The 144,179-nt window shown below is 38.7% G+C and overlaps 14 protein-coding genes and 2 long non-coding RNA genes across 25 annotated transcripts in view; 11 read left to right on the forward strand and 5 right to left on the reverse strand.

Moving 5' to 3' along the window:
- Positions 1-13,198: 13,198 nt before the first annotated feature.
- LOC136255315 (uncharacterized) lies at positions 13,199-46,350 on the forward strand. Its single transcript, XM_066048050.1, has 11 exons — positions 13,199-13,365; positions 13,422-14,248; positions 14,299-14,352; positions 14,405-14,563; positions 14,622-14,690; positions 14,738-15,043; positions 21,148-21,276; positions 26,932-27,087; positions 27,166-27,333; positions 27,395-28,222; positions 45,259-46,350. Exons 1-11 carry the CDS (start codon positions 13,224-13,226, stop codon positions 46,228-46,230), a joined length of 3,810 nt encoding a protein of 1,269 aa, XP_065904122.1. The 5' UTR covers positions 13,199-13,223; the 3' UTR covers positions 46,231-46,350.
- A 1,383-nt stretch (positions 46,351-47,733) lies between these two features.
- On the reverse strand, positions 47,734-65,370 carry LOC136254938 (uncharacterized). Its single transcript, XM_066047655.1, has 13 exons — positions 64,983-65,370; positions 64,883-64,927; positions 64,788-64,831; positions 63,106-63,145; positions 62,616-62,712; positions 61,280-61,330; positions 58,673-58,836; positions 53,586-53,623; positions 53,074-53,408; positions 51,289-52,227; positions 51,089-51,163; positions 50,976-51,036; positions 47,734-48,125 (listed from the first exon to the last, which is right to left on the reverse strand). The coding sequence occupies exons 1-13, from the start codon at positions 65,076-65,078 to the stop codon at positions 47,840-47,842; spliced, it is 2,271 nt and encodes a 756-aa protein (XP_065903727.1). The 5' UTR covers positions 65,079-65,370; the 3' UTR covers positions 47,734-47,839.
- Positions 65,371-65,388: 18 nt separating this feature from the next.
- LOC136254939 (integrin beta-2-like) lies at positions 65,389-84,287 on the forward strand. Its single transcript, XM_066047656.1, has 26 exons — positions 65,389-65,524; positions 66,178-66,250; positions 66,917-66,987; positions 67,809-67,937; positions 68,679-68,739; positions 68,980-69,111; positions 69,764-69,860; positions 70,160-70,265; positions 70,829-70,915; positions 71,125-71,292; positions 71,545-71,640; positions 73,240-73,329; positions 73,382-73,458; positions 74,632-74,698; positions 75,605-75,754; positions 76,049-76,119; positions 76,182-76,250; positions 76,470-76,539; positions 76,679-76,772; positions 80,773-80,888; positions 81,311-81,400; positions 81,787-81,916; positions 82,760-82,903; positions 83,233-83,345; positions 83,796-83,855; positions 84,043-84,287. The coding sequence occupies exons 2-26, from the start codon at positions 66,184-66,186 to the stop codon at positions 84,118-84,120; spliced, it is 2,433 nt and encodes an 810-aa protein (XP_065903728.1). The 5' UTR covers positions 65,389-65,524; positions 66,178-66,183; the 3' UTR covers positions 84,121-84,287.
- LOC136254940 (heat shock protein 70 B2-like) lies at positions 77,073-79,157 on the reverse strand. Its single transcript, XM_066047657.1, has one exon. It carries the CDS (start codon positions 79,066-79,068, stop codon positions 77,143-77,145), a length of 1,926 nt encoding a protein of 641 aa, XP_065903729.1. The 5' UTR covers positions 79,069-79,157; the 3' UTR covers positions 77,073-77,142.
- A 2,600-nt stretch (positions 84,288-86,887) lies between the features above and the next one.
- LOC136255243 (E3 ubiquitin-protein ligase TRIM71-like) lies at positions 86,888-89,131 on the forward strand. Its single transcript, XM_066047969.1, has one exon. The coding sequence runs from the start codon at positions 86,888-86,890 to the stop codon at positions 89,129-89,131; it is 2,244 nt and encodes a 747-aa protein (XP_065904041.1).
- A 1,338-nt stretch (positions 89,132-90,469) lies between these two features.
- LOC136255481 (uncharacterized) lies at positions 90,470-93,788 on the forward strand. Of its 5 annotated transcripts, none has more exons than XM_066048263.1 (10): positions 90,475-91,061; positions 91,525-91,671; positions 91,900-92,172; positions 92,227-92,283; positions 92,335-92,391; positions 93,025-93,087; positions 93,144-93,246; positions 93,430-93,508; positions 93,562-93,668; positions 93,736-93,788. In XM_066048263.1, the coding sequence occupies exons 6-10, from the start codon at positions 93,075-93,077 to the stop codon at positions 93,749-93,751; spliced, it is 318 nt and encodes a 105-aa protein (XP_065904335.1). In that variant the 5' UTR covers positions 90,475-91,061; positions 91,525-91,671; positions 91,900-92,172; positions 92,227-92,283; positions 92,335-92,391; positions 93,025-93,074; the 3' UTR covers positions 93,752-93,788. The 5 variants fall into 5 exon arrangements, 4 of the variants coding, with proteins under 4 accessions (XP_065904335.1, XP_065904336.1, XP_065904337.1 ...); XM_066048264.1 differs by having other exon boundaries at positions 90,475-90,935; positions 90,990-91,061; positions 91,525-92,172; XR_010700911.1 differs by having other exon boundaries at positions 90,470-91,061; positions 91,525-92,172; positions 93,144-93,366.
- Positions 93,785-94,529, forward strand: LOC136255482 (uncharacterized protein C05D11.13-like). 2 transcript variants are annotated; one of them, XM_066048269.1, is made up of 4 exons: positions 93,785-93,990; positions 94,059-94,178; positions 94,233-94,382; positions 94,450-94,529. In XM_066048269.1, exons 2-4 carry the CDS (start codon positions 94,069-94,071, stop codon positions 94,478-94,480), a joined length of 291 nt encoding a protein of 96 aa, XP_065904341.1. In that variant the 5' UTR covers positions 93,785-93,990; positions 94,059-94,068; the 3' UTR covers positions 94,481-94,529. The 2 variants fall into 2 exon arrangements, with proteins under 2 accessions (XP_065904341.1, XP_065904340.1); XM_066048268.1 differs by having other exon boundaries at positions 93,785-94,178.
- LOC136255483 (uncharacterized) lies at positions 94,525-97,153 on the reverse strand. 3 transcript variants are annotated; one of them, XR_010700914.1, is made up of 6 exons: positions 96,613-97,153; positions 95,720-96,148; positions 95,564-95,666; positions 95,401-95,505; positions 95,270-95,356; positions 94,525-94,765 (listed from the first exon to the last, which is right to left on the reverse strand). It is a non-coding gene; the product is annotated as an uncharacterized lncRNA (long non-coding RNA). The 3 variants fall into 3 exon arrangements; XR_010700913.1 differs by having other exon boundaries at positions 94,526-94,765; positions 95,270-95,505; positions 95,720-95,812; positions 95,876-96,148; XR_010700912.1 differs by having other exon boundaries at positions 94,526-94,765; positions 95,270-95,505.
- Positions 97,154-100,177: 3,024 nt separating this feature from the next.
- On the forward strand, positions 100,178-102,439 carry LOC136255244 (E3 ubiquitin-protein ligase TRIM71-like). The gene has a single exon (XM_066047970.1). It carries the CDS (start codon positions 100,178-100,180, stop codon positions 102,437-102,439), a length of 2,262 nt encoding a protein of 753 aa, XP_065904042.1.
- Positions 102,440-103,554: 1,115 nt separating this feature from the next.
- Positions 103,555-111,354, forward strand: LOC136255319 (GDP-fucose protein O-fucosyltransferase 1-like). 3 transcript variants are annotated; one of them, XM_066048055.1, is made up of 6 exons: positions 103,555-103,691; positions 103,747-103,847; positions 109,831-110,120; positions 110,377-110,572; positions 110,622-110,852; positions 111,109-111,354. In XM_066048055.1, exons 1-6 carry the CDS (start codon positions 103,673-103,675, stop codon positions 111,301-111,303), a joined length of 1,032 nt encoding a protein of 343 aa, XP_065904127.1. In that variant the 5' UTR covers positions 103,555-103,672; the 3' UTR covers positions 111,304-111,354. The 3 variants fall into 3 exon arrangements, with proteins under 3 accessions (XP_065904127.1, XP_065904125.1, XP_065904128.1); XM_066048053.1 differs by lacking the exon at positions 103,555-103,691 and having other exon boundaries at positions 103,711-103,847; XM_066048056.1 differs by lacking the exons at positions 103,555-103,691; positions 103,747-103,847 and adding an exon at positions 107,159-109,787 and having other exon boundaries at positions 109,850-110,120.
- A 5,117-nt stretch (positions 111,355-116,471) lies between these two features.
- On the forward strand, positions 116,472-118,952 carry LOC136256213 (E3 ubiquitin-protein ligase TRIM71-like). Its single transcript, XM_066049150.1, has one exon. It carries the CDS (start codon positions 116,580-116,582, stop codon positions 118,839-118,841), a length of 2,262 nt encoding a protein of 753 aa, XP_065905222.1. The 5' UTR covers positions 116,472-116,579; the 3' UTR covers positions 118,842-118,952.
- Positions 118,953-122,122: 3,170 nt separating this feature from the next.
- Positions 122,123-122,490, reverse strand: LOC136255662 (uncharacterized). Its single transcript, XR_010701030.1, has 2 exons — positions 122,272-122,490; positions 122,123-122,220 (listed from the first exon to the last, which is right to left on the reverse strand). It is a non-coding gene; the product is annotated as an uncharacterized lncRNA (long non-coding RNA).
- Positions 122,491-125,199: 2,709 nt separating this feature from the next.
- Positions 125,200-130,076, forward strand: LOC136255318 (GDP-fucose protein O-fucosyltransferase 1-like). Its single transcript, XM_066048052.1, has 6 exons — positions 125,200-125,419; positions 125,480-125,580; positions 128,537-128,826; positions 129,083-129,278; positions 129,332-129,562; positions 129,831-130,076. Exons 1-6 carry the CDS (start codon positions 125,257-125,259, stop codon positions 130,023-130,025), a joined length of 1,176 nt encoding a protein of 391 aa, XP_065904124.1. The 5' UTR covers positions 125,200-125,256; the 3' UTR covers positions 130,026-130,076.
- A 406-nt stretch (positions 130,077-130,482) lies between these two features.
- LOC136255317 (tripartite motif-containing protein 2-like) lies at positions 130,483-132,976 on the forward strand. The gene has a single exon (XM_066048051.1). It carries the CDS (start codon positions 130,662-130,664, stop codon positions 132,921-132,923), a length of 2,262 nt encoding a protein of 753 aa, XP_065904123.1. The 5' UTR covers positions 130,483-130,661; the 3' UTR covers positions 132,924-132,976.
- Positions 132,977-134,564: 1,588 nt separating this feature from the next.
- LOC136255245 (tripartite motif-containing protein 2-like) lies at positions 134,565-136,808 on the reverse strand. Its single transcript, XM_066047971.1, has one exon. The coding sequence runs from the start codon at positions 136,806-136,808 to the stop codon at positions 134,565-134,567; it is 2,244 nt and encodes a 747-aa protein (XP_065904043.1).
- A 4,645-nt stretch (positions 136,809-141,453) lies between these two features.
- The window catches only part of LOC136255246 (uncharacterized), a 5,198-nt gene continuing 2,472 nt past the window's right edge, over positions 141,454-144,179 (forward strand). The window contains exons 1-3 of the mRNA XM_066047973.1: positions 141,454-141,480; positions 141,589-142,402; positions 142,828-142,890. Coding sequence (XP_065904045.1) covers positions 141,454-141,480; positions 141,589-142,402; positions 142,828-142,890 — 904 coding nt within the window. The remainder of the gene's footprint in view (positions 141,481-141,588; positions 142,403-142,827; positions 142,891-144,179) is intronic.

Here is a 144,179-nt window from a genome sequence, read left to right on the forward strand (position 1 = left end):
GCCGCTAATTTAAAGATTTCTAGAAAATTACCCCTATTTAGTGAATTCACAGACTCTCTGTGACTTTGTAATGTAATTTTCTGTTGGCTGCATACCAAAGAACTTCAAGTATTGTTTTCAGACAGTGGCAATTGTTGGAAATCGTCTTAGCTCTAGATGCATCCATCCTCTTATCAACAGTAGTACCACTTTCTGTATTTTTCACATACTCATGCCAGGAAACGATGACTTCTTTGTGGATCTTGCAATTGTCATGGCATGAAACAATGCCATCCTTACCCATAGCATGTTTCCAGTCCCTGAATCCACTTTTTGTGAATGTTTCCAAGTACTTTCCAGGTTCTGTGTTAAAATTACGACATGCATAACAGTATGCAGCATCTTTCTCCCTTGAATACTCAAGCCAATGGTATGATTTGTATAGGTAATCACACACATTTGAGTGCAATTAGGGAATAATTGTACGAGTAACAGTCAAAATTGCACGAGGAGAAGCCGAGTGCAATTTTGGCTGTTACGAGTACAATTATTCCATAATTGCACGAAAATGCGTGTGATTGCCTACTAATCACATAGTGACCACCCTTCGTGGTTTGTAGTACACATCTATCCAGTTCTATGTGGCCATTAACTTCTACCAGGTGATTGCATCATCCTTCTTTGTATTACATCATTTGTTGTTGCACTTAAAAGGCTTCACGTGTCAGCAATTCTGATTGGCTACTCAAAATGTCTACATATGTTGCACTTAAAAGGCTTCTATTGTCAGCTTATTTGATTGGCTATTCATTATATCACTTTCTTGTTGCACTTAAAAGGCTTCTGTTATTCTGCTATTTTATTGGCTACTTTACAGTGCAATTACAGAAACAAGGCCGTGCGATTTGGGATTAATTGCACTCCTACTATTGGGACTAATGTATGGCAAATTAAACCACTATGTGATTAGTAACTCCAAACAAAAATTGCAGTGTTTATTGCCTTTCAGTGTAGTAGGAAACTTCAATATTGGTTGCACTGGAACTTGTTCAGGTCCAGTAGCAATGTCTGTTGCAATGTCACTTGCTCTACTGGTACTAGGGGTCATGGCAGTTATATCACAAAATGAATTCAGGTGCTGCTGACAGACGGCGTTACTGTCTTGTGACTTTTGTTCACTTACTTCACTATGATTTCGTTGGGCACAGCCGGTTTCATTCACACTTTTCTGGCATTCCTGTTGCCCACTCGTGATTTCCCTTGTTCTTGTGGTAGCGAATGAAAACTTAAACAAAATCAGTTGCTTTGCCATGTATTGACACGTGTCCTAACATGTGACAGTCGGTTAGCAAATTTATTACAACACACAAGACTCGAGGGCCATAAAGAAGACGATGTGAAAGCTAGACACTAATAAAAGTAAGTACAGTTGCATGGTTGTATATAGTTAGCTATAATAGTTGACTGCTATATAAAATGTTGGTCACAGTATATTCCAACATATAGAATTTTACCTGGGCACAAGCCAAATTAACTAGGGCACAGGCTCTGGTAGGCCCGGGTGTAGATACACCACTGGGATTGAAGCATTAAAGATCATGTCCTGAAGTAGCATGCATGGTGATATTATGAACGTTATTCCACCATCATGCAAGCCTAATAGTTAAAGTGATGTGAACATGGAGTTAACTAAACAGCAGGCGTGCATGCAATAATTACCAAAACATGCGCAAATTATGTGGTGCTATCCTATCATGCAGGCACTGTAATAACATGGTCAACGGTATTTATAGCACAGGTACACACTTCATCATATCACAAAGAATTGTGAAGAGAAGGCACTTGAACATGCACCCAATTGGCCTACCCATGCCTGCCCTATGCCTATCAAATGTGCTACTGTATACTTTTCCAACAGTCCATATGTAGTGTAGCAATATATACCAGGATGCTATGAACTTATATGAGAAAAAAAGCGAGTTAGAAAAAGTATGTACCAAAAAAGTATATAAAACGAAAAATAAAGTTTTGTCATTGGCGGGATTCGAACCCACACCCTACACAACAGTAACAGCAACAACTTCAGGCTGAGTTGTTTATCGTATGGAATGCAGCTGAAGTTTTCTCTACATCATGGCCTTCAACATACTGTAGTGGACGAAGGAATGCACATAGAAACTTGTAATAAACTTTGCGATGTAGCCAGATGGTGAGCGTTTCATTTCACATGTGAATCATCTTGATACGTATGATATGTGCACAGATTGCTGAGTAATTGTTGTCAATAACTGACATATGAAAAAGTGTGTCACGAAAAGGTGGCACTGAGAAGAAAAAAGTTGTTATGGGCTGCAATCAAACCCTGGACCTTCGGGTTAACAGTTCTATGTGTTAATGCTTTGGCTGTTTGTTCGTGGTTTTGACAGGAATGTAGCTCAAGTTTTCTCCTACACTAACGGCTACAATGCTTTATAGAGAATGAGCGGAAGCAGGTAGTGATTTGTAACAACAAACTTGGAGTTTCCAGATGATTATCACTTAATTTCATTTAAGTCCTGTGTCAATACGTGCTTTGGTTGTTGAGTAAGCGGCACTGCAGACGGAAAGATAGACAGACAGACCAGCGTTGAAACCGGGTCGGGTCATCCGGGTCACATTTTATCCGGATCATCCGGGTCTGACCCGGTTTACAATTTATCCGAGTCTGACCCGGTTTACAATTTATCCGGGTCTGACCCGGATTGGATCACGTGAGAAATGAAATTGTTCGTTTGACGACATGGAACTTATAAACGCTATCGTGTAGCTCTTTCATGAGCCACGCCCACTTATCACATTACCAACATATGCTCAGCCACGCCTATTTGTTAGTAAGTGCAGTATGTAGCACAAAACTGAGGGTATCTATGGTGAGGGGGGTAGCTATTGTCAGTAGGTGAAGACCTTTTTTTTTTTTTTTGGTCTTCAACCTACAGCCTAGGCTGAAGTTGCAATATTTACTCAACACGAATCGAACGCTCAAAATGTAGACTCGTTCGCTTGCCCGAAACACGTCTCGGCTTTAATTAATCCGGGTCACATCCGGGTCAAATCCGGGTCTGACCCGGATTGCTATCCGGGTCAGTGGGTCATCTGGGTCAGCAGTAGTGACCTGGTTTCAACGTTGAGACAGACGGTTTTTCAGCTTTATCAAACAGTACAGTCGTACCGTTTAAGTAGAAATCCATGTGAAATTTTCGCGCGCCGCCCAAAATCGCGCCTTTAAAAATCATCCTAGAGATATCTTACGAGATGAAAATCACCTTTACGGAATAGTACTAGTCCATATAATACATAAAACAGCATTAAATACAACAAAACTCTTACAGGTGGCCGGATACAGAATTTTAAAAATCGCCAAAACTTTGAATTTTAGACTGACTGCCTGACTGCCTGATCACAGTCGCAAGCCTAGAGGCCAAACGAAGCAGTGCACGGCCACCATTTTATGCAACAATAGCAAACTCACTAGTGGGATGTGCCTTTTCTTTTATCTTCAATCAGGCTGCTTGTCTTCTTCTTCATCCAACGAAACCATATCGAGGCGTAAATTTTCCGTATCAACACTTTCTTTAAGCAGCATAATAGACGCCACAAGATTATTTAAGGCGCATAGACTACGCTACTGTACAGAGGAATAGATTATATTCCTTACTGATATAATCTATGATGGAGGATACTGTACAGAGGTACTGTTACTAGCTAGATAGCTTCACGATAGGTCACAAGATCATGCCCATTCTTCATTGTACGCATTATCAATCTATCGATTGAAACCACGATGACACACCCCTTTTGCACTAGCTGTATTTCAGTAACCACATACCTCAATTTGAAAGGTTGATTCGACATACTCTATAATTGATCAAAACCACACCCCTTTTTGGGCAAGCGCACATCTTGCAGGCTGCCTCGAGATACTATAACACAGTAGTTACCCTAATAGAACAGTCACATATTTATAGCTAGCTGTATGCCTTAACAAAAAAACTAAACAAACTAGTATATCAAAAATTATAAATTTAAAAATAAAGTAGGAATCCAAGCGATAAAAAGTAGTGAAACAAGAGAAGAACGATGGTAGCTATTACAGCATGGCTTGGTGGGAAATTCCTACTTTGGCATTGAACACAAAAATAATGGCTATACCATGTCAAAGTAGGGATTTCCCACCGAGCTGTGCTGTAATAGCTACCATCGTTCTTCTCCTGTTTCACTACTTTTTATCGCTTGGATTCCTACTTTATTTTTAAATTTATAATTTTTAATATACTAGTATATATAGATATGCCTCACCTTCACCTTTATAAATGATGTCATAGGGAAACACTATGCCAATACATACTTGTACAAAGTTCCCTCACTACACATCCATTTTGTTCTGTGACATCAGAAAATGTCATTGCGGATATCATCCATTAATACTTTTGTCTGAACGCACACCAATTACTGGAAAATGGAGAGCGCTTCATTTTCAGCTATGTTTAACCCATTACACACTGTTACAAATGAATGAGAAGCAGAGAGCAGACCACTTAGAACCTGGGGTCAGACAGCAACTTGTGTTGCAGCTTATTACTGCTACATTTATGTACTTGCTAAGGAGGCAATTTGGGTACACATTTGTGGCAAATTTTGTAGTAAAGTATGCAAAATAATTTTATGTACATCATACAGTACAATAGTACTGTATAGTAGGGACATCAAAGGTGTGGGGACGATCCGTGATATAATATAACCCAAAAACCTGCTGCTATTTTTCCTCACAATGACATGACAGTATTGGTTGGGTAAAACCAAGCCCAAAGTGTCTTCAGATCAACCTGAAACGTTTCCGTCAAGTTGCTACAGAATTTAAAAAAAATTTAGTCAATGGAATTTTCTACTGCCTGCCTGCCTGCCTGCCTGCCTGCCTGCCTGCCTGCCTGCCTGCCTGCCTGCCTGCCTGCCTGCCTGCCTGCCTGCCTGCCTGCCTGCCTGCCTGCCTGCCTGCCTGCCTGCCTGCCTGCCTGCCTGCCTGCCTGCCTGCCTGCCTGCCTGCCTGCCTGCCTGTGTGGTTAGTCTGTGCAGAATGGTAGTTTCATGATGGGGTCATGTCCGTCTTCAAAAATGTGCAGGAACAATCGGTAAATAAGCTATAGCACTAGTTCTCACTTTCGCCCAACGTTTTTCAACTTGTAGGATGACGAGGATCACAAAACTCTCTCAGTCTGAGTGATTTTCATGGCAGTCGTGCATCCAAATTACATGAGTATTAATCAATTCCCATAATTGATTTCAGCCTCAATATCTATATAATCACTGCCCAGTTGTAGCTTGAGGGGCTCCTTTGATCTCAGGTATGATAGTGCTGCATGTAATAGTTGTAACACAGGCATGAGGACTTTGCCTGATATGTATGCCCAACTGCCAAGGTCCGCAGGCCTGAGGGTAGAGGGAATATATATCAGGCAAAGCCCGAATCCTCTGCGTTACAGCTAATATGTAACCCTTATCAGGCTGATAGCCTGTACAGGGCAATCAATCACCCAAGCCAATATGAGTGCAACCACTGGATGTATTATATATGCTTACCTAAAATTTTTGGTTATGGGTCAGCAGCTAGTATGTTCTGGTTATGTCCAGCTATGATGAACGGACATATCCTAGAGATATCATGGAAAAGTTTGGTTATGTGAGTTTAATCTTTTAATCAGTTCTATTGAATCACTTATGGAAAAAGTATGAGTTCACTAAAGGCCAAGATAGGTAAGTTTGCTTGTAGAGTGGTTGCTCCATGCAGGGTGGTAGCTTCATGATGGGGGCATGTCCATATTCAAAAAACATGCTGAAATGATCGGTGAATAAGCTTAGCACTCGTACTTACCTTAGCCTAATGCTTTTCAACTCGTGGGATGGCGAAGATAACAAAACACTCTTCGTCTGATGTTTTTCATAGCAAAATTCAAGTTGTGCATCCTAATCATGTGAGTATTAATCAATCCCCACAATCGATTTTGGCATCAAACCATCAACATCTATACAATTACTGCCCAGTTGTAACCTGGCTACATTTCGTATGTAGCCAGGCTAGCTGGGCTACATACGAAATGTAGCCCGGCGGCTCCTTTGATCTGAGGTGTGAAAGTGTTACATGATAATAATACAACATCTATACACATGTTACCTATAATCAAGGAAAATTTCTACTGCGTATAATACAGTTTACAATTATTACATGCCAGTGTCATGTAGGTTGTATCATTTAACCATCAGAGGTAGCACACAGTGGAAAAACATTGACATTATTGTTTTACCTGCAATAGTGCATGAAAAGTCTTCCTGCTTTACTCCCATATTTGTAGAGATGTAGATAGGTGCAATGGTTAGTATAATGCATGAACAAAATATCTTTATTGATGTTGGGTTTATTGCAGGAGGAGGCTATATATGGCCTTCTTAATGGTTAAGTGGGAATAATTGATTAACTTTCTTCTCACAATATCATTGTACACAATGTATTTCCCATTTAGTCACAGCTCCAAAATTTACAACACTGCCGTCACCACAAAGTGTAGACCTCACACAAACTGCCACATTCACATGTTCTGCTACTGGTGATGATGTGAAGTACCAATGGACAATTGGATCAGGATCATTTCCTAGTAAAGTGACTGGTATAAACACCAATACTCTGGTGATCCCAGATGCGAGGTCATCTGATAATAACACCTACTCTTGTACAATTAGCAATGATGGAGGTAGCGTTACATCAGATCCTGTTCAACTAACAGTTACTGGTATGTAAGTTAACAGATCACATTATAATTTTGTTACATTGGCATGTAGGCTTAGTAATTTTTTGTGAATTATTAAAGCATCTTAATCAAGGTAGTTATAAAATCATGACCACTAGTACCTACATATCACTATTATTCTAGTTTTAATGATAACTGAATTAGAGATTAAATGTTCACTAAAATAAACTTCAGGTGTCCCCTGTTTCACTAATTTTTATTTCTATGATCCCTAATGAACTTAAGATTCTTATATTTGTTCTTTTATACTGTAAGTTATGGTAAGGAAGGATAAAAGTAAGGCAATATTGTATGTGCTGTGTGGCTATCAATATGCCAACAGTTTCTTCTTAAGTAAATTCAAAATCTTTCTGTGAAAGAAGTAGACTTGCCTGCCACTTACTTGTACATGCAACGATACAGCATCTTAGTTGACGTCTACTTTGTTCGAACATAATGTTTTGCATATACTATTCTACAAGCAATCGTTTTCTTGCATGATGACAGACAGCATCTCGTCTACAATGGAGAACAGTTCACCCGGTGAGCACATTGTGTTGGTGCAATAGCAACAGGTATAGCTGGAAATGGAAGCCATGCTGTGCTTAACTGATGGTCAGTTCAAGTTGTCCATTTAATGCATGGAGTTGGGCCATGTTAGTGGACTAGCAATAGTTAACTATACTCAACAAGAGTCTTCACAATTGTTGTAGAACCATCCTCTTTTACTTCTACTAACAACTTGTAGTGGTTGGTCTAATGACTCAGATGGCTCTAATAAAACTGTACCTTTGAGTTAAGTAGCCTGTGCTGGCACTGTTGCTGAATAATTGGCAAGTAAACATACAGCTTTAGTAAGATTTACACTTGCTGTAACATTTCCATTGTTTTCAGGGACTTTCACTTCCTCAGCAACTTTCCTAGGTAGATGTTTTTTATTGAATTCTTGTCACTGGTCTCTGTTGTTACAACTGGCTATACCACTCTCTCCACAGTTTCTGTCAGGAAAATTGCATCTATTGCTGCATAATACTGATGGTCATGTTTTGGTAATATACCACACCAGGAGCAAGGCAGTGTGTGACTCTTGTAGTGTTTGTCATCGACAGTGCATGAACCTGTGTAGGCCTTTGAGGCAGAGGAAATTTTTTGCTTACAAATAACAAGGGTTGTTGTTGCTGTTGTTTAACTGCCACGGCTTGACGGACTTGTATTATGGCCTTTCCAAAGTTCTAAAAATTTTGCATCTTTTGTTCCAACCATAAGCCTGTCTCTGATCATCTCATTATGTAAAGCTCCATAGTAGCATGCTGTGCTCTGCTAATTCATACAGTGTGGTGATAAATGGGTCCACCAGTTAACTGCTTCCGTTGATTAAATCTGGCATGTTCAAATATTATGTCACAATTCTTAGCAAAGTTTCAAATTTTTCTTTAACACCCTTGTACTTCTTTACATCCTCATTTGTTAAGTAGCAGCGCTATAGTATCTTAGAGAATAGTTTAATGGAGGAACAAGAAATATAAGGAGGAAGAAAGTCTTGACTTTTTCCTTTAACTCAAGGAGACTCCTGCTAAGCCATAATAGCTTATTGTGAAGAATTAAACCCCCATGCAGTGATTTATCCATGATGAGTTGTGGAAGACTCAGGAAAGAGAAGCAAGATCCTTTCAACATTCAGGTTATAGTAAACTCAGTCAGAGGAAGATGAGGAATTGTGCTTATAATTTCTCAAGGTCACAGCAAGAAATTGTAGTGACATGTTTTATGTAAGTAGGTTATAGTTAATAATTGTGATCATGTGATGTATTATCATGATGTAATGGCAAGTGATGAACTCAAGTATGCTGATTACACTTTAGATAACACTGAGGTAATTCATATAAATTTGAAGATGCAAACTATCTGGGGTTTTGCTGAGTCAGTCATATACAGATGAGACTATATATATATTTGCAATATCAACAATGACTTATTTGCAATATCAACAATGACTTTGGTAAATCATTACAAAATCTGTAACTACATTGTAAGTGGTTGCATTCAGATTGCATGGTTCATTAAGTGTGCAAATAATTTTTGCTTGTAACTGCAGTCTTGAAGCTATCCACTTCCACATAAAACGAAAAAAAATGAAATAGCATGGGCTAATTATTGCACAACATGCACTCCTTGTCAGTTTCATCTATATAAGATAATTTTATGCCCCTTCTAAACTCTTATAATATAAATAATCTTTCATGATATTCACTGCATGTAACACTATTATTTCCTTTCACTACATGCTATTACAAGAAGCCAGTACTTATAGATGTACTATCAGAACACATGATAGTGCATCATGTAGCCAAGTACAGCTAGTGTGGATGCATGACAGACAAGTGTGTATTTTACAGGAACCAAGGAAATGCCCTACTCACACATCCATAGCTAGATAGTGCCAGAATGGAAATTAATCAGTTTTACTGTGGAAACTCCCTCGGGTTAGGTAGGACACTTCCTATCCCAATTTAGAGTTGAGTCCACTCAGCCATCACTGATTTAAGTTTTATTTTTTCTTCTTCGTATTTTTTTCTTCCTTTCTGCTTCTTTTTCATCTTTTTGCTCCACTCACTATAACTCACGCATGCTTTAGTCAACTAACTTCAAATTTGGAGGGTAGTATGAGTGTAATGCAGCACATGTACAACCCAAGTTTTGTACAGATCAAAGTAAGAACAAGAAAAGTATGGGTGATTCGAAAATTTCAAAAGTAATTTGTTATCATTCCTACAGGGTAATCCGCTTAACAGAATAACTTGACAATCAGTCTGTGCATGAAGTAATTATCATAAAGCTTTTGTAGTTGGAAAGTACTGGGAGTATTAGTTAAGGAGTTGATGTGAAAAAGCATAATCGAGAGAGCAGTCACCAAGAAGTAAAAACAAATGTAGCTTAGTTCTCAAATGGTGATATGTCTCATCGCCTGGATGTTTAAGTGTGTGAGGCAGCATAGGCAAGCGGTCAGGACATCTCAATTTGATTTGATTAATTTGATTTATTGTTTTAACTCTACACAATTGGCTAGAGCCATTCTTCCTTGTAGGAGTGACAACATACAAAACACTAAAAATACAAAGTACAATAATTAGCTAAACACATAATCAAAAGGTCCCAGGTTTGATACCAGTTATGCCACTTTGATGTTGTTGTTTCCTTGAACAAGAAATTTTACTCACATTGCTCCAATTAACCCAGCTGTTAAATGGGGACCTGGTGACCTGGTATCAACTATAGGGAAGTAGCCCACCCAGCTGTAACATCATGCAATGAGTACCTGGTGTAAACTAGGGAAGCAAATGCCAAACTGTCCTTGTCTTGCTTAGCAGCATTGAGGTCATTGTGGAATTTTTATGTTCTGTGACCTCTCTCCATGGGACTTGGATGGTCCTCCTGCGGGTTACTAGTCCTGCCCCAGGGGAAGTTGCCTGCACTAGACTTGAGTGCCTGAGCGGAGCACAGGCATCCCAGTGCTGGTTCACTAGTGGCAATAGCTGTGTTTCTCACGGCTGCCAGATGCTTTGCTTACTTTGGGTGTACAGAGTGTACACAACAGTTTGAAATCGTCAGATCCATGGAATTATTGTGCAAAATACAGCTTTCTTCTTATCCATTATATTGTGACCTGTAGCATCTGATCAACAACCATTGATCAAAACTATGGTTCCAAGAGTCCTTTTCATTTTTTGGAATCAAACTTTTCCTTCTGACCTGACTCCACCATCCTCATCACCAATATGGCAGGGTTCAATCAAAAAAATTCCCAATAAACTTGGCATTCTGCTGGACTATATACAACCTAAATAAACTTGTCTATTTTCACTAGGGGAATGTCTATTATGCCAGAATTTAATTTTAGGAATGAAAGGTAGTGGTGAGAATTGGACGAGTTCTAGGAAATGTAATGAAAAATGTTCTAGATAAAGCATGGAGTGTACAGTGAAAGCATGAATAACAGCAGTAGAGAAATAAGATACTCTAATAGAGCAGTCACTTACACTAACAAATCAATCAACTTAAAGGGACAATGCGCTGTTTACATGCTGTATTATGTTTTGATGTATGGAAGCCACTCAACGCTTGTCCAAGACCAGCTGGTGCATTGTGTAACTTGCCAAGTTCATGTTGTAGGTAGTAAAGTACAAGCATCACATGATTTTGTTGGGCCCCAAAATAGTCAGATGTTGTAAACAGCACATTGTCCCTTTAAATCCATAATTCTAATACAGCAGTCACTTATATAAAACCCTCAGTATAATGCTTCCTTTTAGCATAAACTTCAGTAATTATTTTGAAAATAATGCGTGAGTAAAAAAGGATTGTCAGAAAGAATAAATGGACATTTAAAAGGATAATAGAGCTCTCCCTATATACCACATGTTATTTCGCTGAATGTTTATCAATGTGTATTATTTAAAAGGTGCCAACAAGGTTTCACTACAGGTTTAGTAACCATAGACATCAAAGGAAATAATGGCTGGGTCTGTGAAAAGTGTCTGTATTATAGCCTTTCCAAAATTCCATGGTTGACTTATCATTACTCATGTTTTTACCCTATCACCTTAAAATTACACCAAGTAATAGTGGATGTTAAGAGCAAAATGCAAGCCAGTACTTTATTCACAAGTGACAAGTCAAATTGTTGGCTGCCACGTACATGCTATTGGAAAAGCTGTATGACACTTTGCAGATCTGTTTTACATATTTCCTAAGTTTTGTTAGAAAAGTACATTAGTGTAAGCTTTGTACTGTAGGTTTTTGCTAAAATGGGGTCATACATATAATGCGTATTTGTACCATTATCAAGAGTTATATGTATTATGAACTCTTGCTATTATGTATAACACAAATTATTGCTACATTATGAATATGATATTATTGTGCAGCAATGCAGACTAATGGATCTACCAGTAGTGGGACTACAAGGTCAACTGTGACATTTCCACACTTCACCACTGTCAGTGAAGCCTTTGCTTATCTTACATCAAAGATGAGATCACACTTGGCTAAAGCAGAATTTAGTGACTTACGAAGAGTGTGTATTGAGCAAATGAAAACCCCTAGTGGTGCACAACTGTCACCAGATCTCCTTAAAAAAGTGAGGTCAAGTGAAAACATCACTGCTCTGTTTGATGCTTTGGCAGAATCTCCTTGCTGGAGTTGGATTGACGTAAGACTCCTCAGTGTCATGGCTGCTGCCTCTGGGCTTGTGGAAAGTATAGAAGTTGTTGAAAAGTACAGGCAATCAGTATTTTCTAGAAAATTGATTGATGTAATTCCAAGTGCTCCTAGCAGAAAAGTCAAAGACGAGTATTACAGTAAACTTGTCATCAAGTTAGGCAAAAAAGCTAATGAACTAACTGTTTCAGATTTGCTAGAGTTTCAAAATGAGTTGGAGGAAGTGATCTTGGATATCAATAATGGAGTGTGTGTACTAGACCATGTACAGGGAGGCTGCATAGAGATCCACTGGTTTATTCCTACTCATTGTGTGGGCGATGCATACAAGTCTGCTAGACAGAGATGTGACAAGTTTGAAGAAGTTAGTTTGCTCTGCCTTCAGATAGGAGACTACCCGGTAATTCATGCTCCACAAAACAAGGAAGGTTTCATGGCTCCTGCTCCATCTTCTTCAGTTACGACAGGTAAGAGGTTAATATTACATGTGCATGCACAGGCAGATCTAAAGAAGGACAAAAAGGGGGCTTTGCGCCGTATCCTTTACTTACTCTCCTTCAGATTTTTAGGATGCCATTGACACTAAAAGCAGACCGAGACCTCACACTGCATTATGTAAAGTACAGAAAACTAGTGAATATATAAAAGACATTTTGTGTAAGGTTAAGATAGCTATTCTAACAAAACAGTCACACACTGTTTATCCATTTATTTAATCATATAGCATTTTTATATTTCATAATTTTAGAAGCATGGTTGTTAGCTGTTATATTGTAAAAACTTAATTATACTCTGGCTAACTGCTTTGTCCATCAAGAAACACTGCCAATTTGATGTATTTCCAAACTTGTACGTGACAACTGCATTACACTACATAATGTATTTGAGACAATTAGTCATTTACTACCTCCTCTTAGGATGGTATACTTTTACTAAGAACAGTTAAAATACATTAAAAATTTAGTCAGAAGGCTTAATTTGCTTTCAGAACCACACATTCAACCCCTTGAGATTATTTTTCTGTAAGCACTGATGTTAAAGCTTAGCACATTCAATAACTTCTATTATTTGCACATATCTTAATATTATATTCTCCCCCAAACAGTTAAAGATTTCATCGACCACTACCATGGTTACTTGTCAATCAACATGGATGCTGAGGTGGTTGTACAGTTGATGATATCTCAGCAGCTACTCAGTGAAGACATCGTTATGACAGCTCCAAGTATTTACAACAAGAACCGTCTCATCCTGGAACAAGTTCGACTGATGAACACCCAGACCATGATGTCATTCTGTGAATTGTTGAAAGGTGACCAGAGTCAGAGGGAGATTGGGGAAGCATTGTTTAGTGGTAAGTATGCAAACATTTTCATACCCTCTCTGTTACAGATGTTGTGCATATTTTAGCACTTGAGACCTCTGGTCTAATAAGCTCTACCTATACCACTGATGTAGGTGAACAGGATCAACAGAATGACTTGGTTACTGCTAGGAGAATGAAAACAGAAGGTGGAAATTCAGTCACTGAGATTCTAGAACCATCTTCAGTTGTTATAAAGTTTCTAGATATAAAAGTCCAGTTGACAAACCTGCTCCAGGAATTTGATCCCATGGTAATTGCTGGTCATTGCAAATCATTGAAGACTAGTGTAGAAGGTGATATTCCACTGTTGGCTTCTGATTTTGTGGATACCCTTAACAGAAGCAAGACCACACCAAGGCTAATACACAAACTAGCTCCATATATGAATTGGTGTGATCACTCTATTCTCTACACCATAGTTGAAATTTGCAATGTTCCTGAAGCAACAACACTCCTCACCCGATTTGATGATAGCATTGATCCATCCCAGCCACTCATGAAGTACCCCATACCAGCACCATCTCATCACATGGTACCATATGATACTAGTACACACACTGTACTGGCTGTTCAGCTTAACTTGCAACTACACCACTCAACCCTGCAGAGTGTAATTGATACACGATCACTGATACAAGAGAAATGTGAGGTTACTCCTCACTGTTTTCAACTACTGGCAGTAGCAAAGACTAGCCACACAATCATCTACTGGACTATTCCTAAACATGTGGCTTCTCTCATAACTTCAATAGTTCAACAATGCCAGAGTGACTTTCACCAGAATGGTATACAACAAATATCAATCTACCCTGGAGCAGCATTTGTTATTGGCAGTGCTCTGACTGTGGGACTATTTTCATTCTTTACTGAAGTGAGTTTCAATATTAACATTATCATAATACTGATCATCATTCATTACAGGTAGTACCTCCTAACACAAGTGACAGTCTTAATGTACGACTCTACCAATTGGAGGTGATGATATACAGTCATGTCCTATGAAGTAGTTAACATGTCTTGTGTACAGGAGATTCCTAACATTATGAACAAGCTACAAGTGGAACTACTGGAAACCAGAAGAGAACAAGTGTCACAAATCAAACAAATAGTTGAGCAGATAACTCAACAAATGAGAAGTATTCAGGAAGAGTCAACAACAGGACAATCACCGGATCAAACTGATAAAGTATGTTACATTAACTACACTATATAGTACTTTATACATGCATGTACACTACTTGTAGGAAACACCTGATACTTCAAACGTTTCTATAAAACGTTCAATTTCTGGAACATCTGCCATTTTTAAAACTGTAAGTTGTAATAACATATTGTATATCATGTAATCACAATTACTCAGATTCAGTCAAAACTGGATCAATTGTTAAGACACAGTAAAGCATCAGAGATGAGTAAGATATGTAAAGAGAGACAGAAATACTTCAACTTGTGGAGTCAGTACAGAGAACTACAATCTACAGGTGTACCATCCCAAGTTGTGGTGGACACATCACAAGAGGAACATGACAAATTGGAAGGACTACAAACCTCACAACTTCTTGATGCAGACACGATGACTGAACTGACAAAGCTGCAGTTGATCATGGAAGATGTGAGTACCAGTCTTGCGAAGGTTGAAGTGATTAAGAAGTATTGGAGTGGAAAGGTCAGTGACTGCATCCACATGACATATATTCTGTAGTATCTGAGTTGACTGCTAGGTCAGCATGTGTTATAAAGTGCAACGAATTATTGTAACTAAGCTGCAATACAGTTTTAAGGGTTAAGTTCCTTAGTTGGTTAACAATTAGTATGCTAGGCTCTTTCATCACAGTGTTGCCTGGTAACTTACAAATTATTGTGATGATGTCATCTTTCCTGCATTGTGCACAAGGTGCGTTATCTCCATTCACATAAGGGTGTAACAATTACAGGATAAGCACAATATTCAACAGAAACTACAGAGCATTTAGAAAGTGATGCCACAAGAGTTTATAATGGCTGTGGGGGTAAATGGGCTAAACATGCTGATATCACAAGTTGGTGACATTAACATCATTCCTGTGATATAACTGGGCACTTAATAACTATACTGAAATTGGACACTAATAAAGTAGGGATCAATAAAATGTAGAGATGGATGATGGTATTACAACCATAGGCAACAGAAAGGGGGGAGGGGGTTAGGAGGCTGAAGCCTCCTCGGTCTGCTGAGGGAAGCTAAGCTTTTCCTCAGAATGATATCTCATATCTCACCAAAATTATCCTTCTTGGAGTGGTGCTAAAAACCATGAAAAAGATCGATATACTCTAATAGAATGCTCAAATGCATTTGTTCCTAAAACTAGTCTAAAAATAAAACAAAAAATAGCCTACTATGGGAATCGAACCACTGACCTCTTACTTGATATTTGTTGTCTTTCCACTGTACCTTCCAAGTGCTGTTTGTACTGCTTATATATGCTGTATGTTTATTAACCCTGTAGTCAACATTGACAAAAGAAAGAGTTTCTGCAAATAGCCTGTTTTAAAAACTTATGATTAATAAACTTTGTGTTTTAGTTGAAAACCTTCGAATTGTACTTATAAATTAATTCTAGTGAACTTTGATACATTGTGAAAGCTAAAATGGCTACAGCTTTTGGGGGGCTGTACCCTCTAGATCCCCTGCTGCCAGAAATTCTATACTCAGCCCCCCCTCACATCAACTACTTCCTCCATTATTGATTACAACATAGTGATGTTATAGCGTATAGTTACAATGCTGTAAATCAGGAAAATCTCAACATTTGAAAATATTTGTCGTTAAAATTCCGATGCAACATATTTTTGTTGTTGAACCAAAATTCATTAAAATTCAGTAGTAGCAATATCTAGCAAAATATGAGATAGCAGTTCTGCTGGGTCCAATCAGTTGGCATAAAGTGATTGTGCCTACAGCACCAGCAAGGTAGCCCAGCAAGCCTGGCCCACTGCCAAGCTTTCAACAAGGTTTTCAATACAAAGCTTCTCATGACTAGCTAGTGCTGAAGTGTAATAGAATCAACTTCCCAAATTAAGTGAGTTATGTAAGTATAGTGGTGCAAAATGGTGGTGGTATCAAGACACACGGTAGTGTGTCGTGCGGCCCAAGAAGCCTGTGTGCAACACCTGTGAGTATATTGACGGGAAGAAAGGAAACACAATTTTGCACCTCCGTAGCTCTGTGCTGCCTTGATGAAACAAGACGATTTTTGCTGTGGACACTCCCTCCAACTTCAGCACTCCACATTCCAAATTTTAGCGAAATCGCTTCCAGCATTCCTGAGATATGTGACTTCAAAAAGTGGCTTAGTTTCTTCATTTTTTTCTTCTTATTTTTCTTCCTCTTTTCGCACACTTACAAAAACTGCTATAAAACGCAAACGCCATATCCGATTGCCTTAAAATTTGGCACACAGAAGACAGAAGGGGGGTATAAAGGTGCATCTCGGTACCAACTGTGGCAGGAATACGATAAACAGGCAAAGAGGTATGAGCGACTATTCACGAAAAATAACACCAATATGTTGTCACGCCTACAGGGTAAACCGCATATGGGAAGAAGCTGAAAATGGGTGGGTGAAGAGGTTAACTATTGAACCTCAAACCTTTTGTGGTTTGAAAGAAATCGAGCTAAAAACCAGGAAGGTACAACGAAAAGACCAACAGTGTGTAACAATTATGCAATCGAGATTAGCTAATAAAAAACGACTGCTTGCCACGCCTACCAGAAAAACCGCTTGGGGTAATGCTTTGAAAATCGCTGTATAGATGGAGTAATCATCTTAGAAAGGCTCTTCAATGGTGTAGAAGAATCAGACATAAAGCCACGGAGTTATAACACGAAATCCAGCTGTTGAACTGTGCCAAGCCTTGGCCTCTGTTGCCCACTGCTTATCCGTAACTACAGTTGAACCTGCAATTTTGATGCCTTTTGTTGCTTGCAGGCTGATACCTCTCGACAAATGCCCAGGTGTGAGACCAATAGGTATTGGTGACGTGCCCCGTAGAATTGTTGCTAAGGCGATCCTTTATATTATAGGTGATGATAATGCACTGGCTGCTGGCCCATTACAGACCTGCGCGGGACAATCAGCTGGCTCTGAGGCTGCTGTACATGCTATGAAGAATATGTTTGATGACAGTGATTGTGAAGCTGCACTCTTAGTGGATGCTACTAATGCATTCAATTGTGTGAATCGCCAAGCTGCCCTACATAATATATCCATCCTTTGTCCTGCATTTTCTACTATCCTGAACAACACTTATGCTCAGCCAGTCCGATTGTTTGTAGTTGGAGAGGGTGAAATCCCATCTTGTTAAGGAACAACTCAAGGAGATCCTCTCGCAATGGCAATGTATGCCCTGGCTGTGGTTCCCTTAATTAAAAGACTCCGTGTGGCAGTCCCCAGTGTTGGGCAGGTATGGTTTGCAGATGATGCCACTGCGGTGGGGAAACTGAAACTTTTGCATAAATGGTGGCAGATACTATCCTCTTTGGGACCTAATTTCGGGTATTTTTCTAATGCATCTAAGACAGTGTTGATTGTAAAGCCTCATTTGTTAACTATTGCAAAATCTATCTTTGCTGACACTGGTATGCAGATTACTGATCAGGGCCAGCGCCATCTTGGGGCTGCATTGGGCTCTCTAGAATTTGCAGAGGGGGTTGTGGCCAAGAAGGTTTGTTCTTGGTCCAGTGAAGTTCTTGCTTTGGCTGAGATTGCTACAAATCGTCCTCATGCGGCTTTTTGTGCTTTCACTCATGGGATGATAGGCCGGTGGGTATACATCATGAGGACCATCCCCAATGTCGGGCCCCTGTTTCAGCCTCTAGAGGATGCCATCCGTTTGAAGCTGATCCCTGCCCTCACTGGCCATGGTGCTTGTTCTGCCTTAGAGCGTGATGTGCTCTCTCTACCCTGCCGCCTAGGTGGCTTGGGTATTGTCAATCCTGTAGACATTGCTGATTCTCAGTTTACTGCATCTATCAAAATCACACACTCTCTGAGATCTTTGATTGTTGCTCAGAATCTACTAGCCCCTCTACCCAACGTTAGTTCTATCAAGGCTCAGATTCATCAGGATCGTCGCTCTACTTTGAGGGGGAGGGCTTCTACGATCAAATCTAATATTTTGTCACAATCCCAAAGAGTTTTAGACCTGAACAGTGAACCGGGTGCTTCTGCCTGGCTGACAGCATTGCCTTTAGCAGAGCAGGGATTCCATCTGATGAAGCAAGAATTTTGGGATGCCTTGCATCTTAGATATGGCTGGAAGCTCCTGAACATACCCAGTCACTGTGTTTGTGGGGTCCCATTTTCTGCGGATCATGCTATGATTTGCAGACATGGAGGCCTCACATTTGTTCGCCACAATGCTTTGCGAAACATCACTGCAGAGTGGCTTTCCAAGACATGTCATGGTGTGGTCCTTGAGCCACCTTTACAGCCACTTACTGGGGAGATCATTGCACCTAAGACTGCCAACCGTCAGGATGAGGCTAGGGCAGACATACATGCTAGGGGATTCTGGGGGCAGCGGCAAAGTGCCTTTTTTGACATAAGGGTGTTTCATCCTAATGCACCGAGCTACTGCAACACCAGTGTCCCCTCTTTGTATTGACGTCACGAGGCACAGAAGAAACGTGAGTATGGTGACCGTGTCAGAGAGGTTGAGCAGGCCTCCTTCACTCCCCTTGTGTTTGCGACCACTGGAGGTATGGGAAGGGAGGCAATAGTTTTCTACCGTCGTTTGGCTGACCATCTATCTCGCCGCGGCTCTATTAGTTACAGTCAGACTCTGGCTTTTATCCGATGCACATTGTCTTTTCTCTACTTCGGTCAGCTACAATGTGCATATGTGGAAGTAGGTCCATCTCGCATCGTTCCTCTGATGCCTCTCCTGAGATGGGCCGCATTGATGAGCACAGGGACTTTTAAACTTTCAGCAATCTGGTCCTTTTTATTCAGTTGTCCAGCACGTGCTTTCTTTGTGCTGGGGGTGGTAGGCAAGGGCAGTCCATCCAGCCCGGGAAAAAAAAAAAAAAACAAAAAAAAAAAAAATCCACCTTGGTGTAGCAAGTGCGAGATCAAGATACTCTAATAGAGCAGTCATCCTAATAGAGCAATGTCCCTGAAGAGAATTCAAGAGATCAGCTAGAAACAAGTAACCTGTATAGAGATCAGTTACAAACAAGTCACCCTGTAGAGAGTTCAGCTACAAACAAATTGCCCTGTAGAGAGATCAGCTAGAAGAAGTTACCTTGCAGAGAGTTCTGCTACAAAGAAACCATCATGTAGAGAGTTCAGCTACAAACAAATCGCCCTGTAGAGAGATCAACTAGAAGAAGTTACCTTGTAGAGAGTTCAGTTACAAAGAAACCATCATGTAGAGAGTTCAGCTGCAAACAAACCACATGTAGAGAGTTCAGCTATAAACAAATCTCCCTGTAGAAAGATCAGCTAGAAGAAGTCACCTTGTACAGAGTTCAGCTACAAACAAACCACCATGTAGAGAGATCAGCTAGAAGAAATTACCTTGTAGAGAATTCAGCTACAAAGAAGCCACCATGTAGAGAGTTCAACTGCAAAGAAATCACTCTGTAGAAAATTCAGCCACCAACAAATTGCCCTGTAGAAAGATCAGTTAGAAGAAGTTACCTTGTAGATAGTTCAGCTACAAAAAAAAACCATTCTGTAAAGAGCTCAGCTGCAAACAATCACCTGTACAGAATTCAGCTACAAACAAATTACCCTGTAGAGAGATCAGCTAGAAGAAGTTACCTTGTAGATAGTTCAGCTACAAACAAATCACCATGTAGAGAGATCAGCTAGAAGAAGTTACATCGTTCAGCTACAAACAATTCACCCTGTAGAGAGAGAAGCTAGAAGAAGTCACCTTGTAGAGTGTTCAGTTACAGAGAAACCACCATGGAGAGTTCTGTAATAAATATATGTATTATATATATATATATATATAATTTGTACATTTACTGATAAAATCAGAAACATTTAAAGTACATCTGCTTCATCTTTTCGTCTTCTTGTGGTAAAGAAAAAAATATGTTTAAAAAGTCCCAAAGCAGGCCATAGGCCGGCTTTGGGGTATAAAAATACAAAAAGAAGTGAAATCTAATCCAAAACAGCCAAGCTGTAAAAAAAGTGTGCGGCCCTCAGAAAGGCTATGGTGAAAAAAGATCTGAAATCCAAGGTGGCGGCCAAGAAATGGCTGTGATAGTAGGTTAATTGTAAAAATTTTAATAACAACAATTCAGGTGAATTTTGTGCCAATTGACCAAGCGGAACCAAAATTCACCTGAATTGTCATTATTAAAATTTTTACCATTAACCTACCATCACAGCCATTTCTTGGCCGCCACCTTGGATTTCACATCTTTTTTCACCATAGCCTTTTTGAGGGCCGCACACTTTTTTTACAGCTTGGCTGTTTTGGATTAGATATATGTACGTATATGTTGTGTCATTTAGCCTCTAACCTTATGACTGTGGTCAGGTGAGCAGACCAAAACACAATAAGGTTTTGAACTTTTAAAAATTTTATAATCAGTCTTGTGTTAGGGTTTTCATGTTGTAAGAGCAGATTTGACATTAAAAATGCTGAAACTCTTTCAATTTACCTGTTTTAACAATACCTCAGACACACAACAGGAAGCAATACATAAATGCATAAATATGACACTTATTACATACCAATGTATAACATAATTATATTATTGTATCTTCACAGTTCCCGATCAAGGAACACACTGAAGTGAAGGATTCTGGTGAACCACTACTGTTACTGCAGTCAGGAGAGGGAGAAAATCCTTTGTTAATGCAACTGAAAACCCTGAATTCAAATCTGAAAGATGTAGAGGTAATTGTTACCTGTACTGAACTACTGAAGACTATTTGTGACAATCACTATTCCTCATATCTAGTATGATCAGTTTATCATCTGATATTTAGATGAATTCTCATTTATAGAAGTATTTTTAAAGATTGTTAATTTAAAAATGAAGTAGGATCTATGCATTATAAAGTAGAAAAACAAGAGATGAATGATGGTATTACAGCATAGCTTGGTGGGAAAGTCTCTACTTTGGCACAATACTTTGGAATTGAACAAAATAATTGATATAGCTAATGTGCCAAAGTAGAGACTTTCCCACTAAGCTATGATGCAGTGGCAGATGTAGACGGTTTCTGGGGGTTCGATAGAAACCTCCTTTAAATTTAGGCCACTCCAAATAAATTCTCTGTTTCCCGTCCACTGCCCGCATCTAGTTACTGTCAGTTCTAAATATTCCATTATTCAGTATTCTTACATTATTTTCTGGTTATTGTTATATATTTATATATATATACTGACAGGCTCACTTGACAGCTCAGTGAGCTCACATGTCAGCAGTGCTATCAAGTCTGTACTATATAACTTCATGTATGTGCTATTTTTGCAACTTAAAAAAGAAGGAACAAGCTTAAGCATGCTTTTATGCAGTGTTTAATGGTTGTGCCAGGCAAATAATGGCTTGAAAAGCTGCCAATCTTATAATGAAATGAGTTAAATGGACCGCCCACCTGCATGCAAGTGTGCTTGAGTACAGGACGGGTAACAGAGAATTTATTTGGAGTGGCCTTAGCTCAGTTGCAGTCTAAATACATAAACATTGTTATACCGACAATTTGTCATATCAAAAACTGTATTTCAGTAGCATGCATGGAGTTGCACTTAACTGACACCATTTATAGATACTGAACACTCAGCAACACTTCACTTTTCATCTCCCACTGCATTAAAAACGATCGAGATACTCTAATAGAGCAATCAAGTAACTACTCTAATAGAACAATCAAAGCTACAGCTTATAGTCACATCTTTGCGCTATAGTATGTACAGTTTAAAGCATTGGATTTATTGTAATTGCTAACTAATAGTAGCCTAAAATCCAATCTCAGAGCTTCTAAATTCTCAAAATTTTCTGGAGAGAAATGTCATCATCAGATGCCTTATTCAGCTATACAAACTTTCAGAAACCCCTTTTTAAAAATCCTAGATCTGCCACTGTGATGTAATACCATCATTCATCTCTTGTTTTACTACTTTTTATTGCATAGATCCCTAATTCATTTTAAATTAACAATTTAAAAAAATACTAGTTTGTTTAGTTTTTTGTTGTAGCACAGCTAGCTACAATGTAACTTGTGACTGTTTTATTAAAATATCACACATGACTGTTGTATTAGAGTGACTGTTGTATTAGAGTATCTTGAGTCAGCCAAACTGTGTGCAGCTAGCTAGACCAATAAGGGGTGAGGTCATCTTGAGTATAAATAGCTAAGATTGTTAAGATGTGTGGTATCCATACTCTATTGCTATTAGTCCACTTGATACAAAAATGTACACCTCATTATGGTTTCGTTGGATGAAAGAAGACAAGCAGCCTAATAATTAAAGATAAAAGAAAAGCCAAGGCACAGAGGGCCTACACTTGTCAGAACCCCAAAAGGTACATCCCACTGGTGAGTGTGTTAATGTGGCATAAAATGATGACTGTACACTGCTTTGCTTGGTCTCTAGCCTTGCGATTGTGGTCAGTGAGGCAGTGAGACTAAAATTTTGAGTTTTGGCACTTTTTAAAAATTCTATATCTGGCCAATTGGAAGTATTTTGTTATATTTAATGCTGTATTACATATGGACTAGTACTATTCCATAAAGGTGATTTTTGTCGTGTAAGATGTCTCTAGGATGATTTTCAAAGGTGGAATTTTGGGCAGTGTGCAAAAATTTTGGGAAATGGTACTACTGTACCATTTGATACATATACAGTACACCTCCACAAATACTTACTGTGCATGTTTACATTATACTCCAATCTTAACACAATATAATAAACAAAACAAACATACTTCTACAATACAGAGCGTGCAACAATATACTTGTTGCAGTGAAGACAGTGTATTTACACTGCCACACCTAAATGGCATGATGATCTGTCAATCTATATGAGTAAAGCTGCAAAGCTCTCTATCTATCCGTCTGTCTCCCTGCATTGACACTGCTAACCCATCAACTAAAGTATGTGCATCTTGATATGAAGCTTATGTGTTCATGTGACTACTGGTTTATTATTAAAAACTATTACATGCTTTATTTCATTATCTAGAGCATTGAAAGCATTGGTGTAAAATACTTCATCTACATTTCCTGTCAAAACCACAGACAAACAGCCATAGCATAAGCACATTGCCCTGTTCAACTCAACGGTTTAGAATCTGATTCCTGACCAAGGCATCTTTTTTCTTCTATCCACTTTTTGTGAACTTTTTATGTACTAGATATGCTCACCAATATTATTATGATTAAAGTACTTGGTGAAGGCAGAGCCTGTATACCAGAAGACCTTATAAAGGCCTAAGATGTTTATATTAACTTCACTAAGTATGTTTGAAAAGTAGAAGAAAAAAATCCATAACTGGACCTGGGCAGCCTTGAACCTGCAACCATTCGATCATTCGATTAATGCTTGAACGCTTACAGGAGTCTGCCAGGCAGTCAGGATATTTTCTTCTTATTATTTTCATGTATTTGTATCCATAGGAACCCTAGACAGTGACTTATTATCTGCAAGTACCACCAAATGGACATTGCTTAATGATGATTAAAGTAATATTATGTGCATGTACGTATATGTATCAACATGATTCATGCATGTATTGACACAATTCATGGTCAATAATATAAAAGATTCATCATCTGGCTACCTCACAAAGTTTATCGCAAATTTTTACATATTTTCTTTTGACTGCTACAGCACATTAAAAGCCATGATGTAGAAAACACTTCAGCTGCATTACATAACAAACTTACAAACCACAGCAGGCCTGTAGCCGGGGGGCCACAATTTCAGTAAAACGGTCCACAATTTTAGTATACAAGTCCAAATTTTCAGTAGCAAAAGTCCATTAGGTACAGTTTACTAAACACCACTAATAAGAAGCTAAATTAAGTGCTCCGAGTAGCTCATTCAGTGCTTGTAATGCAATGCAAGATTGAAATACTCTAATAGAGCAGTCAACCACTCTTATAGAACAATCACTCTCATAGAAGCTGTATGTAACTACTTAATTTATTTACAAAAACATAATATTATTGTGATTTTCTAAACTAGAGCTTTCATTAAAATATGAAAATTTGGTGGGAAAGCCCCTCCCATGCAGAGCCCATGAATAGCATTCTTGTTTCAATTCCATGCAATGTGTAAATTTCATTGTTTAAGACACTCTTTGTTCTGCTCCACTGCCCCTGTTGGTCATGACAGAGTGCTCAATTTTTCCCATTCTTATTCACTCATATATTACATAATATTTAGACATGTACAGATGGTATAATTTTAGTAGCATTAGAGACATTTCCCAGATGTCATCCATATAGCTGGTCTTGAGCTAAAAAAAATTTATTGACTGAAATGACACTAAATTCAACATTATAGTATCTATTTGCAAAAAAATTCCTGCATGCCCCAGACCCCTCTAGTTTCAGCATGTACACCATAATGTAAACTGAATCATATCATATAAAAGGTCCACTTTTTTCTAAAATAACGTACCCAGATGAAAGTCTGCTGCGACCCTACACAGAGTAAACTGTTGAGCTGGTAGAAGGCCAGCCTTACATGCAGTTGGTGCAGTTAGTTCATAGGTCCAAATTCTGCATAGTTTCTCTTTGTTCTAGCATACCATTTTGGTGAATACTTAAATTTATAGTAACCAGTCATTACTTTAATATTAGTTAGACACTTGCAATAAGTGTCTTCAAGGATTTGAAAACCTGAGATGATGTCAATAATTATCAAGACGCAACAGAGGTAATTATTGATGTCACCGATGGTTTTTAAATCCTCGAAGATGCCAATTGTAAGTGTCTAACACTGTTTGAAGAAGGCTATTTTACCATGTTTTACTCCAAGTGAAACACTACAGAAATCAAGCAGTAAACTAACAGATGAGAACAAATTGTTTACTTTAAGCTACCTTAAGTAAACAGTTTGTTCCCATCTGTTAGTTTACTGCTTGATGTTTACAGCATTTTGCTTGCATTAAACATAGTAAAACAGCTTTCTTCAAGCAGTGTAAGTATTTTAGACAATGGCGTAGAAGCAGTGAGTTAGTATAGAGAGTTCCTATTGTAAACACCGAGGGTATTTCAGTGAGCAAAAGATGTGAGGTCACGCAAGCCATGGAGCATGAATAAAAGTTTGTAAAGTCGATAAAAAGTATATTTGAGGCATTGTATATTCACGTGTGAATGGCAGTGAATGGGAATAGCCAGTGCCAGCATGGCTGGTCTGATCACCACTGAGCTAATAGCATACATGAGTGTAATTTCTTTTATACAATGTGCTCGCAATCGTTAGTGTTTACTGATGTGCAAAATACTAATTGTCCACAAAAGGCTAATTGCATTACTGTGGGCCACATTGTGGTTGTAAACAACTGTCCTATTGAGTCGGGTGTCTTCCTAAATAAGAAGCCTCCACACATCAAAGGAAATGCTGCATGCTATTGTCTAACAGCATATAGGCCCTACATATAGTATATACAACTATAGAACAGTGTATATGGCTGGTTCATATATAGGATGCATGCTGGTTTTTCTGTGTGTTTGTTTCATATGTTCTATTAGAACTAGCAATTTTCTCTTCATAACTTTAATTCCTTTTGATGTCAGCGTACACTACATTACCAAACAATATTAGTCTGGGTACCAGGAAAGTGTTAATCTGTTATAAATTTGCTCAAACCTTAGCTTGTTAAACAGTGACTTTTGTATGTAGAAACTGAAACCTTGTTACATGTGATAAGACATGTACATATAGAATTGCTGTTTTATAAACCACATTCACATCATTTCAATAACATATATATGGCATTAAAGCGACATCACCATGTATGCTATATACATTACTAGGGATATTAATGATCCTGATGTTTAAAGCATTACTGTACAGTAGACCACAGCAAGATAAAATACTCAAATTTCATTGGCTACTTACAGGCTTCTAAATCTGTAGATCCCTTGTTTATGTCTCAATAGATTCCTATCTCTGGGGTGATACAAAACACGAAAATTATGCACCTGTCACAACACATGGTTGTTTAACTGGATAGCAAGTGCTGTTACAAGTTCCAGGGAGGTATATTGGGCTTATTTCTGCAGTGAACGCTACATTTCTCATGTCACAAGCAACTGTGAAGGTGTAACAAGCAGCAGTGAGGCACAACAATGAGCTGTGCATTAGTTAGACATTGAAACACAAGGTTCCGCAGAATTTAGAAACCCTCATGCAGGCCCTGTAGTAGCGCCCTCGCTTCACTCATGCATCACAACACAGGGCCTTTCAGGTTAGTAAATTCTACAAAACCATGTGTTTCGATGCCTAACTATTATGTAGGAGTTTGGAATGTGAAATGTGAGTCCTGTATGCAGGGAAGATACTATCGCTAGTAATGTATATCTTTCACAACAGGAATGGCCAGGATTGTTCAACTTACTACAAACTGAGCTGTCAGATACTAAAGAAACTATTACACATTTGAAGAAAGGTCTCCTTGACACTGAAGCTAAGCTTACTGTATCATACACTCAAACTAAACAAATTAAAGATGAAATAAAACTACAACAGGTAAAGCACTTACCTATTTATTTCATTGTATATGACAATCATAAATGTCTTAACACTGTTATTGTATGTACCCAACAGGAAGAAAACAAAGTTGTAATTGCTCAACTCAATAGTGAGTTATCTGAGACAACTTCACAATTGATGATGAAGGAAAATGAACTAACAAAAGTCAAGGAGGACAACAAGTTGTTGGTGAAGCAGTTCAGAGAGAGGAAAGACAAGAAAAGGAGGGAGACAATACCTCAGGTATGTCTCTACTGAAATGGCGATAGCTATTAATTTTAATGTATTAAAATATAAACTACAGGACCAGCTGGTCCAGCAGGAGTTACTAGGAAGTGGTAGATATGGGGAGGTGTGGAGGATGAGTTATGGTGACAAGACATATGCTGGTAAAATCATCCACAAAACCCTCCTACCAGGATATCCTGATATGAGTGTAGACCAGATCAACCAGTTTGTAGCTGACATTGAGAGTGTCTCTGCCACATTTAGTTCTCATGAACATCCCCACGTAGAGAAATTCTTCACAATAGCTCAACCAGCTACTGATGGTCCTCCCATATTATTAACTGAACTACTACCTGATAATCTCAACAGTTTTACTGCAAAGACGAAAGGAAAGTTACCCATTCATGTACAACTTGATCTCTGTTATGGCATGACTAGAGGTGTACAGTTCTTACATGATAATGGAGTGATACACAATAACCTCCATGGTGGAAATGTGCTGATCACAACAGATGGGCAGGTGAAGATAGCAGATTATGTCTGTCTACAAATTACTGAACTGAATGAAAAAACAACTCCACAATATACAGCTTACATGTCACCTGAAGCAAAAAAGAACACCACACTATGTTCTAGGCCTTCTGATGTGTACTCATTGGGGACTCTCTTCCTACAAGTAGCTACTCAAACTCCTACTGCTCCAATAGAGGATGATAAACTAACTGAAGTGCAGCGATACAAACCACAACTAGATAACATTACTGGCAATCCTCTACTACCAGTGATAATACAATGTCTTAACATCCTACTAGCAAGACCCTCTATTGGTCAATTGTGTAGTCGTATCAACAATGCTAAACATAGTCCCCAGAATGTGATGTCTGGTGCTTTACATCATGTTAAGGTGAGACAATGCTACTCTATAATTATAGCAATGATTTGTTATATGCCACATCCATACACCATGACATGTAGCAATGATATAATTTATCATGGATTCATCTGTAACAACAAAGTTGCAATAAACACCAAATCTTGCAGGACATAAGAGTATTGTCAAGTTGATTTGGCAGTGTAGCCCCAAATTAGCTAAATTATACACTTTTTCATATAAACATGAAACTTTCCACATAAATAGTATTCCTCATGACATGTATTTTTGATGGCAGATCTAACCTTTGGTGACCTTTATGGCAATTTTTTGTCTTTATCTCTTATTTGATGTGTTAAAACATGCATGGAGTGAAACAACTTGGCTTTTATTTGAAGTTGATAAGTAATTCCATTTTGAAGTTACAGTCACAAAATTCTCTGAGTTTACCTGCCCTTGGGATGTAAATTACCCATAGGAGGGTAAATTATCTCAAAATTCATGGGTAATATAAATGATCATAACTTCGGAATGAAATCGCCTATTAACTTCAATTAACAAAGTTGTTTCATTCACCAAGATCTTTATTTTGGTATCATGTTTTAACAAGTTAATTATTGCCTCAGGGAGTTATAAAGACAGACATTATCAAACTTCTGGGCAAAAATGGCTATAAAGATCACCAAAGGTCAAGTCTGCGATGGCATTATATCAAAAAACTATGTCAAGAGTAGTACTACTTATGTAGAAAGTTTCATGGTTTTATGAGAAGGTACATGATTATTGTTTTGTGCCGCAATACTATTTAATACAAAAAGTACACAAAATAATTTGAAACTTGAGTAGGGACCATAACACATCGATAAAAAGTACTGAAACAAGCTGGAGTAGTGCATAATATAAATATTGTGCACTACTCCAGCTTGTTTCAGTACTTTTTATCAGTGTGCTATGGTCCCTACCCTAGTTGAAAATTCCATTTTTTTTGCGTACTTGCTTAATAACTTTTTTGTAAATAATTATTATGACTGGTGAACCAATGCATACCGCATCTGAAATGGCATGCGATGCATGCTCAAGCTATATCAATTATTGTCTGAAAAGTGAAGTATCTATTATGCTTCATTGTCAGCTATATTTTTACACAGCATTTCAAATCAAAAACTGATCAAAAAGCACCTCTGCAATCCAAGCATACCAAAAGAAATGGCGCCATGCGCACCGGTTATATCAATTATCATCTGAAAAGTGAAGTATCCATTACGTTTCGTTGTTGGCTATGTTCAACCCATTACACAGCAGTACGAATCAAGAACTGCTCAAAAAGCACCTCTGCAATCCAAGCATACCAAAAGAAATGGCGCCATGCGCACCGGTTATATCAATTATCGTATGAAAAGTTAAGTATCCATTATGCTTTGTTGTCAGCTATGTTCAACCTGTTACACAGCAGTACAAATCAAGAACTACTCAAAAGGCACCTCTGCAATCAAAATAGCCACTGTGCAAAATAAGAACAACTTCTGTTACAAAGGGAAGCCATCATGTGCTACCGCCAAATCGACATTTTTTGCTGTCAGCAAAGATGAATGGGACACAAAGTAGGACACTGGTAAGTTCATGAAGAATGCATTGTACACACTTTGGTATAATGCCAAAAGGCACCTCTCTGGCCAAAGCAACATCAAACAGTAAATAAATCAAGCCCGTAGCCTTAGCTATTATCGAGTTACGATTGTCTGAAGGAATCAGTCAGTCAGTCAGTCATTCAGTCAGTTAGTTACTTAGTCAGTAGAAAATTCTGTCAACTAATTTTTTTAAATTCCATAGCAACTTCTTGTTGAAAGCATTTTGGGTCAATCTGAAAGCTTGTTTGGGCTTAGTTTTACCTGACCACTGTCGTCAGGGAAAATTGAGGCTGGTTTGTGGGTGATGTTATTTTGTGGGCCACGCCTACTCCTTTTTGGCCTTTTACTATACAGTACTATCATACTGTATGATAACAACTTAGGAATCTTAAATTCAAGTAAGGATTATAGAAATAAAACAGAGTGTTCTGTAATTATAGCAATATTCTATAGTTACACATGCACAGCCTCATGCACATATGAAGAACAGTTCGAAAAATGTGACAACAATCAACATTTATATTATTTTAATCACAACCAGATCTGTGAAACCTATCACATTTTACAAATTCTGTTATGTAGCCAGGGAAACCTGGTGAAGTTTCAGCTGAGAACTTTTATAGACTTACATCACTATAAAGTACTAACCAACAGAAACATCAATTCTCACTGGGAATATAGATAAATAAATAAATTAATTACAATTTATAAATCAATGATATAAAGAATGGATACTTGCATTTGACATGAACAGATGAATCCATTGGTTTCCCGTTTCTTCTCAGACAAAGTTGATATGAGTGAATAACATCAATATTATTCCAATGTGATATACCATACCTGTGGTTGAGATCAAAAGCGCCGCGGTGTGGTATATAACTGATATACTACGCTTTGTGGCTACGCTTACCATATATGGTGTAACTTCACACATTCCACAAAATCCTTGTCTAAACGGTAAACAAGTCTCTTATAACAAGCGCCTAAATCAACCAACAATTATTCACCTCAAGAATTGGAACAAGTTTCGATGAACCCTTGTCTCCTTCGTGGATAACTCACTAATCGTGACTATGTGGGCATGGCACCATTAAAAGTGTAAAACATCTGATCCATCAAGAATTTCTATTGATTTCCATCTCAGGAGGTGCTGTTTCACTATAACTTACTATCTATAATCATTTTCATCTACTGGGGTGTAGAATATAACAGTTATAACACGATTACTCAGGATATGACTAAATATACGCACTCTCACTCAAGCACTGCGTGCTCTCGTGAATCGTGCGTATATTTTAGTCATATCCCTTGTAAACATGTTATAACTATAAAATATATATGAATACTTAATTTTATCTCACATGTTGCCTTTAGTGTACTGATAAGGAACAAAGCTTTTATAACTTTGCTTGGGTAGAAAAATAGTATAGTATGACATTTTTATGGTTAGAACCAAGAATGTTTTGAAATTTACAGAACTTTTGTAATAATATACATACATTGCACGTACACACTTTAATGGATGCTTTGTACTCTAAAATTTAAGTCTGCACTACAGTATTGTGTCAGGGTTTTGTACGTCTGGTCCACATCTGCAGCATGTGTGTTTCATAAATATAGTAAACTGCACTAAAAGCCATAAGCTTACTATCCATGATTTGCCACCTTTGCACTAGAACTATAAAGGAATGGGACACAAAGAAGGGCAAAGGTAAGTCTTTGACATGGATGACATTTCTTGAGATAAGCCAAGTGTTGGAACCAAGCAAAATCTATGTAAAAAGATAAAGGTCATGGCATTAGCCATTGTTAACTTACACTTCTGGATTTAAAATGACAAGTAGAAATTGGTCATTTTCTGTAAAAGCATTAGTAGCCATTCCAGAATAAAAACATCTGATAATAGGTGTTGTAGATTTATATGATGAAAAGCAGCATGAAATAATGAATGGTGGCCAGAGAAGACACTACAAAATGCTGTTAATATGAAACATTGAATACAAGGAAATTCTACCTCAAAGAATGCATGACAGTCATGAGTGACACGGTGATGAACCATAGGAAAATGGTGAGAGCACTGAAGTACAATGTTTGCAGCAAATGCTTAGTGATAAATGGATTCTACAGGTTGTATTGCTTCACACAAGCAACATTCAAGACTATGGAAAAACCAGCAAGTGCTAGCCATGTCACTGCTAGCAAAAGAACAGGGAACATCTATAGTGGGAAACATACTATTTTTCTGACATGGTGTAAAGAAATGCATATTTATTTTATCTCATGTTGCCTTTATAATGAGATTTTTAACTGCTATTAAGTAGGCAAATAATATGACATGGTTACCAGTTTTTTTGGTTGTTAAAGCCAAAAATGTATCAAACTTTGACCCTGAACCTAAATCTTTTCCAATATGTTGTAGGAAATTTATTAATCATTGGAGATTTATGCTGACTGACTGAGTAATAGTGAGGGTTCAGGCTTGATCTTTTTGTACTGTTGAATGCTGATTCAGTTCAACATGTGCCTTTTGGCATACTGCGGTATAACTTACATTTGTCCTTTTTGTACAATTCCTTTTGCTGAAAGTGTGAGGTGTCAATAATATGGTAGCTTTTAATGGCTTCTCTGTGCTAACTATCACATTATCATCCATATTTTCTACAATGATTGCAAAGATTGTTCTTCAATTTTAGTGCTGTGTAATGTACTGAACATAGCTAAAAATGAGCCATATAGGAGAAGTCTAAACAAATCCTTTGTTTCGTTTCTTTTATTTATCTATGATCCCTAATTGAACTGATTTTTTCTTTGTACTTGTGGAACATATACGAACTAATAAAACATACATTTCCTCTAATTGAACAGTCACCATTGATAAAATTAATGAGGGTATGGATAAATGACAGTCAGACATCTGCGAGTATAATTATAATAATACTGTTGCAATCAGAGTTGGGGAAGTTACTTCATGAAAGTAATATATTACATATTACATATTACTTTTATATCAGTATAATATATTACAGTTACATATTACCTTTACTCTTGATATTACTTAGAATAAAAAGTAACTTAATAATATTACATATTAAGTTACTAACTTAATAATATTAGCTACAAATATTAAGTTACTAATGCTAAGTTACTTTTTTTATTATGACAGCTAAGTTAAAGTTAACATATAAACCACGTGCAGTCACGTGATGCACATCAGTCACGCGTACATGCAACACCTGAGCACCATTATAGAAGAAAGGTTAATGGATTAAGGTGATTAATTAATAGTGGAATGGATAATTGGCAGTAAAATCCATTTATAATGCGTTGCTTGTTCATCTTTACTCGTAGTATCACTCGTTACATCGCGGTAAAGTTACTCGTTACTTTTCGCTTCCAGCTACTCGTTACGTATTAATATTACTTCTTTCATTACTAGTAACGAATTATAGTTTCCATAAGTTATATTACTGCAGTTCCAAAAGTAACGCCTTATATTACTCAGAATCGTGAATTGTAATATATATTACATAACGCGTTATATTACGTAACGCGTTACCCCATCTCTGGTTGCAATAATATTATGTAGGTATACTAGGTATTATGTATGTAATCTCAGGATTGTAGCATGTAGTACAACAACCAATACTGCACTACCAAATAGCAGACTTGTACATGGAATGCACAAGTAGCTAGACCCTGCTGCCATCTTTCAATGTACATGAATTTATTTATTCACTAGTACAAAAAAAGTGATTGTGAGTTTACATTTTGTGCAAGATACAATGACACGATGATGTTACTACTCAACCCACAATGAATTTATTTTTCCACTAGTATAGATACACCCCAACAATTTAAACCATGCCATCGGTTCTTCATAATTATTTTAGAAACCTTACTGTGCTTTGTTTTTAAGACCATGTAAAGCCTTGGTCTAGTAGAAAATGGTACACATAAAATCTTTGATTTTTGGGAGGTAATGGAGTTGTATTCTCCTGGGTATCATTTTACTCACTTATGTAAAGCAAAATGGCACTAATTGAATAGCCATAACACTAACTAGACAGAAACAGACATGCATGCTCCTAACAGCAGGTCTCCAGGTGATCCGTACACCTACCACAGGAAAAATTCTGAAAGTGACAATTCAGGTAATCAAGACACATGTTAGTGTGTTGTGTGGTAAAAGAAGTTAGTGCGCCATGCCATGAGTATATTGACAGGAAGAAGAAAACAGCATTTTCACATGTATATAGCTCCATGGCTCCTTCTCCAAGGCAACTACTATAGCTGTCTGCCAGGTAGGATAGATCACACGGTAAATTGATTCACCAGAGATATGGGTGTTCAAAGTTTAATTTCTTTGATTTTTCTTCTTAGGGGCTATTTGGGCTTCGATTTATTTTGCACACTTAGCAGAAAAGCACACTTATCGGAAAATTTCCGTAATACACAAATGTGTAACTTGATTGTGTCAATCTTTAGCATGAATGAAGAGTGTATAAAAGTGAATTTGCATACCAAGTTTGCTGTGAATATCCAAGGAGTTGTGAGTATTTATTCACATAAAAAGATCAAATTTCTGTCACAGCTACAGGGTAAAATGAGTATGGGAATAATTTGAAAATCACTGTGTGTATAGGTTTATCATCACAGCAGCACCTTTTGATAGTTATAAAAGAAATAGAGTTACAATTACAAAGTTATATAAGGCAAAAACCAAACAAGTGTAAAATCGCAGGATTGAGGTACTCTAATAGAGCGATCACCATGTAGTAAAAAAAGTGCACAAATCGACACTTTTCACTGTCAGCCAAGATGAATGGGACACAAAGGAAGACACTGCAAGTCCATGAAGAATGCGTTGTACTGTGGTATGTCAAAAGGCACATGTCCGGCAGAAGCAATGTCACAGTGAAAAATTTTCTTTAGTCGTTATCAAGTTACGCTTGTCTGAAGGCATCAGTTAGTCAGTTACTCAGTCACTCAGTAGAAAATTCTATGTTTTAAAAATTCCATAGCAACTTGTTGAAAGTATTTTGGGTTGATCTGAAGGCTTGTTTGGGCTTAGTTTTACCCAACCAATACTGCCTCATCGTTGTCAGGGAAAGGTGAGGCTGGTGTTTGGGTGTTGTTTTCATAGGCCACACCCAAAACCTTTGTGGTCCCTACTATATCCTTAACCACTGAACCACTGCTTTATAGATGCTACTTCCTTAAACCAACAGCCGTTTTAAGAATGCAAGCACTGATAACACATAATCAAATAAACTGGATTATATACGTATGCATTTTAAATAATGCAGACGTGAAAGGAAACAAAATGATTCAATGCTTCATTGGCCCTGGGCTAAGTACAGGCAGTGCAGGCATGCAACAGACAAATGCATATTTTACAGGAACCAAAAAAAATGCCGTTTCCATGCATCCATAGCTTGATAGTGCCTGACCTGAAATTAACCATTTTTGCTGTGTAAACTCCCTTGGGGTGGGCACCTCCCATTTCAATGAATCTGCTAAGCCATCACTGAGATATGTGCCTTCAAAATTCTTCTTAGTTTCTTGTATTTTTCTTCTTATTCTTCTTTTTGCAACACTTACAATAATATGCATGCTTTAGTCGGTTTTCTTCAAATTTGGAGGGCAGTAAGAATGTAATGCAGCATGTTTACAGTCCAAATTTTGCACACATCAGAAAAACAACGATGGAGTTATGTGCAATTTTCAGAAAAATGTGATTGCGGATAGTTTTTTACGGCCACAAGGTAAGAATGAGTTGAAAATTGGTCTGTATATGGAGTAACCATTGTAGTGTGAACGTTTGTGGTTTGAAAAGCAATAAGGTTATGGCTATACAAAGTTATAAAGTAAAACCAAACAAGCATTAAATTTTGAGATCAAGATACTCTATAGACCTAAAAAATTGATGTCAAAAAACTTACAATGCAGAGATTGAACCAGGACCTCCATACCTAACACCTGCATCCTTAACCACTGAACCCCTGTTATCTTGGCTGATCACCTCAATTAATTTCTGCTTTATAAATAAAATTTCTACTACTCTAGACATTTATAATTTCATAGATCTACCAAAAGAAGTACTATGTTGTTCTAGAGCATTCTATGTGTGTTCTATTAGAAATGTGCACTCTATTAGAGTAGTAGAATAAAATAATGTTGAAGCAAACCAAGCAGTAGATCTTCCAATGGAAGTTCCAGATTGCTATGTATTTTCTCTTAAAAGTCCTCAAAAATTGTGCGCTCTATTAGAATATTACAATAATATTACCAAAAAAGTTAATAGCATGCAATGCAATACATTTTTATAAGTCTGTCTTCATGATCATTATTGTGTCTGTAAGGATAAGAAGAAATGTAAGTGAAATCATAGACTGGTTTTGGAGCCAAAGTACAATAAGAAGTGAAATCTACACTACAAGCTGTGAAAAATGGCACGGTCTTATAAACCTTGGTAAAAAAGTTGTAAAATCAAGGTGGTGGTGCTGCAATGACATTAATATAAATTTTACAAGTACACAAAAATATCTGGAACTTTCAACTAGAGTATAGCACATTGATAAAAAGTACTGAAACAAGCTAAAGCAGTGCATGATATTAAATCACAGTAAAACAATAAGAAGTGTTACATCCCTACTGTGTTCAAGATACCATATTGGAAATGCACAGTAGGGATATAGCACTTTTTACTGTTTTATTGTGATTTAATATCATGCACTACTCCAGCTTGTTTCAGTACTTTTATTGATGTGTCCCTACTCTAGTTGAAAATTCCAGATTTTTTTGTGTACTTGTTTGTTAACTTTTTTTGTAAAATAGAATTATTGTGACTGGTGGACCCACGGATACTGCATCAAAAAAAGAAATGGCGCTGCGTGACCCAGCTATCAATTATTGTCTGAAAAGCAAAGTATCCATTACGCTTCGTTGTCAGCTATGTTCATCACAGCATTATGAATCAAGAACTGTTCGAAAAGCACCTCTGTAATCAAAGTAGCCACTATGAAAAGTAGGGATGATTTCCATTACAAAGGGAAGCCATCACGTGCTACTGCCAAATCGACACTTTTCACTGTCAGCAAAGATGAATGGGACACAAAGGAGGACACTGGTAAGTCCATGAAGAAAGCATTGTATGTACTGTGGTATGCCAAAAGGCACCTCTTGGGCCAAAGCAATGTCAAACAGTGAAAAATTCAATCCCATAGCCTTAGCGGTTATCAAGTTACTCTTGTCTGAAGGCATCAGATGGTATGCATTATGTGTCTGTTTTGACAATTGTTTAAATAATAGTTATACGGGCACAATGTGGAGTCTATGAAATTTATAAACCCTCAGGCCCTTAGTAGCACCCTCGCTTCGCTCGTGCGCTACAGCCCGGGCCTTCGGGTTTATAAATTTCATAGACTCCACATTGTGCCCGTATAACTGCTTTAGACTCTATTTCACGTTACACTCAGATTACTTAGACTCTATTTAGGCTGTTTTGGGTGGGTAATAAATCTCATATACTCCACCTTGTTTTCTAATATACTCCACGCCTTTAAGCACAATATGACATATGCTCAAAATCGGATTTGTCCAATCGCTATGCGTTGTTCACGTGCAGTGATTTAACGAGCGCGATTATTTAGTCATGTGAGGACGCATATTTGCTATGGCGCTAGTATTATCGTAAGAAAACCAGCCGCTTTTGCCGAGCCTACAGCAGAAACAGCCATGGATGAGGTAAGTGATCTGAGTGTAATGTGAAATAGAGTCTAAAGCAGTTATACGGGCACAATGTGGAGTCTATGAAATTTATAAACCCTCAGACCCTTAGTAGCGCCCTCGCTTCGCTCGTGCACTACAGCTAGAGATGCGGCGATTATGCCGGCATAATTTCAGGCATAATAGGTATGTGTGAGAATCAGGAATTATGCTAGCATTTTGAGGTGATTATAAAGCTTTAACAGTAGGAAATTCTGCAGATTGCACAATTCTGTTAAAAAAGATTGAGATACTCTAATAGAGCAGTCAGAAACTCTAATAGAACAGTCACTGAAGATTATTTACTCTAATAAAGCAGTCACATTGAAATGAAATACTCTAATACAGCAACCAGCTAAAGAATTAAAGACTATTTGAAGCTTAAACATCAATGAAAATGGCCTGATACAGCAATGAACTGGCATTATTAGCCAATTATGGTGGCATAATTTTGGGAATAATGGGCAATTCTCAAAAGCATAATAGGTGATTTTTTGAGCACTGCTCAAAAGCATAATGCTCAATTTTTGGAGCATAATAGCCTCATGCCTAGCTACAGCCCGGACCTTCGGGTTTATAAATTTCATAGACTCCACATTGTGCCCGTATAACTATTATTTACCTCATCCATGGCTGTTTCTGCTGTAGGCTCGGTGAAAGCAGCTGGTTTTCTTGAGATAATACTAGCGCCATGGCAACTATGCATCCTCAGATGACAAAATAATAGCACTCGTTAAATCACTGCACGTGAACAATGCATAGCGATTGGATAAACCTAGATTTTGAGCATATGCTATATTGTGCCTGAAGGTGAGGAGTATATTAGAAAACAAGTTGGAGTATATGAGATTTATTACCCATCCAAAACAGCCTAAATAGTGTCTAAAAATTTCATAGCTACTTTTTGAAAGCATTTTGGGTCGATCTGAAGGCTTGTTTAGGCTTAGTTTACCTAACCAATACTGCTTCATTGTCTTGAGGGAAAAATGACGCTGGTTTTTGGGTGATGTTTTTTAATGGGCCCCACCTACACTATTGTGGTCCCTACTATACAGTACTATTGCACTGTATGATAGCTGTGCGTTCTTAAAATTTATTAGTAATTATCAATGTAGCCATATCTTTGGCTCCCACATTTGATTTCACATTTTTTAACCCAGGCTTTTTAAGCCACACCATTTTTCACAGATTGGCTGTTTTTGTGTGGATACACTTGCATCCATTCAGTTTAGGGAGTCACCACACAGCACGATCACTGATGTGATGAGTAGCATTGCAGATCTCACTAGTGATCACTGATCTGCAATGTCTTCCTAAATGAGGCAGTTTCTTTTGCAGCATTTTCTTTTATAGATAACAATATGGATAGTGATTGTGGGTTTACATTTTGTGCATGATATAGTTTTGATTATGGTGTTAAATAAACATTTGAATGGCTTATAAACAGTGTAAATCATAATAAGTGCTTCAAGCACACAAACAAATTAAATGCATAAAGGTTAACAAATAGATCCACTAAAAGACATGTCTCAAACAGCATACTTCATTTTGCAACTTTTCAAACATACTTAATAAACAGGCTGTAGGACTACATGGTTCTGACTCCCTGCATTACAGGCTTTAAGCCTTCTCACAGGTCCCTAGTGGGATTGCATTCACGGATAAAATGTGAAGTACGCAGAAAAAATCCCAGACCCAGTGGTGGCGTGATCCCCTGCAACATGTGTGGTCTAGGCATGCACCGAGGGAGCCACAACAACTGGGATCTGAGATCTTCTCTGCTTTCAACCTGCACTTAAACATCAACTTCTCGTCAGCAAATGGTATCTTACAGATTTTCAGCATTTGTGGTGTAAAGCTTTAAAAATATAAAAAAATCAGTACATGTTTCTAAAACCTTCTAAACAGTGTAAGTTAAGCAGAATTTAATACATACAAATATTCCTGTCATATAATCAACACTGATAGTAAATGTTACTAGTACAGTCGGTTACACCAACAAGGTTTACACCTGAAATGATGTTATCTTGGTTGTCATTGTTGTCACGTTATTGTAGCATCTCAACTTGTGGCACCTTTACATCTTGGTGATGACAGTACCATATAGCACATCAGATGTCACAGCTTACAATGTTTCACCTATAAGCCATCACAGCAGTAGATGTGTGTCCCATCCATCTACTTTTGCCTGAAATAGTATAGTTGCATTTGTGGCTTGGAGAGAGTGATGTCTGACCATTAGAATCTTAACCTTCTGTGCTCCAGACAAACTTCATAGTGCAAAAAGGAACTAATATCAAAGTGTCAAGTATAACAGCGGTTGTGGGTTCCTATCCCAAAGTGACCCCTTCTCCCACATAATAATCACTTCAATTATAACTTTAGCCTTTTTCAATTCAGTAGACCTTAATTCCTTTATTTGAGCACTCAACATTATCAGCTAGTCAGTTCTGTCTACTTCTCCTAACAAACAAAATAGAACACATCATATAAATAGTATCAGGTGAGTATGACTTTTGATCTTTCCACTTTCATTGTCAACCAGAAATAATTGTAGAGATTTTACAAATAGCTTGTGCTCTTTCTCCTCAAGTCTTAAGTGCAAATATATATTATATTCCCAGTCCACTTGTTTTAATCTTGTGTATTTAGCATATTTCCTACGTTGCATCATCAACATCCTTTGTAGCCATATTACTTAGTAGCTTCTTCATACTGTTGTGATGCCTGCAGGAGAATCTCATCTGTTAAATCTTTGTAATATTCTCCTGTGTTTTTCAAATGTCATCACCTATATTATCAAGGGAACTCTATTTGTGACTGATATCAACATCTCATAATCTGTAGTACCTAAATGATTAATCTTTTCACAACATATTTACCAACAAGAATAGCTCACCAAGTGAAACAAGTTTATCCTCCTCTTTATCAGTTCCCAAATCTTTGTTTTCATCTTCATCACTTTGCACATCTTCTTCAGTTTTACTTCCACCACTAACTTCACTTTCCCAAGGTTCTCCTATAATCCAAGTTTAAATCATTTCAGCTTGGTGGAGGCTTCAAACCTTTGAACTATAGCTGAAACGGATAGCAATTTTTACTATTCGGATATCCTAAACTAAATCTTTCTGGATATACTACGGATAGTGACATCATCACTTACTATAAAAACATGACATATTTTGCCATGAAATCACTTGCTATACTCATAATTTAGATCAGTAGCAATCATAGTATTCATACAACATTTGGGATTGTGGTATAATAATTAGTGTAAAGGCTTTGTATCAAAGAAATCATCATGAAATTACTTTAAATTATTAGCAACTATCCTGATGGCTTCAAATTACTGTCCAGATATTGAAATGCTATCCAGATATCTGGATAATATGGATATCTGTTTCAGCCCTACTTTGAACAGCTTATCCACTAATTTCATTTAAAACACATTTTAAATACCCACCACCATATGTTGCCAAAATACATTTCACAACATTATGTCATGGTTCCCACACCTTTGGTTCTTTGTTGTTTAGCTAAGGGTAAATGCCTCACTAATTATGGCCATGCATAATAGACACTACAGTGGTCTATGTTAACAGATGTTAAACTTTGTAATACCTTCGTCTGTAAGTAGCACAGCATGTCTTAAGGTGGAGAATGAGGTTTTGTGTCTGTGATTGCTCACTCTTGCTTACACAGTGACACTTTTGTGATACCCAGTTAATGGTACAATAAAACAAGTATTATTATTATTATACATACTGTGATAATAGAATAGAACATGTGATGACAATGACACAATAAGATGTGTTGTGATAATGACACAATAGGACATACCATTACCATGACAATAACAGAGTAAGACATACCATGACAATGACACATAAAAACCTTTGATCTTTTGAGGTTTCTAATAAACCTGCTACTATACAGCAGGTTATTGTTGAAAGGTCCAACTTTTTTGCGAAGCTGTTCAAATAGCCTCCAGCATAAACTTCTGTGATTGTGTAGTCTGCAAAACACCACTGATTTCTCTGTAATCCTTTGCATCTCATTTTTGGATACTATGGAAAAGTTATGAAAACTTAAGAATACAGAAGGTTGAGGCAAAACTCTGTTTACATGATAATATAGTCAGCCAACAGAAATTTTTAGCTTTGATTCACAAAAATTTGGAACACACACATAACCTGCTGTATGCTAGCTTCTAGTATTTCTGAAACCTGCATGCTACAGATAGGGATATCGCCATTTGAGGTAGTCACCACACACACAGCACACCTCACTAATGATCACTGATGTACTGAGTAGTATTGCAGATCTCAGTGATCACTGATCTACAATGCCTCCCTAAAGTAAGGAGTGCTAACAATTGTGCAGTTGCTTTATTTTATAGATAACAATATGGAAAATAATTGTGGGTTTACATTTTGTGCCTGGTTAGTAGTAGGATATGGATACTGTGACAGGCCTCGGGCCTAATGTGTATACGTTGTTTTATCCATTAATAAATAATTTTAGAAATTTTGCTTATTTTCTAAAACCATGAAGAAACTTTGTCTAGGTTCTCAATCTATATAAGCATTTGTATTATCTGATCTTTCATACACATTGCAACAGTGTGTGTGTGTGTGTGTCTGTGTGTGTGTGTGTCTGTGTGTGTGTGTGTGTGTGTGTGTGTGTGTGTCTGTGTGTGTCTGTGTGTGTCTGTGTCTGTGTCTGTGTCTGTGTGTGTGTGCGTGCGTGCGTGCGTGCGTGCGTGCGTGCGTGCGTGCGTGCGTGCGTGCGTGTGTGTGTGCAAAGCAAGTGAGGCAAGGTTTCTAAAATTGTAAAGAACTATTCTATAACTGGTGCGTGTATTTATACTAGAGCATTGAGAATTGATTGTGGGTTCAGTATAACATCATGATGTCATCATATCTTAAGTGTATCAAATCCTATGGACAAGGATTCAATGAGCTCCTGTACTGACCAATAATTGTCTAATCTAGATCTATAAAACAAAGCAAGTTACATTGAGATCTACAATGATGATTATTAGTGAGCCTGTGTCAAATATGCCAGCATGATAAGGATATGCTATACCAGCATATAAGGTGGATATTTCAAATTATTGAGCTTATTTCGATGAAAATAGATCAATTCTCCCTAGTAGAGCAGTCAGTGGGAACTGCAAATTGCAATAGAACACTCAAATGCATTGTGGCTCCTTAGATTGATACTCTCTAATTGAAATACTCTAATAGAGCAGTCACTGATTTAAATAATCCAAGATTAGCTTTAAAATTTTTGATAACCTAGGAGCATAATGGGAACATGAAGAGCATAATGGGTGAAAATTTTGGGAAATTCCTGAAAGCATTTTGGGAAAAAATTTGAGCATATTTGATTGAGGCCTAGAGGTATGCTTTGTATATGATAAGATAACACTTGTCTTCACATGTTTATAGAATCTTAGCGGTAATACAAACCTCATTAAATTTGATAGATCGGCTTATATACATACCATTAAGGTGGCAATAAAGTAGTGACATGTACAAGAAGCCATAAAAAATACACATGATATATCCTACCATATATATCATAAATCAGGTTATTTTCGTGTATGAAAATATTCACGAGTTAAATTTTCATGGGTGCCTGGACCCACGAAAATATTTTTACATGAAAGTTTTGTCACGCTGAAATTATAACAATTGTGTATTGTTGATTGATAGACTGTTCGCTATTTTACCGTTCTTTATTTACAAGCACAGCAAGGAACAACACCTACAGCAGTGAGCAAGCCCATGCACGCAATGCTAACAAGTTGATCACGTGATCGGTCACCTATGCTTGAGATCAACTGTTGTGTACGTGGATATCATCGACTATGTACTGCTACAGTTGTTGAAAATCTTACCTTCACACGAGAACCTACAAATGAGAGTGATAAATACGCAGTAGCTAGCCATTGTAAAAGACGGAAATATTGGACACGTTCGGCCTTGAAAATGTCTCATGTTTGTTCGCTGTTTCTTCAAAGAGGAAGTAATATTACTTGTTTAATAACTGGAGCACGAGTGGACTTGGATGGTTACTAACACACCGGTTAAAAATAAAACACGTACGAAAAAAATCGATGTTTGTTTATGTTTGCGTGTTAAATTTTCGTGGATGTGGCTAACCTTAAAAATTTATTACCGTTGAAAATAACCCAATTTACGGTACTACGCAATTTGTGGTAAATCAGGTGGAGGCTAATTAGGAGCTACACCATAATAGACTTACCAAACATAAAAGCTGTCACTAGTAGCAGGTGAGTTGTTAGCAAAAACAACAAGCAGCTGCTGTTACACAGGTCAGGTGGAATGTATCTCCTTAAAACCTTGACAATGTGAAAACAAGTGCCACTAAATATTATTATTATTTGTTTGTGACTCACCTTACAGCCTGTTATTTTTCTTTGTAAACATGGGTTGAACAGCCACGAAACTTCGTAGGAATGGTAAGCAATAGTGTCTGAATAATTCTACATATCAGTATATCAGATATCCATTATATGGCTTCTTTGCTTGGTGCAAACAGTGAAACAAGGCTTTCATCTGCTTGTAAACATTATATTATGGCTCGTAAATTGCTTCTACTTATTGATACGTAGAATGATCAATGATGGTATGCTTTTCATCTTGTGAAGTATTGGAGCTAAAACTTGAGGTTATTGAGGGATAATTTGTCTTCTGTAGTCCACAAAGTACAGCCAATTTCTTGCTTTGAGAGCAGTTCTACACTTTTCCCCTCTACAAATGATAGATTTCTATATGTGCAGTTTATTTGCATGCAAAATTAATTACTAGTTTTCACTATGTAGATTGGAGTCAGGAATGCACCTTACTACTTTAGCACCAAGTGATGTCATAACAATTGCTGTTGTAATGATTCATCATTAACCAAGTATCCCAACTACTGTTGATACCATATAGCCAGAAAGTTTGGGGGGAGGAAAGTTTGGTGAATTTGGCAAGTGAACGATGTTTTGCCAAACTAAAATCCGCCAAATCATTTCTCCAATACAAATCTGTAGCAATTCAACAAATTCGCCAAACTTTGCTCTTGCCAAAATCCTATTGTGGCAAATTTGCCAAAGTTTCCAGCTATACGGTATATGGTTTGGTTAATAACATAAGACAAGCTTTTCTTAGCTGGTAGTTTAGAAGTGATCCTTTAAACAAACGTTACTATGTGGCTACTGACTTGGTTGACATTGAACACATTCACTATATAATGATATTCAAATTGTACTTGAAACCTAGTCATGGTGGACTAGATGTAATTGTGGGTTTCACTTATATGACATTTTACACAAGTCATGTTTCAAATTGGTTAGTTACTTAAAATGGCCAGAGTTATGACATGTCAAATTAAATGTCTATACTGCTATTGTAAACACTCTCAACACATTACGTACCATTTAATATTGTTTAATAAAATTTGTGTACCCTTCAAAGGTACACTGTCCCAGTACTATATATACAGTATACACAGAGTAGTGGTAAATGTTAGTTGTAATGGATACAATAAATTTCTGACATGTACCACAATTGTTAATTATGTGAATTTATGTAATGTTACCATAACAACTGGAGGTACAGTAACTTACATCATTGTACACTGTATAATTCATTTCTACAGGATTCTCCAGAGTTGGGACTTTCCCTAGCAAGTGGCAAATACAAGATCAAGTGGACCAAATGTCATGATCTACCAGTTAGAATGTTTTCAGCATATGCCACATTAATTGATGATGTCATCTATATTGGTGGAGGGGATTGTCCAGATCATAATGACATGTGGTACATCTTCATGTATCATCTGAAAGAGAACAAATGGACTAGACTACCAACTCGTCTACCACAGTTTGGTGGTGTTGTAGTTAACATTAACAACAACTTGACAATAATAGGTGGACAGGACTCTACTACTAACAGGATAACTAATAAAGTACTGACACTACAAGATCATCACTGGACCTCACTATACAGTGACATGAACAGTGCTAGGTGTAGACCAGCAGTATCATCACACCAGCACTACACTATTGTAGCTGGTGGTATGGATCATGATAGGGTAGTGTTAGACACTATTGAAATATTTGATATTAGTACTAACCAATGGACAATCAGTAAAACATGTCTACCCCAACCAATGTGGCTCATTAATGCTACAAACTGCAATAACTCTCTTGTCATCACAGGATATAATAACAAAGATAATAAACATACCAATGGAGTATACATTACTACAATGGACAATATAATAGACCACTCCACCACCAGTAGCTCTGATGATGATAACAAGTGGACAATACTAGCTGATATACCATATTGGAGGACTACCATTGTCCCCCACACCACACCTCCTGTTATTGTAGGGGGACATGATCAACAACGTAATACCACTGATGACATCATGGCTTATGATGACAGTACTAACAGTTGGAGGACAGTATCATCTTCACCAATCAAATGCTGCTGGTCAACTATTATTACATTACCCCAATCCATCATCATGGCTGGTGGGGTTAGTGATTTTAGGACTGAAGAGACTCGTAATACTACCATCCTCACCAGTGTGATGATTGGAGAATTAGTAGAGTGTAATTGAATATTTTATTGTGTTGTGTTAATTATCTGTATGTGTGTATTACACTTTTTGATATATTATTATTATAGTTCTACAATATTACCATTCAGTATACTTTGTTGTCACTTATAATGTGTTTACATGTACATTGTGTATTTTATATTAATTAAAATATTTACTATTTTGATTATACAACTACATTAAACATCAAGATTGTAGCTATAGTACTAGTACATGGAAAGGAGTATGATATCAACTTTGATATTACACTATATACAATGGTGACATTACAGCTCAGAACTGGTCAATTTTATTTAACCTTACACACTGGTATTGTAATTCCTTGAGGTCTAGTAAGTTTAGTGAATTAGTTGATGTTCCATGTGTTATCAGATTTTAACAGTTTAATTGAAACCATTTAAGTTGCCCTACCATAAGGATCTTGGTGACTATTTGAAGCTACAAAGATCTGAGTGGGTGGTCTCTGACTGACTTAGAAAATAGTGAGAGTGTATTCATACTGGTAGATACATTGTGAGTTGAGTATTACTGTAATTTGGTGATAAAAATTTTCATGTAACTTGAAGTATTTTCTTATGATGTACGTGAATGACTACTCCATTAGAGTAGTTCGACCTTATATAAAAATATTAGTTCAAACAATTTTTGTACAAGTTTTGCATATCTATGTCATCATCTCTTGTACACAATGTAAACCCACTATCACTTTCCATGTTGTTATCTATTAAAGAAAGCTCACTGATTTGTCATGTATATCAGTAGTGAGATCTGTGATGCTACTCAGATCACCAGTTGTAATTTAACTCTAATGTAGTGGAAAATCTCATATCAAAGTTGTGGTACACTGTGATTGGCAACAACCTGCCATGACATAACCAGCTGATAACATTACTTTGACATATTTTCACTACTCTACTTACTAGAATGATGGGTCAATAGCAAGGAAATTTCATTACAACACCTGACAGCCTGGTAGACTCCTGTAAGCGTTTGAGTGTTAATCGGATGACTGCAGGTTCAATGCTGACAAAGTCCAGTCATAAGGTTTTTTTTTCTTTTCAAACATACTTTATATAAAGGCTATAGGACCAGTTGACCTACAGACTATGCTGTAAAGACCATATTATAGAGGGAAGCTTTGGTGAGAGAAAATTTTGGCTAATTTACCAGTTATAGCTGCTAATTACTTGTAGCACCTGAGATTAGCTATAGATTGAGCTTGAATTCACCAAAGTATATTTTGCCAAATGTGATTTAGCTTGCTATTCACCAAAGTTTCTCTCTATACGATAAACAAATAAAACCTCATTGCATGTTATTAGTTACAATGTAGTTACTGTACACACATCACAGTACCGTACACATGAACATGGTACATATTGGCTTACCATAATTCTGTTCAACATCTGAATTCTTCCAGTCTGGTATGATCTCCCTGAACCATTGGTCACCTGGATAACTGTTCTGTTTATCTATAACTCTTCACTACCTAGTTTAACTACACAACTCATAAATTTTTAATTTCCTGAGTAGTTAGTCAAATGTACACACATTATAAATTGTATTACAAATTCCTACATGTGAATTATGTCATAGTATTCTAACAGTATCAAGTGTCTATAGTAGAGTATTGTGATCTGATCACACTCTCCCATTGGTCCATACTTCTCTTCCACTCATTGTATCTCTCACTATACATGTTCTCATTGCTCCATAGTCTGGAGGTGTGGCTACCTGTTCCAGGGAAGTGGGTGGGGCTCAAAGGGGCACTGTTATTATCCAGGGTTAACTTGTTAAACCTGCTGTTGTTGCTATTGCTACGAAAGCTACTGCCCAAGTGAAGCCGTGTTAACTTGCTGTGATTTCTGTTGAATACTTTATCAGATAATGGACTCCTAATAAGGAATAATAAATATCTTATAATGCAAATAACACTTGTATAGCACATAACATAACAATAACTGGTACCATGTAGTAAAATTAGAGATCACTGATAGTAGTAAAACAAGGGAGGTCATCTATGCCTGTAGATATATTAGTAGACATTGAATCCCTGCTTCACTCTATAGCCATGACTAATATCTGCAAGTTTAGGTGACCTCTCTTGCTTCACTGTAAATTTCTAATATTTTTTGCACTTGTTTGTTCAGTTGCAATTGTAACAAAATTATGATTGGTGAACCCACTTATACCACAGCAAAAGAAAGAATAGCACCACGCATAACCATAAAATATATTTTGCATCTGAATGCATGCCCAAACCGTCACGTGAAGTAGTCATTATGTTTCATTTTCAGCTATGTTCAGTCCATTACACAGGGTTACAAATGAAGAACAACACAAGAAAGGTCCCTGTAATCAATCGACTTACTACAGGACAATTTATTGGTATAAAAGTGAAAGTCAACACGTATGCGAAAGCCATAATGCTTTACCGCAAATCACCACCTTGCACTGTCAGCGAAAAGCATTGGGGCACTAGGAGGAAAATGTAAGCCCATTATGCTTGTACACATTGTGACATGCCAAAAGACACCTGCTAGGTTGAAGCAACATTTGACATCAAAAAATCAAGCCCAGTCTTTACTGCTACAGTAGAATATCCATTATCCAAACACCTGTGTGCCAGTTCAATCATAGAATTGTTCAGATAAGTGAACTAGTTCGGATGAATAAAGCCCATTTGTTTATATACAGAGTTCTGTTCAACTACCCTAATAGAACATACACTAACTCTAGAACATTTACCCAATGACGAAATATTCTAATAGAGCAATCACTTATATTGTTCGGATAATTGAGGTCCTATTGTATTGAGTTAAGTTTTTCTGAAGGCATTAGTAAGTTAGTCACTCAGTCATTAGAAAATCCCACTAAATAAAAAAATGTAGCAACATATATTTCAGAAGACTTATAGGCTCAATTATTCCAATACTACCAAAGTGTCAAGATGGTTTTGTGAGGCTGGCTTCAGGCCAATATTTTTATTGAGAATCTCCATGATCCAGTACTATTGCACTGTATGATACTTTAGACTACAGCAAGTTTGATACTGAAATTCCATTGGCTGAAAACGTGGTCTCTAAATCTCATAGAGCCACGCTCGTGTCAAATAGAGACCACGCTCTGAGGCTATACAAAACACGATAACCACGTGCCTGTAACAATGGCAACACACAGGCATTTAAATGGCTAGTAACAGCCATACTGAATTAGAGGGAGGTGTAATGGGCTTGTTTGTACTAATCAACACTACATTACTTGTTTACAAGCAGCTGTCGAGGCACAACAACACCAACAATGAGTTGTAGTGCAGTCGCTGAGCAACATAGAACGTCTGTAACATTGGCAACACATGGGCATTTAAAGCAGTAGTAACAGCCAGCTGAGGTCCCACCATGTAGAGGGCTTGTTTCCAGTAATTAGCTATACAATTCTACAAGCAGCTGACAACTCAAAGTACAATAATGAGTAGTAGCCTAAATAAGTTAGACGTCAAGAACCACTGGGTTCTATGGTTAGTAGCGCCCGAGTGCAGCAAGGGCGCTACTAAGGGCCTGAGGGTTTTCTAAATCCCGTAGAACCCTGGTTCTTGACATCTAACTATTATTTAATAATACCATCCAAGTTCAAAGGGAAAAACTGTGCTTTATATTCCATACTGTGCTTTATATTCCATACTGTGCTAAAGTGTGCTATATTAATGTTTCCATCAAAGTCTGCTTTATTTTCCTTTGTATGGTAATAATCAAATTTTGTGTGAATGTGACACAACCATAAACACAACCCACAGTGACACTGGAATGACCACAATTACCCCACTAACAAAGCTGTCAACAATCTTACTAACAACACATTAATAATGCAAATGTTTGTAATTCCACTGCAATAATCACACTAAAATTATTGTCCATCGTTGTAACTCCTCAGTTGCCGCTTCATATTGACGTCTTCAACTTTGTTGCTTGATGGCTATACTCCCAACCAATGATTAGATACAGTAGCTGTGGCTACAACTGTCCTTTACTCACGTACGACTTAGCTAGCCTTTCTCAGTTGTTGTCCTCATCCTCTTGTCCCACTACTAAGTGAATTGTGGATTTGATGGATCACAAATCGTTTGATAACTCTCCATTAATGGCTACAAATCAATCTTCTGCTAATCAAAAGTAGGCACTAGTTTTTTCACTGCCATTGTGGTATTCCCGGTCATGATAAACTGTATTAATGGATAATTGGTTGCAACTCTGGATTTGTACGCTAAAGCACTGCTTATGTCCATGCACTATGGAAAACACAGCATTTGGGTGTGGTCTCAAGCCAAATATAGCACTTGGCTTTGCCTCATGCTATATTCATCTCTCAACCACACCTTTGTGCTATTTTTTCCATATTGCACTCGCCGCGGTGGAATATATACATTATCAAGGACAGATCTAGGATTCAGCAAGGGTAAGGGCCTATTGGGGTACATTCTATGCATATCAAGATACAAACAGTATGTTCTATCATGCAATTCTCTCTAACTGTGACTGCATTGTTAGAATATCTGACTGCTCTATTAGAGTATTTTGTTCATTCAACCATGACAGTATTGTTATCAAGAGTTAATGATACCATAACTTGTGTTTTTAATGTGACAGCTGCCTCAGTTTCCTTTATGATAGCTACACTACTACACAGACACATATAATACATCTACACCACTACACTATACACAGCACATCAAAACACACAGTACTAACCTGTATCTCACAGTAGCTGGACCAGTCACTCTACTGGACAATGGAGTGGTGGGGTAACTATCTGTATGGGATAGAGCACTACATGATCACATGCTAGGGGGCTAAACTATTACCTGAGGAGTGTCTCGAGAATGAGGGATGATGAGATGGTGACATTCTACTATAGTCATACAATCCAGATACTGGACCTGTAGTGGATGAGTTGTGTAAATGTGTATACACAGTTTGCACTATGTTCATGTGTGCATGTGCGTGCATGCGTTTGCATGTTACTGTATTGTGTACATGTCTTGCCAGCACAGCTTTGACATACCAAACTGTAGTTGTGATTTTAGTATCTCCTTTTTTAGTAGCAAGTCCTCAGCTACTGATGTAAAGCTCTCACCATTGGTTGAACGTGGTACTAGCCACGCCCATCTGTTATCATCATACAAACTAGCCTGTAGAGCAGCTTTGTGTTGTACATAACGAGACCTTGGTGTGCTCCCCTCAAATAATCCCACACCAGTTGGATGACATTTGGATGGTAGCAGGACTCCATCAAAACCACTTCTCAATTTCATATTAGCTCCACTATCTGTAGAAGAGCCCCTATTGGTAGCTGGAGGAAGGTCACTTGTATCCATTGGGATGTTACCGCTAACTTGTGCTGTAGTATTGCACTGCTGCAGACCTAAGGGGGTGGAGCTCATTGCTTTATACCAGCCAAGACCACTGTCTGCAGCAGTTCTGGAATGGAATAATTCTTTATAATGTACACCACCACTACCATCCACTGTATAATTTTGATTGTGGGTTTCACTAGTTGATGTTAGCGATGAAGGGATTTCCCCTTGCTGTTTAGTGATGTAATGTTGACTGTTACTAGTCACATGGTTATTGCTAGAGTCATCCCTTAACTGTGTACTCAATTCAACACTTGACCCAGCCATTACTATACCAGAGTCACATACACTCTTAGTACCACCATGATTGATTGTGGAGGGTTTACTAGTAACAGGAGGGTGATTTGTGACTTGTTCATCACATCCTGAGGACATCGTCGTTGTTGTTGGATTGGTTATTTCACCAATGGGACTAGTGGATAATGTTGTTCCCATGGTGATACCAGTTAACTCATAAGTGTTTGACTTCAAGTCATCAAGGGATAGTAGTTCAGGGGTGTGGTCCCCACTGGATTGGCTAGAATGATCGTCATCATCACTATTATCTGAGCTGTCCTGTGTTGCTACTGGCTGATTTCTCCTTGAAACTATGTATGTAATACAACAGTATGATGATAATTACTATGAACAGATATATAAATTGAATATCTGAACCTTGCCAAATTACATAGCCTTGATTATCTGAAGTCTATAAGTAATTGTTCTATTAGAGTATTTTGTGAACTGATGTGTGAGTAAGTGTCTTAGCAGAAGTTGCTACAGAAATGTCAGGGCAACACTTTCTACTGTATAGCAGGACTACTACTCCTACAAGAGGACTATAGTTTCAATCAGTCCTTCCCAGTTAACGAAACATGGCAGGGTAGACCCATGTGCTACACACACACACACGCGCACGCACAAACACACAAAGCCTTCAGCTACCATGCTAATATGATCATGCCTACCCAGTGAAACACTTGTGCACTACTCAGGTGCTACCAATCATTACAGGAAAATCCTCCTGGAGCAGGACTAGTAAGCCTCAGGAGGCTGTATCATGTCTCACAGGTAAAGGTATGGGCTCCCAAAGCCCTACCTAGACTTTTACCCACTATGTGAGACATGAACAGTTGGCATTTACTTTCCCAGATTACCCATTGATGTTACAACTAGGTGGACTGCTTCTCCAGTTCACACACACAACACACACACACTACACACAAACGCATGCATGCATACACACACACCAAACACACACACAGTACACATGCATGCACACACACACACACACACACATGCACGCACACACACATACAGCACACACACGCACACGCACACACACGCGCGCACACACACACACACACACACACACACATGCACGCACACACACATACAGCACACACACGCACACGCACACACACGCGCGCACACACACACACACACACACACACCAGGGGTTGAAGTAGATTTTCCACTTGATGGTTGCACAGTAGATACAGCTAATCCATCAGGTGTGACTATACTCTTAGATTGGATAGGGGACAGTTTGGGGGATGCTACTACTTGACCCCCTAAATCAGGTGGGCTTTGAGAATCAGGGGTAGCAACAATTGGTGACATGACATGAAATGGAGAATGGTCAACATGAAATGATGATCGATGCTGAAGTTGTGAAGAGGAGGGAGATGATTTGGTGATGACAATACCAGGAGTGGCAGCCATATTGTCAGCTCCTGTTGTTACCATGCCGGGTACGGGAGAGGTGGTGTCATCTCGTGGTGATGTACTACACAATAAACAGGTTTACCATGAACACCTACTGGTGTGGAACACTCAGCCATACAGTATTAACACACACACACACACACACACACACACACACACACACACACACACACACACACACACACACACACACACACACACACACACACACACACACACACACACACACGTACAATACCTTTCAGAAGGTACAACTGCTACAGGATTCTCCTCTCCCTATATACCAACACAAAACATTTACCATGTACAACAACACTGTAGGCATATCAAACAGTATGGTAGTGTTGTTCCCCCTAAACTTAACGATACCTTCCACTGTTAACAACTATCATACAAATATCACATGCAACGAAAAGCACCTTTACAGAAGAGTCTTACGTATATAGTGCAACCTTAAACAAGAGTATACTTACAGAAGGCCAAGTATTAAATAGACATCAAGAAGCAGCGTTCTACGGGATTTAGAAAACTATCAGACCTTTAGTAATGCCCTCGTGCATTACTAAGTGCCTGAGAGTTGCGCTTGGGCATTACTAACGGCCTGAGGGTTACGCTCAGGCATTACAAAGGGCCCAAATCCTGTAGAACCCATTGGTTCTTGACATCTAACTTACAACACACTTATTTAGACCACAACTCCTTATTGTACCTTTGACAGCTGCTTGTAAACGAAAAATGTAACATCAATTAGTAGAAACAAGCCCTTCACACCTCCATCTAATTCAGCAAGGCTGTTGTTACCCATTTAAATGGCCATGTGTTGCCAATGTTACAGGCATGTAATTGGCATGTTTCGTATCACCTCAGAGCGTGGTCTCTAGGACATGAGCATGGCACTACAGGATTTAGAGTCCACATTTTCAGCCAATAAATTTTCAGTATCAAAATTGATGTGATCAATTTTTTAATTGACAAATCCTAGTTTTGGTCTGCATGCCTAGAGACTAAATGAAGCAGCTCATGGCCACTACAATAACAAACACATGTGTGGCATGTGCCTTTTCTGGTTCCAAAGAGTGTCTGTCTTCTGCCTTTCCTTATATCTTCAGTTGCATATATATGGTCATCTTCCTTTTCATTTAAAAACAAGACAACCCTAAATAATCTACTACATAGCTCTAGCTCTCTCGATAAAGCAGCAATTTAATTAATTCTTTCACCACTACAACCAGATTTATGACACTATAAAAGATGCTTCAAGTATAATTTCAATGCACTACTACTTCTATCATACGTTTTATATTGTAGTACAACGTGCTTACCCTGAAATAGTCACATCCACAAAAGTCCCGTTTCTGGGATAACCGGATCCTTTGCTCAGTATTATGAGTTTGTTACATAACAACACAAAGCTTTTCTTATCAGAAAAGACGAGTTTAACAAAACCTTGAGCTGATAGTCACGTTTTAAAGTCCACTAGATTTTTATTAAAAGGCTAAGACAGCCAAGGATGACAGTTGGCTGTTTTTCAGAAGTGCGGCATGATTTACTCGTGTGCATACACACATGTGTGATACGAGATTTGGAAGAAACCAGCCGAAGAAGCAATCACTCAGTAAGGACACTGTTTAGAATAGTCATATACAGCTGTACTAGCCTGTAGCAACTTTCTCTTTGTAACTGACTACCTATTTAAGCTGTTACCATATTTGGTGTCTTGTAATTACTTACGTAAACAAAAACAACCTAATTGAGGTCCTTAGCTTGTAGTGACTACTTAGAGGTATGGTAACTAAGTAGTTTAGTGTGAACCAGTCTCGGTTTTGTATTCTAATAGAACAGTCACACATGCCATATATACTAGGGCTGGGACGAAGCTTCGAATGCTTCGTGGGCTCGAAGGTTAAGTAAATTTCGAATTATAAAAGTATCCTTCGAAGCTTCGTAGTGCACTCATAGTCTATGAAAGAATTACAAATAAACGTGGTTATCTTTATTGCAGCTGTTATTCCTCTTGCGTGATGAATGTTCGTCTCTTCGCGATCGATCTTCGTGTGCCACGCCCACTTTTAAACTATCGCAGTTCAGCTTGCTACCACAGTTGCAGCCTTAAAATACCTTATATAGTGATAGATAATACATGGAAAACATACTTTCAGCCATTTCTCGGTGTTTACCTGTGCATGATTGCAATATAGCAGACACGCCCATTTGCATTCAATCGATCGCGTCATTCAGTACTGCTGCTATGCACTTTCCAAAGGGTCCAGATAAAATGGCACTAAATGCACTTTTGTTCCTATATATATGGGCAAGATTTAGTGCCACTGAGCACTAAATCTCCCCTATAATACATGTGGGATGAAGCACTATACTCAAATATTATTTCTTGCCCTTATATGTAGGAAAGATTTAGTGCTAAGGTGCACTAAATGTTCCCTACAATGTAGTAGGCAAAATATTGTTCAAAGAAGTACTAATTATTCCCTACATTGTTGTAGGCATAAAATAATACTTCGTAAAATAATACTTCGTAAAATAATACTTCATTATTAACACTCCACCTTGTTTAGAGCTAAAAATATTTCTCTGTGTCCTGTTTACTCCTTGAAAGGTGTATACAATTGGTAATACCAATCCACTTAGATCTGATTGAAATTGATGACTCTCCACCAAGTCCAGTGTCATATTGGGTGCCCGAGTTGAAGTTGAAAGACAATGAGAAGAAGTTACTGGTAGAAGAATCTCCACTCACTGACAGGCACATGAATGGAACATGTAACTTGATACGTGAGCAGTTTCCTGATATACCTGTCCCACAAACCACACTTCGTGTGGCACGACCAGAATTGATAAAAGAAGCAGAAGAGAAGTCTTTCTTTTTTCACCACTTTTGTGAGCATTGGGCATTATCGCACATCAGAGATAACGTAGTTTATTTGTACGATTCTCTTCAACCTAAAAGCATCAACTCAACTCTTGCCGAACAACTGCATTCATTATATGGGAACCGGATTGTGAAAATTCCACAAGTTCAACTTCAAAAGAGAAACAAAGACTGTGTGGCTGCTTTGCAATTGCATTTTGCGTATCACTAATGTTTGGAGTCGACCCCACCACTCTTTGTTATGATAAAAAAGAAATGCAAAAAACATCTGATGCAATGTTTTGAGACTAAATGTTTTTCCCCGTTTCCATCACAAAGCAAGAAGTCTCGAATACCATCACCATTGGAAATTAAAATCTCTCTTTCCTAACTGGCACATCTAGACTAAATCAAAAATATTGATTATATTGATTATTTTGCCTAAAGGTTTTAATGCAATAACTCAATTGAATTTATTTGAGGGTATTATCGTAGGTTATCACCCATAGTCTCAGACTTGGGTGGTAATTAAAATATGTTACTGGGATACAACCGCTTTATACTCATAACTTGATTGATTTTTTTTTTTGCTAAAGTCTATAACTTTATGCATGCATGTATGGAAGAAATTATTTAAACAATTATAGCTACAGCCTATACCAGCAGATACATATTGCAATAAAAATGTCTAGGTGCCTTTCGACTGATTATGATTTTTGTTATAATTACCATATCTGTTGGTTAGAGCTTGCCATCTTGGCCCAAGGTGTGATTGTTCTTCCCTACTGTTCCCCGTGCAATTTGCAGGCGTGCACCTGGCACTGCAGGCTGTCAAGGGCGCACGCCTGGTTTACTATAATTGTTTCCAGAAAGAAACGTACATGCGTGTACATGTGTGTCTGTCTGCACCCATGTGAGCTAATGGTTTTGTGTCAAAAGCAGTCTATGTGTTAGAAATAGAGGCAGCATAAGAACTATACTGTACACCGGCAAACTTTGACGAGGGTAAACTTTGATGAATCTGCTCTTAGGCAAAGTTGACGAAATAAACTTTGACGAATTGTTTGAAATCACCAATAAGAACCTGGGCACTTATTTATGTTGACAAAATAAATTTTGACGAATTCACTTTGATTTGTCAAAGTTTCCCTTCGTCAAAGTTTCCCAGTGCACGGTATTAAGCGCCTATATAGTCAGGTAAGTTTTGCTCTTGCTCTAAGGCAGTTTAGGAATGGCAGTTTTCTAAAACTTTGTGAATGTTTTGTTGTGGGTTCTATGGGTGTTTAAAAATGACAAAACTACACTACCAGCTTCCTGAGTTACTAGGAATAGCGTAGCACTTTGAGTTGGAATTGAGGGCGTGTCCAGCTAGTATGTGTATGAAAACCAGGGCTGAATAGTTTTCTTCGAAAACACGTTAACCAAGCTATACTTCTCTTCATGCATTTGTGGGTTTAACTATATTGCAAGTTGAGCGTTCCTTAGTAACCATTTCATATTTTGCAGTAATTACAATTATTATGTAATTAGTATTTCATGAAATGCTAATTTGTATTAGTTAATTTAAATGGTTTCTATGTAACTGTAATCTTGCTGTCCCAACTATGTTGGCCTTTATGTGTCTTGTGACATCATGGATAAGGTCCATAAGTGCAACTCCATTTACATTTGTATGTATATACGCATAGCAAGAATCAACCATGGGATTCCATGCAACATTAAATTATGTATCCAAGAAAGAAGCAGACCTATATGCAAAGAAGTTGTTATAGTGATAAATATGCATACTTACAAGAAGTACTAAACTCTCATTTTTAAAACTAAGTAAACTACTATGACCCATAGTCACATGTTTACAATATGTTATACCAGGAATCAAAGGGTACTACTGCCTTAGCATCAAAGGTAGAAGGCTGTTATGAGGTTGCATGGAAAATAACGTACAAGCAGTTGAAGTATTGCAACTAAAACAGCAACAATTCACTATGATCACTTTAATAGAATTTAGTGCCTGAGCACAATATAGTTCCTACACTAATGTAGGGAAGATTTAGTGCCTGGAGCACAATATAGTTCCTACACTAATGTAGGGAAGATTTAGTGTTGAGCACAATTCATCTCCTACACTAATGTAGGGAAGATTTAGTGCCTGGAGCACAATATAGTTCCTACACTAATGTAGGGAAGATTTAGTGTTGAGCATAATTCATCTCCTACATTACTGTAGGGAAGATTTAGTGCTTGTGGCACTAAATCTCCCCTATAGTAGTGTAGGAAATGAACCCCTTTTAGTGCCATTTTGTACGGAACCCGCAATGTACATACTGCGATATGTCAAAAGGCAGCCAAGACACCACAAAGGTATTGTGAAGGTGATATTTTTGGCCAGAAAAGCCGAAACCTCATACACAGCACTATCATACTAATATGCACACGAAGACAATTACACAATCCCTTACATTTGGTGATCTTCTTTGTGGCTGCCCAAACAGTTTCCTTCTCAGTGAAGTATTTCCATTTTCCTTCACTCTCAAGTCTTCTTCTTCATGATACACACACTCTGCTCCCAACATGGCTTCCAGGTCCCAGTTGAGAGGGATGGTGACTGCCGTCTGACAACACGCTAAAGCAAACATAAGACTGTCAACCTTTCATCATACAGTACAATAGTACTGTATAGTAGGGACCACAAAGGTGTGGGCCTCACTTTCCCAGACAACGATGAGGCAGTATTGGTTAGAAGCCCAAACAAGCCTTCAGATCGACCCGAAATGCTTTCAACAAGTTGCTGTGGAATTTTTTAATGAAATTTTCTAGTGACTGACTGATTCAGAAATTAGCCTATGGCCAACTGTTATATTGTGCACTGATGGGTGTATGTTAGTTGAAAACTATACCTTGATGAATGCCCCAGTTCATGGTGAATAGAATGGAACAAGTCCCAACTCCATAGCTCATTGCACTCGATAGTTATGATTGATTAAACGAGCGCCTGTAACTTTTTTCCGTATAAGCACTGTACAAATCAATTGTTTTGCTCTTCTTGTCTATCGCTGTAACTCCAAAACTACTTACCAGAAATGGCCAAAACTTTAACAGTCTATTGGTTTTTCCCTCTAGACAACAAATATGTCATAAAACGAAATTCAAGGAAAATGCAAACAAGTCGGGTTTTCACTCAGCGGGTCACAAATGTTTAGCGATGTGACTCAATCAAATTTTAAACTTGTGTTAGTGATTTTCACAGCTTTACTTGCCTCCTAACACGTCACAGGAAATTTAGGTGTTGCAAAGATTTGGAAGTCTTCATACAATACAGTGAAACTGTCCACCTCTTTAATAAGACCACCTCATTATAGTGACCATGTCAAGTAAGCCCCAAAAATAGCTTGAGGTGTACTTCATGACCTCATTAATAAGACCACCTCATTATAGTGACCATGTCAAGTAGGTACCAAACATAGCTAAGGTGTACTTCATGACCTCATTAATAAGACCATTTCATTATAGTCACCATGTCAAGTAGATACCAAATATAGCTTAGAAAATGGTATGCATAATATGCTTTGATGTTTGGAGGATAATGAGGTCTTTGAAATCCACTAAGAGACCTGCTAGCAGGTACTTAAAATGGTTAGAAACCTGCTAGCAGATAGACCTCAAGCATCACAAATCTCACTTTCGATCATTGATTTGCTATGCTCCCTCCAAGCATGTTCAGACTGATAGCCTGTTTGTGGGCAACCAGTCACCCAGGCCAACATGTGGTTAACCACTCTATTCGTTTTAGGCAAGCCTAAAAGAATTTTATTATGGGAGGTACAATCTAACGTTGTAGGTATGTTTGTTACGATGAACAGAGAAGTCCAGAATATCATGGAAAATTCTGTTAGTGTACATCTGTTTCTACTCTCTAGACGTCTTCTACTAAACTGTGGATGAACTACATTGAACTTTAGTCTTTACTAATACCTAAATGGGTAAACTTCCATGTAGAAACATTATTTTGTGCTACGTGTAAGATGGGTGTGGGTCATATTCAAAACCATGCCTGTTCTTCATACTACTACTGTGGCACCACTGAAGGCACAACTTGTGACAACTCGTTCCCATTGTATAAATCCACACAAGCTACTTCTTCGACACACGTGTTCTTTACACTGCCGTGATGCCATAGGCATTGGCTACCGCAAACCCGGGTTGACATTATCGATCATTGCCATTTTCCAGCTGTGTTGGATCCAAGCCTAATTTGTGAAAGGGAAGCGGTGCAAGCTTCAATTTCTTCAGCTCTTCAACAAAAGCACGTTCAGTCTTCTGTGTTTATTTCAACATTGTGTGACAATTTCAGAACAACATATAACCCAATCCCACAATGACTCCACCTATATTCCCAAATAGAACGCATACATTTTTTTAATTCAGTCAGTCAATCTTCGTGAATTTTAAAAACCTTGCTTTGCTCGTTTTTAAAATCCACAAAGATCCTCGTGCTAGGTCTCTAACTTACACTAAGGTGTACTTCATGACCAAGACCACCTCATTATAGTGACCATGTCAAGTAGGTCACAAACATAGCTAAGGTGTACAGTGAAAACTCAGTTATCCGGACCTCAGTTATCTGGATCCTTGGTTAACTGAACTACAGAAATGACTGCTCTATTAGAGTAGAGACAGTTCTATTAGGGTAGTTGAATAATACAGTACTGATATTTTTACCGATGTTTCTCCTGGGTTCAGATAACTGAGGTTCCACTGTACTTCATGACCCTAAGACCACCACATTGCTCAGGTTTTATTTTTAGTGCACAAATTCTGCAATGAATTATCACCTCTTGATTACCAGGATTTTTCAGTCCGTTGCCCTATGGATGCACTTGGCACTACAAGATAAATGGTGAATTCAATCAAAGTTTGAGCCACTGTGTGTCCTGTCACAAAATGGGAATTATGGTGAAACCATTACCTGAACTGTGAATGACCCTTCAGCCACTCGGTTTGTAAGTGCACGCATAATTGTAATAGGACAACACTCAGTATATTAACATACAGTCAAGACAACTAACCATCCACCATCTTGCCATTAGTTGATTCATTAAAACTCTCATCTCTAATATCTACATCACAAATTAGATTACATCACAATTGATCACAACATGACATGTTACACTGAGTATGAGCATACATACATTGCACATGTACTATGCATGTTACATGCAACCTACAGGATCTCCTACACAACATGCATGTTATCAGTGTTAACATACATGTCATATTTCACGCAAAATGCATGGATTTCAGACACTTTTCCTACATGTCTTGCAAGTATGATACATGCATGTTCCCCCCTCACTGTAACATACATGTTACATGATACATGCACCTCACATACATGGAACATTCGTGTTACAGTAAACATACATGAAGGTTGCATCCAAAATGGTACATGCATGTAACATGTACAATATTTCAAGCCGGGATGCCACTGAAGTACATTGGACAAAAACAAATATTACGCACGTTTTAATCGCTTTAATAAAGACAAATCAAATCATCTAAAATACCACTGGATTTGTCTCTTCACGGAGAGTAAGAATATCTGATGGGTTATGGTACAGTGGATGGTTGTGATACATGAAACCTTAAACCAGAAACTATACCACTGCTGTATACAAACACCACCTCTCTAATACGGCCAGCTTTGTGTTTTGTTTTCCTAATACATTATCTACTTAGCCCGAAATGTTTAGTACATTGATTTGGTACACAAGCCATATAGTCAACATGTGGAATTCTGTGAAGTTAGTTCATATAGTCGAGCAGTTGTCTTACATGTAAACCTTAAATGTTCGCTGAATTTATTGGTAACAATTCTTCCCTGTACATCATCGCTTGCAGATACACTCTAATAAAACAAATACTAGCTTCTCAGTGTATAATCAAAATAATTATACTGTATGAGCTACTGAGTAAACCCTACTCGTTTGCATTGTTTTTGACATTCATTTTATGACTTCTTTGTTGTCTAGAGGGAAAAAATAATAGGCTGTTAAAGTTTGTCTTAATAGACAGCACAAAAAAAGTAAATACAAATTATGTGATTATGTGTGTTTGTTTACGCTGCAGTAAAACATTATCTAAGCTTGAACAACCTTCTTGCTTAAAAGTATGGATGTATACTGTATAAGCCAAAAACATGAATGTCCCAGTTAACACAATGGTGCAAGTCCCAACTTTGTAGCCTGTTGCACTTCTGACTTGATCAATTAAACAAGTGTCTCTAATTTATTTTCTGTATAGCTACTGTACACATCAGGAGTTTTGCTCTTTGGTAACATACAAGTTTACACTAATTAGTAACATACACACAGCACTGGCGTACAAGCATTGAATATCACTCACATGCAGTATCTGGAGGGTGAGGTGAGAACGTGACATGTTTAGATGCAACCTTATCCTGTGTCCATGGTGACGGCACTATCATTCTCTGAGAGAAGAACTAACACATCAGGATGAAGCGACTGCAGACAACAAGCCTTAAGCACAAAGCAACCACCAAATATCATTGTCCATGCATTGCAATACTGCTCAGCATCATCAGACATAAAGACTGCTGACATAATAATTTATTTCAAAAACAGTATGCGTACTAAACTATTGACTACTGCATTGTGGGAATTTTTTTAATTTCATAGTATATGAAGCTCTGGAGCAATATCCTTTATGTGACCTTACTGTACTATTTCTTATTACAAACTCAATTTCAATACAATGCTGGTATTATGTTATATGCTGCAATACATGTATTACATGTAACAGTAACAACACACATTAAGAACCAGAGCAAGAGAAATAGGTACATTACTTACACTACAAAAAGTTAAATTCTTACCCGTTCAACAGATCGTTGGGCTTGCAAATCATTTACAGGGCTAGAGAAGGGGAAAGATCATGTGACATGTATTTCTAACTACGTAGCACAACACACACACACACGTATAAACACAACTTTCATGTGCAAATCTACACTGGGAAGCCTGTGCACCACTCAGGCATTCAAGTCTAGTGCAAGCACATCCTCCTGAAGCAGAGCTAGTAACCCGCAGCAAGACTACAGAGAGAGGTCCAAAACTCAAACTTCCACAACAACTCCAGTACCGCTAAGCAAGACAAGAACAGTTGGACATTTGCTTCCCCAGCTAACACCAGATACCCATTAATGTTACAGCTGGGTGGACTACTTCTCCAGTTGACACCAGGCCACCAGGTTCCTATTATACAGCTGCTTATACTGGAGCAATATGAGTAAAGTTTCTTACTCTTGGAAACGACAACAGTAACTTGGCATGACCAGGCATCAGACCTTACCAGGCCGATGTTCTGGCTATGCTGCATCACTCACTCACTCATTCAACTCAATCTCTCTCTCACACACGCACACAAAGCTGTATCAAGTACTCCACCATTAGCAATCCACTGGGCCAATCAGCTTAAATGTGAAGTGTATTAGCCACAAAGCTGAACTAGTGCTGAGAAAAATGGAGCGAAAGTCATGAGGTATGTGGATCATTGTGTTCACACTGGGTCAAAGGAGCACCATACTGTGTTATCAAATACTATACCCTCTAGCTGCATGAGTCACTGCAGGCAAGTCCCTCCTGGGGCAGGACTAAAACCCTACAGAAGGCTGTACCATATCTCATGGGAGAAGGTATGGATACCCAAACCAGATACCTGAACCACACCCATTTGTGAGGCATAGACAATCTAATGCATTACAGTTACGAAGTAATTTCAGGACATTAATATTGAGGGACTAGTGGAATTTGCTCACCAGTAGTGTGCGCACATGCACGCACACACACACACACACACACACACACACACAAAGCAAAGCCTTCAGCTGTCGCAGTCACGCACCAGCACTGGGACACCTGTGTGCTACTCAGGTGGTAGGGGCAGGCAAATCCTCCTGGGGCAGGACTTGTAATCCCCAGGAGGACCATCTCCAAGGTTAGTCTGGCGCTGCCGACCATTTTACGTCGCTTGCTTTTTGATTGGTTGGGCGGCACTCGCTGTAAAAGGGTCGGGTCAAAACCACATACTAAACTTGTGCAGCTGGAATTAATTAACGTCTGAATCACACGGATTTTGTCATGGTAACACTGTAGAATTATGGCTTCGAACCTCGCTTCGAGTTTAGCACTGTCAGAGGCATACCTCATGTAGCCAACTTCTGTATACAATTGATAACAGCACACTCCGTCCTCTTCCAAGTAAGACCATGCATAATTACCGAAGATACGATACCTTCCGGGTAATAGTATCCATGGTTCCGCTATTTACGTGTTGAACATTCAGTTTAATTGCAAATGCTGCGATTTGATTGGTGCTGCCACTATAGTGGCAGCATACACAAGTTTAGTATGCGGTTGTGACCAGACCTTTTACAGCGAGCGCCACCCAACTAATCAAAAAGCGAGCGGTGTAAAAGGGTCGGCAGTGCCAGGCTACTCCAAGGTATGGTCACCCAAAGTCCCACCTGAACAAATGCCAACACACACACACGCACACCTTGTATCTTGCTGCATATCCTTAGTATTAATATCAGCAGGATTCTGAGGGGACACAATTATTACACTCTACCATTTCAGCTATTCTACACTCACCAATAACGCGATATGGTCTATTGACCACCGGAAACTTCCATTCTTCTGTTGAACGTACACCACTTCAGACTAGTGCAGTCATTGTACAACGCTAACTCACCTCGGAGCTGCAGGGGGTCTTGGGAGCGCAGAATATTGACGGACTGTAGGCGGGAAAGTGCTGACGGTCCCCAGACTGGAAAGGATTCTTTGCCATGGCAACCGGATACAAAGACGTGATTTCTTGCGAAATAATCTTCACCTAATCCAATCGGCTACTATATAACTGGCTGTTCTCCTTGGATACATCAATATCACGACATCTTGTTTCAGAACAAGTTGAAGACACGAACGGCAATGTATAAAGTAAACCAATACAGAGATTCTTCCAAACGTTACAAAAACACCGGATCTCTGGCAGTAATATTGGGCGCGACACGCAGAGAGGATCTATATAAAAGTCGATCACTTTTCCAGATACAAAATTTGAATACTGCTCACGTGCAGCCTAGATTGGTACTCCGTATATTAACCGTTTTTTCTAAGTAGGCGATAAATCGTCTACTGGTGGTTTTCGCTAACGTCTTTGATCTGTCGCTGCGTTGCTTAGTCCCTGGATTGAAATTAAGAGTTTGTCGGCATAGTTCTCTCTACCCACTTTAGGTTAGTTTTATGTGTAGTGGATTTGGCGGCTACCAGAGCCTTGCGCGTACAACAGCAACCTTCCAACGTGGCCGCGCCAGACCAGTCCTAGACGTTGTCTGTATCTCGGTCTGGTATGGATACCTAGTGCATAGGCTAGTCGTATCATATACCGATATTGAAGAGAGCAGGTGTATTACTGTGTTAGTCTGTGTGTTTAAAGTGTTGCTGAAATTTTGGAGAATTTCTGATTGATGTTGCAGTGTTTGTTCAGGCTCATGTTTTACAACTATTGCTACTAAGAAGTAATAATAGTTCAAGTTTGTTATTACCATGCGTTCATCCTGAAATTGTAATGCGTAAAGTGCAGGGTGGCAGGTTTTACCATTTCATAACATCAAGAGTTAATATTATCAGGAGCTCATCGAGTCCGTAGACTACGGACTCGATGAGCTCCTGATATTATTAACTGGTGTGAGGTATATCATTCATACAACAAGATTAGTGAGTAATGATGTGATATTAGCTCACCACTCAATGGTAATTGAAGCCATCAATTTTGATTGGATTTGATAAGGTTGTATAGGAAGGTAGTGATGATAGGATTGTTGTGATAGTTGGTGTTGTCAATGGTTTGTATTATTTGGTATGAACCTCTTGGTGTTGTGTTACAGTGAGTGATGATGACAGGCTGTACATTAACATTGCTGGTTGTCATGGTGACACTACACATCAGTGGTAGTCAAGGTGAGCCATCCAACACACCATTAATTAGAAATAATGATCAGTAAACTTTATATATTATCTACAGACACAAGCTACACACTACATGCACTCTACCCACTGAAACACCAGTCTGGTATATCGCAGACCCTGGGGTTTAATGATTAAAGATTATATCCTCCAAGCAGGCACTTATAATCTTTAATGGATAAGCCCCAGCAGAAGAATATATGACGTATCAGACTCCTTAAACACTGGATCACCTGTGCACTGCTTAAGAGATCAGTTCCATATAGGAGCATGCCTCACAGAAAAACCTCACTGATTGTGTGAGCAATGGAAAGCTTGCGTTTACTTATCACCAATCTCCTTTTAATACAACTGGGTAGACTGGAGCAATATAAGTCAAGTTTCTGGGAATTATCAAACCTGGAACCTTCAGAGTACCAGCTTGGTGCTATACCACCTGGCTGAGCTGCTTCACACAGACACACACGTAGTGGTACCTGCTGTACTTGCCCATTTAGGCCACATTCACTCTACACACCACAAACAGCACATATACAATACGCCTCAAAATGTTTTATTGTTACAGTAGATTCCAAGAGAGTGTCCTTTCACTGGTGAAAACAGCCAATCAGATACCTTATAAGAAGTAACTACTGCTTTTATTTGTTCCCTCCATTTTAGATTGTACAATTCATAGCTCATGTGATGCCTGTATTGCTAGTGGTGTAGGATGTTTCTGGTGTAATAACCACGTAAGTCTGTATGTGTGTATGTCTGGTTGGACTGAAATACTCAATAAAAATTGATACGTAGTTGTTATCCTATGAACACATGTTAGCAGTTTACACATACAAAGTTCAGTTTGTCTCACTTTGCAGAACTAAAATTAGTATGGGACCAACCAATAGTGTGCTGATTTTCCAGGTCAGTTTGTGTACTAAGGAATACTTTGGGACCTTAACTAAGTGTCTAGATTATGTAGGTGTCCTCAAGTGTCCAAACATTTCTGTATCTTTGTAGGTTACTTTAGTTACACATTACCTTACATCACTAAGCCACCAGTTAACTATAGCTACAGGGCGTGTAATTGCATAAGCTTTTTGACCTAGCAACACTGTAGCTAGTCTAGTATGTCACAAAGATGATTGCTTGAAGAGATCACAAAGTCTATTGTACACTTCATCATTGTTGAATTTCAGCAAGACTACTTCTTGTGTGTAGTGTAGAAGAATAGTTCTCTAAATGTGGACACTTTGATATGTTTTAACTCTGAATAGAGAGTAGCTACTTATTACCAGCTCTGCTAAGTTAAAGACCGATAAACCAATGCTCAAGTGTAATAGCCTGAAGTAATCAGGACACCTCACTAATAAGGACACTCTGATATTTAGGACACTTGTCTATGGTCCCATTTGTATTAGTGTACACACATTTAGACCTCTGAAATGAGGACACCTCTCTAATAAGGACAGCTTGATAATCAGAAAACTTGTCAATAGTCTCATTTGTATTAGTATACACCCTTGAAATGTGATACTGTGTGCACAGTTATGTTATCATCGACGTATTGCAGGATTACCGTGTCGGCCAGACAACAGAGCTTGGTCTACCAGTCCAGTTTTGTGGCACCAGAGACCAACTGATCAATAATGGCTGCCCTGAGGTCAACTTGGTAGGGTCACCCAGTAGTGTACCCAGCAGGGTGAGTAGTGGGAACAAATGATTGTGGGATTGGGTTTTACTGTTATAGTGTACTGTAAACGAACATATTTAAATGAATCAACACATTTAAATGAATCAACATATCAAGTTATTTGGCAGATGAAAGTTACCATGTTACCAATATCAGAACTACGTAATGTATAGGCAAGTAATAGCCCTGCAAAACTGTTGTCATTTTAAGACGTCCAGTGAAGGTTGATCATGTACATGTCATCAAGCATATGTTCCCAAAGAATAGTTCAACATGTTCAACCTGACACGTACATCACTATCAATACCAAGTGGAAGGTCAGGTGTGTCCCAAACCCTCACAAACCTTCTTTCAGCCATCCCAACACAATACATGACTTATCTAGCTGAGCAGTAACTTATACAACATTATCCACACTTTTTGTGAATACAACGAGCATCAGTATAGACATCATGCTTGGTTGTGCTATCATACATGGTAGTATGTCATACAGAGAGTCATGATCAGCACCAGGTGCCATGTATTCAAACAGTTGCATGTGGCAATGTTTCATCAGGATTGTGACCTGTAAGCTGTAACCAGCTTCCTTGGAGAATACAGTTCTGTTGCTTTATTGGACAAGCTTACAGAAGGTGCCCAACTTTGCATAGTACTAGTAGTAAATTAATGTTTCAAGCTGCTAGCGTACCATGTATTGTGATGTGGAAACAGAAGATAGTTTATTATGTTTATCTTTTTTCTGGTTTGTAGGTGGAGGTTAATGTGTCTTCACAAGTGACTCCTGGAGGCTTTAAGTTGATGATGAGACCAGGTGGGTGTGGCTTACCTCTGCACACCTGTGCGGTGTGGCTAGTTCTAGATTGTAAATACTGTTAATGTGGACACTTGAGGACACCTACATAATCCAGACACTTAGTTAAGGTCCCAAAGTATCCCATAGTACAGAAACTGACCTGGAAAATCAGGAAACCTTGATAATAGGACACCATTGGTTGGTCCCAAGGTGTCCATATTACACAGTACTGATTTAAAGTGTTTTCCTTTGTTTCAGGGGATCCGAAGAGTTTCAAGATCAACGTTGCCCCTCAGGCAGATTTCCCAATTGACCTATACATATTGATGGACCTTACATTGACACTAAAAGATGCTCTCATTGCTGTGGGGGACTCTGTCAATGATATATGTAAGGAAACACAACAGCTGGAGTAGCTGGAGTACTCCCTGGGTACACAGCTAGGGTTTATGATTAGCAGCTGGAGTTGTTTGAATAACATCAAACAGCTAGGGTAGCTAACATTTAGAGTAGATGTATAGCTTGAATATCTAGCTTGAATAACAGCCGGGGGTAGCAGAGGTACGACACGTTAAGCACTATCAAAAAAGAATTTGTATTTTAACTTCTAAACTGATGCTTTGTCTGACTTTACGGGATTATGGAGACCTTGAATACAATTTCTGGTGCTATTTTCATCCATTATTTCCATGTGCCCTCTGTTTTGTGTTGTAAGCTTTTCATCACGTGATGACATGTGCAGTCATCATGTATATACCACTGGGGTTCAGTTTGGCACACCATTACACATAGGAAAAGCTTTCGGTTGGCACTTAGTTTCAATGTTACTCTCCAAAATTGCTTTTTAATTGCTTTCTACAAATCCTATGAGCTCACGTGAGTGTATCGTACTCCTCTGAACTTGAATAACAGTGGGGACAACTTAGTTTAAAACCTGGGTAGGTTATATACGTACATGTAATGGCCGGTATCTTGTATGGTAACCTGACACACTCAGGATGGTGGTACCTCAGCCATTGTGTGATGTGTTATCCTCCTCTAGTGAGGCTGTTGAACTCACTGACAAATGATGCTAAGATTGGATTTGGGTCATTCTCTGATAAAAGAGCAGCTCCGTTTAACCATGTCTTTGAAAAAGCGTAAGTGTTGTGTGCACGAACAGATAATATGGTACCAAGAGTACATAATAATATTTTTTTATTATGTACTCTTGATGGTACTGACACACTCTGTAACATACAGTACTTGGGGCGTAGCCCATTTTGTTGCAATTTATTGACATGTTTCCTCTTCCAAAGGTTAAAATGTTTCAAAAGTATAAAGCCGTATCTTTCTCCTTGTTATGAATATTTTTTGCTACTGTGTGCTTAATTTACAGTGTTTGTTAAGATGTACGGTATATATTGACAATGTCATCTTCCTGGTGCATTCCTTACAGTACAAGCTACCCTTGTGCTGGGGCTGGAATACCAGAGGGTGAATGTGATGCCATTTATGACTTCAGACATCGTCTGGACCCAACCAACGACACAGACATGATCACGGTATGATAACAAGCGTTTTGTATGTACGTGTTAGAGTTAGTCATGAGTTAGATTTTTGGTGTACAAATTTACTGTACGCTTCGGTTCTATTGGCATAGAAGCCATAAAGATTGAATTCGGTGGAGTAATATCCATATTGTTTTATTGGTCATATTACATATTAACAAGAGTGATGTGCTAATTTATACTATAGATGGTACTAGTGGATTAACTTGAATTGTGCCACCCAAAATAAGGGTAAAACCTTTCAGTATTACTACATCCACTGTACAAGAGTAGTCATCACAGTAAGATTCAATGATTCACATTACACTTCACAGTAGATTTACTAACCAGCAATTATTTAATGGCTGTATACATAAGTCTGTTTGGACACTGCCTTACTTAATTTAAAACAATGTGGAAATGAGAAGTAGAGATACTGTATGCGTAATGCAATACTATTCAAGGATGTGGTACAGTTATTCATCTATCAAAACAAGCCTTCAAATAGTACTGCACTGTGGTGCTATTCAAAGGGTACAGCGTTTTACTATTATTATAAGTGTGTTTGTGTTGTTTAGATGACGTTCCGAGAAGCCAACATAACGGCTAGTAGTGATGCCCCTGAGGCCATTCTAGATGCCCTAATGCAAGTTGCCGTGTGTGAGGTATGTTTGTATACATAACATAGTGTGGCTTATAACTGAGTAGGTTTAGTGCTTCAAGAAATTAGGCAGATAAATTTGCACAAAGCAGAACTTAGCTCTTGTTGTAATTCTGACTGCTCTATTAGAGTAGTTTGTGTAGACATTTTGTAAAAATCCCCATGTGTGTTTGGCCATGGCATGCAATGTCATAATGATGTCACAACCCTCAGGAACGTGTAGGCTGGAGGGATAGCAGTCTAGCTCGTCGACTGGTACTAGCTATCACTGATGATGAGTATCATTATGCTCTGGATGGGAAGGTGGCAGCCATTGTTAACAGACATGATGGAGGATGTCATCTTGATGACGATGGCTTTTATGCCAATGATACCTTATTTGTAAGTTAACCTTGTTTGTGTGGGGAGTGTGTGTATATTGTGTGTAGTGTAGTATATTTGTGTAGCATGTAGTATTTGTGTAGTGGAACCAACTGTATAATATGGATTTCCAGGTTAGTTTATGTACTAAGGGATACTTTAGGACCTTAACTAAGTGTCTGGATTATGTAGGTGTCCTCAAGTGTCCACATTAACAGGGTACCATGTACTATATTAGTTTATCAGTCAGTCATTTATTCTACCATCTTGCAGGACTACCCATCCACCTCACAACTAGCTGAGGCTCTCAGTACTAACAACATTATCACTATATTTGCTGTGGATGGATCCCAGGAAAATTTGTATGAGGTATAGAATTGTTGTACATATGTTTAGTCCATACTGTATGGTTATCAAACTGTACAGCTAGATACTCAGTGTTGGGCAAGTTACTTTGTAAAAGTAACTAGTTACATATTACATATTACTTGCAACAGAACCATTTAGTTACAGTTACATATTACCCATAAAATAAAGTAACTGTAATAATATTACATATTATATTACTTTGTGTCCACAGCCTTAAGCTGTCACGTGTGAAACTACCACCTTATCACGTGACATGATTGCGTTGTTGGACAATGTGCAAATCTTGGTTATAAGTAAGAAGCTAGTGAATAAGCTTCATTCAGTAGACCTCGTTACTTCGTTGTGGTGAGGCGTTACTCAGAGGATTACTAACGAGATTAGTAACTTCGTTACTTTTAGTAATAATATTACGTCATATTAGACTCGTTACAGTAATTATATTACTTAGGTAACGCGTTACGTTTGTAAGTAAAGTATCTTGCATTATATTACCTGTTTTCATAGCGTATTTCGTTATATTACTTTGTTACCACAAAAGTAATAATATTACATAATTCGTTACATAAGTAACGCGTTACTCCCAACACTGTAGATACTCCTGTCTGTTCATCTGTACATTTGTCTATCTGGCTATCTGTTGACGTGTACAGTGTATGCCTCTGACTGTCTTTTAGTTTGTCTTTTAGTTCATCTATTTTTCCTTCTGTTTTGTTTGTTTTGATGCATCTTACTGTCCTAGAGACAGAGTTGGGGGTAACTAGTTACTTTTGTAACTAAGTTATGTAACGGATTACTTTTAAAGTAACTAGTAATATAACTAGTTACTTGCTTTGTAACTAGTAACTTGTAACTAGGAGTAATTGTCTGAAAAGTAACTAAGTTACAATAGTAACTAGTTACAATAGTTACATTGTAATTATAACTAATTATGCTTTAAAAGCGACAGCACTTCAATTTTTGTGCCATATATGCTACAGCCACGTTAAGTAGACAGATTCTGTGTACTGTTCTGTATGATTCAGCTTGAGTAACAGACATAGCATTAATTTAAACTGACCTGAAAGAGAAACAGAATTGTTATTTTAAGTGCACATATGTATTGCATCCCTTAATGATAAATTTCTGAGCAAAATTCATGTCACAAAAGCTAAAAACAAGTCATAATTTATACTACGAAAGTAACTAGTAACTAGAGTACTTAGTTACCTTGTGAAAAGTAACTGTAACTGTAACTAAGTTACATGGGATAAAAGTAACGTGTAACTAGTAACTAGTTACTTTTCTGAAGTAACTACCCCAACTCTGCCTAGAGATATACATGTGATGACACATGATGCATCTTATTGTCCTAGAGATATACATGTGATGACACATGATGCATCTTATTGTCCTAGAGATATACATGTGATGACACATGATGCATCTTACTGTCCTAGAGATATACATGTGTTGACACATGATGCATCTTATTGTCCTAGAGATATACATGTGATGACACATGATGCATCTTATTGTCCTAGAGATATACATGTGATGACACATGATGCATCTTACTGTCCTAGAGATATACATGTGATGACACTGCTGTTAAACACACAGGAACTGGTTACTCAGCTGGATAACGCGGCAGTAGGGGTGAGACAGGCAAGCACCACCAACTTGTTGAATATCATCAGTGACAGATACCAGGTAAGGGTCAGAGATTAGGTATCTGTCTGTACGTGTGTATTGTCATTGTTAGGTGCTGTCCACTACAATAATTCCCTCATTATCAACTGAACTACAAGGGATTAATATATCAGTGGTACCTGATAATTGGTGAGTGTGGCATGTAGTAGGGGTCAGCCACGATATATAATATAGTGGAACCTCTCTTAAAGGACCCACTATATCTATACACTACTAGACATTTGCTCCACGTGCTCAGTATGTAACGTTCATACCACCCATACACAGTACGAATAACCACTGACTAATTTTCATGCAATTTTCATGGAGACTTGTCATCCATGAAAATGTTTTCATATCATGTACTGTCACAAACATTTCATACTAAAATGTTTTCATGCATGACAAGTCTTGCTTGAAAATTTGTCTATATTATGAATCCATTAAAGGTACTGCTGTGTGATATATGGAGTTTGATTTCAAGATTGATAATCAGTAAAATATCAAAATTTCAATTTCGATATTCATTGTGTGGGTAGACTAATTGCATGGACGGTTTATATTTATAGGTGCACAATGTATTCACTAAACTCACTGTTATACCACTAGTAACAAGTTTAGGAAACTGGTAGATACATGTAAACTTTTAAAATGGCTAAATTGTAGAGAACTTCATTTTAGCACGATTCAAAGGAGGCTGAAGCACCACTAAATAATTCATAAGTATGAAGATTTATTTTTATGAACAGTAGTGTCGATATAAAACAGTGAGACATCATCATTCATCTTTTCTTTTTATGATTGCATACACAATCAGTGTGATGAAGTTACATATATGCGCACAAAAGTGGTTTGGTATTTTTACCCAAAACCGAAGCGCTTTTGCAAAACACAGTATTTAAAGCTTACGTGAAGAGTGATCTGAATGGTAAGCCTACCCCGGTCTACCCCACCCATTTGCTTATATTGTATTGTAACAATTGAGGGTCACGTGAAATGCCGAATGAACCTATGCAATTAAAGGCAATGATTTCACACCAAGCTCTATCGAAATAATGGCTTGATATACCGATTGCTATAGTAATATTGAATATTCGATAATATCAAAATTAGCAACTGTATCATCGAAATTTGATACAATAACGATATTAAATAATATTGTGATATTTATAAATTTTTTGATATATCATACATTTATTAGCACAAGTTACAGATGTGCGTTTGTGTTGTGATGTACGATATGTGTACCTACCATAGCAAATAGTTTCTGTGTCATGGCAACCTAAGATTGTAGTGTGATTTCTGTATTATTCTCACTTACAGTGGTGCTCATGGTTACCCAGCCAACAATACAGTCAATATTTGTAGAAATGTATCCACTCCAGACAATGTGAGTATCACCAACACACACTGTGTAATGTGTCCCCTGATTGCATCTGTGTGTGTTGTGTCTGTGTGGTCCATGCTACCAACCTCTTCATGGTGAGCTGCTGGTAACATGCCACTCTGGTGGTGTGGCGCTATTGGCAGCAGCCCTAGCCCTGACCGTGTAGTGGAGGGTCAGGATGTCCATAAGTCAGCCTTCCAAGCCAACAACAGGGTTAACACCATGCACGCACAGTCCATTCATTGCATCTAGTATAATGGACAAAGAAGATAGTCATATCCCTGTTATTGTCAGTGGCCCATCCACCCTCCTTGGAGTCCACTCATTCATCTAGCCTAAACGAATCACTTATAGTTAGGTTAACCAACATCCCTTGGCTAGATGGGTGGGTGTCTCTCATGGAGGTGAGGAAGAAGAATCCTGGACTGGCAGTCAGGAAGCCGAGAAGAAGTGTAGTGTCTGTGCTTGTGTGTAGAGAGCGTCTGTGTGTTTGCTTGAATGTATGAGACAATACAGGAGTGCTGTCCTAATAATTGCCTGATTCAATGTTCCTTGATACCCAGTTATTGTTGTCATTTTTTTTACATTGCTCCAGTCTTTCCAGCTTTTTAATGGAGACCTGTTGACCCCATGCCTTGCATAGTGTTGATGTTGAACTTTGAACCTCTGTCCATCAGACAAGTACAGTCCTCTACTGTAGTCCTATCTACCAAGGTGCTGTAGGTACCTGAGTTATGGTTGCTGGCTCTAGTACAGCATTAGCAGTGCTTTGCACAGTTGGGAGGCTTTGCTTTGTTTGAATATGTACACACTATTTGTACTGCATAAGCAAGGCTAGCATTGTGTACTGCAAAGGTCACTTGTATTATACAAAGGTCAGTAATAAAGGTCACGCCTTGTTCCCTACAGGTCAACTACACTGTGATGGTGCAGGTACACCCTGAAGCATGTGCCGCATACCCCAGTGGCAGTGTCAGTGTCGATGTGAGGTTTGTCGGCTTCGGAAAGGTCACCCTAGATATCGACCTATTGTGTACATGTGACTGTACAGACAATACCGTAAGTCACTGTATGTTACATGTGTGTGGTACCTCTTGACGTGTGTGGTACCTCTTGACAATGTACAAATATCTCACTTTATTTGGCCAGCTATTTTGGCTAGGAGTAGAACTGTACCATATACTAATCCTTGTTATGAGGTTGTTCACCCTGACTATAGATGTACATAGGCCTTTAAACTAGTTATTTTAAAAGAGTACTTTCAAGGAGACCACTTACAAAGAGGTTCCGCCTTGTGTACTAGTTGTGTGGTAACTGTGGTGAAGGTTATAGTGTACCACTTGTTTCTTTTAGGAATCATCTAGTCCAACTTGTAATAATCATGGAGACCTTCAGTGTTCATCTTGTCAATGTCAGTCTAGATTGTGAGTTGTGTGTGTAGCTGGTGCCATCACACTCTTATTACATCATCATTACATCATTATAGTTATGGTGGGGATTGTAAGTGTGAAAGTGATGGAGTTGTACCACAACTGAACGAAGCCTCTGTCTGCAGGTCAGCAATAACAATATACTGTACTACATGCACTGCATGCCATACAGTACGTGAGTCCTCTGTGCCATGATGTTTAGTTCATTAAGAGATTGTTTGTCATTAGGCCATATAAAACATTTCAAATTTAGAGATTTGTTAAGCCTGTAATTCTGATTGCTGATTTCCACCCCAGATAGTGGTTAATTGTGTTAAACATCTTTATTCTACTGCTGTTTGTAGAACTAACCCCAGTGATCCTGTGTGCAGTGGAAGAGGAACATGTAGGTGTGGATCATGTGAATGTGATGAGGTGAGAGAACCAGTAACTATTGTGTGTATACTGTTATGTGAACACTTGAGGACACCTACATAATCCAGACACTTAGTTAGTGTCCCAAAGTATACATGTACACTATCTGTGTTGTTTGTGATGTTGTAACTTCTTGTAGGTACCAGATGGAAATGGTGTGAGATATGAAGGATCATTTTGTCAGTGTAATCCTCTACAGTGTCCAAGAAACTCAGCTGGTCTAATCTGCAGTGGTATGTAATGTGTCTTGATTATTGTTGATCAGTATTATTGTTCTTGATTATTACTGATTAGCAGTACTTAATGGTTGTTAATCAGCTGACTTGTAGTGAATATACTGTATGTTTCCTACAGAGTGTATATTCACTGTTTCATTTTTTTTTAAATGGATGGTTTGACCAGTAAATATTTATAAGGGCAACCCTGAAATATCCCCATTTGATTGCTTGATTTTTATCCTGAAATTTTCCCATTCAATTACTTAGTTCTTAGTTCTTTTATTTCTGTTAAAATAAATATTGTAGTACAAGACAAACAGGTTAATCAGGAATGATTACAAATAGTTATATGTACAGACACAAAGTGCAGACAATTAAAAGTCATTCAGTCAACTTCTTCAACAGTGGGGCCAGCAGCAGATCTTCCATTGCTGTACCCATCACTTCTCGGAACACTGTTGTGACTGGTCTTCCCATTTGTTCCACTGTGTAGTTTAGTCATTATTGGACTACACTCCTTCTGTAGCTCCTGTAGTTTGTCATCGTATTCTGCTTTGTCAGCAAGTGTGTTGCGGTCCAACCAGTCAAGTGTTTCTTTGACTTTTCCCTCAACAATTTGCTTGTCTTCTGTGCTCAGCTTATCTCCATGTTCCCTAATAGTGTTCTCAATGGTAAAAGCATAGCTCTCCAGACCATTTCTTGCTGTAATCCTTTCCCTCTGTATTTCATCTTCTTCCTTGTACTTCTCAGCATCAGCCACCATACGATCAATCTCAGCTGCAGAGAGACGGCCCTTGTCATTGGTAATGGTGATCTTGTTGCTTCTACCAGTGCTAGTGTCCTTAGCTGTGACATTTAGGATGCTGTTAGCATCAACATCAAAAGTGACTTCAATTTGGGGAACTCCCCTTGGAGCTGGGGGAATTCCAGACAGTTCAAATGTACCCAGCAAGTTATTATTCTTCGTCGTGGCTCTCTCCCCTTCATATACTTGTATGGTGACCCCAGGCTGGTTATCTGAGTATGTAGTGAATGTCTTTGTAGTTGTAGTTGGGATCTTTGTGTTTCTCTCAATCAGTTTTGTCATTACTCCACCAGCTGTCTCTATTCCGAGTGACAGAGGGGCCACATCCACTAAGAGGACATCTTGTACTACCTCATCTTTTACACCAGATAAGATGGCTGCCTGCACCGCTGCCCCATAAGCCACTGCTTCATCAGGGTTGATGGATTTGTTGAGCTCCTTGCCACTGAAGAAGTCTTGGAGTAGTTTCTGTATCTTTGGTATCCTTGTAGACCCACCAACCAGTACTATCTCATGGATCCTGGACTTGTCCAATTTGGCATCACGTAGTGCCTTCTCCACTGGCTCTAAACATGATCTGAAGAGGTCATTACACAACTCCTCAAATCTGGCTCTGGTGATTTTAGAGTAGAAGTCAATCCCTTCGTGGAGGGAATCAATTTCCAGGTTGGCCTCCGCACTTGAAGACAGTGTCCTCTTGGCTCTCTCACAAGCTGTACGCAAACGTCGTAGTGCTCTGGGGTTACTCCGGATGTCCTTACGATATTTCCTCTTAAACTCTTCCACAAAGTGGTTGACCATACGATTATCAAAGTCTTCTCCTCCAAGATGTGTATCCCCAGCAGTGGCCTTCACTTCAAACAATGATCCCTCAGTGATCTCCAATATTGACACATCAAATGTTCCCCCTCCAAGATCAAAGATGAGGACATTTTTCTCACCAGACAAATTCTTGTCCATTCCATAAGCCAGGGCAGCAGCAGTCGGCTCGTTGATGATTCTCAGTACATTGAGACCTGCTATCCTGCCAGCATCTTTAGTAGCCGTCCTCTGAGCATCATTGAAATAAGCTGGAACTGTAATGACTGCATTGGTGACTTTCTGTCCAAGGTAAGCTTCAGCTGTCTCCTTCATCTTGGTCAATACCATGGAGCTAATTTCTTCAGGAGCAAACACCTTTGATTCACCCATATATTCAGCCCTGATCTTGGGCTTACCACCATCTGATATTACCTCGAATGGCCAGTTTTTGCGGTCGCCTTGCACCACTGGATCATCAAACCTCCTTCCAATCAACCTCTTAGCATCAAAGATAGTGTTCTGAGGATTCCTGGCCACTTGATTCTTGGCAGCATCTCCTATCAGTCTCTCTGTGTCAGTGAAGGCAACATAACTGGGGGTGGTACGATTTCCCTGGTCATTAGCGATGATCTCCACTTTGCCATGTTGAAACACTCCAACACAAGAATAGGTTGTACCCAAATCTATTCCAACAGCAGTAGTCATCTTAATTGTCCAACTAAGTAAGTAGTTTTTGTTTCTCTCTGTTACAAGTTGCGCAAAAGTTTACTGGTGTAGTATGGCACCGTTCCTCTCTTTTATACTGAGTAGATAATGATACAGGTAGTTCTAAGTCACTGTGGAAGCTTCTAGACAATGACATGCTGTAGAATGTTCTAGAATATTCTAGACACAATATAGAGTTAAGCCTACAGTGTAATATTGCAGAGTAATAGTGGAATGTTCTGGAACAATCCAGATTACATCACTATTATGGTAGTGTTGTGTAATATTAGAACTAATGTGGCTGAAGTGTTTTCATAAGGCTTCAGTATACTCAACTATAATCATTACTGTGGTTGACCACCAGCTCCTGTGTAAATGAATAAAATTATGTTGAGTAAACATTATGATTTAGCAATATTGCTGCCACTATCATAATCCTTACAAATGTCAATACACAATGATAAACTACTTGTTGGTTTTCACGGTTTGACTGCCAAATTTTGGATGGGCGATCAGTACTAAATTAACTGCATTTTTGTTGAAACTGATCTTTTTATACTCGCTTCCATAGTAAAAAAAAAGCGGTTTCAAATCTTTTCGTGACATGAGTAGAACTAACTTTAAAGATCTGATAATAGAAGTGCAGTCACATTGATACTGTCTAACAGCAAATCTAGTGCCATTGAGACAAGCACAAAGGAAGAGGTCACTTAGAATAAACTTGCACTACACACATCCCTGAGAGTTCCTGTTTGTTGTAAATGGTATAAAATGAAATATTTCATTGATTTCTGTTAGCACAAGATGCTTTAATTTATGCTGATAGCTAACCTGTACACTTGAGGACACTTGAGGACACCTACAAAATCCAGACACTTAGTTAAGGTCCCAAAGTATCCATTAGTACATAAACTGGCCTGAAAAATCAGGACACTTTGATAATCAGGACACCTTGATAATCAGGACACCTTGATAATCAGGACACCTTGATAATCAGTACACCTTGATAATCAGGACATCTTGATAATCAGGACACCTTGATAATCAGGACACCTTGATAATCAGGACACCTTGATAATCAGGACACCTTGATAATCAGGACACCTTGATAATCAGGGCACCTTGATAATCAGGACACCTTGATAATCAGGACACTATTGGTTGGTCCCAATACACAGGTTCCACATACAGAGCTAGTGAGGCTATGTACAGTTAACATACATTCACTTGCTCCCTAATTCCAAGGTACCCCCACGTTATTCTAGACTGTTATAAGGTACTGCCCAAGCACAACATCGCACTTGCTCACACACGCAACTTTGCTCGAGATTTTAAAAATTGATAATTAAGGAGCATGGCAACTGTTTCACTCATGAGACAACGTGGCAGCTGTTTCGTCCACGTGAATCGCGAGTAAAACAGTTGCCATGCTCCTTAATTAGCGATTTTTAAAATCTCGAGCAAAGTTGCATGTGCGAGCGAGTGCGACGTTGCGCTTGAGCAATACCGTATAACATTCCATCATTTCACTGCAATATTACTGTACACCTATCCTCCATAAGTGCTTATAGATGATGTCGCATTGTTACATTGTTACATTGGTGTGTACATTGGTATAGCGTAGCCTTGGTGTATGTACATGATACCTACCTTGAGAGTTGTATTGAAGTAGCTAGTGTTAACTATTTGCTATTGTTATTGTAGGTCATGGGACATGTGCTTGTAATGCTGCTTGTGTGTGTGATGATGGCTACATTGGACTCAGTTGTAGCTGTCCCACCAGTAACCAAACCTGTATCAAAAATGATGGAACCAACGAGGTCTGAGTGTGTAGTGTGCATGCATGCGGTGTAGTGTGTGTGTGTAATGTGGTATGTGTGTGCGTGCACGCACACACATACCACATTGCGTACAGTTAGCAGCAGTACGTACTTCTGCTGACCCTGGCTATGTTTTGGGTCCAAGCGGATTCAAGCTCCTTGGGGTGACCTCACAAACCAGCAGCAGAACTTTACATCATGCACACACTAACTCAACCATTTAGAATTTGAGCCAGGTTTGCTTTGTTATTGCCCTGGAGGTTTTTCCACCCTCCCGAATATTCACTCACTGGCCTTTAGTCTCCTGTGTAGGTGGGTAAGGAGAGTTGATTTGAACTGGCAGTAATGATCTAGTGTAGTGTGTGCAATAATTATTCACTATGATTTTTAGGCTGGTGTACTTTCTCTTCTCTTTCCTACAGATTTGCAGCTCACATGGAAGTTGTAGATGTGGTGTTTGTGTCTGCAGAAACTACCAGCTACGGAGTGGATCACACTGTGACCTATGTATTGTAAGTATTGTTGTGCTCTGTAGTCACATGCGTGCGTAGTTTGGAAGGTCATAGTTAATGTATGTAGCTTAGTGACTGAGTACTAGAGTGGAACCTCTCTTAAAGGACTCACTGAAACCTTTATAATAAGGACAGTGACCAACAGATGTGACTCCATACTTTCTTCACCTCTTAAGATCGGCCAAAATCTCTGGGTCTTAATTGTAGAGGCTCCACTGTAAACAGAAACTACAAATGTTACAGTTTCATCATGTATTCAAATTTCACTTTGCCAGTAGTTTTGTTCCCTTATCCACTGTAAAATGTTACACATGTATGTGCTTCCCTACTGTTTCCAGTAAAAAAACTCGTGGTGTTGTACATATTTTAAAGTTGTTATTCTTCAGCCTTGCTCACAAAACTGTCGACGAACATCGGACATTGTACTAAGAAAGATTAGGGGAAATTGTGAAGATGATGACAATGATTGTGATAGGATCATTATGAACAACAATGAGACCGAAGTTGAGTTATTAAGTAAGTTGTGTAGTGTAACAAATGTATCTGTCTACATATAATGTGTTTATGTGCATGTACGTGGGTGAGTGTGTTACCTGCACCCATGAGACATAGTACAACTTTCTGCACTGCCCACATGAGCATTCACAGCACAAGTTTGAGTAGTGCACAGGTATATGTGACCATGTATATGCTTGCTTCTTCCATGTGTGTGCGTGTGTGTGCATTTTGTGGGTGAGTGATTGTGCGTGCATCTATACCACGCTAGTATTACATTAAAAATAATAAATTTTAAAAATTAGAAATTTTATATTGAAAAAAGGATTGCAGAAATAAAAGCAATGGAGCAAGGGAGGTCATCTGCAGTTATACTAGTGGCCATTTAGAAGCAGTACAAGTGCCTCTGCGATGAATCTGGTCACTATGGAAACTACAGATGATATTTGTTGTAGCTAGGTGCACTGACACGTTACCGTGAATCAACACCTATGCTGTAGTGGAAATAGACAACGGAGGACAAAGGTAAATCCACCATGCATGCACTGTAGCTGTTGTGGTTGGAGAAAAGACACATCTCAGGCCAAAGTGACCTCAAACAGGAAAGTAACCAAACTCGTAAGCATTAACCATTGTCAATTGCCTGGAGCATCAGTTAGTCAGTCAAGGAAATAATAATTTTACAGAAACTGTTTGGAAGGGTTTGGGGTTGTTCTGAAGGCATTATTGGGTTGACTATACCTAAACACTGCCTAGCTGTTGTGAAGAAGAAGTAAGGCTGTGATATTTGTGGACAGGAAAGCCTGATCCTTTATGATCCCTACTATACAGTACAACCATACTGTGATTACTGTTGTTTTGCAGGTGAGGGATCATTAAGGGAGTGTGCTCTGACATCAGATTCTTGTCGGATAACATACAAGATTGATTCACTGAAATTTGGAACAGAAAATGATCTTGTTATATTCGTAGATAACACCACTGGAATCTACCGTAACCTTCGTGATGGTGAGTCCACTACCACAGCCTCTTCTCTCTTGTACTGTACTGGGATGCATACATGTGTGTGCGGTACCATGCAATGATTGTGTGTAGTGGTACAGTAGCCATGTAAGGTTTGTACAATTTCTTGCAAGCTAGTGGGTGACCTGTGCAGTGTAAATGCCATCTTCAATAAACTTGTCCCAGTAGCACAGCCCCAGGTCACCCCTCAAAACTAACCAAATTTGTATTCCACAGTTTGGAAATTTTTACAGTACTTGTACTTCATGTGTCTGTTGTCTATAGCCACCTACTGACATACCACATGCCATAATGTATAACATACTCTGTTTCAGATTCATGTGGCTCGGATACTGCAGTGTGGCCGTGGATTGTTGGTATAGTAGGTGGGATTGTTGTAGTTGGGTTGATCACCCTGATTGTATGGTGGGTGATCCTCTATTTGAAGGTGTGTAATTATTAGAATAACCACGTGCACATACACTTGAACCTCAAAACTGTCAACTGATTGTTCTATTAGAGTAGTCAGTACTCAGTTGTTCTATTAATGTGTTGTATCTTTTAAACATGCTTTCCTGTATCATAAAACAGAAACACAGAATTTTATGTGTCCCCAAAGGTTTGATTTCACTGTGGTTAGATAAACCTTTAGACGATACTGAATAAACCACACCAGACGGTCACTGTGTGCTGGTAACATGAAGCCGGAGGGATTATATTTTAGTATACAATTTAACTAATTTAGGATGGAAAAGGAATTACAACCTACCGTACTATGGGTTTTGAGGATTGAAGCTTAGGCAATGAAAATATAAGCAGCTATATTTTTGGTAGTGAGATAAAAGATGATAATTCATATGTAATATGATATGTGGTTATGTAGTTGTTTGTGTTGTAGAGATACTATGAGTATGTGAAATTTGAGGATGGCTTGAGACGATCTCGAAAATGGGCTCCGGTAAGAGTTGGCCATATTACTGTATATGCAAATACACTCTATGTATGCTACATACTGTGATGCACGTACACGCACACAGTGCACTTGTGTCACACAGGACAATATGTCACTACACACAACAAACTAACAGTGTACAGTGTACGTACAGTCTATGTACTGTGTTATACTTTACTATTGTACTATACAGAAAAACCCCATGTATCTGTCAGCCAAGTCCAGTTACATCAACCCTCAGTTTGGTCGTAAGGAAAGTCTCATGAAGTAAGACCATCTCACATCATCAGTGATATAATCATGACATCATCATCATGTGCATTCAATTTTATCTGCTCTGTAGTTAATTAATGATTATCAACAAATTATATTTCTTTACTGTTTATATACATATCTGTTCTATACATTTATTACATGACAGTTCTCTGCATATAATGATATATTTATAATGTCATCACCACTAACTCAAAGTATTGTAGCATAGCTACATATAATGTGTAGTACTTCGGCTAAAACAATTTATTGGCTTTTAGCATTAGTGCACAGCAATATTGAGATTTGTATACACAGTATTAGTAACAGTAAGTTATTGCAGTATATATTCATTTTATATTGGTATAATATAATAAATAGCTTGTTACAGTGACTATTGCGTCATTTCTTGGGCCTATAGTATGAAGTGGTATACAAGTAGGCAGGTGCTTGTAATGTGGCAACCTCAGTGGCTGTTAAGGGTGTAGTTTGCTAGACCATCAACATATTGAGTTATTAAACACCAAAGAGCTGGGTTAAAAACAATTTAACTGTATTTTGATACCAGTTATCAAAGATTGCCATGAGGTATGATAACCGGATGTGTATCACGATAAACAGTATTACTAGTATACCACCAAGCACTATTTAGCATCGTAAAACACAAGCCATCATTCAATCTATCTTGCTTGCAAGACTCCACGATATAGCCAAATAAATCCATGTGACCTTGTGTAGCATTGATCACTGAAAGGATTTGGCCAAGCAAGCACATTACTAGGAGTTGTGTTTACATGTATTCATGCTTTATACCAACAACTTGTGCATACTATAGAATTTTGAAGGCCATGCAATATAGTAGTATAACTTAGGCTCAACGTTATTTTGTTGAGCACCATAAGAATGATACTATGGATTGTAGTTATTTACAATGTTGAAATGTTTTTAACTGGTCCTTAAGTTTGAGCACATTTTCCATGCTGCATCCAAAGTATATAGTTATTATATAATATATCATGCCTGGATATATCCAGCTGCAGGTTTTCACGATCAGAGATCACCATATGCATGGTAAAAGACGTTATTATCATAAAGTTGAACAACCGCTTCTCACAATAGAAAACATGTGCATTAATCCTCAAACTAGGGTTGCACATTTTAGGGAAGAAAGAGTTGCTCTATACCACTTCAAAAAGTCTTTTGTCGTGGCTGTCAAGTTTGGCATAGCTAATAGATTGATTGACTGATCTATATAATTATTATGTAAACTGGCAGTACTCGGCAAAGCTGTTCTTCCATACTGGAGTACACATACACAGCAGCAATAATAAAGCTACATAAAAACTATTACAACTGTAGTAAAAATAAAAGTTCAGGACAGGTACTTAAGTGGACCATTATAAGAATTAGTAAATAAACTAGATTGCAATGAATTCCACCACACTGTACCCTGGTGTGGAAAGAAGTGCTATATACCTGTGAAGTGTCACTATGTACGTATAGATGCCAGATCTCTGACTATGAGTTCAAACACATCAGTTCTAATACAGATGGGAGATGACACTTGTGAATGGACAGCTAATAAGTTGTGAGAGCAATAATAGCTATTGGGCCTAGTGCATGGTTTCTCATCCACCAATATCTGAAAGTAGCAATGTACGTGTAGCTCGGGTGTTTGTTAGTTGGTGCTTGGTGGTAATTAATTTATATATCCATGATATGAGAAACAATTGTGAGTGCTGCTGCAGGTGACTATATCATACATGTGTACAAGTAGTGTTAAAAAAAATCATTGAACTATGATGATATAACACAGCATTGTTATATACACTGACATCGTCACCAAATTACTGGAAATAGCTACTGGCCCTTAACTATAGGTTTTGTTTCTTTCCAGCTATTGCTTTTACAACTCCTCTATATAGTTGCTATAGATACTTATCCAGCTATTTTGCTTATTATTTAGAACTGTATATGTATATAGCTATAGTAGCACACAATCTTAGCTTCTATCAGTAAATCTTTATGTTCCCATATTTCAAATAATCTGTAGCTGAGGCGAAATTTTGTGTTGTACTGTATATTTAATCAAAATGAATTACATCACAACAACCTCTATAAGACCACCTTGAGGCCAGTCCAGCATACATGTCCAGATGTAATCTTCCATACCATTGATTCACTTTCGTTAATAGCTATATAGGCTCTAGCCACTGCCAGTGGCCACATAGGTACTGCAGAAACAATTAAACTATGACTAAGTGAGACCGAGGTGAAAATATACTACTAGTAATCCAGTGTGTTAAGTTAACCTATAGGGTATACATATATAGGTGAATTTTTCTGTACTGATGTACGTATGTGTGTTATTATGAAATAGGTTATAGAACAAGTGTAGTATGTACAGGGTCACACAGCTGTCTGCATAGACGGTCTGACACAGCTAATTGACTAAGGCAAAGTATTCCTTCATCAACAATGCTGGTCATGTGATCTTCATCAGTTTCCTTGCATAGCTAGCTACATGGATATGACAATAGCTATGGCTACTTATACCACATCAAAGAAACTAGCTATACCCCCCTGTGGGATAAATTATTGTTCTGTAGCAGCCATATTAACATTGACCTCATTTTGATTAAATAAAAACCACTATCATAATGAACGGATAAGTATACGAGAAATAATTGAGAAAATAACGGGATGTTCCACCCGCTAATGTGGTTGATATAAATTTAATTGCTTTAAATCAACCACTGAAGTTTAAGTCATTCTGTGTTGATGAAATGGCGCAAGGTAGTTCGTATAAAGACGAGTGGAGAGAAATAGAGGAGGAATTCACGTGCCCCATCTGTGACGAGATCTTTACCGAACCCAAGACTATTCCTTGTTTACACACGTTTTGTGAACAGTGTATCAAGTCAACCATTGAAGCAAGCAAACTAACAGGCAACGAATTGCGTTGTCCATTATGTCGAGCTGAACTGCCACAAGACGTGAAAAACATTCCTACCAACTTCTCCACTAAACGTCTCATAGAAATATATCACAAGCGAAAAAGTTCTAGTCAAGAAACTACAGAAGAACTGAAATGTGGAGAATGTGTAGAAAATGGTGTTGCAGAAACATGGTGTATAGATTGTGAGAGTCCGTTGTGTGGAGAATGTTACAAACAACACTGCAGGATGAAGAAGTTCAAGTCACACAAAACTGTGACGGTGGAAAACTTCATGCGAAGTCCCAAGACCATATTGTCGACGCATGCAGCAGCACAACCTTGTAAAGATCACAAGACACAATCTCAAGATCTGTACTGTATGACTTGTAGTAGTTTGATCTGTCGAGATTGTACCTACGTTGATCATCGAGAACATCAATACAACTTTGTGGATAAACTAGCTGATGTTGAACGTGAGAAGATCAAAGAGATAGCTGCACCACTGAAGAAGATATTGGAACAAGTGAGAGATGGTTTGAAGAAGGTGGAGGAGTGTGATAATGAAATAGATGGGAAGTGTGAAGCTGAAGTTATCAAGCCAATACGAGATGTATACCAGAGATTTCATGAAATAATACAACAACAAGAAGTAACTGATCTACAAAAAGTTGAAAACATTAAGAGCACATTACATTGCTCTCTTACTAGCCAAATTAAGGAGTTGAAATTGCTTGAAGACTGGTTGGTTAGTTGTGATGAGTTTGTTACCAAGGCTACTACAACACAAAGATCCAGTGAGTTACTAACCTACAGCAAATACATTAGCAACAGAGTGGCAGAGTTGACAAGTCAAGTAGAACGAACTAACCTTGAACCAGTTTGTGGAGTAGATGATTTGATATTATCCACTAGTAATCCTGATGACTATGTCAGTCAGTTAACATGTGTTTGTAGTGTGTCTACCTTACCTCATGTTCCTAACTGTAGTGTGAAGGGTCCAGCTGCAATGAGCAAATATGGTCCAGTGAAACTGACTGTTACACTAAAAGATAAAGATGACCTACTTGTACCAAATCAGAGTGAACACTTAAGAGTTGATTTCAAGAGGGAAACAGGCAGTGTTAAGATAGAAGAAATTCCTTCAGGTGTTTACACACTTTCATACAGACCTAAGAAAAGGAAGACACACAGCTTGTGTGTATCATGGAAGGAGCAGCTTTTGAAGGAAGTAGAAATTCCCCTTTGTATTCGGGATTACACAGCTATTCAGCAGGAAGTTAAAATCATGAACAGTTACGGACCGGATACAAAAGAATTAAGCCATCCATACTTGATGGAAAATGGGCCTAACAATGAACTGATAATCCGAGACTTTTTTTCCAAACATCTGGTCGTGTTTGATGATCAGTTGAGATACTCTCACACCATTGGTGAAGGTGTATGTGACTGGCCAACAGGATTAGCAGTCAGTAAGAAAGGATATGTGTATGCTCAAGATCATCAATTGCAAACTATTCAGAAATTCAAGATGAGTGGTGAACTACTTTGTCGGTTAGGTTCCCCAGGCAGTGATTATGGTCAGTTCCGGTACCCCCATGGGCTACTGTTGTCCCAGTCAGAGTTGTTGTTTATTTGTGACAGTGGCAACCATAGGATTCAAGTTTTCCGAGATGACCAGTTTATGTACTCGTTTGGTGAATGTGGTTCTCTCCCCGGTTCCTTTAACTCTCCTTTTCACTTGGCCTTAAATGCTTCCGAGGATCAGTTGTTTGTTACAGAGTTATACAACAATAGAGTACAGGTGTTCACACCAGATGGCCAGTTCCTTAGGATATTTGGTGACTTTACTAACGTCCCTTATAAACTCGCTCATCCCACCGGCATCTGCTACACCCCAGATGGTCACATTATGATAAGTTCTCGTAGCACGCATCGTGTCCTTATATTTGAAGAAGATGGAAATTATGTGTCCACCATTGAAGGTATCTATCAAGGCAAAAAGAGATTCTCTAAACCTGTTGGAGTGTTGTTAAGAAGTAATGGACAGATATTAGTAGCTGGAGATGGTAGCAACAACTTTGTCATATTTTAGCTGACATTGCATGCAAATTAGATGTATTACCTTTGTACCATATACTATTATAATAGGTATTTTTGTATTAATGCTTGTTTATAGTTGCAGTTTGGAGTGTTAGTCCATTTAATAAGCCACTGCGATACAGTGAAACCTCTATAATCCAACACTCATTGGGATAAGAAAATCGTGTCAGATTAGCAAGGATGTCAGATTATTGAGGTAGCATTACATAGAAAAGTACTAGTCTTTTTGGGATACAAAACAATGTCAGATTATAGGTGTATTCTGGATTAGAGAGGTTTCAGTGTACGTAGGTATATGTATCTACAGAACTTAATGATGCAATAGGTAAATATAGTCTGGAGCTTGGCATATAAAGATAGTTTTTACCCATCAATCTTAATAATTATTATATACCAGTCATCAATTGCAAATCACTGATTATTATACATCTGGAGTGGTGATAATAAGGAGAGCCTAACAACCCAAACTGGCCAAACACATTGACAATACACCTGTAGTTAGTGCTTTTGTAGTGAATCTCTCAATGCACATGTGACAGTACTGGAGGTTAATTATGAAAGTCAGCTGGGTATACACACACATCCTGCTTCAGTTAGTTGGTCAGTAGTGTGCAAACACTTTAGCTCTATACTCTGCACATGTTAATATAGTTAGCTACTTATTCAAGCTTTCACAACTGACCACTCATTGAGCCCTTATTAAATTTGGTGTTAACAGCTAGAACTGCATGCTGGTACTGAAATTATGATATTACCTGGTGTGACATGTAATGTTTGCCCTGCTGCATGTCTGGGCTTACAGGCCTGAGTACAATGACCAATGGAGTTAGTCTTGTAGCTCATAAACGCAATAGAGTGATATAATTATTACTGTGTATTAGGGCTGGGGGATATAGTGTGCCAACGTTGAAACCGGGTCACTACTGCTGACCCGGATGACCCACTGACCCGGATGTGACCCGGATTGACCCGGATTAATTAAAGCCGAGACGTGTTTCGGCCAGTCTCGAGCGAGCGAACGAGTCTAAATTTTCAGCGTTCGATTCGTGTTGAGTAAATATTGCAACTTCAGCCTAGCTGTAGGTTGAAGACCAAAAAAAAAAAAAAACAAGGTCTTCACCTACTGACAATAGCTACCCCTCACCATAGATACCCTCAATTTCGTGCTACATACTACACTTACTAACAAATGAGTGTGGCTGAGCGTATGTTGGTAATGCGATAAGTGGGCGTGGCTCACGAAAGAGCTACACGATAGCGTTTATAAGTTTCCACGTCGTCAAACGAACAATTTCGTTTCTCACGTGATCCAATCCGGGTCAGACCCGGATAAATTGTAAACCGGGTCAGACCCGGATGACCCGGAGAAAATGTGACCCGGATGACCCGACCCGAGCCAATTTTTTTTTTGGGCCCACTTCTGACTTAGAAAATTTTTCTCGTTTGGTGAACTTACCGTTTTTGTTTGTTTTACGTAAAGTCACATTACTCAGGGGGTTGGTGAATCTCGGGGACAAAACCCTCGAATCAACCCAGCTGGGTCCCTCGGGGTTCTTCTTCTCAAGTGATGTAGCGAAGTCAAGGAGCGAATTATACAGGCAGCTAGTCTTACTACAGTAGGTGAAGATTTCCTTTGCCAACTCACAACACTGACACGAGATGACTGAAACAGATTCGCCATGGGCTGAACTTGCTGGGAGTGGAGGAAATGACTCGGGAAATGAAGGCTATATGAACATGAAATAGTGAACACTGAATATATCTATATGGTATAATAGTGTAAACTGCAATTGTTGGTTAGTTGGATTTCCTGAGACTACATGAGTAGCTATCTTCATTTGATATGCCAGTATGTCAGTCATTCAGTGTCCAGTTCAGGTGACCCCACCAAAAGCACGGCTAAGTTTGCATCATTTACTCAGGTGAATTGGCAGGGAAGCACTCATTTTGTTTTGTGGGTCCACTTCTGAGTTAGAAAATTTTAACATTTTGTGAATTTACCGTTTTTGTTTGTTTTACGGAAGTCACATTGTTCCGGCATATATTATATATTCCCCACCTAGGGAATATGTAATCTATGGTTTGCCATTTTCTAATCCTTTTAGTGTGCACATGCAGTACTAGTTTCAGTAGTAGGTGTTCTAGAAGCAGTTCCGTTGGGAGCTATAACATATACCATTATTCAATACTATAGTGCTGCTGTGGTGAAGCTTTATGTTTACTAAAGGAGATTGGTCATGCATCATAGCCTAGGCATGTCTATGCTTGTATTACTGTATGTTAGAAGTGGTGCTGCTAATCACGTATTTGAATAATTGTTATGTGGTTGGCATATTTGATGACACAATGTGTGTTAATATTGCTCATTGTTTCAAATTGTCACAGGGATGCACTAATATAGAGCAGATGACTCAGGAGACACTGGAGCTGAAGGCAAAGACCTGCTTCAAGGCAGGCATCTGATGACACAGCTGAAAGACGAGCTAAGGAACGAGACGGGTATCACCAAATAGCCGAGCTTAACCTTGCAGTGTAAGGGGGTGGGGTTAGACTGATGATAGTCATGTGAGATAGAGATAGTGTTTAGTGGTTTTCTACAATGTTGCAAGACAACTTGCTAATCTCAAAAACATTGTTGCTCCCAGAGCATCCTGCTACCTGTATCCCTAATGTGTAAATAGTCATTAGGGGGAGAGTAGTAAAGCTGTTACTAGTTGGTGAGACTTATAGCGGTGTGAAGTTGTCTTTGTTGTTGTACAGGGGAATGTGTCACTGAAGGAACAACTAGAAAGTTAGTGAGTGAAGAAGCCAGTGAGTACAATCTGTTAACTTGGCTGGCCTTACTACGGTGTAGTGTATGGCAAACAGACATTGAGTTTGGGTCAAAATTTATGGACTTTTTAAGTGGGTGCTTACGTTATGCAAGTCACACTTTGTTTACCACAAGGCCACACTGTACGTGAGGAGGGAGAGGTGCACAAACAACGTACAGCAGTAAAAGTGGTCATCACACAAGGGGACACAGATAAGAAGGTGTGTACTCTGTTGTCATGTGACATCACATGAGCTTATATGACATCATCACAGGAACTAGAAGATAGGATCAATCTGCTACAATAACTGGAAGAAGCTCAAAAGAAAATGGTAATTAGCATTGACGTCTTTAAACTTCGAGCTATTCTGATTGGTTGTTAGGAAGAGAGAGCTAGTCAGGTACAACAGATGATGACTTGAATTAGACAGCAAAGAGAGGTGTGTGATCTTATCATTTCTGTGTGATACAGTGGAACTTCTCTTCCTTTGTGCTGGCGTAAACTATAAAGTATAATTATTCTCTTGTATAGAGGGGTTCTGCTGTAGTGTTTTGGGTGTTGTGTGGCTGTAATATAATGAGTGAACCCACTATGACAAATACGGTCATGTCACTAGGCCAAGAGTTGTAAGACCACTTCAATATAGTGACCTTGTCAAGTATATAGGTCCCAAACACAACTGAGATGTACTTCATGACCTCATTTATAAGACTACCTCAATATACAGTAGTGACCGTGTCAAGTATATAGGTCCCAATTGGTGTTTAACTTGGTCCGTTGTTGGGACATGAAACTCATGTACTGTATTAATGACCACTTCTATGATATCCTTATTGTGGCAGCAGTTGGTTTGTTAGTAGTGCTATTTGGGAAGGCTATGATGAAAGAATTTTTTTGTGGGTGTTTTCAACTATACTATAAGCTAACAAAGCCATTGTCTAGCAAACTGTTTTGTGCAGCATATCGATACTGTTGCCACTGCTGTGACAAATCGCATGGTACAAAATAAAGGCGATATGTGGGAACCAGTTACTTGTGTATTATCTTGTGAGGTTGTGTGATCTTGTCACAGGTGTTGACTGTGGTATTTCATAATGAGATGAATTGTACGGCACCATCACCATGATGACAACTGGTATGATAAGTTGTGTGATTTTTTTTACACAATCATTTGTGCCACTCCGTTGTTAGGCAAGGTTAACATTACTGTGGACACCTCAACTAGTCCAACACGAAATGTAGCTACCCTGATTTATGTGATATGTTGCCATAGTGATAACTGTTGCAACACAAGGTTTGCATGACAACAGCATACTACTGTCTCACATTTCCGCCATCATAACGGGCCCACCAAATAAGCATAATTGAAGCTTTACTACAGAGCCCAGTGGGAGTGGTAGTACGGACCATAAAAGTGGGTGTGGTGATGTGTTGTTACCATCTTGGTGTGTGTTGTGAGGGCCATGTACTTCTCCAGCCTCAGCAAGGGGATAATGGAAGCATTTATTGACTATAACAAAGTGTCCACCCACATGATCAAAGCTGCTGCAGGACAGGTGAGCACCAACCACATTCACACAGCTATTATTGTTGCCATGGTTATACAAAGGAGCATCGTCACACAAACTACAATTGTGATGTTACCGTAACCTTAAAGAGTTCTACTTCATCAGTGAAGAAAACTAATGACGCCATGGCAACCGGTGGCATGTACAAGTGAGTACATGCTACAGTATGTAACCAGTCATGTCCATTTATCTGTCTGTCTTTCCGTCCATCACAGGACAAACCTATACTGAGTCTACTGACATTCAAGAAACACCTCAGATCATTATTGGGGCGAGCCTGAGCGAGCCCCACACTAGCTGGTCAAACCCGTGTGTACGAGCGTCAAGTATACGGACATAGTGAACGATCAAATGCGGCGATCATCGTATGTACGAGCGTCACGTTTACGATGATGAACGAGAATGTAACGGTAGAACGTATGTACGAGCGTCACAAACACGGATGGCAAACGAGAATGTAGCGGTCCAAGGTATGTACGAGCGTCACGTATACGGATAGCGAACAAGAATTTACCAGTCCATGCTACCACGTGTGCAGATTGTGCCACATGGCAAGTAATGTGGAGACTGATGAAGCACGAGAAGAGAGGCTACGAAGAAGGAGAGAGCGCGACCGAATTCGCAGACAGACAGAAACACCTGAACAAAGAGATGCAAGGTTTAATATAATCACTTTACAACTCTAGTAGAATTACTCAACCATTTTGTATAGATTGGCTAGGCGCAGAGAGTATGATAGGAATAGATGTACTACTATAAGATTACAGCAGAGTCAGTCAGAAATAGAAGAGAGCCTCAGGACAAGAAGAGAGCAGGCTAGGACAACAAGACGGACCGAAACTACTGAAGAAAGAGAATCAAGGTAAATTTGCAGGACAGTACTTTGATTTTATTCCTACATGTACTGGTACTTCTGCTACTTCATACAGACCGGCAAATGTCAGTATCAACATCAATTGATCAGGCTCGCCCCACAATGCTTTTAGCATTTGTCTAGTTTAACACAATATTTAAATTTGAGTCAGTGTACAACACATTATATTGTAAGAAATGTCATCCTTGTAAGTATAACAAAACATGCAACACAAACACATGTGCATGTCATCATTGGGATTAAATAATCCATCCTGTACAAGATACATAAAGGTTCACTATCCGTCATCATCCTTATAAACATATCAGTCATCTTAAGTTCATTAATCCACCAGTCTGTAACAGAATTTCATAGCTGGGAACTTCAATTCTCTGTTGGAAACAAATGATAGTAAATAGAAAATTTTGGCTTAGATAGCAAGGAGGGTGCACCATTAATCATTATTATCAAGCTGATTAACAAACCAATCTGATATGGTAGTATATATATAGGCCCTTTCTCTAACAATTTGTTCTTTGGATTCATTATAAAGTGACAGTGTAGTAGTTCAAACAATTGTTGACATCACATAAACAGGAATGCCACTTTGAGTAAACTGCAAATTTTGAATGGGGAAATTTGCATGGAGAACTGCCAATCTGTGATATTAAATTTTGTGAACACCCTCCTCCCCCCCTGTAAAACCCTGCTCTGATGGGTTTTGTTTTTTTTCTAATGGTATGCACACATTAGCAGTGACAACTAGGTGTCATGAGAACAGGTACAGCTATGTCATACTAGATATGCATATGTAAATGCCACATACATGTTGTATGTTATCACAATTAATGAACATTGTCAAATGACCGCCACAGAGTTGCATTACAAGAACATACCCCAGTCAGACAATGTACTTTTTGCAAATAAGCAAAAATACACAACAGTGATCTTTTTGTACTGGAACCAGTACTTTCTAATGATGCCTATAGAGGTATTGATGATGGTGTGTTAATACAAATACTCATACTATCCACTTGAGGATCTTATCTGGTGAGTGTTCTCATAGATAGTATATGTATATAACTAAGACTTGTGAAGTGTGTTTCTTGAATGTCAGTAGTCAAGATTAGTCCTGTGATGACAGACAGATACATGGACATGACTGGTTACATACTGTAGCATCTGCTCACATGTACATGCCACCAGTTTCCACGGTGTCATCAGTTTTCTTCATGATGAAGTAGAACTCTTTAAGACGGTAACATCACAATTGTAGTTTGTGTGATGATGCTCCTTTGTGTAACCATGGCAACAATAATAGTTGAGTGAATGTGGTTGGTGCTCACCTGTCCTGCAGCAGCTTTGATCATGTGGGTGGACACTTTGTTATAGTCAACAAATGCTTCCCTTATCCCCTTGGCAACACAGCCATTCTGAGGCTGGAGAAGTACATGGCCCTCACAACACACACCAAGATTGCAACAACATATCACCACACCCACCTTTATGGTCAGTGCTACCACTCCCACTGGGCTCTGTAGTAAGGCTTCAATTATGCTTATTGTAGAAACCACTAAACACTATCTCTATCTCACATGACTATCATCAGTCTAACCCCACCCCCTTACACTGCAAGGTTAAGCTCGGCTATTTGGTGATACCCGTCTCGTTCCTTAGCTCGTCTTTCAGCTGTGTCATCAGATGCCTGCCTTGAAGCAGGTCTTTGCCTTCAGCTCCAGTGTCTCCTGAGTCATCTGCTCTATATTAGTGCATCCCTGTGACAATTTGAAACAATGAGCAATATTAACACACATTGTGTCATCAAATATGCCAACCACATAACAATTATTCAAATACGTGATTAGCAGCACCACTTCTAACATACAGTAATACAAGCACAGACATGCCCGGGGCTATGATGCATGACCAATCTCCTTTAGTAAACATAAAGCTTCACCACAGCAGCACTATAGTATTGAATAATGGTATATTTTATAGCTCCCAACGGAACTGCTTCTAGAACACCTACTACTGAAACTAGTACTGCATGTGCACACTAAAAGGATTAGAAAATGGCAAACCATAGATTACATATTCCCTAGGTGGGGAATATATAATATATGCCGGAACAATGTGACTTCCGTAAAACAAACAAAAACGGTAAATTCACAAAATGTTAAAATTTTCTAACTCAGAAGTGGACCCACAAAACAAAATGAGTACTTCCCTGCCAATTCACCTGAGTAAATGATGCAAACTTAGCCGTGCTTTTGGTGGGGTCACCTGAACTGGACACTGAATGACTGACATACTGGCATATCAAATGAAGATAGCTACTCATGTAGTCTCAGGAAATCCAACTAACCAACAATTGCAGTTTACACTATTATACCATATAGATATATTCAGTGTTCACTATTTCATGTTCATATAGCCTTCATTTCCCGAGTCATTTCCTCCACTCCCAGCAAGTTCAGCCCATGGCGAATCTGTTTCAGTCATCTCGTGTCAGTGTTGTGAGTTGGCAAAGGAAATCTTCACCTACTGTAGTAAGACTAGCTGCCTGTATAATTCGCTCCTTGACTTCGCTACATCACTTGAGAAGAAGAACCCCGAGGGACCCAGCTGGGTTGATTCGAGGGTTTTGTCCCCGAGATTCACCAACCCCCTGAGTAATGTGACTTTACGTAAAACAAACAAAAACGGTAAGTTCACCAAACGAGAAAAATTTTCTAAGTCAGAAGTGGGCCCAAAAAAAAAATTGGCCCGACCCGGTTTCAACGCTGTAGTGTGCATATCGGAATAGTACACTATCGGTATCGCCTATATCGCTAGAAAATTTACTATCGGACAGTAATTAACAAGTAAAATAAGGAGAAATATGTTGCTATCAATGTAACAATTTTCATGCAGCTATACACAGCTGTTATATCACAAGAATTGCACTTCCACTAGCCAAACTGGCCATAGTTGATGAGACCAGTAAAAATAGCACTTAATTCATTCCTATTAGCACGTGATGATGAACTGGAGGTATACTGTACTGCTTTGCATTGTCAGTATTGTGTGTAATTGTGTGTGTAGTGTGTATGTACAACCAGGGTCAGACAGAGGGTATATTATGCTAAATAGTGTCCCCGCTTTTGACCATGAAATTGTATGGTGTGAAACAAGACTTCAAATGCTGAAGATGTGGTGGATTATCTATTTTGTAGTGTGGTATACGTAATCAGGTATAGTTTCTGGGGGTCAAGTGAAAACTATAAACTTTTAGTGTTTTTAACCTTTCAATCCTACGTATACTCTGTGGTCAAATGGACACTAATCCAGCTGGTTGTATCGTATAGGCGTATGTAGACTGCATAAAATTCACCAGACCTAGTATTGGACATAATGGTAGCCCAATGAAGAAATCTATGTTGTTTACTGGCACTGAGTCATACCTTTTTTATGTACCCAAATAAAACATTAACTGGGACGGACAAGTATTCGAGAAATAATGCACTTGTCAATTTCATGCCCCACCCCCCACCCCCAGGGAGGGTGGGGGAATACAGGGGATTGACAAATCGTGGTGTCAAATTCCCCACTACTGGGGCAAAATCGGCTGTCAAATCCCCACTATATCCCCACCCCCATAGTAGGGGATTTGACAACACCTCAAGGATGATTAAGCCGCGGCTTATTTCATACATGCGACTAGTAATAAACCTGCCCTGTAGCTAGTAAAAGCAAGTGCGATTTTATTGTTTAGAAATGCAACTAAAGAAAATCTATCAGTAAATCGGACAACTGTCAATTGCCCCAGGGGTGGGGACAAGAAGCAATGTCAAATCCCCACCTGGGGTGTGGGGACGCCCGGGGGTGGGGGGGTGGGGCATGAAATTGACAAGTGCATAACGGAATCACATTTATTTATTTATGATTACTGGGCAGTCAGCACAGCTGGTGTGCCCAGGAAAAAAAAGGGAATCATAGTATTAGGTACAATTATATACTAACTAATGTGGTGTTGATTGTTTGTAAAGTGTGATATCAAGTTAGTTGTAAACTCATCATAGTTTGTCATCTCTATAATAAATACAGACAGTTCATTCCATTCTTTGATTGATCTTGAGTAAAATGATTGTTGATAAGATGTTGTTGATGGTGTGGGCAGGATAAAATGCAAGGGATGATAGTGTCTTGTTTGTCTCTCTACAGATTGATAATATGGGGGGAATTGATAGGGATATGTCTTGATGGAGGATTTTGTGGAGCAGTTGCAGTCTAGATATCTTTCGTCGTGTCCGTAGGGTAGGCCAGGATAGTTGATTTAATATTTGTGTCACGGAGCTAGTTCTGTTGTAATCACTGATGACCCACCTGGCTGCTCTATGCTGGATTTTTTCCAATTTGTCTACATCAACGTTATAACAGGGGTCCCAAACAACTGAGGCAAACTCCATTTGGGGTCTTACCATGGTAAGATATGCTTGTGCTTTTACTTCTCTTGAACAATCACTCAGATTACGCTTTATAAAATTTAAAGTATTAGATGCTTTCTTAGCTATGTTTGATATGTGTGACGACCATGACAATGTCTTATTCAACATGATCCCCAGGTAGAGATGCTGGTCAGTTTCTTTTAGGAAAGAATTATTAAGTGTATAGTGATGAACTATTGGTGTTAGGATCTGCTACATCGAATTAGTGCACATTTTGTAACATTTAGTCTAAGCTGCCATATTTTGACCCAATGTGAGATTTGATCTAGGTCTTGTTGGAGAATGATGGTGTCTTCTGGAGAGTTAATAACTCTGTACAAAAGACAGTCGTCTGCAAATATTCGTAAAGGCGACTTTATGTTGGTGGTGATGTCATTTATGTACAACAGGAACATAAGAGGACCGAGGACTGTGCCCTGAGGGACACCAGATGTTACAGCTACTGAGCTAGATGTTATACCATCAAGAAGGATTTGCTGGGTGCGGTTGGAAAACCATGCCTTAATCCAGTTATAAGTGTCATTCTGAATTCCATAAAAATGAAGTTTGGTAAGGAGTCATTGATGGGGAACAGTATCGAAAGCTTTAGCAAAGTCGAGAAGGATTACATCAACTTGCTTCCGGTGATCGAGGGCATATGATATGTCTTCTGTTAGTGTTAGTAACTGGGTGACACAGGAATGATTTTCTCGGAACCCATGTTGATTCTCTATGAGAATATTGTTGTTGTTTAAGTGATTCATGATGTTGTGATATATGATGTGCTCAAGGACTTTGGAGCAAATAGATGTCAGAGAGATGGGCCTATAGTTAGAAGCATCATCACGTCTTCCTTTTTTGTGAACTGGACATATGTTAGCTGTAAGCCAGTCTTTAGGTAAAATACCTATTGTGAATGATTTGGTGAATATCACTTTTAGCACTGGAGAGATTTCTTCAGCACAGTTTTTAAGAATATAGGGAGGAATACGATCAGGACCATTTGCCGGCTTTATTTACTTGAGGATTACAGAGTGCTTGCTGTATTCCATTTAAGGAGAATGTGATATCAGACATGATTGGTATGCCCCATATTAAACAATGCAAGCTCACAGTGATACAATACTGGTTTTAAACATAAACTACTGTCCTTCTGAACACAGTAATAACATCACAAATCACACTACGGCAATCACGCATGAAGTTTCAAATCACAAATCCAATTTCAAATCCCAAATCAGAATTCAAATCACGAAATGATTTCAAAATCACGTACAGATTTGCGAAGGTGTCGCACCCCTCGGCCCGCTTACTAACCACATTTCAAATTGAGGGCTTATGGCGCAAGGTAGTGCTTACAAGAAAGACGAGTGGAGTGAAATAGAGGAGGAGGTCACGTGCCCCATCTGTGAAGAGATCTTTATCCAGCCGAAGACTATTCCATGTTTACACACGTTTTGTGAACGATGCGTCAAGTCGACCATTGAAGCTAGTAAACTAACAGGTAGTGAATTTCGTTGCCCGATATGCCGAGCTGACATGCCACAAGATGTGAAAAACATTCCTACCAACTTCTCCACGAAACGTTTGATAGAAATATATCACAAACGACAAAGCTCAAGTCAGGAAGCAACAGAAGAACTGAAATGTGGAGAGTGTGATGACGAGGATGCTACAGTGACAATGTGGTGTGTAGATTGTGAGAGTCCATTGTGTGGAGAATGTTGCAAACAACACGGCAGGATGAAGAAGTTCAAGTCACACAAAACCGTGACGGTGGAAAACTTCACACAAAGTCCCAAGACCATATTGTCCACTGTAGCAGCACAACCAGCTGAATATTGTAAAGATCACAAGACACAACCACTAGACCTGTACTGTATGACTTGTAGTAGTTTGATCTGTCGAGATTGTACCTACGTTGATCATCGAGAACATCAATACAACTTTGTTGATAAACTAGCTGATGTTGAACGTGAGAGGATCAAAGTGATAGCTGCACCACTGAAGAAGATGTTGGAGCAAGTGAGAGTTGGTTTGGAGAAGGTGGAGGAGTGTGATAATGAAATAGATGGGAAGTGTGAAGCTGAAGTTATCAAGCCGATACGAGATGTATACCAGAGATTGCATGAAATACTGCAACAACAAGAAGTAACTGATCTACAAAAAGTTGAAAACATTAAGAGCACATTGCATCGCTCTCTTGCTTGTCAGATTAAAGAGTTGAAAATGCTTGAAGACTGGTTGGTTAGTTGTGACGAGTTTGTTACCAAGGCTACTACAACACAAATATCCAGTGAGTTACTAACCTACAGCAAATACATTAGCAACAGAGTGGTGGAGTTGACAAGTCAAGTAGAACGAACTAACCTTGAACCAGTTTGTGAAGTAAATGATTTGATATTATCCACTCGTAATCCTGATGACTATGTCAGTCAGTTGACATGTGTTTGTAGTGTGTCTACCTTACCTCATGTTCCTAACTGTAGTGTGAAGGGTCCAGCTGCAATGAGCAAATATGGTCCAGTGAAACTGACTGTTACACTAAAAGATAAAGATGACCTACTTGTACCAAATCAGAGTGAACACTTGAGAGTTGATTTCAAGAAAGAGGATCTTGCTCGAAATGTCAAAGTGAATGAAAATTCTGAAAGTGTTTATACAGTTTTGTTTAGACCTAAGAGAAGAGAAGTACACAGGTTGCGCATATTGTGGAAGGAGCAGCTTTTGAAAGAATTAGAAATTCCTTCCTGTATTCGAGACTACAAAGCCTTTCAACAAGAAACACGAATTATCAAAAGGTACGGATCAGATGCAAAGGACTTAAGACATCCATACTTGATGGTAAATGGGCCTAACAATGAACTGATAATCCGAGACTTTGTTTCCAAGCATTTGGTCGTGTTTGATGATCCGTTGAGATACTCTCACACCATCGGTGAAGGTGTATGTGACTGGCCAACAGGATTAGCAGTCAGTAAGAAAGGATATGTCTATGCTCAAGATCATCTATTGCAAACCATTCAAAAGTTCAAGATGAATGGTGAACTACTTTGTCGGCTAGGATCCCCAGGTAAAGACATTGGTCAGTTCCGGTATCCAAACGGGCTACTGTTGTCCCAATCAGAATTGTTGTTTATTTGCGACAGTGGTAACCATAGGATTCAAGTTTTCCAAGATGACCAGTTCTCATACTGTTTTGGTAAAAATGGAAATCTACCCGGCTATTTTGATTGTCCTTTTGATGTGGCCTTAAATGCTGCCGAGGATCAGTTGTTTATTACAGAGTTATACAACAATAGGGTACAGGTGTTCACACTAGATGGCCAGTTCCTTAGGATATTTGGGAACTTTACTAACGTCCCTTATAAACTTGCTCACCCCACTGGCATCTGCTACACCCCAGATGGTCACGTTATGATCAGTTCTCGTAGCACACATCGTATTCTTATATTTGAAGAAGATGGAAATTATGTGTCCACCATTGAAGGTACCTATCAAGGCAAGAAGAGGTTCTTATCACCCACTGGAGTGTTGTTAAGAAGTAATGGACAGATTTTAGTAGCTGGAGATACTAGCAACAGTTTAGTAGTTTTTTAAACAATTTAAACAATTAGTCATTGTTTTGAATTCAGAGTGTATTTTCTATTTTTGTCTAGTTCTAAATTTCTTCTAATGTTTTTGTTGTTACCGAAGTTTGCAATCCACAAATTTGACATTCTCAATAAATGTGATACAATCATAATATAGGCCCAATCGTATACTGTTTCTCAAGCCAGCAAACTTCTGTTGAAGTAGGTCTGACATGCTCAGCCCTTGCTAGGAAAAGTGACAGAATTGTTATCATCCTTGAATGAAGGTACCATATGTTTAGCCATAATTATATAGTAGAACTCCAGGATCCTCAATTTTACTGGAGCAATAGTTAGGAGACGTACACACACATAGTTTCGCCTATAATTGTCTAAGCTATATAGTTCAGTCTCCTAGCTGGGTCCGCACACACTTAAAATGATATTTATCCCACCATATGTACTCTGGCTGTGTAACAAACTGTGGGAAAGAATTGCACCATAAAACATAGCTAATTGCTCATGCTAGCTGCATGTGCTGGCTATAATCATGTAACTAAAGAAGTAGCACCCGTCTTAGATAGTAGTTCCTCCTTAGCTGTTATAGCTGTTGACAACTGAATTTCAATGCACATATATACACTATGCACTTCATGTAAGCAACTTAGAGTATCGGTATGAACCGGCATTCCAGAATCGCTTGAAGGTAACTGATTTGCAACATAACAGATTGCATCATTAACATAGTAATGTGGGGAGTACTTTATAGCTACTGAGATCATTTTTAAGGCAAAGCAAAAGTTTAAGGGATATAGCTAGCACATTGATGATCAGCTGCGTAGCTATCATGTGACATCTCCCAACATGCATGCAGTCTGATGCAGATAACTATTTCAGTCAACAACTTCCGGGTTGAACAAGAGTGGAAGGACTCCAACTCTTTACCCTTCACAACTAACACATTTACAATGGCAATACAAAAGCAAGACATGTGAAACAACGAATGAGTGGTCACACAGTATACTGCCATTTAATTACGGGCGGCGTAAAACATTTCTGGAGTGGCGGGCGCCGCCGAACTAGGTAATGGCATCGTATTCTAACGTATTCGTGTGTGATGTCTTGTAAATTGCTGTGGGTGGAGCTAACGTTTTTCTTGTTTTATTAGTGATATGCTGGCGGTGATTTTGGGTTGGTGGGGGACCAGCAACCAGTATCTACGCGGTCTGCTATCACGTGGGATAGGGATGGCGGCTATGTCATGTTCTGCTTGTGCATGGGTATGCCGCGAGTGTCCGGCAATGTGGCGTGTTGCATGGTATCGTGTTCATGTAGGTCGCTTCGGAAACCAAGCTGCTCACCTCCTGGGTTCCATAGCGTTTGCTAAGGCACTGAACAGAACGTTAGTACTGCCGCCATGGAGGATACTAACATATGTGAGTTGTTAGCAACTTGTTTTTGCATTTGATTAGAGGGAGACACAGAATGTCCGAGATAAATGCGTTAGTTGTGTATATAAACATAGCAGAAGGGTAAATAATTAAGGGTTGGAGTCCTTCCACTCTTGTGCAACAATCAACTGGCACCTTTCAAGATTGAGATATTGTAATAGAGGATATGCGTGTTATATTATTCGAAAGAAAAATGATCAATTACAGTAGTGCGACGGCGGTTTCCAAAAAAAGTTGACGGTGAACGACTATCAAAATTTTGTGAAAATCCCATACAAAAATATGGGTAGCTAATGGGGCTCAGACTATAACTCACCACTAATGCTACAGGCAGGCTTTCTCGCACCAGGTGTACTACCTCCTAGGTAGAAGAAATCACCTCTTCATAAGAAACGCTGATAACTTCGCTAGGACTATAACTCACCACTAACGCTTCGGGAAGCCTTTCGCTCGCCATTTATACTATCTCCTGGGTAAAAGAAATCACCACTCTGTAAGAATCGCTGATACTGCCACGATATGAATCAATTCGCACTTCATTCACCATCAAAAGATCACGTACTTAGAATGTTTTCAGTATGCATATCCTCTATAGAGCAGTCATATAATTAAACATCAAGAGTCATGAATCAATAATCACCTCAGTTTTGCTCCACTAGAGGTGATGGGAAACAAGCAATATAATAATGATGGCAGTGGCGTAGCTACACCCAGGCATCACTTCACTTTGCCCGGGTATCAGAAAATGATTGGGTCACGCAGCCACTCAAAATATCGCGTTTAGCACATAAATCTTCCCCCACCCCCGCTACCATTAATTCTACGCCATTTTCCAACAGCTTCTACCTCGGGTTCTGCCTGCCATCGACACTTGCACCCTCTCTAAAAAGGGGTGCGCCACGATTTGAAACAAATTAGCGCTGCGCATTCAGTTAAAATCAGAAAATGGCACCATATGTTCTCGTGACTATGTGTGAGTGTTCACAGTTGGCTGTTAGTTGGACATTGTTTGATGGTGCGAGGTCTGTGATAATGCTCTAAACAGAGTCCTCTAATAGTGCCCGAATTTATTTAGATGCAAAGTGACACAAGGGGAAACCATATGGAGAAACCGACAGTGTGGAGTCAGTGTTGTACGATTTAGGAGTGGAGTGTGATATGTGATGTGAGCTATTATTAACACAATTGTATTAGTCACAGTGGTGGGAGATCACCAGGATTTTTGCCAGTTTTGCCGCCATTTTTTGTAGACCTAAGTTCACTGAAGCAGAGCCAGTCAGTGGATGAATTGTCATGTTTAGTGAGTCACATCTTCAATGGAGGACTGGAGGAGGACTTATCACAAGATCTCTAAGTGTGTTGTGGCGCTGCACGTGATTACTACTACTACATATACATCTTACAATCGATTAGTTAGCAATCATGCAGTAACGATTAGCTAGATAGGCTGTATAAATGCTTATGTTCATGCACCATACAGATAGAGTTAGCAGCTATACAGGATAGCTAGCCATGCTTTGCACTAAAAACAAATTTTTATGAGTGTACGTATGAGCATCCCACAAGTTGCTCACTTAGTTGCTTGCAAGGTTAGTGGTTTGCCTGGGCATCACAATTGGTCTAGATACGCCCCTGAATGATGGCCTATAATTAAATCCAATTAATCGAGGTAGGGCTGGAGGAGATGGTCCGGTTGATCAAGTCTGAACTGGACCAATGATCTGGAGCTGGACCAGCAAGCTGACCAGCTCGGACTATAGCAATTACCTCCATGCAATCATGTGCTATCTATGGACAATCATATCTACATTTACATTTTACAAAGGAAGTGGTTACTGAATCGAGAAGTTTTTATTTTCGCATCTAGTAGTTGCCCCGAGCATTTGACTTTAGGGACACGAAAATTAGGTCTGGTTCAGCTTTGATTTCTTCTTCACCTTTACGTTACGTTCTTACTATATATAGTGAGACTACTACGTGAGTAACATTTATAAGGTAGAAAATTTGGGGTAGTGGGTAGCTAGCGGCGGTAGCACAGTGGTTAGCATACTGCCTACAGTTCCAGTAGTCCAGAGTTCAAGCCCCAGTTGTGTTTTGTGGGGTTTTTTTTTCCGTTCAGCGACCCCTTTTTATCCAAGTTTTACTGTCAGTTCAATAACGAGTCCGGCTTATTGAACCAACTTTCGGTTCAGTATCCACAGCCTTTACAAAAATGATGTAGAAAATGTATGACACGAGTAGTTACCAATAGTTCCTCAGCCTAACTATAGCACAAAACTACACGTACAGTACTTACAATTACCTTACAGCACAGCATAGCATTGTATCGTTTTGTACAACAAGTAATGATCGTGGGTTCTACATATCACGTGTGCTGACAGTTGCATTAAGGGAATTATCACGTGTACGGCAGGTGCCTTCTTTGATTCTAAACCAGCACACTTAAATAACAATTCAATGTTCATATAATGATCATCAACATTTCTTGGCTTGTCACTCTTGGCTTCTTTCTACTGAGTGAAGGGGGCTGGTATTTACAACCTAGCTAGGTGCACGGCTATACACCCATACATCACATGGCAGCCGTTAGGATGATATTTTGAGTGAAAATCATTTCTCTTCAACTACCCACTCATCCGGTCGAGATACTGAGCAAACTCTCTCACCCTACATTGTGCCATTTTCGAATAGTGATTGCTCTCATGCTTGTCCACCAGTATAATATCCACTTATACTTCTGCTATACTCTTCGAGACAAACCAGTATAGTATACAGCATTCTTGTAGCTGTGTAGGCTTTTATTGTAGCTGTGCAGTAAATTCACTGTGCATCTGCCTAATCACAAATTCAGACATCAGGTATCTTATTAGGGGGCCATGCTGAGTGAGCTCCCTCTGAAATTTAAAAATCTTTGGGAAAAGTTGCAAATCATTTTACTTGCTTTAGCATCAATTTTAAGGCATTTTAAGCCTTTAAATTGCAAAAATCCTGCACTGAGCTTCTGGAGGTTGCACCTAGTGTTCTGCGATACAGTGCATTTTGTGTATCACGTATCACCATCAATAAAATGTTCGATACGATACTGTTTCACGATACTATAATAATAAAGTGGTCACTCATGGCTAGTTATGACTGGCGTATTAACTAATAGTTGTAACAATATCCAATTTATCTGTACCTTAAAGAACCAACACTGATTCTACATTCACTGTGTATACAATTTCTTTATTCAGTGAATGCTGCTAAACTATACAGTAATAATTATACTGATCATGATGTGACAAATAGCTAGTGTTTCCTGGTATGATCTTTAGTATGGAAAACAGAGTTACTGTTAAAAGTACATCTCTACCTGGATACCTGCCTCTATTACACCACCCAGACAATTAGCTACCACAAACATTTTATTTTAATATATGCTCCCACGTGCACAAAGGCTTGTCCGGATTTCTCCGCATTTTGGTGAGTTGTCAAGATGTTAAAGGACCTCTTTTGTCTTGGATTAAGGATTTCCTTTCTGATAGATCACAACAAGTAGTATTAGATAATAAACAAAGTGACTCCTGTAATGTGCTATCTGGTGTACCACAAGGAACTGTTCTGGCTCCATTATTATTTTTGATTTACATCAATGACCTTCGATTCCTTTACATGTCTCAAGTGAAGTTTGGCTTTATGCTGATGATGTTATACTTTACTCAAATATCTACTCTGTGGAGGACTGCCATCAACTACAACGTGATCTTAACTCCTTAACACAGTGGGCACATAAGTGGCTTATGACCTTTAACCCAATTAAATGTGAATTCTACAAATAACAAACAAGATAAACATCATACCATTTACTTACCACATTGACAACTCCACAATCTGAGAAGTCACTCATGCTAAATATCTAGGTGTAGTCATTGATCAACATCTTAACTGGAATGAACACACAAAACAAGTTGCTAGTAAAGCCACCAGAATTAATGCATTCCTACATCGTAATCTTTATCAATGCCCTCCCGCAATTAAATGTAATATTTATAAAGCAATGGTTCACCCTGTTATGGAGTATGCTTCCTCAGTCTGGGACCCACACACATGTGTTAACATTAATCAATTAGAAGCTGTACAGAGATCTGCTGCAAGAATGTGCTATAAAGACTTTTCTAGATTCTCCAGTGTTTCTACAATGTTAACTGATCTTAATCTACCCACCCTGCAGAGTAGAAGGAAGAAATTAAAATTACAAATGCTGTATAAAATCATTTATCGTTTATAGCTGATATTCCAGATGATTGTTTAACTCCCGTTCCCTCCTTTTTACGAAGTGGCTATTTTAATCAACTAAATGTTAGAGTGGACAGTTTTAAATTTCCTTCTTCCCTTCAGTGATTAAACTATGGAATAATCTACCCCAGAACATTGTTAATGCTCCCACATACACTGAGTTTTGTAATGATTTGGACACTTTTATAATTACACCTGTGCATTGTAATCATACATGATTCCTGCACAGTACACAATGTAATAATAATAAAAGGTGGCTAGTATATACAGCAGATGTTTACTGCTAGTTCTTTATACTAAAAGTGTAACAGCTACTGTTTTTAGAAGACCTGGGTAAGAATATTTTAGCCTTAATACAGTAACAGCAGCACTTATAAACGTGTATTTGTATGACTTCTCGTAACGTTGCATTTTATAGCACAGGTAGGCTTTCTGTTCAAGTGTTTAGATCACTGTTGCAGTAATATAGCAATCACTACCTGTTCTACTAGAAAACTTTGATATATCGATACTTCCTAAGTACAGTATTGTATCGTGATACGTATTTGCTGTATCGATATATTGCCGTATCAATATGTATTGCAGATCCCTAGTTGCACCCCAGATCCCTGATTGAACTTCTAATTAGGATTGCAACGAATGATAAATTTAGTATCCGGATATTTGGATGTCTTAACAAATTAATACCAAACTATTTGGTAACATTTAACCAATGCAAAAGTGCTAAAATTCAGTTACATATTGTCACATACATGGCCTCCTTCTCTCTGAAATATATACGATACTAATGGTGGTTGTCTTTATAATCGATCTTACATAGCAAAACAGTCCTTGAGAAATACACGTATGGCTGAATCAACACCATTTCCACTGTAAACACTGGTATTTTACTAGTAAACGAACTTCCGAATGGTATCCGGATAAAATATTAATGAATGAATATCCGAACAAATCAAATATTTGTTGCAGCCCAACTTCTAATTACTATACTGTACTGAAAAATGGCTGAAGTGTCCACAGGACACCACAATGTCCCAGTATGGACACCACTGGGTGTGGTGATAGTGGTGTCCATTGGTATCCAGAGTTTTTACAGTGTAGCTATACAGCCATGTAGCACTGTGCCCCTGTATGTCAAGTCTATAACATAGTATAAAAGTCTGAGGTATAGGCTAAAGCATATTTATATAGCTAGCTAGCAGTGAAGTATCACTAAAATTGCATATCTGGGTGTCTAAATTTTTCAAAAATTTCCACCTCTAAAATGTTTGTGCTTTGCACTTCACAGAGTGTGCTAAGCAGGAACTCCTCTCTCAGGCAATACCATTTTTGCAGCAATTTCAACATCTACAATAGCCTGACCAACTCAATTTTCCTTCCTCCAGCCCATGTTTCCTGCATCATATAAGTAGCTGCACAATTATTTGATTATAGATCATGTGAATGCAATTTTTATGATTTGCACTATGTAGCCACTAGCTATTAGCTGTGCACTTAACCATAACAGAAGAGTAACAGGGTTTAGACTCTCCACTCTCATGTGCACATATAGCCCTTGCACTTTTCAAGATCAAGATACTCCAATAGACCAGTCACATGCACAGTCAAGTACAGTTGAGTGCATAACTAATAATCACCTCCCGCCAGCAGGTAAACAGAAAACAATAATGATGTCCTAACATGTTCATTACAGGTAAACATACCCTTCACAGAATGGTTCCAGTTGGAGCCCATTGCAGATTATCATAAGACTGTTACCATGGAGCAGTTTATGGGCCAGCTAGCTGAGGACCACTGGCCACCTCACCAACGACGAGGTTATTGTAAAGTAGCCATAAGTGAAGAGAAGGGATGTGCGATGAAGGAGGGTAATCCATACCGTCCATTCTGGAATCAACTAGGAGTAGAATTTGTTGATAGTATTTATACTGGATTGAGTTATGATGTTCATATTCCCAGTGTGGCTGATGACTGGATGAATAAGTGGGTGTGGTACATGTTAGTTGTTATTTTATCATTGTAATGCTTTTTCCCATGTTGTTTTTGTGCTATGTAAATGTATCATCTTTGTTTTGTTCTGTATGCATGCTGTGTAGCTCTATTATGTTATTTTAACTGCTTTTTGTTTATTTGTGTGCACATGTGTATTATATAAGTGTATGTAAGGCCTCGAGTAAGCACTCTTGTGAAGGCGTAAGCTTTGTGATGCCAGCATTATCTTGGTGACATGTTCTAACAGGTTTCCTGCTAGACAACACCTAGTGATAGCATTAAGAAGAGCTCCTGCTCGATTTCCTCTACTGCCACATAACAGACACTTACACAAGTTATTGAGATGGAGTGCACATATAACATCCATAGCAACTGAACATGTCCGGGCTCACATGGATACTAGTCCATATCTAGGACTTCACTTCAGAATTGATTATGGCTGGGTAAGCTATGTCTGTTGTTGACCTGGTACATACAAGTCTGTCACTACAGCAACAGTTATGTAAGGATGGTGTTGGCCAGCATAGCTATTTGGAATTGTTACAGTGCCTGGACGTTTTACCGGATCAGGTGACATCCTGGGACATTTGTTACCCATCAAGAGATGCTCTACAAAATCAAATTAATCAAGTGTTAGAAACTCACTCTGACATCAAACATGTCTATATAGCTACGGATGACATTGTTGCTTTTGATAAGTTACAATTAAAGTTTGATGATCAGGTATGTAAAATGGGTCTGATATCAAAGAATCGTGCAAGCTTTTGAATCTGATTCCAGGGTGTATTTTGTAATTTTTTTAAATTGTAATACTTTAAAATTGTTAAACAAGAGTATTTATACTGAGTCCCAGAAATTTTTATCAGTTTTCAAACTTCCGTATATTCTGAGCAGGTTGTGTGTACAATTCCAGTTGGTGTCAACCCCTCAGTATGTGGGTATGATAAGACAATATTTATTAGCTCATGTGATTCTGCAGATAACAGTACAACTGTCAGAGAGGCAGCCACAAGTTGACTTATTCATATTAGCCAGGGCTAACCAGTTTATTGGGATATGTCCGTCATCATTCTCAGCTTTTATCAAGAGGGAGAGGGACACTCTCGGACTGTCATCAATGTTCTGGGAACTGACTGGTCATGTCTATATTCCAGAACCAGACATGTTATTGTAATATATTGTATGTTGTGTTTATGTGATTACACATCAGTGGCCTTGGAACTAGTACAGTTTGTATTTTGCCGGGTCATGCAACTTTTATAACACATACCAAAATTGACTAGCATAATAATTCTTGATCCTCACACACTCATCCATCAGGGATTATCTTGTTTTTGTTATTGGAATATTGAACCTACTGTAGAGTCGATATTCATTATCATTTATTCTACTGTATATTGCAGTCCCCAGTGGGACCATCAGCTATGAAATTCACTACGTTCTGAAGTCACAATCTGTACATTTGGAGGGGGCGCTCCAATCAATAAGCGCCACCGCCGCTAGAAGTTATATAGAGATAGTTAAGACCGTATACGTTCATATGTAGTATACGGAAAAGGAGTGCACCACGCCTACATTGTTAGCACTGTTGTTTAGGCTATATAGCCAAACAAATCATGTGACCTTGTATTTGTAGCATTTGATCTTAAACACTGAAAGGATTTGGCCAAGAAAGTAAGTTGAATAATGCATTACTGGGAGTTCAATATAGCAATGGTTGGGAAAGTTGGTCAAAAGTCAAGTCAAATTAAATTTTCCATTTAGCTCAACAACATTAATTACCAAAAGAATCAGTATTTCCATGCTGCATCCAAAGTATACTGTATGTACCACTCCAAAAGTCTCCTGTCATGGCTGTCAAGTTCAGTTCAACTAACAGGGCTTGAATTCACTTCATGCAGTCAATATGTATTGTATTAGATGTCAGATTTCTGACTACGAGTTCAAACACATCAGATGATTCTGGCAGGTAAATGGACACCTTAATAAGTTGTAGTGGGGTCTGGTAGCAATAATAGCTGTGGGCCTATAGGGTTTAATTCTTATCCACCAATGCTCAAGTAGCAATGCATGCACAGCTCAGGTAGTTGAGTGAGAAAACTCACACAACTAAGCTAGTTGCCGCTTGGTGATAATTAATTTATATAACTATTTAGCCAATGATATATATACATGATTTATAACAAATAATTTGATGAAGTAAGCGGAAAAACAGTTATTGTGAGTGCTGCTGCAGGTGACATGCCCAATTTAAGACTTCAACAAATTACAGTAATGTAGGCCTGAAACTTCAATCAACTGCCACCACATTGAATCACAACTTTAGAAACCCTTATAACTAGCTATGATGATTTTAGGATCTGTTTTGCTTTTTTCCCAGCCATTGCATTTCTAGCTTTGATTTCCCATTATTCATTTTGCTTAAATTGCCTCCAAGATAAGCAGACTATTTTGCTTGGCACATGTACAAGAATTAGAACTGTATGCATCATACAGTACGATAGTATTGTATAGTAGAGACCACAAAGGAGTAGGCGTGGCCCACAAAATAATATCACCTAAAAACCAGCCTCAATTTTCCCAGATGACGATGAACTACTGCCTGCCTGCCTGGCCGGCTGGCTGGCTGACTGATGCATTCAGAAAAGCGCAACTCAATAATGGCTAAGGCAATGGGCTTGATTTTTTCACTGTTAAGTTTGATGTCGCTTCGGCCAAAGAGGTGCCTTTTGGCATACCGCAGTACATACAATGCATTCTTCATGGACTTACCAGTGTCCTCCTTTGTGTCCCATTCATTTTTGCTAACAGTGAAAAGTGTCAATTTGGCGGTAGCACGTAATGGCTTCCCTTCAAAATGGAAATCGTCTGTATTTTTCATAGTGGCTATCAAAGTTTGATTGCAGAAGTTCTTTTCGAACAGTTCTTGAATCATACTGCTGTGTAACGGGTTGAACATAGCCGACAATGAAGTGTGATGGATACTTCACTTTTCAGATGGTAATTGATATAGCTGGGGTGCAAGGCACCATTGAGATGCAGTATGCATGGGTTCACCAGTCATAATTACAAAAAAAAGTTAACAAACAAGTACATAACTACAGTAGGGACCATAGCACATCGATAAAAAGTACTGAAATAAGCTGGAGTAGTGCATGATATTAAATCACAGTAAAACAACAACTAGTCAGAAGTGTTATATACCCTACCATGCTCAAGATACCATAATAAAAATGCGCAGTAGGGATATAACACTTCTTATTATTTTAATGTGATACCGTGCACTACTCCAGCTTGTTTCAGTACTTTTTATCAATGTGGTATGGTCCCTACTCTAGCTGAAAATTCCAATTTTTTGTGTACTTGTAGCTATAGCTATAATACCAGTTTTTATACCACACAATCTTCTATCAGTAGAACTTTACATGCTCTCCATATTCCAAATGATCTGTAGCTGATATAATTTAGTGTTTTATATCTATAACTGTAGCTAAACTTATATAGCATCTCAAAAAAAAACTTTCATCACAACCACACAGTGAATCTCACTTAGTGGTAAGACTACCTTGTTATAGTGGTCCAGCAAGTCCAGATGTAATCTCTGGTTTAATTTTTACTAATAGGGCCACTGCCAGTAGCCACATACTGCAGAAACAAACAATAAACCGAGCGAAACTGCATGAGCAGAAAACATAGCTAGTGCTGTAATCCTGTGTGTTGCGGTAGGTGATTTTTTTCTTTAAATAGCTATACTCCATCATATGTACACTGATCATGATGTGTTATAGGCACAGTTATGTAACAGGTGTGATGCTTACATGATATAGGTCACATTGAGGGTCACACTGACACGGCTAATTGATTTAGCTATAGGTAAAGTATTCTCCATCAAATGAAAAAATAGAATGTCATGTGATCTTCATCAGTTTTCTTGCACAGCTAGCAATGGCGGATCCAGGATGGGGCATTTGGGGCAAATGCCCCCCCCCCCCTACCCCTCTCGGACTGGAAGAGCCAGCCATACTTGTGATTAAAATACTAAACTTTATGTCAGGCCAAGATCAATTTAGCTATACAACTCGTGAAAATATGTACATTTTACTACAATTTCACCTGAAACCGAAGCAAACCAATGTCAAACTAGCTGTTAAATTGCTACCTAGCACCTTCGTGCGTACTAAGCGCCCCTAAAATTAATTATCGTGTTGCTGTTGTTTAAGACGTTTGGAGCCTTTCAACAGCTTTTAAGACTTCACAACCATCTTCAAGGGCCAAAATGGCAACAATCATCAGTGAGACACTACTAAGAGGTGATTATTTGCTGCTTCAAAAATGCAACAACTAGCAAGAGAATCTGGATCTCCCCAACCACCTACAACTTAGCCTGTTTGTGCCCCTCCCCTTGCTGGCTCCTGGATCCGCCCCTGGCTAGCTACACGGATATGTCATTATACCGCATCAAAGTAGATTCCCTACGGGAGGAGAGAGAGGAGAGAGACGTCTTATTTGTTAAGACAATATACAACATAATTACAGGGGGTCTAGACTCAGGGGTACCATGCAGTGGGTGGACAGTACAGGAGCCCTGGCAAGACTTACACTATTAAATTAAATGCAAAAGTAATATTTTGGCATGTAGAAAAGTTCAGTTTAGACAAACCGATAGATCCCAGTCCAGGGAGGCTCTAGAATTTAAAATCCTGTATGAACAGGAGATAGCAATGCGAGCAGCCTGCTCAAATAGGGATCTTACAGTCTTCATTGTTATTTCACAAGCATTGGGCCTAAACAACCAATTTCGATGGAAATAAGATTAACAGATAAGCCAGAAAGCTGAAGGTCATATTGTAAACAGCCTATACCGATCTTCCTTCCGAGCTCAAACAGCCAAAAGATGTTGCTGGGTATTGGTGGGAATAGTTAGTTCAAACAAACAGATGGGATTATTGGAAACTAAAAACCAAGTCAGGTCTGCTAAAGGTGGAGGAAAGATTGGTTGGAATGGTGCTGGAAGGGCAAACACTATAGAATGATCACGTTGAGCTGAATCCTCAAAAACATTTAATAACTCATGGATGCAATTACATACGATCTTGAAATTTGGCTCATTTGTAGTACTGCTTGACCGCTTGACCCGCTAAAAATATTTCAAAATCTTTCTGTTCAAATGTTTGACATAATATTTATGGCCAATCAAAATTTTCACAAGCCATATAAATACAGTGCCCATTACAGCCCTTTCCCGAACTTGTAATGGAGCCAAACCGTACGTGTCTATTGTTGACACCTTTGCTGTTACCAATAATCATCTGATTGGCTGAAATGTTAACTCTGTTGAGAAAAAATCCACTTTTAATTTTTAGCTGTTTTTCAGGATTCAGCTCAACGTGAACGTACTATAGCAAGATATCCTGGAAGGTCAGCATAGACTTTAAAACTGTCAGTAAGTGCTGTTGGAGTCCGTGAATGAGATGTAGGACTGAATCATGTCTCCAGGTATACCTGCCTTGATCAAGAGCAGCAAGACATCCAGTCAAGATATGGTTTTTTGTAGGCTGGGGAGCTTGAAAGAGGGCAGAGCTAGTAATGATGTTCCACCTAGCCAGGTTCATAGGAATTGGTAGAGTGTCACAACCAGTACATAGTAAGAAGGACCTCAGGGAGGCCATACATCAATCTCTTCCATAAAGGACAAGCTTGCTCCAGAGTGACAATGTCTAAAAATGTATTTTGAATACTGAGTTAATGTCTCGAATTTTGATTCCGTCCCAATAATCAACATGAGTACGACGTAAATCATGACGTGCATGGTTCTTGAATGTAGCAGAGAGGACGTTGGCAACTAAAGCCTTAGCAGCAGATAAACAGCTAAGGACAGTGGGAGAGACATCTGCACTGTTGGCTAGTACAGAATATTGCAGCTCTGCAATCAGTGGGTCAACTGACCACTCAATAGCCAGAACGTATGACAGCTTAGCTGACTGCTTCAGATGAGGGAGATTCAACACATCCGGGTGAAAAACAGTTCCAGGAGCAGGGAGGTTCAACCAACTCTTCACAAACTTCAATATTGCATGACTGTGCTGAAGTAATTAATAGATGACACAGTAAGCCTCTCAACAGCAAAGACACCAAGTTTTTCATAATCCATACCTTAATTATATTCTCCCCGAATAGAACACTTTACTTATCAATTCGAACTGCTAGCTAGTGGCCATATTTATTGAAATAAAAATCATTTTGTAGGTGCGTCTCACACCGCCCGCCCCAATTACTTGGGACGGGCGGCGCGGGACCATGTAGGTGCGTATACTCTTTTCATTATAGGTATACAACAAATAACGGAATGTTGTGGGTATGCCTCACCCGTTCAATCAAAAACCCGATGGGCTTCTCCAATTTAGCCAACCAAAGGTCAAGTCATTCTGAGAGTCATTCTGTGTTGATGAAATGGCGCGAAGTAGCTCGTTTAAAGACAAGTGGAGTAAAATAGAGGAGGAATTCACGTGCCCCATCTGCGAAGAGATCTTTACCGAACCCAAGACTATTCCTTGTTTACACACGTTTTGTGAACAATGTATCAAGTCCACCATTGAAGCTAGCAAACTAACAGGTAACGAATTACGTTGTCCATTATGTCGAGCTGAACTGCCACAAGACGTGAAAAGCATACCTACCAACTTCTCCACTAAACGTCTCATAGAACTATATCACAAGCGACAAAGCTCAAGTCAGGAAATGACAGGAGAACTGAAATGTGGGGAGTGTGATGACGAGGATGCTACAGTGACAATGTGGTGTGTAGATTGTGAGAGTCCATTGTGTGGAGAATGTTACAAACAACACGGTAGGATGAAGAAGTTCAAGTCACACAAAACTGTGATGGTGGAAAACTTCACACAAAGTCCCAAGACCACATTGTCCACACATATAGCAGTACAACCAGCTGAATATTGTAAAGATCACAAGAAACAACCACTAGACCTGTACTGTATGACTTGTAGTAGTTTGATTTGTCGAGATTGTACCTATGTTGGTCATCGAGAGCATCAATACAACTTTGTGGACAACCTAGCTGATGTTGAATGTGAGAAGATCAAAGTGATAGCTACACCACTGAAGAAGATGTTGGAGCAAGTGAGAGATGGTTTGGAGAAGGTGGAGGAGTGTGATAATGAAATAGATGGGAAGTGTGAAGCTGAAGTTATCAAGCCGATACGAGATGTATACCAGAGATTGCATGAAATACTACAACAACAAGAAGCAGCTGATCTACTAAATGTTGACATTGTTAAGAACACATTACATCGCTCTCTTGGTAGTCAGATAAAAGAGTTGAAATTGCTGGAAGACTGGTTGGTGAGCTGTGATGAGTTTGTTACCAAGGCTACTACAACACAAAGATCCAGTGAGTTACTAACCTACAGCAAATACATTAGCAACAGAGTGGCAGAGTTGACAAGTCAAGTAGAGCAAACTAATCTTGAACCAGTTTGTGGAGTAGATGATTTGATATTATCCACTAGTAATCCTGATGACTATGTCAGTCAGTTGACATGTGTTTGTAGTGTGTCTACCTTACCTCATGTTCCTAACTGTAGTGTGAAGGGTCCAGCTGCAATGAGCAAGTATGGTCCAGTGAAACTGACTGTTATACTAAAAGATAAAGATGGCCTACTTGTACCAAATCAGAGTGAACACTTAAGAGTTGATTTCAAGAAAGAGGATCTTGCACAAAATGTCAAAGTGAATGAAAATTCTGAGAGTGTTTATACAATTTTGTTTAGACCTAAGAGAAGAGAAGTACACAGGTTGCGCATAGTGTGGAAGGAGCAGCTTTTGAAAGAATTAGAAATTCCTTCCTGTATTCGAGACTACAAAGCATTTCAACAAGAAACACAAATTATCAAAAGCTACGGATCAGATGCAAAGGACTTAAGACATCCATACTTGCTGGAAAATGGACCTAACAATGAACTGATAATCCGAGACTTTGTTTCCAAGCATTTGGTCGTGTTTGATGATCAGTTGAGATACTCTCACACCATCGGCGAAGGTATATGTGACTGGCCAACAGGATTAGCAGTCAGTAAGAAAGGATATGTCTATGCTCAAGATCATCTATTGCAAACCATTCAAAAGTTCAAGATGAATGGTGAACTACTTTGTCGGTTAGGATCCCCAGGTAAAGGCGTTGGTCAGTTCCAGTATCCAAACGGGCTACTGTTGTCCCAATCAGAATTGTTGTTTATTTGCGACAGTGGTAACCATAGGATTCAAGTTTTCCAAGATGACCAGTTCTCATACTGTTTTGGTAAAAATGGAAATCTACCCAGCTATTTTGATTGTCCTTTTGATGTGGCCTTAAATGCTGCCGAGGATCAGTTGTTTATTACAGAGTTATACAACAACAGAGTACAGGTGTTCACACCAGATGGCCAGTTCCTTAGGATATTTGGGAACTTTACTAACGTCCCTTATAAGCTTGCTCACCCCACTGGCATCTGCTACACCCCAGATGGTCACGTTATGATCAGTTCTCGTAGCACACATCGTATTCTTATATTTGAAGAAGATGGAAATTATGTGTCCACCATTGAAGGTACCTATCAAGGCAAGAAGAGGTTCTTATCACCCACTGGAGTGTTGTTAAGAAGTAATGGACAGGTTTTAGTAGCTGGAGATACTAGCAACAGTTTAGTAGTTTTTTAAACAATTTAAACAATTAGTCATTGTTTTGAATTCAGAGTGTATTTTCTATTTTTGTCTAGTTCTAAATTTATTCTAATGTTTTTGTTGTTACCGAAGTTTGAAATCCACAAATTTGAAATTCTCCACTAACATGATACGATCATAATATAGCTGTTTGATTGTTTCTCAAGTCAGCAAAGTTCTGTTGAAGTAGGTCTGACATGCTCAGCCCTTGCTAGGAAATGTGACAGAATTATTATCATCCTTGGGAGGAAGACGCCATATGTTTAGCCATAATTATATAGTGAACTTCTGGATCCTTAATTTTACTGGAGCAATATATAGTTAATTAAGTATTCTCAGGGTTTTAGAAGACATACACACACACAGTTTCGCCTATAAACTATATAGTTCAGTCTCCTAGTTGGGTCCACACACACCTTAACACCTAAAATGACATTTATCCCACCATATGTACTGTGGCTGTGTGTAGCAAACTGTGGGAAAGAATTGCACCATAAAACATATAATAGCTGTGCTGGCCATAATCTTGTAGCTAAAGAATTCTTAGATTGTAGTTCCTCCTTAGCTATATAGTTCATGTAAGCAACTTAGAGTATCGATACGAAGAGTCCACAGAATCGCTTACCAAGGTGACTGACTGATTTTCAACTTAACAGAAAGCAATATTTACATGGTAGCTAATGTGGGGAGTGCTTTATATTAGCTACTGAGATCATTTTCAAGGCGGCAGCAAAAGTTTAAGGGATATAGCTAGCACATTGATGATCAGCTGTGTAGCTATGCAGATAATTATAATTATTTCAATCAACAACTTCCTGTTGAACAAGAGTGGAAGGACTCTAGTCTCATCAACACAGACTGTATTTTTCTTGTCATGTGGTCGGGAAAGACCAAATGACAAAAGAAAAAATACAGTCTGTGTTGACGAGACTAGAAGGATTCCAACCCTTTAGCTAGTTACTCTTCACAACTACATGGCAATACAAAAGCAAGACATGTGAAACAATGAATGAGTGGTCACACAGTATACTGCACTATTTGGGGATATTTAATTGAGTCCCAATATGCGACGGAAAGCAGGCGCTTATAACCATAGCAGAGGAGAAGACGAGTACTAGTATAATGATATTGATGGTGATATAGAGCTAGTAGGTAGTGAGATGGAACAGAGGAGAACTGAGGAAGAGTTCAGGAGGATCACAACTCAGTCAACTGAGTTACCTCACATTCCTGTAAGTGTACAGCCTGTATGTATGTATCATCAATTGTACATAATGTATGAGTAAACATTGTGTGTATGTTGGCATAACTGCAGTATCTACAGTGTACCTACTGTAACCGCGTGTTTAAGTGCTTCTTTAATTCACCCATGGATAATAAACATTCTCTAGGCGTCTTCCTTGCTACTCCAGCTGGTTGTCTTACAACTATCCTATGTGAGTTATAATTATATGTTGCATTGCTCTGGGCACCATAGATAATAGGGGTCCTTTATCTATGTATGCAGTTATCAATGTCATGGCCCCACCCCAGGATCATATCATTTAATATGGGACAACACTGGCTAGTGTCAAACTCCCCAGTACTGGGGAAAAGAATGTTGCCAAATCCCTTCCTCCTAAGAAGTGTTTATTTATTGATGACCTTATAAAATCAGATTGAGCTGTCATTGTCCCAGGGGGTGTAATCTCTAGACCACAAGGGTCTGGTGACACGCAATGCAAAATCTTGGTAGACACATACAACCGAGGAATTCATTGGTTGCAATATTCTAGAAAGCCTCTTGTGTCAGTTATTTTGGTATGACTAGAATTCCACTCTGTTGTCTCCTGTACTGGTCACAGTCTTCCTACCCTTTTTTCAGTGTACTGGTCATAGTCTTAAGCTTCCGACACTTTTATCATATCCTATGCAAAGCTCCATCATCAATTTATGCCACACAAATTTGTAATGTGTAGCTGATGTCATATACTGTAATTACAGCCAAGTATTTCTATTGCATGTCACCAGACACTTATTGTCAGGAGGTAACACTAGCCATGGTCATTATGTAGGCTGTGGTCATTACGTAGATGTCAAATCCCTGTGTATGTATGTGTGTGTGTGTGTGTGTGTGTGGGGGGGGGGGGGGGGCACCAATAATTGCGTTGGTATCGGAAAAACCTTGAATTGGCAGAAAATTTATTAACTTAGAAATACATGCTCATGTGCACCAAATGGTGTTTACAAATGCATAGTGTTACATTACGACGTTGCTATAACTGCCTAAATGTACTGTTACCTATTGTCACTACTGGCAATACAACCAAACTACATAAATTGGTACACTTCTATTAAAATTTGCTGCAAGATGAGCATTAAGTACAATATCAAATTGGCTACATTTATCGGCTTGAAAATATGATGCAATATCGTTATCAGAATATCGGCAAATGTCATATCGGTGCAACACTAATGTACTTATGATTGTACACTACTATTACTATTACTGACCAGTGACAGCAACTTGTGCTGCCGCCTTTGAGTTACCAGCCTATTAAATAGAATTGGAGACTTTAAAGAGTACTTAAACTACAGTTGTAGTTAATAGTGGGCCAAAGAAACATGGTTGTCACAAAGTGAGATACCAGTAAAACTGATGGGATGGCACATGTAGCTATGTACAACAAAATGTCAACCTGCAATTTCTCAACTATGTAAGCTTCATTCCCTTTTAAAACTTTGTCTACACACCCTCTTTCCCTTTTTAGTCATGAAACCAAGCACAGCTCATTACATCGTTAAAAGCCACTCCTCCATTTGCAGACAACGCAGCACGGGTCACATTTACTGACTAGTAAGCTGACCACAAATTGTTGGTAGTGGTTACAACATGTTGTACTAAGAGTTCATAATATAGAGAGGGAGGGAGAGTATCCAACACTGTATTACCTGACCACAACACACTGTGTTCAAAGAATGCACAATGACTATCAGCACCGAAACTTATTAAATCACTACTGAAGTTAATTCTATTAAAGCAAAGCACTAAGAATGCTTCCCTTTGCTAAATCAACACCTATCAACGTTCTTCAGTAGGTGAAGCCAGGTGACGAATTTGTATGGTATTATACTGAAGTATACTGAAATATTCAGCAATCTTTGAACGCAGTGTGTTTTGACCAGGTAATACAGTGTTGGACACTCTCCCTCCCTCTTTATATTATGAACTCTTGGTTGTACCCAACCTTACAGCCTTTGTAAAAAGAAATCACTACTCCATGCTACACCAAACACCATTTGACTAACAATACATGCAAGTTTCACATAAAATAAATAAAACCTGTCCATTCTACTATAGCGTATTGTTCAAAGTAACAACCAGTTCCCATCTGTCCTAAGAATAACACATCATATAAGTATATTTTACTTGTACATTAGTTTATACCTTAAACATAACTCTTAGCATCAACTCATACACCCATTTCAGCACAAATGTCTCTCTCTCTCTCTCTCTCTCTCTGCCGTCTTGTCCTTCGTCTCCAAATCTGAAAATAAGAACATGTCATCACCTGATGAAAGATGATGAATCAGAAATATGTATTGTAGCTGATCAAAACTGTTCTTTTCTATGTGACTAGACTCATTACAAATGTAACAGTCATAAATCCACTCTGACCGAACAGTTTTTAACAGAGTACAACATCTTTTCTTTCAACACACACACACACACACACACACACACACACACACACACACACACACACACACACACACACACACACACACACCACACCACACCACACCACACCTCCCAAATCAGAACTCACAATAAGACATAGCAAATAATAAACTATTTTGTAAAAAAATAAAAAATAAATCTCTGTCACTAATAAAGAATTATTTATTCAACATTCAAATATTATTGTGGGTTCTGTATACACACATAAATAAAATAAATAAGACTGCATCAAAGTTTTATGCCTTTTATGCAATTGTCACCTCTAGATATGGAAACCGATGAAGCCACGGTTGATGACCAGACAACAATGCCCAACTCAACAGAGACCTCAACCTTCGGGAGAGGTCTATTGAGAAGGTTGAGATTTGCCTGAGGCTGCCAGCTCCTCTAATAATAATAACAGAGCTTAGAAAATTTCAGCAGTGTGTTTGTAATATTTTGCAATCGGTTGTCTTGTAACTGGGAGTAGATGCTATTCATGATATCTACCACAAAGAAGAGTGGTTGAGGAAACTTCCTTGATCGTGGCCTCTCGAATTGCTTAGTAATGCTTCAGGTGAAACAGCAACAGTGGCTGAAATTAAGTTCTCCATTGCTGGGCAATCTTTTTGACTGGTTCAGAGACACGACCACTGCCCAGTATGTACTTGGGAGTATTAGTATTGCTACAGTACATGTGTACTGAAATAGAATAAATTTTCATGATATAGTAGTGAATAGGTTCATGAAAAAAAAACAGTAGAGAGATATGGGTAATTACTCAGTCTTGGCACATAATGAGAATTGTCTATGGATAACTATTAGTCCTTAATTTATGGGAATAATGTAACTGTTGCAAATCACTATTTATTATATTATCTACTGCATGCCGGTGTTTTAGATGGGAGCTAAATTTTTGTGGATTTTGCGAGGTCCAAACATAGGTGTCGTCAAATCACAGCAGCATGTAGCCAGTTTGTCTCAGACCTCATTACTGTGGTGGCACCAATAATCTTCTGGTACTATTGCTAAGGACCATTACAAGGTACAAGAATTTTTCAGAGTTCGCAATGATTGAAGATTTGTATGAAGGTTATAAAACGAGGCTGATTCTGTCGACTGCTGAACCTGTAACCAGGACAAGTCACACCATAGATAATAGGGGTCCTTTATCTATGCATATATAATATACATACCCCAGGATCATATCATTTAATATGGGACAACACTGGCTAGTGTCAAACTCCCCAGTACTGGGGCAAAGAATGTTGCCAAATCCCTTCCTCCTAAGAAGTGTTATTTATTCTTTATTGATGATCTTATAAAATCACTTTGAGCTGTCATTGTCCCAGGGGGTGTAATCTCTCTCACCCTAGACCACAAGGGTCTGGTGACACGCAATGCAAAATCTTGGTAGACACATACAACCGAGGAATTCATTGGTTGCCAATCAGATTCTAGAAAGCCTCTTGTATCAGTTATTTTGGTATGACTAGGAATTCACTTTGTTCTATATTGTTGTCTCCTGTACTGGTCACAGTCTTCCTACCCTTTTTTCAGTGTACTGGTCATAGTCTTAAGCTTCCGACACTTTTATCATACCCTATGCAAAGCTCCATCATCAATTTACGCCACGTGTAATGTGTAGCTGATGTCATATACTGTAATTACAGCCAAGTATTTCTATTGCATGTCACCAGACACTTTTTGTCAGGAGGTGACACTAGCCATGGTCATTTTGTAGATCACTAGCCATGGTCATTATGTAGATGCTAAATCCCTTTGTGTGTGTGTGTGTGTGTGTGTGGGGGGGGGGGGGGGGGGGCTCAAGTGTTGATACACCATACAACAGGAAATTTTCCAGAAGGAAAAGTTGATAAATCACACTTCATTAGCTTTGACAAAACATCACTTTTAAAGGTGCTTTTCGAAGTTTAACAAACTCACACTGATACATGTATGTTGAATTCGTCAGGTTTTTCTTCTGTGCAAAATTTCTGTTGTATGATACCTGTCTAGTAAGGCTGCAAATATTTTACTGAAGGTAGCCATTATAGGCACGTTTTATTGATTAAGTGTGATTGCTCGTCCACAGAGCTACTGTATTTTATTCAAACAACGCATCTGCATGATCTAATGGATGCAAGACAGAACCCTTAATGTCTACCAATGGTGCATTTGTAGTAAATTGTGTACAGCATGTATGTGTGTGCATGCCTTTACGTCAGAATGTTTGTATCTTCTGCCTAAATACTGTAGCTTTTATTAGGTAATAATCCCAAGGACCTAAGAAGAGGTAGTGTGATGTCTGAACCGAATGCTATAGTATTTCAGTGTAATAATTATTGTGAGTGCATGTGTGTGTGCATAGATAATATAGGGATTTGCAACAGGGACGTCACTATGGATAATCCTTGTTACGGGTTCCCAGAGCAATGCAACCATCTATCATGCAACATATAATTATAACTCATAGGATAGCTGTAAGCATAGATAATTATCTATGCTGTAAGACAACCAGCTGGAGTAGCAAGGAAGACGCCTAGAGAACGTTGGGCGATGGGTGGATCATAGATAATAGACACCCCTTATCTATGGGTGGATTAAAGAAGCGCTTAAACGCGCGGTTGCTATGGTTATAAGCGCCTGCTTCTCGTCGCATTACTGAAATGGCGGGCGCCACCGGACTAGGTATTGGCATCGTCGTGTGTGATGTCTTGTAAATTGCTGTGGGTGGAGCTAACGTTTTTCTTGTTCTATTGGCGATATGCTGGTGGTGATTTTGGCTTGGTGGGGGATCAGCAACCAGTAACTACGCGGTCTGCTATCACGTGGGATAGGGATGGCGGCTATGTCATGTTCTGCTTGTGCATGGGTACGTATGCCGCGAGTGTCCGGCAATGTGCACGTGTTGTATGGTATCGTGTTCATGTAGGTCGCTTCGGAAACCAAGCTGCTCACCTACTGGGTTCCATAGCGTTTGCTAAGGCACTGAACAGAACGTTAGTACTGCCGCCATGGAGGATACTGACATATGTGAGTTGTTAACAACTTGTTGTTGTGCGAGTGCTGTTGTTTTTGTACTGTGTGCAATAGATTAGAGGAAGACACAGAATGACCGAGATAAATGCGTTAGTTGTGTATGTAAACAAAGCAGAAGGGTAAATAAAAGGTTGGAGTCTTCCATTCTGTCATAGATAACTAAAACACAAAACAACATGTACACTATATACTTACAATTACCTTACAGTACAGCATAGCATTCGCATCGTTTTGTACAGCAAGTAATGATTGTGGGTTCTACATATCATGTGTGCTGACAGTTGCATCGGCAGGTGCCTTTTTTGTCTAAACCAGCACACTTAAATAACAATTCAATGTTCATAATCATCAACATTTCTTGGCTTGTCACTCTTGACTTCTTTTTACTGAGCGAAAGGCTGGCATTTACAATCTAGGTGCACAGCTATACACCTATGCATCACATGGTGGCCATTTGGATGATATTTTGAGTGAAAATCACTCCTCTTCAACTACCCACTCATCCGGTCGAGATACTGAGCAAACTTTCTCACCCCACATTGTGCCATTTTCGAATAGTGATTGCTGTTGTGATGTTGTCCCTGAGTATAATATCCACATATACTTCTGTTATACTCTTCCAGACAAACCAGTATAGTATACAGCATTCTTGTAGCTGTGTAGGCTTATATTGTAGCTGTGCAGTAAATTCACTGTACATCTACCTAACCATAAATTCATACATCGGGTATTCTATAGTGATGCACCGATACCGATACTAGAATCGGTATCAGCCCTATTTTGGTAGTATTGGACTTGTATGGGTAAAGCTATAAATGTCCAATACCAACCGATACTCTTAATGACATCATTTAACTACTTTTCAAGATGGCGGTGTACATAGCGCATCGAATGGAGTTGAGCAAAAAGCGATACAAACTATGAATTCTTAAAGCAAGCCAGCTATTAACATTATTAGACTAATAGTACAGTAAAAACTGAAGTATGCCACGAAATAAGATTCATAGAAGCCATAAATTATTATATTCGCACGTAATTGGTAGCCACAAAACCAGTAAATTGCAGTTAGCAAATGAGTTTAGTAAGCTGATTTATTAACTATTGTTCAAATCACTAGCTGTTTCTTGTGAGAAATGGCTGTAGGGCAAAGTATCAATATCGGATCGGTATCGGGAATTTCCGGCCTTAAAAGTATTGGTATTGGATCGGTAGTGAAAAAGTGGTATCGGTGCATCACTAGTATTCTATTAGGGGGCTATGCTGAATAGGCTCCCTGTGAAATTTAAAAAATCTTGGGGGAAAGTTGCAAGTCATTGTGTTAGCTTTACTTGCTTTAGCAAACCTTTACATTGCAAAAATCCTGTAGCTTCTGGAGGTTGCACCCCAGATCTCTGATTGGACTTCTAATTAGGGTTGCAACGAATGTTAAATTTAGTATCCGGATATTTGGATGTCTTAACAAATTAATACCAAACTATTTGGTAAATGCAAAAGTGCTAAAATTCAGCTACTTATTGTCACATACATGGCCTCTTTCTCTCTGAAATATATGCGAAATCAATGGTGGTTGTCTTTATAATTGATTTTACATAGCAGAACAGTCCATCTTGTACGTATGGCTGGTAATCAATACCATTTCCACTATAAACACTTGTAATTTACTAGTAAACGAACCTCCGAGTGGTATCCGGATAAAATATTAACAAATGAATATCCGAACGAATCGAATATTTGTTGCAACCCTACTTCTACTGTACTGAAAAATGGCTGAAGTGTTCACAGAACACCACAATGTGCCAATACGGACACCACTGGGCATGGTGATAATTAGGGACCCGTCGATTTCGCCAGCAAACGTTTTGGCATAATGGTTGGATAAAAGCAATGAGCAAAATGCTGGTATAATAGGTGCAATTTTTGTGAAGTGGACATAAAAATTGCACAAAAGATCGAGATACTCTAATAGAACAGTCAGACACACTAAAATATCGACAATGCATAGCTAATTGTTACAGGAACAACAAGTAACAATCGAAATACCATAATAAAACAGTCACACATGTTAAGCAATATTAGCTGGCTTCTTGCTTTACATGTTACATGTTAGAAGTAATTTCTGATCGAGATACTCTAATAGAACAGTCACTTTAAGGCGAACTGTAGCTTTGCACTCGGAAATATTCAATTAACAAAGATCAGTGCTGAGCAAAATTTATAATTCTTGAGCAAAATATGGAGCATAATAGGTGAAAAATAAAAGAATTGCTGGAAAGAAAAATAGGTAGAAAAAAAAGCAAAATAGACTGGTCCCTAGTGATAATGGTGTCCATTGGTGTCCGGAGTTTTTACAGTGTAGCTATACAGCCATATAGCGCTGTGCACTGTATGTCAAATCTATAACATAGTATAGAAAGTCTGAGGTATAGGCTAGAGCATATAGCTAGCTAGCAGTGAAATATCACTAAAATTGTTATATCTGAGTGTCTAATTTTTTCAAAAATTTCCTTCCATAAAATGTTTATGCTTTGAACTTGGCAGAGTGTGCTAAGCAGCAACTCCTCTCTCAGGCAACACCATTTTTGCAGCAATTTCAACATCTACAATGGCCTGACCAACTAATTTTCCTTTCTCTGGCCCTGTAAGGCCATGTTGCCTGCATCATATAAGTAGCTGCACAATTATTTGATTATAGATCATGTGAATGCAATTTTTATGATTTGCACTATGTAGCCACTAGCTATTAGCTGTGCACTTAACCATAACAGAAGAGTAACAGGGTTTAGACTCTCCACTCTCATGTGCACATATAGCCCTTGCACTTTCAAGATCAAGATACTCCAATAGACCAGTCATATGCACAGTCAAGTACAGTTGAGTGCATAACTAATAATCACCTCCCGCCAGCAGGTAAACAGGAAACAATAATGATGTCCTAACATGTTCATTACAGGTAAACGTACCCTTCACAGAATGGTTCCAGTTGGAGCCCATTGCAGATTATCATAAGACTGTTACCATGGAGCAGTTTATGGGCCAGCTAGCTGAGGACCACTGGCCACCTCATCAACGACAAGGTTATTGTAAAGTAGCCATAAGTGAAGAGAAGGGATGTGCGATGAAGGAGGGTAATCCATACCGTCCATTCTGGAATCAACTAGGAGTAGAATTTGTTGATAGTATTTATACTGGATTGAGTTATGATGTTCATATTCCCAGTGTGGCTGATGACTGGATGAATAAGTGGGTGTGGTACATGTTAGTTTTTATTTTATCATTGTAATGCTTTTTCCCATGTTGTTTTTGTGCTATGTCAATGTATCATCTTTGTTTTGTTCTGTATACATGCTGTGTAGCTCTATTATGTTATTTTAACTGCTTTTTGTTTATTTGTGTGCACATGTGTATTATATAAGTGTATTTAAGGCCTCGAGTAAACACTCTTGTGAAGGCGTAAGCTTTGTGATACCAGCATTATCTTGATGACATGTTCTAATAGGTTTCCTGCTAGACAACACCCAGTGATAACATTAAGAAGAGCTCCTGCTCGATTTCCTCTACTGCCACATAACAGACACTTACACAAGTTATTGAGATGGAGTGCACATATAACATCCATAGCAACTGAACATGTCCGGGCTCACATGGATACTAGTCCATATCTAGGACTTCACTTCAGAATTGATTATGGCTGGGTAAGCTATGTCTGTTGTTGACCTGGTACCAACATACAAGTCTGTCACTACAGCAACAGTTATGTAAGGATGGTGTTGGCCAACGTAGCTATTTGGAATCGCTACAGTGCCTGGACGTTTTACCAGATCGGGTGACATCCTGGGACATTTGTTACCCATCAAGAGATGCTCTGCAAAATCAAATTAATCAAGTGTTAGAAACTCACTCTGACATCAAACATGTCTATATAGCTACGGATGACATTGTTGCTTTTGATAAGTTACAATTAAAGTTTGATGATCAGGTATGTAAAATGGGTTTGACATCAACCAAAGAATTGCACAAGCTTTTGAATCTGATTCCAGGCTGTATTTTGTCATTTGGATTTTTTTTTAAATTTAATACTTTAGAATTGTTAAACAAGAGTTAATTTTATATGGAGTCCCAGAAATTTTTACCAGTTTTCAAACTTCCGTATATCCTGGGCAGGTTGTGTAATACTCCAGTTGGTGTCAACCTCTCAGTATGTGGGTATGATAAGACAATATTTATTAGCTCATGTGATTCTGCAGATTACAGTCCACCTGTCAGAGAGGCAGCCACAAGTTGACTTGTTCATATTAGCCAGGGCTAACCAGTTTATTGGGACATGTCCGTCATCATTCTCAGCTTTTATCAAGAGGGAGAGGGACACTCTCGGACTGTCATCAATGTTCTGGGGACTGACTGGTCATGTCTATATTCCAGAACCAGACATGTTATTGTAATATATTGTATGTTGTGTTTATGTGATTACACATCAGTGGCCTTGGAACTAGTACAGTTTGTTTTGCTGGGCCATGCGACTTTGATAACACGTACCAAATTGACTAGCATAACTCTTGACCCTCACACCCTCATATTTATCAATCAGAGATTATCCTGTCTTGGATATTGGAATATTGAACCTACTGTAGAGTCAGACTAGTATTAACTAATTTATATAGCTTCTTTTTATTATTATATTCATACCCACGCAGGTTCTTCCTTAGGACCATACACATGGTCGCATGTGACCAAGAATTATCATACCTTATGTATTTATGTACTTTCAGCATTTCATAATTGATGGTTTTCTCCCATTATCGTTTTTTTTTCCTGCTGGTATATTGCAGTCCCCAGTGGGACCATCAGCAGACTGTGAGCTATGAAATTTACTACCTTTTGAAGTCACAATCTGTACATTTGGAGGGGGCGCTCCAATCGATAAGCGCCACCCCCGCTAGAAGTTATACGAAGATAATTAAGATCGTGTACGTTCATATGTAGTATAAGGAAAAGGAGTGTACCACGCCTACATTGATAGCACTGTTGTTGGGCTACTGTCGACTGTGATAATTTTTGTTGTCCTTTTTGTTTTGAAAATGTCATTAGATGGCGCTAAGAAAGACGAGTGGAAAGAAGTAGAGGAGGAAATCACGTGTTCTATTTGCAAAGAGATCCTTACCCAACCCAAGACTATTCCTTGTTTACACACGTTTTGTGAACAATGTATCAAGTCCACCATTGAAGCTAGCAAACTAACAGGTAGCAACTTATCTTGTCCAATATGTAGAGCTGAACTGCCACAAGACGTGTCAAACATTCCTACCAACTTCTCCACCAATCGTTTGATAGAAATATATCACAAGCGACAGAACTCCAGTCAAAAAACAACAGAAGAACTGAAATGTGGAGAGTGTGACGAGGATGCTACAGTGACAATGTGGTGTGTAGATTGTGAGAGTCCATTGTGTGGAGAATGTTACAAACAACATGGCAGGATGAGGAAGTTCAAGTCACACAAAACTGTGACAGTGGAAAACTTCATACGAAGTCCCAAGACCATATTGTCCACACATGTAGCAGCACAACCAGCTGAATATTGTAAAGATCACAAGACACAACCACTAGACCTGTACTGTATGACTTGTAGTAGTTTGATTTGTCGAGATTGTACCTACGTTGATCATCGAGAACATCAATACAACTTTGTGGATAAACTAGCTGATGTTGAACGTGAGAAGATCAAAGTGATAGCTACACCACTGAAGAAGATGTTGGAGCAAGTGAGAGATGGTTTGAAGAAGGTGGAGGAGTGTGATAATGAAATAGATGGGAAGTGTGAAGCTGAAGTTATCAAGCTGATACGAGATGTGTGCCAGAGACTGCATGAAATACTGCAACAAGAAGAAATAACTGATCTACTAATTGTTGACACTGTTAAGAGCACATTACATCGATCTCTTGGTAGTCAGATTAAAGAGCTAAAGTTGCTTGAAGATTGTTTGGTGAGCTGTGATGAATTTGTTACCAAGGCTACCACGACACAAATATCCAGTGAGTTACTAACCTACAGCAAATACATTAGCAATAGAGTGGTGGAGTTGACAAGTCAAGTAGAACGAACTAACCTTGAACCAGTTTGTGGAGTAGATGATTTGATATTATCCACTAGTAATCCTGATGACTATGTCAGTCAGTTGACATGTGTTTGTAGTGTGTCTACCTTACCTCATGTTCCTAACTGTAGTGTGAAGGGTCCAGCTGCAATGAGCAAATATGGTCCAGTGAAACTGACTGTTACACTAAAAGATAAAGATGGCCTACTTGTACCAAATCAGAGTGAACACTTGAGAGTTGATTTTAAGAGAGAAAGTTTTACAGGCAGTGTTAAGGTGGAAGAAACTCATTTAGGTGTTTACACACTTTCATACAGACCTAAGAGAAGAGAGGCGCACAGTGTGTCAGTGTCATGGAAAGAAACTGTCTTGAAGGAAGTTTCAATTCTTGTGAGCCTTCGTAACTATACCACTATTCAACCATATGTACAGAAAACAATAGACAAGTATGGCCCTCATGGAAAGCAGTTAACCCACCCTTACATGTTTGCTATTGGGCCGAACAATGAGCTGATTGTCAGAGACTATTTGGCTAAGTGTTTGGTAGTGTTTGATGAGCAGTTACAATACTCACACAGCATCTTTGAGGGAACATTAGAATGTCCAACTGGACTAGCAGTGAACAAGAAAGGGTACCTATATGTTGCCGAGTACAAGCTACATTGTATTAATAAACTGACTATGAGTGGTAAGCTTGTTTCTCGTATTGGTGGCTGTGGTAGTGGAGATGGCCAGTTTCATCATCCTCGTAGTTTGTTGTTATCCCAATCTGAACTTCTGTTTGTCTGTGACAGTTACAACCACAGAATTCAGGTGTTTCAAAATGATTGCTACTTCTACTCTTTTGGGGAACAAGGTACAGGTCCTGGTTCATTTAAATTCCCTTTTGACTTAGCAATGAATAACAATGAAGAACAGTTGTTTATTACTGACCATATGAATCACCGTGTGCAGCTATTCACTCCAGCAGGCCAATTCATTTCTGTGTTTGGCAACTTCACCAGTTCCCCATATCAGTTAAGCTCTCCTACAGGTATATGCTACACTCCTGATGGCCATGTATTGATTAGTTCATTTGGTACAGACTGTGTCTTGATATTCAATGAGGATGGTAATTACGTGTCTGCCATTGAAGGAGCTTATCAGAAGGTACAGAGATTCATGAAGCCTATTGGAATAGTAATGAGGACCAATGGACAAATTGTTATAGCTAGTGATAGATCTTGTAACTTGACTGTGTTCTAATACTTCATGAGTTAATGTAATGTGAGATTAGTTGATGCAAAATTTTCAAAGTGGGTAGGCACCAGCACCCTATATAACTCAAAGCATAATTAGTGCTTTGAAGTATCTTGTTATAGCATATTGAGAAATTTGCATGTTAATGTCTGTCAGTATACTCCCTAGGATAGTCAGTAACTCTAATAGAGTGGTCAGGTAAACATTTAATGTGATAAAATTAATAAGCTGCAAAATTTTCTTAACACTTTAACATACGGTTGTACGCGGGACAAAAAAAAGCTCAAATGTGCATGCTAGCATCAACAGTATTGGTATAGAAGTTAGTTATGTAATTGGGGGTAGCCCCACCATGTGAGAAAAGTTGTGTTGCTTGCTTGACAATACCATACATCATGATCACTACTTATGATTAATTAATTTATTTCTTTATCAAGACTAAACAGCACAAGTGCTAAAGGTACCTGGTCCTATGGTACTTATTACAAGGATGAAGACTATTAAGTGTAGACCAAACATTATAACCAAAGTGCTTAAATAACGTTAGCCACCAGTAAGTGATAACCATAATTAACCACAATTAAAGTACTACAAGTCAGTTTACACTTTTGTATTCTTAACTGGTAGGTATAGTATGTGAAACATTTGTAGCCACAGCTATTTTGATGTAGCTGTGTGTGTGCTGGTATATGCTATAGACAAATTGTTTGGTCCTACTATACTATGTATGACAGTAGCACACAAACATGTGAATTCAACTAGTATAGGCTATATGTAAATAACTTTCCATGGAAATATCCTTTGGGTCTTGAGCTTGTTGCAGGTCCCTTGGATAGCAATTTCAATGAAGCTCTATAATTATTGTAGTCATGCAGAGCAATTCCAGATCCCAGCTATAGCAGCTGTTGTGTCTAATAAACTTACTGGAGGATTATCACTGGGTCTGCTTTCCCCCTAATCATTTCTGTGATCACTCATCATGCACACAATGATGGCCTGAAGCTAGTGGGCAGCAGATTATACGAATGGAGTACATGCGTAACTGGCTTGTGTATTAAGGATTCAAACTATTTTGTGTTCATGTACATGTGCTATAGCTACTTATAAAAGTTTATATGATATATATGTTGTGTGCTATCCAGACCCAGTGATGATCCTCCAGTAAGTTTATTAGACACAACAGCTGCTATAGCTGGGATCTGGAATTGCTCTGTATAACTATCTATATACAATAATTAGAGTTTTATTGAAATTGCTATCCAAGGGACCTGCAACAAGCTGAAGACCCAAAGGATATTTCCATGGAAAGTTATTTACGTAGCATATACTAGTTGAATTCACATGTTCGTGTGCTACTGTCATACATTCATATCTTGTATGTATAGAAACTAAAATAATTCAGTGATTATTGCTAAGATTTTGAACTTTTCTACTCAATGAAAGCTACCTATCTGCATACGAACTTTTAATTTTAATACTAGGAGCTTACAAGAAAAATATAATACAAAGAAAAGAAAACAGTCACTGTTCAAAATATACAAAAATATGATAGTACGATGTTTTCAATAACAAAAAGTAACAAGATTCAACATGTAGGCCATACACCCAGCACATAGTGTGTAGAAACTGAATGTATAAAAACACTAGCTAAAATATTACTAAGTTATTGCTGTCATTTCCAGCTACCACAATCTGTCCATTTCTCATCATAACCACTCCGGCAGGTTTTTTAAATCTATTTTTGCTTTGATAATCACCAGCAATGACCGAAACAAATGTACCATCCTCTTCAAAGATCAGCACACAGTGGGTGTCGCGAGAGCTAATCAAGAAGTATCCATCAGGGGTGCAGAAAATGTCGGATGGGTGTCGAAGCCAACAGGATGTATTGCTATAGCTGAACACTTTGAGGAATTGACCACCGGGAGTGAAAACCTGGACACGGTCACTGTAGCAGTCTGTGATAACAAGTTGGTTTTCCTCACTGTTTAGTGCCAAGCATACTGGACAGAGAAATTGACCTGACTTTTTACCAGGCTCACCAAATGAATAGAAGAATTGGTCATTCTGTAATACTTGTATCCTTTGGTTACCACCATCACAAACAAAAAGTAACCCCGACTGAGAAAACAGTAAGCCACGAGGACGATGGAATTTAAAGTTGCCAGAACCTTCACCGCCCAGTTGACAAACATGCTCTCCTGTCATTTTGAATTTTTGAATACAATGAGTCTTGAAGTCTGCAACATACAAGCACTTCTCCTTGCTCACCGCAATACCTGAAGGCTGGAAGCACACCCCACCACCAATAGAATGAGAATACTTCAACTGATCATCAAACACTACCAAATGTCCACAAGAAAAGTCACGAACTATAAGTTCATTACTAGGCCCGACGGCCATTAAATAAGGGTGCCTTAAATCCTTACCGTCGGGACCATAACTGCTAATGACTTGTACTTGTTGCTGAATGGCTGTGTAGTCTCGGATACAGAGTAGAATTTCTATTTGTCCTAAAATGTTTCCTTTCCATGACACTGACACACTGTGTGCCTCTCTTCTCTTAGGTCTGTATGAAAGTGTGTAAACACCTGAAGGAGTTTCTTCTACCTTAACACTGCCTGTTTCCCTCTTGAAGTCAACTCTCAAGTGTTCACTCTGATTTGGTACAAGTAGGCCATCTTTATCTTTTAGTGTGACAGTCAGTTTCACTGGACCATATTTGCTCATTGCAGCTGGACCCTTCACACTACAGTTAGGAACATGAGGTAAGGTAGACACACTACAAACACATGTCAACTGACTGACATAGTCATCAGGATTACTAGTGGATAATATCAAATCATCTACTCCACACAATGGTTCAAGGTTAGTTCGTTCTACTTGACTTGTCAACTCCGCCACTCTATTGCTAATGTATTTGCTATAGGTTAGTAACTCACTGGATGTTTGTGTTGTGGTAGCCTTGGTAACAAACTCGTCACAGCTCACCAAACAATCTTCAAGCAATTTCAACTCTTTAATCTGACTACCAAGAGTGCGATGTAATGTGCCCTTCACAGTGTCAACTTTTTGTAGATCAATTACTTCTTCTTGTTGCAGTATTTCATGCAGTCTCTGGTACACATCTCGTATCGGCTTGATAACTTCAGCTTCACACTTCCCATCTATTTCATTATCACACTCCTCCACCTTCTCCAAACCATCTCTCACTTGCTCCAACATCTTCTTCAGTGGTGCTGCTATCACTTTGATCTTCTCACGTTCATCATCAGCTAGTTTATCCACAAAGTTGTATTGATGTTCTCGATGATCAACATAGGTACAATCTCGACAGATCAAACTACTACAAGTCATACAGCACAGGTCTAGTGGTTGTGTCTTGTGATCTTTACAATATTCAGTTGGCAGTACTGCTACACGTTTGGACAATATGGTCTTGGGACCTTGTGTGAAGTTTTCCACTGTCACAGTTTTGTGTGACTTGAACTTCTTCATCCTGCCGTGTTGTTTGTAACATTCTCCACACAATGGACTCTCACAATCTACACACCACATTGTCACTGTAGCATCCTCGTCATCACACTCTCCACATTTCAGTTCTTCTGTTGTTTCCTGACTTGAGCTCTGTTGCTTGTGATATATTTCTATCAGACGATTGATGGAGAAGTTGGTAGGAATGTTTGACACGTCTTGTGGCAGTTCAGCTCGACATATTGGACAACACAATTCGCTACCTGTTAGTTTGCTAGCTTCAATGGTAGATTTGACACATCGTTCACAAAACGTGTGTAAACAAGGAATAGTCTTGGGTTGGGTAAATATCTCTTCACAAATGGAACATGTAATTTCTTCTTCTATTTCTTCCCATCCGCTATACTGAGACGCCATTTCTTGGTTCGTCCTGTCCTGTCTCTGGTCCTGTCGTGTCTCCTCTCGTCTCGCCTCGCCTCGCCTCCGCTACAGTGAATGTGAATTATTTAGAGTACACGGGCTGCACGTGCACGTGGGAGAGTTGAACAAGATCTCGGACAAGATTGATGATTGCAGGGGTGGAGCTACATAATTACCTTTCGTCACATTCATTACACATGGAGCAACTTTTCGGTTGGCTGAGTTGGCTTTGGACCGAGTTTTGGGCGCTCCTTTGGACGTTCTTTTTGGCAACTATCTTGGCAACTATGGTCGTGATTCTCGTCGTGATCTTAATCGAAAGAAAGGTACTACCTACAATAATGCACCTATCAAAGTTTTGCCCCACCTACCCCATGTGGGCAAGGAGCGGATTTTACCACATTCTAAGTCTAATTTCCTACACTGGGGCAAAATTGTAGGTCTAACCCCTAGTTCCTTTCTCTATTAGAATTGATATATCATTCCTTTGTTTCAAGCATTGCCTAAACCCCCACACTTGTGACCTAATTTTTTGTCTGATTCCCTTGTTTGCTTGCATGAGGGTAGGTGGGGCAAAACTTTGATAGGTGCATATATAAGTGCCATGAGTGTGCTATGTCGACTGATGCATAGTCACCCAGTCCCGTCACTCTGTGCAGTATTTCAATGAATAATTTGACCCTGCATCCCTAAACACATATGGCTTCAATGACACGGTCACTATGAGGTCATGAAGTACACCTTAGCGATGTTTTGGGACTTACTTGACATAGTCACTATAATAAGGTGGTCTTATTAATGAGGTCATGAAGTACACCTTAGCTATGTTTGGGACCTACTTGACATAGTCACTATAATACGGGTGGTCTTATTAATGAGGTCATGAAGTACATCTTAGCTATGTTTGGGACCTACTTGATATGGTCACTATAATAAGGTGGTCTTATTAATGAGGTCATGAAGTACACCTTAGCTATGTTTGGGACCTGTGAAGTTATCTTATTAATGAGGTCATAAAGTACATCTTAGCTATATATATATATGTTTTGGAACCTACTTGACATGGTCAGTATAATGAGGTGGTCTTATTACTAAGGCCATGCAGGTTATCACCTGGAAAAAGGTCAAGGTGTCAGCACAACGTTTTTGCTATTCAAACTATACCACACCCTCACACTTATTTTCTTCAATAAATGTCATGCGGAGAGTATGGCCTGACGACATGGGAATACTTCACTACTGAATTTGGTCAGGCTGACTTGATTTTGAAACACAAACTGATCCACATCCATCTGTTTAATCATACTCCTTCATTATACCACGTCAAGTAGATCCCAAACATGCAGACCCTCTCTCAGTTCAATCCTTATATTATTATTACCTAGTAGCAAAGCTAACACATCAGGACAACAAAATTTAGTCCAGCTAGACAGTTTTTGGTAACCAAACTTTGTTTGATATGTCTCTGATAATTTGCCAGCAATGGGATTAAGTTTCTTTCCATCGTTTCCATGGCCATCTAAACTATTTCTGTGAAACCAGAAGTTGAAGAAACCGATAAATTTCCTATACTTACACAGTAAGTGAAGGTCACTACTAAATGTAGTGAACGTCACTACTAATGTCTGCCACAATACTCGCTATCTTTGTGTAGTGACATTCACTACAATGTAGTGAAGGTCACTACATAATAGTTAGACACCAAGACCAAGGGAACTAAGCGATTTAGTAACCCCGATGGCCCGAGGCTGTAACGTCCCGAGCATAGTGAGGGTGCTACTAAGGGCCAGAGCGGTTACTAAATCGTTCAGTTCCCGTTGGTCGTGGTGTCTAACTTATTTAGACTATGGTTTAAAGTACATACCTTTATAACCATAGCATTAGGGTGGGGTGAAAGAGCAATGCAGAACAGCAGAATGGTTTCTTCCTGATGTCCTTACGGCGCCCACAAATATAATTATTCTACTGGTAACCAGAGTAACGGCTAGAGCTTTAGTAGATACGCTGTTTACGAATTATTCGCAGAAAACGGAGAAGAATTGTATTACAGTATTATCAAGTACTCCAGTGTACCTTTCATGTTGTAATTATTTTTCACGTACAAAATTGCCTGAGGTCGGGTTACTAAATGAACATGTGTAGGTGACTAAATGAGCATGTCAGGTGACTAAGTGATTTAGTAACCCTGTAAATGAGTTATATCATAGTCTAAACAAAAATAGTGAGTATTGTGGCAGGAATTAGTAGTGAAATTCACTTCTAATTTTTACAGTGTACACATTATGCCAACTATTTACTCTTTTAGTTTAGAGACTTTCTTCACAATGTTATTAATAGTAACATGAAAGTGTTGCCAATTTATTTAAGAGCTTGATGGCAGCAGTGGCGGCAGCTGTTATAAGTTCTAATACTTCATATTAAGTATGCTTCATGGTTTGTACTACTATATCTGTAATTATTATTAGGCTGAATCCTAAAAATTGTTATACACTACACTCACGTGGTACTGGACTGCAGTACTGGTCTTAGCCTTGTTCTATAAATAATTTTACTTGTCTTGAATAGTAATCATAAACAGTATTATTAGTATCGTAATTTACTTTTTTTCAATGTAAAATAATTTTCGTATGAACCATCATGGTACCGCTGCTAGCTGCCAGGTCACTAATAAAACAATGATCTACCTATCCTGTAGTAACAAAGATAAAACCGAACCAAAACTAGTAGACAAAACTGAACCCTAACCCTAATGATACAAAACTCGTGAGAATAGGTTTCCTAGATAGTAGAGGGCTCGTTAGCACCCTCTACTATGTAGGGTGTAGGGAACCAATTTTCTTGTATATATATATATATTAAAAAATTGAAAGTGCGTCCAAAAACACGCTATCATCCATGACATCAGGTTCACTTTAAACACATAAATATCAACATCCATGGTTTATAATAGTCTGCTTTTGCTGTCTGCCTTTTCCAAGCAAACCATACAAGCAGTCTGGTGCCTTGATGTAGCTCTGGCCAACCTGGGGTGAATGTAGCCCTACACATTCAACTTTCATTTTGAAAACAATCCTTTGCCCTCTCCACCACCCCCCTCTCACCACTGGCCCTATTGGAACTCACCTGATATGGAAAAAATATCTATCTAAAATGGTGGGAAACTCATTGGTGTAAAACTTGGTATGCATAACTTCAAACACTTGCAAGCTACAACACTCTAGAAATTGGAATTTCTTGACACTCATGCATGGTTTTCCCAGAGACAGTCACAGTTAGAGATTTACCAAAAATTAGTATATCATACTATTAAATTACTTTAATTTTGACATTATGTAAAGTTGCATAAAAGAGTTTTCCAATAAGGTTGATAGACTAGAGACTGCATGCTTGTAGCTGCCATTTCAGTATCTGTTAAAAGAGCAATAGAGGGGAATGGAGATGATGTGTTTATGATGCTTCCACCTGATTGTAGGAAGAACCTCTGGCATGTCACAGTAAAATAAGTGTGTGTTTCATCTGTCAGCACACTGTTTATCTTAGCTATGTGGTTGTCAGCCACCATTTTCCTGCTTGTCAGCATGGTATCCATTCATTACAAATGTAATGCTAGAGCAGCTAGACTCTGCAAATTTAAGGGGTGGGCACTGTCAGACTAGGTATCCAGGTGTAAAGCATAGGCAATAGAAATGGAATGAACAAGAAGAAGGGCTTAGTCATTATAAGAATCATGATTGAATGTAGGGTTGGGTTGGAAGGTTTTTAGGTATTATATAGTAAAAGTATTTTTAGATATTGAAGTGGTTTTTTTAAAATGCTGAAATGCCAATTTTTATTTTTTTTTTGTAATTTAGTGGTGACCATTCGTACATGAAGGCAAAGCCGCATGTGGACACTTTGCACCACATCATAAGAAAGAACGCCCCATATACTTGATATTTTCATCTGAACGTGCATCCCAACTATCAATTACTGAAAAAGTGAAGTAGAGGATTTTTTGTCCTGTTGCACATTGTGTACTGCATATCACATACTACATATCATGTATAATCCATGTTATTGATGCACTAACATGCAACATGCATTTTAGAATGTGTATATTGTAGTACACAATGCTTAAACGGACACAGTACACTGCTGTATTCAGCCCATGAACATTACAAGAAGTGCCTCTACAATCAATCCAGGATATTATGATGCCCTGAGTATCAATTGTTGGGAAACGAACAACCATTTCAGGTATGTTCTTCTCATTATACAAACAAACAAAGACTAGTACGAGAAGCACTTCAGCAATCAATCCACAAATTACAGACAATTCTCATGACAGCCAGCTTGTACTAAGCCACCACGTATTTTGTAAATCAACACCTACATATGGCATTGGAGAAAGAAATGGGACACAAAAGAGAACAAAGGTAAGTCCATGATGCATGCACTGTAACTGACGAAAAGACACATCTTGGGCCAAAGTGACATTGAACAGTGAAAAAATCAAGCCCATAGCATTAACCATAGTCGAGTTGTGTGCTTAGCTGAAGGCATCAGCTAGTAGAAACAAGAAATTTTTACCATTTCATAGAAACTGTTTGGAAGATTTTGGGGTCACTCTGAAGGCATTTTTGGGCTTGGCCATGCCTAGCCAATGCTGCCAAGCTGTTGTGAAGGAAAAGTGAGGTTGATATTTTTTGAGTAAGAAAATTCAAAAAACCTCCATGATTCCTACTACACAGTACCATACAGTATGATATAATTGTGGTATATATACCTGAATTTGCAGAATAAAACTGATTCAGAAGATGATGACAAGTTTGACGTTGATAAATCTGAGTCCATTGATATCTTGCCAGATAATGCTCCAGATAAAAAGTGGAAAGGCATTGCATTTATTGTTTATAATACATATCGTAATAACCAGACCCAGAAAGATTTACCTGATACAAAGAAAGATGGAAGAAAAATGGGTAAATTTTTTAAAGATGTAAATTATTACACTGTATCTGGAAGGAATCTAACATACAGAGAGTTTATGGATACTTGCAAATATCTGGTTACTTATTCACATTATCCACCATCTTGTAGAAGAATTGTTGTGTACTTTGCTGGCCATGGAAACGAGGAAAGCATTACTATGGAAGGTGGAAAGAGTGTAAAAATAAGGGATGTGCAAGCTCTACTTCGTAAATTTCAAAGTGACAAGAAAGTGGCTAAAATTCTTCTTATTGATGCGTGCCGTGATTCTATTACTGGTATAGCAAAGCTGTGTGATCTGTGGTGTCGATTCTGGTATTGTTTCTGGTGCATCATAACTTTGCATCATAAAAATGAAAGTAAAAGTTCCAATGATAACAACGAACTGCTAGCCTATGCAACTACAGAAAATCATGGTGCTTATAGTTTAGAGTATGGTGGCTTATGGACTCAGACACTTATTAAACAGCTGTATGAACTACAAGACAAGCATATTAAGGAAATACTGAAACAAATATACATCACAATGGGTAAAAAGGAAGTACCAGGATTTCAGGGATATTATCAACATCCAATAAGTCATGATAACTTGGAAGAAGATATATTCTTTTGGAAGGAAGCAAGTATGTTCAGTAACTGTTGGTAAAAGTATATTTTGCTTTGTAGATTTATTGACACACAGTAGTGCGTCAAGTGACCAAGAAAGCACTATACCATAGGTATATGAGAATAAACTTTCAATTTTCTTCGTGTAAATATGCATAGTTCTATGGTCCTTTCTTCATTATTACATTGGTTTTGCATTGTATATAGCTTTTTACCATGTAAGGCAAGTAGCATATGTACCACATTTTATCGAAATTATTCCAGCCATTCCTGAGATATGGACACGGTTTTCATCTTTTCTAAAAATATTCATGGGAGCCTACTGTAGATGCAAAGCACCATCTAATGCAACCTGTTAGACTATATAGTGTCATTCACACTTTGACACTCATGTGCATATACTTGTGTATGATGACTAATTTAACATTTCATTTTCACATAGAAGAAGAGGACGATGATGATGATGACGACTTTACTGATGCCGTTGCAACATTTAATGCCACCAGTAAGACACAACACTGTGTTAGTGCACTATATAACATAGCTAACATGCTTTGTGTGTATGTGACTGGATTTTGGAAAAATGATCCAAATCACACATTAGAAGTTTCAAGATGAATGGTTGTAAAGAATTCAAGTCAGCATAACTTGCCAAGGATAACTAGCACACATATGAAATTTACACAAGAGGTGTATCAGACCACTTCCAGTACTTGTAGCTACTTGTAGAGTTTCCCACCAAATAAGATAGAAAATCTGAGCAGTTGGATGAGCAAAAGTAGTATCACAAGTGCTCAGTGGCAGAATAAGAGTTTGGCCAACAGTATCAGGCCATCCACCAGTAAACCACTACTTCTTGCCAAGCCAGGCCCTTCACAAGGTCATTCGAGCTCTCCACACCACCCAGAAAAGACGTCTGTTATAACCAGCCTCGAATAGTACTGAGGGTCAAAACTAGTACGTAGTGCAATAGTGTAACAGCCATCCACTGGTGGTGTTAGTTTGAATTTGCGATTTGGGTCAATTTTGTAAAGTTTGGTCACATATTAATTTTGAGCAAATACATACGTAGCTTGTTCTAGTAGCTACTTTTACTCAAAGTTCATAATTATTAACTTCAGGAAACACACAATTATGATCTAGTAATAAATTACAACACTTAAGAAGTACTAGCAATAATTTCTAAATCCCTCGAATATGAAATGCTTTACCAAAAATAAATTACCAAACTATTTACTATCAAAAACAAGCTTACAGATTTTCTCTGATGGTAAACGTGTTATGTTTGCAAGGTGACACATTAGCTACTTCGTTACTTTTGCAAAGTAATGCGTTGCTTCAAAAGGAATATTATTTCCTAACTTGTATACTTACATACTTTTTGCAAAGGTAACTTCTACAACATACAGTATTACTTCTTAGGTGGCATGGAGTACGTTATATCACTTTGTTACTTAAAATTATTATCACATAACACATTAATTTTGTAATGCGTTACTCTCATCTCTGTACATAGCTGCAGGGGTCCCTCCCTTGTTTTATTTCCTTGTATATCTATGATCCTTCTCAAATGAAAATTTTCTAATGTTTCTGGTTATATCACACTTGAAGATCAGAGACTATACCGTGGTATTTAACTGATATACCAGGCCCTTGGCTGTGCTTGCCTTATACCGTATGGTGTAACTTCACTCATTCCTCAGCTAAAACGGTAAACAACTCCAATAACAAGTACCAAAATTGACCTACTATCATCTTAATATTGCAACATCACTTGATGTCTCCTTCCTCTTG

The sequence above is a fragment of the Dysidea avara genome, chromosome 5, assembly GCF_963678975.1.
Source record: "Dysidea avara chromosome 5, odDysAvar1.4, whole genome shotgun sequence".
NCBI classification, from domain to species: Eukaryota; Metazoa; Porifera; class Demospongiae; order Dictyoceratida; family Dysideidae; genus Dysidea; species Dysidea avara.

What these genes read in the sequence shown, in the direction of transcription:
- LOC136255315 (XM_066048050.1), top strand. Translation starts at nt 13,224, where the DNA reads ATGACAGCTCCAAGTATTTACAACAAGAACCGTCTCATCCTGGAACAA. An exon ending in CAAATCTGAAAGATGTAGAG is followed by an intron (nt 21,277 to 26,931) that starts GTAATTGTTACC and finishes CTTTCACAACAG; the next exon opens with GAATGGCCAGGATTGTTCAA. An exon ending in GGAGGGAGACAATACCTCAG is followed by an intron (nt 27,334 to 27,394) that starts GTATGTCTCTAC and finishes TATAAACTACAG; the next exon opens with GACCAGCTGGTCCAGCAGGA.
- LOC136254938 (XM_066047655.1), bottom strand. Translation starts at nt 65,078, where the DNA reads ATGGCAAAGAATCCTTTCCAGTCTGGGGACCGTCAGCACTTTCCCGCC. An exon ending in CCCAACGATCTGTTGAACGG is followed by an intron (nt 62,713 to 63,105) that starts GTAAGAATTTAA and finishes CTGATGTGTTAG; the next exon opens with TTCTTCTCTCAGAGAATGAT. An exon ending in TAATGGCAAGATGGTGGATG is followed by an intron (nt 58,837 to 61,279) that starts GTTAGTTGTCTT and finishes TGTTTGCTTTAG; the next exon opens with CGTGTTGTCAGACGGCAGTC.
- LOC136254939 (XM_066047656.1), top strand. Translation starts at nt 66,184, where the DNA reads ATGATGACAGGCTGTACATTAACATTGCTGGTTGTCATGGTGACACTA. An exon ending in GATCATGTGAATGTGATGAG is followed by an intron (nt 76,540 to 76,678) that starts GTGAGAGAACCA and finishes AACTTCTTGTAG; the next exon opens with GTACCAGATGGAAATGGTGT. An exon ending in GATCTCGAAAATGGGCTCCG is followed by an intron (nt 83,856 to 84,042) that starts GTAAGAGTTGGC and finishes TGTACTATACAG; the next exon opens with AAAAACCCCATGTATCTGTC.
- LOC136254940 (XM_066047657.1), bottom strand. Translation starts at nt 79,068, where the DNA reads ATGACTACTGCTGTTGGAATAGATTTGGGTACAACCTATTCTTGTGTT.
- LOC136255243 (XM_066047969.1), top strand. Translation starts at nt 86,888, where the DNA reads ATGGCGCAAGGTAGTTCGTATAAAGACGAGTGGAGAGAAATAGAGGAG.
- LOC136255481 (XM_066048263.1), top strand. An exon ending in GATAACTGTTGCAACACAAG is followed by an intron (nt 93,247 to 93,429) that starts GTTTGCATGACA and finishes GTACTTCTCCAG; the next exon opens with CCTCAGCAAGGGGATAATGG. An exon ending in TCAAAGCTGCTGCAGGACAG is followed by an intron (nt 93,509 to 93,561) that starts GTGAGCACCAAC and finishes GGTTATACAAAG; the next exon opens with GAGCATCGTCACACAAACTA.
- LOC136255482 (XM_066048268.1), top strand. Translation starts at nt 94,069, where the DNA reads ATGGCAAGTAATGTGGAGACTGATGAAGCACGAGAAGAGAGGCTACGA. An exon ending in CCTGAACAAAGAGATGCAAG is followed by an intron (nt 94,179 to 94,232) that starts GTTTAATATAAT and finishes CATTTTGTATAG; the next exon opens with ATTGGCTAGGCGCAGAGAGT. An exon ending in ACTGAAGAAAGAGAATCAAG is followed by an intron (nt 94,383 to 94,449) that starts GTAAATTTGCAG and finishes TACTTCATACAG; the next exon opens with ACCGGCAAATGTCAGTATCA.
- LOC136255244 (XM_066047970.1), top strand. Translation starts at nt 100,178, where the DNA reads ATGGCGCAAGGTAGTGCTTACAAGAAAGACGAGTGGAGTGAAATAGAG.
- LOC136255319 (XM_066048053.1), top strand. Translation starts at nt 103,713, where the DNA reads ATGTGGCGTGTTGCATGGTATCGTGTTCATGTAGGTCGCTTCGGAAAC. An exon ending in CATGGAGGATACTAACATAT is followed by an intron (nt 103,848 to 109,830) that starts GTGAGTTGTTAG and finishes TGTTCATTACAG; the next exon opens with GTAAACATACCCTTCACAGA. An exon ending in TCAGAATTGATTATGGCTGG is followed by an intron (nt 110,573 to 110,621) that starts GTAAGCTATGTC and finishes CTGTCACTACAG; the next exon opens with CAACAGTTATGTAAGGATGG.
- LOC136256213 (XM_066049150.1), top strand. Translation starts at nt 116,580, where the DNA reads ATGGCGCGAAGTAGCTCGTTTAAAGACAAGTGGAGTAAAATAGAGGAG.
- LOC136255318 (XM_066048052.1), top strand. Translation starts at nt 125,257, where the DNA reads ATGTCTTGTAAATTGCTGTGGGTGGAGCTAACGTTTTTCTTGTTCTAT. An exon ending in CATGTTCTGCTTGTGCATGG is followed by an intron (nt 125,420 to 125,479) that starts GTACGTATGCCG and finishes GTGTTCATGTAG; the next exon opens with GTCGCTTCGGAAACCAAGCT. An exon ending in TCAGAATTGATTATGGCTGG is followed by an intron (nt 129,279 to 129,331) that starts GTAAGCTATGTC and finishes CTGTCACTACAG; the next exon opens with CAACAGTTATGTAAGGATGG.
- LOC136255317 (XM_066048051.1), top strand. Translation starts at nt 130,662, where the DNA reads ATGTCATTAGATGGCGCTAAGAAAGACGAGTGGAAAGAAGTAGAGGAG.
- LOC136255245 (XM_066047971.1), bottom strand. Translation starts at nt 136,808, where the DNA reads ATGGCGTCTCAGTATAGCGGATGGGAAGAAATAGAAGAAGAAATTACA.